We start from the raw sequence: 144,179 nt of genomic DNA, 5'->3' as shown, positions 1-144,179 counted from the left end.
CAGCTCTTTCCTTAGCCAAGACATTTGGTTTCCCTTTTAAAGAATTTGAGAGAAAAAGAAATATCTGTTATTGGTGACCCTCTGGAATACTTCAAACTGTCTCATCCTTCAGGCATCATTGACCAACACCCTAGGCAGTAGCAAAACCCTGTGTTAGGAGAAACCAAAACTAATTTTTCTGTATGTCCCAGGATTGAAAGATACCTTAGTCATTAGTAAAAATGAGGATGTGATAATCCGGATCCCCCTTGTTTAAAGATGTCATCACATACGAATTTGAGGAACACTCAGAGTCAAGCTCTTTGTGGTTCTGACTTGTCTGAAGTGAAAGCCTGTTGGCATGTTCCTTTAAAGCATTGAATCATGGGTAATACTGGATTTACTATTATCGGTAAAACAAGAAAGTAGCTGGGGCAAGAAGAGAAGATCTTCTATCCTGATGTTCAGCCTGCCACAATGATACATTTTATATTTTTTTTCCACTGGCTTTTGCTTGGTAGTATTTGATTTCAATTCAGTTTGCATCTGAACTCCTATTTGCTTTTGTGTTTGTCCAGATTTATTAAATAAAAGTATGTTAAGCATTTCTTGGGCACAGGAAAATGAAGACTCCTTCAAGCTTTCTCAGGCCCTTTCTTCACTATACCCCACCTTCCACATTATTATAATTGTCTGTTATGATACAGACCGCTAGTTCCCCTCAATATCCGTTTTCTCTTTCTTCTGTACAGATAGAATTCCTTTTTTTTTCTTTTTTTTAAAATTAGTTATCTATTTTATACATATTAGTGTATATATGTCAATCCCAATCTCCCAATTCATCCCACCCACCCCGCTTTCACCCCTTGGTGTCCATATGTTTGTTCTCTATATCTGTGTCTCTATTTCTGTCTTGCAAGCCGGTTCAAATACAGACAGAATTTCTAGTTTTTAGCTGGGTGCATGGTTGCCCTGAGAATAAAGGCTACATTTCCCTGTACCCTTTGCAGCTAGCTGTGGCCATATGACTCTATTCTGGTCATTTGGGATGTGAGGGAAAGTACTGTGTGCACCTTCCAGAAAGAAGGGCATGCCCTTTCTTTTTCCCTTCTTTTACTGTGCTGAGTAGAATGTAAACATGACAGCAGGTCATCTTAGAGCTTGTGGAGAATGGCAACCCTCAAAGGATGGTAGTGCAACAAGGTAGAAAGAGCCTTGGTCCCTGGACAACCCCATGGAATAGAGCAGATCTGTCAGCCTACGCCTATATCTGGGCTGTTTCATGAGAGAGAGATAAATCTTATTTAACTCACTGCAATTTTGGGTCTCTGCTTCATGCATCCGAACCTGTATTCTAATTAAAAACCTATTGTCTGGGGACTTCGCTGGTGGTCCATTGGGTAAGACTCTGTGCTCCCAATGCAGGGGGCCCGGGTTCGATCCCTGGTCAGGGAACTAGATCCTGCATGCCGCAACTAAGAGTCTGCATGCTGCAACTAAGAAGTCCGCATGCTGCAACTAAGAAGTCCGCATGCTGCAACTAAGACCCGGCGCAGCCTAAATAAATAAATAAATAAGTAAGTAAATATTAAAAAAAAAAATACTAAAAGATTTCTCAAAAAAAAAAAAAAAGAAAAAACCCCCCCAAACCTATTGTCGTCTTTCCCAGTGGACCGAAGCTCCTTGGGGATAGGCACTATGTTCTGGTCGCCATTTGTGTTCAGCTAGTTCAGGACTAATTGGTTGGCTCTGGAGGTGGAACTGGAAACAGATTAGTTTTTTTCCTCCAAATGAAAGGACCTTTTTGATGAGACACAATTACATAGAGTACAAGTAAAACACAAGTAAACTTTTCTGCTGCCTCTTGCCTTCCTAGACTCAGTGGGGAGGGAAGGGGAGGGTCCCTAGGCAGAAGGGCAGGATAAGAAATAACCGGGCTTTGTCTAGTATCCATGGTCCACTAGGATGTCGCCACCCTCCCCTCTCTACTGTTTGTATGGTTGGAACCTTACCCTATATGCACCCTTGCCCTTCTGCCTAGGGGCTCTCCCCTTTCTTCCCCACAGAGTCTAGGAAGGCAAGAGGCAGGTGCATGTCCCATTGCCTTAGGCTATTCCACTGGGCTCTCCTTGAATGGGGCCTGCTCTGGGGTTCAGACTCTGGAAAGAATTTGTGCTGGTAGCCTAGGCAGCCTAATTACTATATCAAGGTAGACAGGCATTTAGGGGTTGGGTTACAGAATCACATTAAGGGCCAGATACTTAGGGGCTGGGACTCCCCAGGCAAAAATGACTCATTGATACTATAAAATATATGGATCCAAGCCAATTCTATGCTTACATTAAAAGCACCTTGTACCATCATTGTCCAGACAAGTCAACATTGTCACAATTGTTTGGACAAAGAGAATTTAATATATAGACTGTTAACTAGATATAAAGTTGTTAACTAAGTAACCGAAAAGGCAAGAAAAGAGCACCAACGCATCACAGAGATAGCAACTGCAGGAAGCAACTACCACTCACAGGGTTTGGGGAACAAAGACTGGCATTACTAAAATTTAGACACTGGGAGGAGGGGCCTGTGGGTGGAGCTCAGGCCTCAGGGGCAGGCACAGCTCTACTGGGACCAGCGTCTCTGAGCTTGGAGAAGGAGCCCTGTGGGCTTGAGAACCGGACCACTAGGAAGGAGACAGCAGCTGGGATGAGGCTAGTATTACACGTGTTGGAAAAACTGCAAACTGGATTTAAATACTCCCATGGGGGTGGAGGCAGACACATTGCTGGTGTGACGCTCACAGGACTTGTGATCAGACAGGAGTCCCTTCTCTCTCCTCCAGCCTCCCAGTCTCCCTTGAGCAGAGTAGAACCTGACAGGGAGACTGCTGGCCAGGCAGAAACGTGGTTTGCAGACGCCTAGTTCCAGCACCACAGGGCACAGCATAGAAAGATGGGTTTGGAGCTGAGAGATTATAGCTTAGTAACTGGCACACACCTCAATGGTATCTAAATTCAGACTGTTGCAAGTTGTGTCAACTAGCATGATAGGTAAGGCCTACAGACTTCAGCGACTTAAGGGACAATCTGGTGACTTAAAGGGAGAAAGACTTGTTCCAGGGAGATGAGGCAGATAAAACATCACAGGGCTGGTGATAGGAAATAAGTCTCAAAGAATACAAAGGATTTCCATAGGCAAACCAGTATAAGAAGGATGCTCCAGTGAGAAAGAACAATAGATGCAAAGACCCAAAGGCGGGTCCAAACCCTTAAAAAGACTGAGTTACAGGGACTTCCCTGGTGGCGCGGTGGCTAAGAATCCGCCTGCCAATGCAGGGGACACGGGTTCGAGCCCTGGTCCGGGAAGATGCCACATGCTGTGGAGCAACTAAGCCTGTGCACCACAACTACTGAGCCTGCGCTCTAGAGCCCGCGTGCCACAACTACTGAGCCCGTATGCCACAACTACTGAAGCCTGCGCGCCTAGAGCCCATGCTCCACAACAAGAGAAGCCACCACAATGAGAAGCCTGCACACCGCAATGAAGAGTATCCCTCAGGACAAAGCCTGAGCTACTCAAGTCTTTGGGCTTCCCTAGGATAAAGCAGGAGTTGGGGCATGACTGGGGGGAGCAGGAGGCTCCCCCAGGACCAGCGACCTCCTAGGAATCTCACCCTCAGAGTAGGTAGGATTTTCTATCAGTTCTTCCTCTCTAAGGGTGATGTTTTGTGCTGGGCTGACTTGGACAAATTACTTAAAATTTCTGCTTAGACAAGATTATTCCCATTTGATAAATAAGGAGACTGAGGCTCTACAAAGTTAAGTAACATGTCCATGATCACAGAAGCAGTGACTCAAATGACCTGATTTCCTACTGGACATCATTGCCTGCATATCCCCATGGATTCTCCAGCTGAGCACGGCCAGCATGAACGCCTTCCCTTCCTTCACACCTAGCGCCAGACCTTCTTTCTGGATCTCTGAAGTCAGTTGGTTACTATATGGTTTGGGTTCCTTCCTTCTTCCTACCTCCGTACCCCTACCTTACTCCATACAATCAATCATGAAGTCTTGTAGATTTCACCTGCTAAATACACATTCTCTACTCTCTGTCACTGCTGGCTTGTCTTTATTCAAGTACTCACTTGATTGCTGCTAAAGCTTTCCATAGGTCTCCCTGTTTCCAGCTTTGTCCTCCTCCAATCCAGGCACCATTCTGAGGCCAGGGAAAGCTTTCAAAAACACAAAAATGTCATTCTCCTTCTCAAAAAGGCTTTCAATGGCTCCCATGGCTTCCTGGAGAAAATCCAAGATCCTTTATATTTCACAGTGAGGCCACCATAACATGGTCCCTATGAACTCCTCCAGCTTTGCTGGCCCCGGTCTCCCTATCTTGGGGTGGGGCAGGGGGACACCTGTGGCCAGGAAAACAGGGTTGAGGTTCACCTTGCTCCCTCCACTGACTAAGCTATGGGCGAGAAATCACAGTGATGCCACATGGTGTCCTGTGTGCCCCAGCAGGTCGCCTGCCTCTGATTTAGTGGCTGTGCTGCTCCAGCCTTTGCTCACTGCAGCGCAGCAGTGATGCAGACCCTGCGGGCTTCCGTTTTCTGTGCGGAAATGAGTGTGTGAGGGTGCCTCTGGGTATTGCTTCTGTGCTCTCTTGTCTAGTCCTCTTCCTCTTTTTCTTTCTTTCTTCCTTTTTTAAAAGGTATAGTTAGCCTTTTGTCTCATTGCACCTGAGAAAGCAAGATAGGTCACTGGCAGCTCTCCTGGAGCCATATGAGAAAATTCAGCCAGGGTTCTCCTCTTGCAGTGGCTGCTCAAGCCAGCTGGTCTGATCCGAAAATACCGCCTCCCTAAGTGCTGCCTGCGTTTCCCATAGTACCCCAAGGATATTGGCTTCATTAAGTGGGACTAAGTGAACTTCCTGGAATGGGTCACCCAAGATATCTACCTTACCACAGAAACAATGCTAGATCTTTGTACATAAAACAAAAAACCAAACCAAAGCAAAACAAAAAACAACAAAAAAAAGAAAAAACTAACAAAGCAAAACAAACAAAAACGACTTCAAAAAATAGTATATTTATATTAGACAGGAATCTTTTAATACAAAGGGCAGAAACTCAATTCAAATTAGCTTAAGCCTAAAAGCGAATTTATTATTTAACTGGTAAATCTCGGGGTAGAGCTGGTTCCAGGGATACAAATGTTATTATTATCATTATTATTTTGCTCTCTCTCTTTCTGTTCTGCTACTCTCTGTGTTGGCCACATTCTCTCCTAGTTCAAGATGCGCCCCCTGTTTGTGTGCAGGAGGTGAAGCGCGGCATGGCTGCAGACAGCTCTGAGCTTGTGTCAGCCCAGCCCAGCCACCCCAGAGGAGTGAGAGCTTCTCTCTCTCAACATCTCTCTACAAAACCCTGAGGAAAGGCTCTGATTCATTCTGCTTTACTCATTTGTCCTATCTGCTCTCCCCCTCCCCTGCCCCCTTCAATCCCTGGGTCCAGGAGGAAGGGGAACACCACTTACTACAAAGGCCTAAGATCAGAAGCCCATTGCTGTGGTTGAGGGGTGGGGCACCCTGATTGAGACTTCATCCAGAACCACATAGAACTGGGGGGCGGTTACCCAAAGAAATGGGGCTGTTGTTTTTAGAACACGGAGGAAAGGCATGTTGGGTAGACAAAAAAAAAGACAACCAAAGAGATATCTCTACTATTATCATCACCTCTGCTACAAACACCATCACTGTTATTGGACACCTACCGTGTTCTAGGCACAGAGCAGGTCCTTTATTACACAGCCTCTCTCGTAACATTACATGTGACACTCACCATTTTATAGAAGAGGAAGCTGACGCTTAGAAAATTTAGCACATGGAGCTAGTCTGTCTGAGGCCAGGCCCATGCACTTTGTACTGCACTAACCTTCTCCTGGTTGGGGAGTCCTCTGTCTTGACATTGTATGTTAATTATGGCTCACAGATGGCCCTATGAAGGAGCAACCGGAAGAGGACATGACTTTTTAAATTGACTTTTGGTCACATTGGCCAACTCATGTTTTTCTAATGTTGAAGGTGCATTTTTATGATCCAATCTGTGGAGTGAGGTTAAAGAACCAGTACTTTTCTCGCATGGGCTGAATGTGACTGCTGAGGTGAAGATGAGGAGGGCTGAGTTATTATTATTATTATTTTTTTATGTGAAAGGGGCATCCCACGGTATCTTGTGCTCAGCAAATGTGACTTTCCTCCTCTTCTCAAGAAACAAACCAACAAACTGGGAAAAAACCTCTCTCTTGATTTTCCAAAATAATCCCAGCTTCACTATGCTTCCCAGTTCTAATAGATGAGGGCTGAGTTATTTAACTGGAACAGGGCTGCATAAGCTCATGCCAGGGACATGAAAGCCCACCTACAGACATTTTAAATTCAGTGTTGCCAATAAGCATTTGTAAAAACAGAAGCCTACAAAGCAGTTTTGCATCCATTCTTTTACTTTGGATAAAGTTAAAAAATCATTTACAGTGGGTTTGCCACTAGCTGTTAAAGACATTAAGCATATGGATAAGTATCAAAAACAAAAGCATGGAAACAATTTACCCTTGACTCTGAGCTACATAGTGGGTTAAGGGAAGAAGTCAATGTTACATATATACTTAAACATATATACTTAAAATGTACTCTATCTCTTACAGAGTTCACACACACCCACACACAGTTTCAGTGCTCTGTGAACTTAAAATGTGGCTCACCTCTTCCGTGAAGAAACTTAGAGGCATTAATATGGAGCCTGGTTTTATCTTTTTTATTTTTATTTACTTATTTTGAAATCAAGATTTGGAGGAGTCTAATTCTCCGCAAATACAGATTCCCTGTATTTCTAGTATATTCCCTTCTGTCTTTTTTAAAAAAATTGAAGTATAGTTGACTCACAATGTTGTGTTAGTTTCTGATGTACAGCAAAGTGATTGATATATATATATATATATATATTCTTTTTCATATTTATTTCCATTATGATTTATCACAGGATATTGAATGTAATTTCCTGTGCTATACAGTAGGACCTTGTTGTTCATCTGTTTTTTATATATAGTAGTTTGTATCTAGCCTGGTATCATCTTGATCACAGTATACTTCACTGGGCTGGGGGAGACTCTCAAGGCACATGAAAAACATTTATTCAACTTAAGTCTCCCAGTTATACTCCTTCAGTTAGTGGCTGGCTGTCACAAAGGGCTTACAGAGACTGTGGTGTTTATAGGTCACCATTGGTGTTGTCCCCTTCACAGTCTCCTGCTCAGGGTGGGAGGTCATATTTCGTTCCACCCTCCTGGTCAGGGGTGGGCATGCAGGCCAAGGTGAGTCAGGCTGAAGGTGGGTCAATGGCCTATAAGATGACTCAATGCCAAGGATCTGCCCAAACTGTCCTGATGGTGACCATACTGGAATAAGCAATTTCTTTGTCTTTAAGAGGATCAAGATGTAGAGAGAGTTGGTTGGTTTGGGAGCGGGAGCTGAGAATACATAGAGAGGGCAGTCTGCAGATGCCACGGGGCCTCAAGGCCACAAGTAAGCTGAAGTCAAGAGGTAGAGGAAGGGCATGTATGGCTCCCAGCCATCGTGGTAACAGGTGTTCCTTGAATGGGACTTCCTAGGCCAGTGCATTTGGGAAACACCACATCCATATCCCCTCTTGGAGAGTCACAAGGTGCTTTAGCATTTTAAAGATCCTGAAGATCCCACAGTAAGAAACTTGTCTAAACACTGTTAACTCAGTGTTTCCCAGTTGTATTTGACCGCGGAACTCTCACCTGTTCACATCTTACCATGTTCCAGGGAACGATGTTTGGAGTGGGAGCGGGCATGTGGGTGGGAGTAAAAGGAGAAATGGCAGCAGAAACAGAGTGGCAGCTCTGTCGAGTTCCTGGTGGTTAGATCTGTTCCACACTCCGAACTGCATTCTAGTTGTCGTGAGCCAAGGTCTGTCCTTGGGCTGCCATGGTATTTTAGAGTTCCTTATTTCCACCAGTATTCTTATCTCAAACCTCCACTAATTAAGATGAATTGAGTCTTTTTACTTGTAACTAAGAGACTGACTAATGTAACTGGATGTTCGATGGGTCTCCCCAGATACTACGACCGGTGACAAATGTCCCTACTTCCTTGTGAGACGTTGCACCACCTATGTGGGATGTGCTAAGAGACCGTGGAACTGGTGTGGCCAGTATTCACCCCTCGTGTGCTTCAGGTGAGGGGGAAGAGGAGGGAGAATCATCGTGGGGGTGGACAGTGAGAATCCTTTGGAGAAAGAGTTGTCAGTGTGTCTTCCTCGGGGATGGGGGAGCTCTCTCCCCCAGGGTAGTAAGCCAAATCAGGGGGCCTTCAGAGTTTCAGGTGGAGGGACTGGTGCCGTTTCTTTCTCACAAGAGCTGGCAGAATGAAGCAAGAAGGCACTGATGGAGGAGCTGGACTCCCATGGGTGCAGGAACTAAGGTGTGAACAGGTGAAGACCCATGACAGAGGCAGTGGAACTTTACCATAATGAAGAGGCTCTCATGGAGGGGCAAGGTGAACCCAGCATCAAGAGACTGGAGGTGCCGCGATGAAGAGTGGCCCCCGCTCGCCGCAACTAGAGAAAGCCCTCGCACAGAAACGAAGACCCAACACAGCCAAAAATAAATAAATAAATAAATAAATTAAAAAAAAAAAAAAGAGACTGGAGGTGGACAGTAGGGACACTAGAGCTGAGGGGATGGCATTTGTGGCCAGAATAGGGAAGAACCTTTGTATTCTATTACAAGTTAATCACTAAAGGGATGTTGCTTGTAAGCTTAAATTATACATAATGGCCCATTTCTGGGAACCCTGCTTCCCAGGTAATGAGCATTAAGCTAAAATACCTTTGTTTAGCTCACAGGAAACATCCTGACCAGGCCCACCTGTGAATGACTGCAGGGAGGAAGAAATTAACACATCCCCTCTGGAGGCTGATGGGAACCAGGAAGTGTTTGACTTTACTCCCTCCCCTTTTAGTATAAAAGAAGCCTGAATTCTAACTCAGGCAAGATGGTTCTTTGGGATATGAGCCCACCATCTTCTTGGTCTGCCAGCTTTCTGAAAGTTGCTATTTCTTGCCCCAATAACTCGTCTCTCAATTTACTGGTCTGTCCTGTGGCGATCAGTATGAGCTTGGACTAGGTAACAGTACCATCTATAGTGGTGACTACATCAGGGTCCTTGGTGGGGAGGAGGGTTCGCCTGTGAGGAAGAAGTGTTGGTAATTGTGTGTCTGCTGTGCTGAGGCCTGCTTTTGGATTACAACTCCACCAGTGGAAGAAGACTTCACTCTCCCTTTCTCTTTTCCCTCCTAGCACTCCTGGTCCCTGGGGGATCCAGAGGCAGCAGAGGGCACAGTGGAGGAGGCATGGAAGAAGCTGACTATGGCCCATGCATCCCATTCGCAGCAGTTTTCCTAGCAGAGGTAGGTCCCAGTTGGGAGAAGAGAGAAGTTATAACTGAATGTGAGTTTGGAGATTGGCTTTTTGACCAGGCTAGAATTTTTGCCTAAAATGACCAAAGGACTTTAATGCTCTGAGGGAGTGGAGAATCTCTGAGCCTCAGGTCGGGATGGAGAAGGTCTACATGTGAGTTTTGCAGAGGACATGCCTTTGGCTCATTCAACCCTGCACTCCACGGACCCGGAGTAGGACATAGCTAAACATCAGTATGAAGAGTTTAGAAGTGTTTACGCTGCTTCCTAAGTAACTATGCATGAACTAATTCTAACATGAAAGCTTTTGAACACTTACACTGCATATCCGATTAACACAATCAATTCATATGTGTTCAGTCATTGAACACTGTTAAGCACCTCAGCTGGGTACTGGGACTATGAGGGTGAATAAGAGGTGCTTCCTGGCCTCAGAAGCATGCGGTCTAGTGTGAGAAGCCCTAGTCCAGCCTGGGGCCTTCCTCCTTCTGGTTGTAGAAGAATCACAGTGCTGTCGGTTTAAATGTATCGTCACTCCTAAGTCTGATTTGGTAGGTCTGTGTTGGGGCCTAAGAATCTGCATTTTAACAAGCATCTTGTTCTAAGACCACCCATGGAAAAATAATAATCTAGCCTTCTAATCAGGACCACATACCAAAGCAGTTTAAAAAAAAAAATTTATTTATTTCTCTTTTTATTTTTGGCTGTGTTGGGTCTTCGTTGCTGCGCCCGGGCTTTCTCTAGTTGCGGCGAGGGGTGCTACTCTTCCTTGCAGTGCGCGGGCTTCTCATTGTCGTGGCTTCTCTCGTTGCGGAGCACAGGCTCCAGATGCGCAGGCTCAGTAGTTGGGGCGCACAGGCCCAGCTGCTCCGCGGCATGTGGGATCCTCCCGGGCCAGGGCTCGAACCCGTGTCCCCTGCATTGGCGGGGAGATTCTTAACCACTGCGCCACCAGGGAAGCCCCAAAGCAGTGTTTACTGCATTAGAACATGCATTACTGACTGCCACAGAATTTGCCCCTAGGATAGTATTACCCACTTGGATAAAGTTTCTGCCTGTTCTTTATTACATCAAATGAAAACAGCTGGATAGATTTTCATCAGATTAGAAGAGCATGTTTGGGCTCGTCTGACTTAAAAGACAGGGTAAAGGAAATGAACTTTGGGAGTTCCTAAGGAGGGGTCCTTTGCAGAGAGGCAGCCGTCTTCAGAGCAGTGTCAAGCACTGAATTCTGACAACGCTGCTTTTCCCAAGAGCAGGCTGGGCTTAGGGTGGAAGCAGCAGGAGTTTATTGATTTAACGGTGGTTAATGATTGATGTGAGTGGCCTCGGGGAGGCCAGGTACCTGATAACAGAATTTTCACAAAAAAATATGCAGGAGAAAATGGACTATAAGTGTGTGAACACAGAATTTTAATCCCCATTCAGCTGTTCATCATGGAAATTTGGCCAAGGGTTCTTGCTTTCTCTGTTTTCCTGATTTTATAATTAGGACACTGCTGACTCTTTTTCATAAGGTTGTTGTAAGGAGTCATGAATGAAATACCGTGTTAGCACTTGGAAACTTTATAAAGATGAGTATTTTTTTGAAAAGACGAGTTTTGTTGTATGTTAAAAATGCGGAATAAGTTAAATTTTATTGCAATATCTTGGACTTGGTTTAATCTGGCTTCCCTTATAGTGTATTGTTTATTTTCTTTATCGTCTGTTTTGATGACTCGGTTTACAAGTGTGATGCAATTTTGAAATCACATGTGATTAGATTGAAAAAATCTAACATGGGAACCAGGGCAATTCGAAAACAAAGGGTAGGCGTATTTTTGGAAAGCTGAATAGGACTTTTAGAGATAAAACAAGCACGGAGAAGTATGCTAAGCAACCGACTATGGACTTACAAATAGAGGAGTTCATTCTTTTGGTTATTAATTTGCTAAGGGGCCTTGAGCCATGAATATAAATGAAATCTATGAAAAATTGACACATGTATTTAAATCAGGGCAATATATCACCACACCTAAGAGATGGTGCAATATGAAAGTCTTAAATATTTAACATAATGCTATGCCATATAATTACATGTATGGCATTATCTTTAATAGGAGCTGATTAATGAGGGTGACATAAAGCAAGGATGAATATTAGCTATTCAGACACATGTTCAGAGAACCACCTGAATAGTCATTTTTCCTCTAAGTCCTTTCCCTTAAGGATTATAGAAATGTCAATTGTTTTTGCAGAGTTTCCATTTCAAGAAGCAGTTATTCATAATCCCCAGAGAACTCTTCCTTAACAGACTACAATAAAACTTAGACTTGATGGTGGTGACATTTTAGACCTAAATTACTGCCTTCACGGTTTAAATAATTATCCTGCTATGTCTGTGCAAGGGACTTTCAAATTGTTCACTTCATTCCTGGCTTATCTCTCATCTCCACCACTTGACTAGTTTCTTGTCCCTTACAACTGAATGCAGGAGGCTGAATTTCTATTTTCCCCTTAAAGTTATCCTGCTTGTTAGTAGTACTTCCATGGTAATTCATCTAAAATAGTTTTTTTTAGCAATTCTTCTCAAAGGTCATCTCTGGCTGTCCATTTCTTTTTTCATTTTGGCACTGAATAGCAGCTATGCACTGGTCCATCCTGGGATTTATATGTTTCTTCTTCTCTCCTTCTCTGTTTCTGTACTTTCTTCCTCAACGGTGATTCTCTTTCTTTCTCTCTCTCCATACATATATGTGTGTGTGTGTGTGTATATAAAATTAAAAAAAATTATTTATTTGGCTGCATCAGGTCTTAGTTGCGGCACATGCGATCTTTCGTTGTGGCGTGTGGACTCTTCATTGTGGCACGAGGACTTCTCTAGTTGCAGTGCACAGGCTTCTCTCTAGCTGTGGCATCAGGGCTCAGTAGTTGTGGTACGCGGGCTTAGTTGCCCTGTGGCATGTGGGATCTTAGTTCCCCGACCAGGGATCGAACCCGCGTCCCCTGCATTGGAAGGCGGATTCTTAACCACTGGCCCACTAGGGAAGTCCGTATAATTTTTTTCTTTACATAGAATTTTTGTGAGCAGTTTTAGGTTCACAGCAAAACTGAATGGAAGGTACATATACCCCCTGCTCCTACACATGCATAGCCTCCTCCATTATCAATGTCTCCCACCAGAGTGGTATATTTGGTACCACTGATGAACGTACACTGACACATCATAATCACCCAGCGTCCATCACTTACATTACTCTTGGTGTTGTACATTGTATGGGTCTGGATAAATGTCTAAGGACATATATCTATCTTATAGTATCATGCAAAGCAGTTTCACTGCTCAAAAAATCCACTGTGCTCCACCTATTCATCCCTCCCTCCCCCTAACTGTCAATTTTTAAAATAAATAATTGTTCAGTGCCTGTTATCTACTAGGAATGGACTAGTTACTTAAAAAACAAACTAAAAATAAGGTCCTATGTTATTAAGAATCTTACAGTCTGTGGGAAACCAAATATGTAAATAAATAACCTAATGTAATAAGCTAAATTGCTTTAAAGTGGTTGTGTATCAGTGTCAATGGTGCTATGGGAGAAATGGAGCTCATAAGTCGACCTGGAGAATGTCAAGGCAGCTTTCCAACAGACCTATCTTCCCTCTCTCTCTTTTTTTTTAAATAAATTTATTTATTTGTTTTTGGCTGCTTTGGGTCTTTGTTGCTGCGCACGGGCTTTCTCTAGTTGAGGAAAGCGGGGGCTACTCTTTGTTGCGGTGCGTGGGCTTCTCATTGTGGTGGCTTCTCTTGTTGAGCAGCATGGGCTCTAGGCGCATGGGCTTCAGTAGTTGTGGCACGTGGGCTCAGTAGTTGTGGCTTGTGGGCTGTAGAGTGCAGGCTCAGTAGTTGTGGCGCACAGGCTTAGTTGCTCCGTGGCATGTGGGATCCTCCCAGACCAGGGCTCGAACCCATGTACCCTGCATTAGCAGACAGATTCTTAACCACTGTGCCACCAGGGAAGTCCCAGACCTATCTTCTCTAGTAGGAGTGTATGTATGCAGTGTGGAGAGCGGTTGGTATGGAGGTGGCAGGGGATGGCATCTAAGCTGAAAGAATGGCATGTGCAAATGCCCAGCCTCTCTGGAGGATAAGGGGTGCTCAGAGTGACCACAGGAGTGTAGTATGTTTGAGGAACTGGCTGTTTGGTGGGGTGCAGAAGGAGATAAGACTTGGAAGGAAGACGGGGACAAAGGTCGTGAAAGACCTTGAATATCATGCAAAAGGAGTTTATTAGATTTTGTCTTGGAGGCATTGGGGAGCCACTGAAGAATTTTGAGCAGTGTACTGATATGATTTTTAAAATTGAAGTATAGTTGATTTACAATGTTGTGTTATTTTCAGGTGTACAGCGAAGTGATTCAGATATATATATTCTGTTTCAGATTTTTTTCCCTTATAGGTTATTACAAAATATTGACTATACTTCCCTGTATGTTAGAAAAATCTATTCTTGTGGAAGGGTGGAAAATAGACTAGAGGGCAGCAAAATTGGAGACAAGAAAGGCCAGTGAGGATGCTTCCATAACATTTAGTTTGGGAGACAAAGAAGGCAAGAATAGTACAGTGGGGAGGAGATGGAGAAGAGAGATTTATGAGGTACACAGGATTTAGTAATGATCAGATATGGGGAAAGAAAGAGGGAAGTTTCTGGCTTGGTCAACTTGGCATTTACCAAGATAGAGAAGACAGAAAAGGGAGCAGGTTTTTTGGGGGGGGGGTTAGGGTGGGGTGTGTGGCAGGGATTGAAAAGAGGAAAGATGTTTTTGGCTTTGAATAATGTGAGTGTGAGGAGCTGCTGGAACATTCAGGTGGAATGTCGAGCAGAAAGTGGGCTGCACAGTTCTGGAGCTAAGAAGAGAGTTCCAAGCTGGAGATACTGGCTTGGGAGTCATGTTTGTCCATAAGTGTGGTAAGTGTGAGTAGAACAGGCAAGTATGAGTAGAGCTGAGTAAGAAGAGTCAGAAGACAAGAGGAATAAGGAAAGGAGCCCAGGCTGTAGACATCAGGACTGTTCAACTCTAAGTATTTCAACTTGAGTCTTTCAAGAACAAGAAGATCCTCCTAGACAACCATGACATCGTTATTACACTTCAATTTATTATTTCAATAACATTCAAAATCTTGTCCATCCTCAAATTCCCGAAGCTGTTTTAAGATGTTTCTTAAAATCCGGTCTCTACTCAAGTTTCGTGCATTGCACTTGACTGTTACCTTTCTTTTTTTTTTTTTTTTTTTTTTTTGGCTGCGTTGGGTCTTCGTTGCTGCATACCCTCTCCAGGCCCTCTCCAGTTGTGGCGAACGGGAGCTACTCTTCATTGTGGTACACGGGCCTCTCACTGCAGTGGCCTCTCCCATTGCAGAGCACGGGCTCTAGGCACGAGGGCTTCAGTAGTTGTGGCATGTGGGCTCAGTAGCTGTGGCTCGCGGGCTCTAGAGCGCAGGCTTAGTAGTTGTGGCGTACGGGCTTAGTTGCTCTGCAGCATGTGGGACCTTCCCGGACCAGAGCTCGAACCCGTGTTCCCTGCATTGAAGGAGGATTCTTAACCACTGTGCCACGAGGGAAGCCCGACTGTTACCTTTCTGTAGTCTCAGTGTAGAAAGTCTTCCCCCTTTTCCCCCACCCCCGTTCTCCGTGACATTGAGTGCTTTGAGGGTCCAGGCCAGTTGTTCTATAGGACACTCCATGTTCTGGACCATAGTTAGATTTAGGCCAGCCGTTTCCAGTAGCTCATCAGTAAGTGATATTTGTACCTCCCACTGCATCACATCAGAGAGGTTCTAATGTCAGGAACAGGCCTCCTTTATAGTTAGACTTTTGACTGTTTTATCAGAAACTGCCCAAATTATTGGATCTGATATTTGGATCCAAATTATATATATATATTTTGGTGGCCTGGTCTTTTCCACAAAGTGATACATATTCTGAGTCTCTCATCTTTAAAATATTGTCTAACCTAAGTCTACTTTGCTGCTGTTAATTCCCATTGTTTTTTTCTTGATTTTATTTTCCCATAGAAACCTGTGTTGCAAATAGCTTATTCTGAGTGAAGCCTGGTGGGGTTCAAAGGAATCCACAGCCTTACTTAGGTCAATCTGGTTCACTGATGTAGCTGTGTTTCTGTCTCACCAACCATTGTCCCCTATAATTGTGATAGAGAAGACCATGTTTGAGGGATGGACAGAGAGAGAGCTGCCTGCTGAGAAGACTAAAAGGAGCAGCCAGATAGAGGAGAGGTGAACCAGGGAGGAGAGAATATTTATATCAGTTAGGACCCTTTTGGTGGCAGGTGACAGAAGCCAAGTGCAAACTGGCTAGAGGAAAAATGGAAATGTATTCTAAAGATATAGGGGTAGTCAGGTGCATAGCTATGGGCATGTAACTGGAATTTGTTACCAAACATTATGGGAAACCCAAGACCTTTTTTTGTTTGTTTGTTTTTCCTCTCTATTCAAAAATTCTCAGGAAAGTCACTGATTGGTATAGCTTGGTGAGGCCCATCCCTGGGCTGATCAACCATGGTGGGGAGGTGGAGACATAAGTATACAAAACAGGTAGCTGGGGCCCAGCTGGGTGGTTTGAACATTTCCTAGGGAAGGAAAAATCGTTAATCAGGCTCTAAGAGGGCTTTATTGCTATGATGTCAAGATATTTAAGGAAGAGTTTTAGGATATGGGGATGGGTCACTGTGAGATACAGCAGGAAGTCAAATGAGAGAGAAAAATGTACCCATTGGGTTTGGCACTTGGAATGTCAGTGGTAACTTCAGCAGGATTAGTTTTAGTGGAGTGAGGGCAGTGGATTGAGGAGGAAATAGAATATAGGGAGCAGAGAGTTCTGTATTCTCGAAGCTTGCTTGGAAAGGAAGGAGAGGTGTCCACTAGCAATTAAAGTCTAAGGTGGAAGAGACTTGCTAAAGCAGGGATTGCTCACCTGGGCTCCATGAGCCTAGGAGTCTGTCAACCCCTTAGGAATGGCATGCAGAACTTACCCGCTTCTCAAAGAAAGAGATTTGTGAGCCACAACATTTAGAACCACTGTGGTGAAAGAAATGTGGCAATAGAAAGGGAGAAAGGGAGAGGTGAAGGAAATAGGAGAGAGGATGGATAACTCAAGCATGCCTTCGATGAGGAGGGCAGGGTGGAAACCAGAACTCAAAGGAAATTATTACCCTTCTTGGGAAGAGGTTTATATATTTTTTTCTGCTGAGACTGTAGGGAAGATATGAAATCCAGGGCAGATGCAGACACCTTTGTGGTTAGCATGGCAGGGAACTGTGAGCATTGCATTTCTCTCTCTTTTCATAGTCCATCTTGGTCTGGTATCAGGATAAAAACTCTTTCTGTGCATAGCTGCCCAAGAGATGGTCATAATCTGTTCTCTTTCTTAGGCTTGCCATTGAGCTTTCTGCCTTCATGATTGCTCCTGACTGATGTGCTTTGTCACTTGTACCTGACATGCATGGCGAGTTAGAACCTGACCTGTGCTGGAGCTTTCCCTTGCCCTGCCCCTAAGACCTTCTAAAGGTCACTCAGTACTCCTTGTAGGTGAAACTGACAAGTGTGTGCAATTAATCACACCTTCACCCTTTCTTAAACATAAGCTGCATTTGGGGCTTTCCCCCATTTTGGGGTTTCTTGTGTTGGAGTCTTCTGGCAAAGAGTGAGTTAATAGCATGGTTCAAGAGAGTAGGTGCTTATGTGGGTGGATAGTTATTGAAGTTAATTAATTCACAGTGAGTGACCTTTGTTTCTTAAATGATCTCAAGCCAGAAGGCAGGGAAAGGGTGGCCTCTGGGCTAGGAGCTCAGGGTCTGGAATCTGAACTGCTCTTCTCTCGGAATGATCTCAGCTCGGTCTTTTAGATTTCCCAAGCCTTAAATTTTACCATCTGGCAATGCAAATAATATTTTCCACTAATGTTAATGGGGGACTGTGTCTGTTCACCTTCACTACCATGAGAACAGTCTGTTGGACACATTATTGTTAGAGAGAGCTGGAAACCCTTATAGGCCACTCCTGCGATCTGAATGTTCTCTAAGCTGCAACTGTGGGAGAACCGGTTTCTGAAAGAAAAGCTTTGTGACATCCTTTAGAAAATCGTACTCATGGACAATACTCATATACTAGACAGAGTGTAGTGATTTTTAATTTAAGGGAATTTTTTATTGTAAGGGCATGTGTTTTCCTACTTTTGATTTTCATAAACCCTCAAAGCTGGTAACCTTTCTGTGCTAGAGATTCTCTTTAAAAATAATTTAATAATACTTTAAGTCAGACAGAGAGAGACAAATACTGTATGGTATCACTTATATGTGGAATCTAAAAAAAATACAATGAACTAGTGAATATAACAAAAAAGAAGCAGACTCACAGATATAGAGAACAAACTAGTGGTATCAGTGGGGAGAGGGAAGCAGGGAGGGGAAATATAAGGGTAGGGGAGTAAGAAGTACAAGCTATTATGTATAAAACAAGCTACAAGGATATATTATACAACATGGGGATTATAGCCAATAATTTATAATAACTGTAAATGGAGTATAACTTAAAAATTGTGAATCACTCTATTGTATACCTGTAACTTATATAATATTGTACAACAACTATACTTCAATTAAAAAAAATTAATAATGGACTTCCCTGGTGGCGCAGTGGTTAATAATCCGCCTGCCAACACAGGGGACACGGGTTCGATCCCTGGTCTGGGAAGATCCCATATGCCGCAGAGTAACTAAGCCCGTAAGCCACAACTACTGAGCCTGCGTGCCACAACTACTGAAGCCCGCACGCCTAGAGCCTGTGCTTCGCAACAAGAGAAGCCACCACATGAGAAGCCCGTGCACCGCAACGAAGAGTAGCTCCCGCTCACCGCAACTAGAGAAAGCCCGTGCGCAGCAACGAAGACCCAACACAGCCAAAAATAAATAAATAAAAATAAATACATTAAAAAAAAGAAAAAGTACCTTCCTTAAAAAAAAAAAATTAATAATACTAAATCAGTGATCATTAGGCCACCTGGGACTTAGCTGTACTTCCTTTTTAAAAAAAATGTGTGGCATTCAATTTATTCTTTTTAAAATTTTTTTCACTTTGAAAAATTGTGGTAAAATATATATAACATAAAACTTACCATTTTAACCACTTTAAAGTGTCCAGGTCAGTGGCATTAGTGTATTCACATTCTTGTGCAACCATCACCACCGTCCATCTCTAAAATTAGCTGTACTTCTTTAGAAATGAAAGTAAATGATCTGTTTGCTGGCTTCGCTGATTCCTTCTGCTGGGGATCTGCAGTAAAGTGGCAGACTGACTCCTTGCTTCTGGGAAGCCTCCTTTTTCTGAGGAATGTTTCTGAAATGAAATGAGAAGTTCTGAAGACAAGAGGCCCCCACTGAAGACTGACCTTGTCAGGGTCCACAGTAGTTTAGGATTTGTATTACAGCTGAGGCTCCATGTCCTCACGGCTATTGTTTGCTGACAAGATGAAGTGGGTTCTATTTGGAGGGCAGAGGAGAGTTCCCAAATTTCTGTAACATCTGGAGTTGCAGAGCTGGAGGGCGTTTGGTGCTGAGAGACATGGTGGCAGCAACATTGATGGCCCAAATCAGCCGCTGCAGCTGCCTGTGTGTGTGATACCACGCAGAAGTGGTAGGAGATAGTAGGGAGGTGGCTGGGAGGGGACGAAGTGGTGCAGGATCTGTCCTCAGGGAGTGAAAAGGGCACTGTCCCAGCGTGCTGACTGGAGGAAAGAGAGCACACCCGGATGGTTGAAATCAGCTTCACATCCTGTTGGAAACTTCCCTTTTCTTCCCATGCAAGCTGAGAAATGCAGTTAGCTGGGAGCAGGGTGGATAGTAGTTTAGAAATTTCGAGCATAGAACTCTGATCATCTTCAACTCCTTCCCAATGATTCAGTCTTTCTCTGGCATCACATGAATGAAAGATATCATCTCCACAATGTTTGGCTCAATACCCCTAAAGACCGCCTTGTTTCAAATGTGGTCTCATCCGTACTCACTCTTGTTTTATCAAAGTGTATTATGACAGGTGATAAAAAGCTCACAATTTACAGCCAGTATTGTACTGAAGGTCAACACAACAAAGAGAGGACCCTGGTGTCCTCCTGACTGGGTTAAATGTCTTTTTTGGAGGAGTGGGTTGTTTTTCCCTTTGATGTGGGGATAAAAGTTTGCCATTTATATTTGTGGAGGAAAGTTCCTTTGGCATTGCCCAGTAGCTCTGCCAGGGAGGGAAATGGGTGTCCTTTTCATTCGATTAAAGAGTCCACTGCAAATGAGTTCAAGGTCATGGACTCTGCACCCCCTGAACTTGACTGAACACAGCATTGCCCTATTCTTGAGGGATGCCTCAGAGAGGGCCAGGACAGCCTGCTCCTGCTCCAGTGAATAGCCAGCCATTCACTGCTTCTGTGGTATCATGTTGGATGTGGGTACCAAGTCCCCCTGTTTCTCAGCTCCCCTTCTGTGGCATGGGAAACCTGGTGGTGGGATGGGGAATGTGACCTCCTTGTTCATCACCTATGTTGATTTATGAAAAACCAGTAAGGAAACATTATACTGGACCCATACTACTGAAGGGAAATTTAGACAGAAAGAGCCAAGAGACTTGGTCAGTGGGTTGATTGGCATGTCTGTCAGTCTGTGCATCTGTCTGCCTCTTTCTTCCTTCCTCTCTTGTGTCTCTGTCTTTGTCTCTCTCTCTGTGTCTCTCTTTCAGTGTCTCTCCCTTGCTGTAACTCTCTCTGTCTTGTATCTTTCTGTGTCTATCTCAGTATGCTTATCTCTTTCTTTCTTTTTTTTTTTTAAAATAAATGTTATTTATTTATTTATTTATTTTTGGCTGCATTGGGTCTTAGTTGCTGCATGCGGGCTTTCTCTAGTTGTTGTGAGTGGGGGCCACTCTTCGCTGCGGTGCGTGGGCTTCTCATTGCAGTGGCTTCTCTTGTTGCAGAGCATGGGCTCTAGGCATGCGGGCTTCAGTAATTGTGGCTCATGGGCTTAGTTGCTCTGCGGCATGTGGGATCTTCCCGGACCAGGGCTCGAACCCATGTCCCCCGCATTGGCAGGTGAATTCTTAACCACTGCGCCACCAGGGAAGTCCCAGTATGCTTATCTCTTTCTATCTTGTTTCTCTGAGCAGGTGTTGAACTCCAACTGTGTGCCAAGTACTATGCTAGATTCTGAGAGTCTAGAGGCAAATAAGACCGTGTGAACAGTAATAGTAACAATAGCAACTGACATTGTTGCTAATTGCTTAGCATGGATCAGACTCTGTATTAAGAGCTTTATATACATTATTGCATTTAATCCTTACAACAGCAATATGTGATGGTTACAACATTACCCATTTCACGGATAAGGAATCTGAGGTTCAGATAGGTTTATAACTTGCCCTAGGTCATGTAGCTTGTAAGCGTTTAAGTCTGTCTGACTCATGAGTCAACACTATTTACTGCTACTCTCATTTGCCCTTGAGAGGTTAACTTGAGTTCCTGGGGATTCCAGGCTTCCTGTGGGACTGTTTTATGATATTCAATCCATTCCAGGTTATTGGTCTGTTCAAGATGTAGGAAGCAATGTGCCACTCTGAAATGTAATAAGAGAGAGAGAGAGAGAGAGAGAGAGAGAGAGAGAGAGAGAGAGAAACAGAGTGGAGAAGCGGGGTGGGGGGGGGGAAGAGAGAGAGAGAGAGAGGGAGGGAGGGAGAAGAAGAGATATTGAGAGAAGAAGGAGAAGAAGGAGGGGAAGGGGAGGAGGGAGGGGGGAGGAGGGAGAGAGAAAGAGAGACACAGAGAGAGACACAGAGACAGAGATAGCAATGGAGAGACCTAAAGGTAAAAAGAGAAACAAGGTAGAAAGAGACAGACATACTAAGATAAACATAGAATGAGAGAGGCATAGAGAGAGAGAGAGAGAAAGAAAGAGACACAGATGTACAGACTTCATATGTACCAACCCATTGCAAGTCTTTTGCCCTTTCTCTCTCTCAAATTTTTCTTTTGTTAGTGTGGGTCCAGTATAATGTTTCCTTACATGTTTCTTAAAAATCAACATGAATGATAAGCACTGGTGTCCAGTAATATGTTGTGTGCTGTGGGGAAGATAAAAGATTGGCAAGAATGTGGCAACTCTGAAATACAGAGAAACCCAAATAAAAGCTTTTTTGTTCCTAGTGATCAGAACACAATAGAACCATTATTTAACTGCATTTTATGTATTTAACATAAGTGATTAGGCATAGACTTTGGAGTTGGACTGAAGAAATTCACATCCCAGCTCCTCCACTTCCTAGTTGTGTGACTTTGAGTAAGTTACTGAACTTCTCTGAGCCTCGGTTTTCTGATCTGTAAAATGGCCTTAATAGTGGTACCTCTTTTATGAAGTTCTTGGAAGTTTTTAGAGAGGTGATGTCCAACAGTGTTGGGCATAAAGAACTTTAGCCATTTTTTTTTTTAATGAACAGTGTTGGTAAAGTTAATTTAATTTAAAACACTGAATAAACTCATCTGCTGTTAGGATGTAGCAGCTGCATTGTCCTGCTTTTAGGACTTGGTGATCTAGTTTCTGGGAGCACTCTCCTCAGCCCAAGAGCTGCGGTGACCTGGAATCTCCAGCTCTGATGCCTACAGTTTGCTTATCAAGCAGCCGGTACCCATCCACCCCCACCCACACACACCAGGCACTTCCACCTGCTGGTGCATTTGATGACGTGGTTCTCTCTGCCCGGAACACCCTTCCCTTCACTTTCCCAACATTTCCAATGGTCAGAAGCCCAGGAACTTCTTTGAGTAGCTTTCCCCAACACAGAGAATGAATACTACCCTCTCTGCAGACCCACGCCACTGTGGAAGCATCCCCGTTGTGGCCATTATCATAATCTGTCTAATTAAAAGCAGGGTGTCTGCTCATCCCCGTAGATTGTGAGTTCTTTGCAGACTGGCAGTGTCTTTTCTGCTTTTGTGTTCTCATAGGGTGGGCAGAGCCCCTGAAGATTCTGGGAGAAAAGACTGAGAGAGCCTTCCGCCATTTGTCATGTTCCAAATTTTTCTTTCCTTTGCTAAATAGTTACCAGGAGAGCCCAACCAGCGTTTTAGACATTTCCATCCCACAAAAGACTAGACAGGGTGTGGTTGTAGATTAGTTTTATATTTTATATATGGTTTGGATTCCATCATAATATTTTCAGGCTTGTTACTTTGGGGTTTTTTTTTTAATAAATAATTCTTTTTTTTAAAAAATTTATTATTTTTGGCTTCATTGCTCCACGCTGGCTTTCTCTAGTTGCAGCGAGCAGGGGCTACTCTTCACTGCGGTCCACGGGCTTCTTATTGCGGTGGCTTCTCTTGTTGTGGAGTATGGGCTCTAGGTTCGCAGACTTCAGTAGTTGTGGCTCACAGGCTCAGCAGTTGTGGCTCGTGGGCTCTAGAGAGCAGGCTCAGTAGTTGTGGCGCACAGGCTTAGTTGCCCTGTGGCATGTGGGATCTTCCCGGACCAGGGATCGAACCCACGTCCCCTGTCTTGGCAGGCGGATTCTTAACCACTGCGCCTCCAGGGAAGTCCCAGGCTAGTTACTTTGAAGCTCCTCTGGCAGAGACTAGAAGCAGCCCACTTTTCAAATCCAAAGGAGATTGGAAAGGCTGTAATTGGATAGTGTCACTGTCAGTCATCTTCAACATGATAGGGAGGCGGGTCACCTGAAGAGAGAAGCGCTTTCTAGGTGGTGTTTGCCAGGCTTGACTGTGAACAGATCTTGTTTAGTTCACACCTTCTAACTTGGGGAATCTTGACTCTCCATTTGGACTTTTAAAATGTTCAATATTTAAGGAGAGAACATTTGCATTGGAAGTCTGAGAAACCAATATAAGTAATATCTAATTCCTTAATACTGAGTAGAAAAAAAAGAGACTTTGCTGTAAAGCCCTTCAGTTTGATGTCTCAGAGTTCAGAACCTCTTGCAACTTAATTTGTAAGAAGAACCTTCCTATCATTTTGGGGGCTTATGGGAGAAGGAAGACTGCCATGATATTTGGTCAAAGCTGTCCTTAAAACACCAGGATAGAGTACAGTCACATAACACAGTGCAGGTACAGAGCAGGTGGTTGGGAAATGCTTACTGAATAACAGGAATTTATGTTGCTTAAAAGTGTTCCTTACAGAAATCCCAGTGTCCATCATTTTGACAGGACATGAGCAAAGCAGTGATGTAAGCTAAGGAACTAGTTTTGCATAGCCTGGAGTTGAACTTCAAATTTCACCATTTCATTACTCCACAACTTTATGTATCTGAATCACAGGCTGATTCAGATCCTGGGCAGGAATTTAAATTCTGGACTGACTGTGAACTCTGGGCAGGTTCCACTAACTGGGCTTTGACTGACTTCAGCCCAAGAGCCTGGGGCTTTGGTGCAGGCTTAAGAGTTGAACAGAATGATATGAGGTCTCCCTTTCCCCTGAACAACTGGGGAAATATTATGAGCCCCTCCTCTCCTTGACCACTGAAAAGTCCATACTGGTCTGAGATCTGCTGAGAATGAGTTCTCATCTCTGTAGTTTAAGGTCAGTTTTTAGTCTTAATTTGGCCATAGTAGAGTGAAATCCATATGCCTTTCTCGACAGTGCTTCTGTGTTTTGCAGGGAGGGGAGCGAGTGGGGAATCCCCAGGCTGTTTTTTTTTTGTTTTTTTTTGGGTCTTCGTTGCTGAATGCGGGCTTTCTCTAGTTTCGGTGAGTGGGGGCCCCTCTTCATTGCGGTGCGCGGGCTGCTCATTGCAGTGGCTTCTCTTGTTGCGGAGCACGGGCTCTAGGCATGCGGGCTTCAGTAGTTGTGGTGCGCGGGCTCAGTTGCTCCGCGGCATGTGGGATCTTCCTGGACCATGGATCGAACCCATGTCCCCTGCATTGGCAGACAGATTCTTAACCACTGCGCCACCAGGGAAGTCCCAATGTTTTGTAGTAAATTAACCTAATGATACCTTTTTAAAAAAAAAATTTACTTTGGCTGCACCAGGTCTTAGTTGCAGCACGAGAGATCTTTGTTCTGTCATGTTTAGTTGCGGCACGTGGGATCTTTAGTTCTTAGTTGCGGCATGTGGACTCTTCATCGTGTCATGTGGGATCTAGTTCCCCGACTAGGGATCGAACCCGGGCCCCCTGCATTGGGAGCATGGAGTCTTACCCACTGGATGACCAGGGAAGTCCCACCAGGCTGTTCTTTTGAGTTCAAGAAGGGTTGCAGGCACCCTCGGGGTTTTGAAGGCTTCAGGGTGAGCCTGGCCAGGTGGTTTTGGGCAGTTCTGGGCGGTGGGTCCATGAACTTCTTTGTCTTCACACTTGTCATTAGCCCTTCATTTGTAAGCTGATTTTTTAAGGTTGGATTTACCACAACGCTGACCAACTTGGCTTAGACAAAGCATAACTCCCCTGATGATTTAGCTTCTGAATCTGCACTTGCTACGTGCCAGCTTCCTTGGGCTACATAAAAGCACAGGTTGCCACTTGAGTCTGCTTTTCCTGGAAGAACTGAAACTCCTGACACTGTGTGTGACAAAGCAGGAGCTGTAGAAGAGGATTAAGGCTGAGGTTACAGGAAGCACAGTGGTGACTGTTGTGAGAGCAGGAGCTCTGGGGCTCAGATCAGGCTCCTGGGGCTCCGATCCCGGCCACACTGTTTCTCCATTGTTTGGCTGCAGGCAAGCCTTATTGGCTCTGTGACTCTCAGTAGCCTCAACTGTGATCATGACACACACCCTGAGACGGTGGTGGGGGGAGGACTATGGAGATGCCTGTAAACCACAGTGCTGTAGGGGCTGAGCTGGGGAGGGGGGCACCCTGGACAAGAGTCTTTATCCACTTCTTTCTTGCTGTTTGGGTATCAAGAGGTATTCTGTCTGTGGTGGGTGGTACCATCCTGGATGCTGAAAGGAAGGAGACACATGGGGTGGTCTTTTAGGAACTCATAGTTTATTTATTTATTAAAATTTTTTTTTTATTAAAGTGTAGTTGATTTACAAGGTTGTGCTAATTTCTGCTGTATAGCAAAGTGATTCAGTTATACACATATATATGTTCTTTTTTAATATTCTTTTCCATTATGGTTTATCCCAGGGGATGGATATAGTCCCCTGGGCTATACAGTAGGACCTTGATATTCATCCATTCTAAATGTAATAGTTTGCATCTACTAACCCCAAACTCCCAATCCTTCCCTCCCCAATCCCTCTCCCCCTTGGCAACCACAAGTCTGTTTTCTATGTCTGTGAGTCTGTTTCTGTTTTGTAGAGAGGTTCATTTGTGCCATATTTTAGATACCACGTATAAGTGGTGTTTGTCTTTCTCTTTCTGACTTACTTCACTTCGTATGATAATCTCTAGTTGCATCCATGTTGCTGCAAATGGCATTATTTTGTTCTTTTTCATGGCTGAGTAGTATTCCATTGTATATATGTACCATATCTTCTTAATCCATTCATCTGTCATTGGACATTTAGGTTGTTTTCATGTCTTGGCTATTGTGAATAGTGCTGCTATGAACATAGGGGTGCATGTATTTTTTTTTTTTTTTTTTTTTGCCCTGCCATATGGCTTGTGGGATCTTCGTTCCCTGACAGGGATTGAACCCGGGCCCTGGGCAGTGAGAGCACATAGTCCTAACCACTGGACCACCAGGGAACTCCTGCACGTATCTTTTTGAATTACAGTTTTGTCCAGATGTATACCCAAGAGTGGGATTGCTGGATCATATGGTAGCTCTATTTTAAGTTTTCTGAGGCTCCTCCATACTGTTTTCCATAGTGGCTGCACCAACTTACATTCTCACCAACAGTGTAGGAGGGAGGAACTCATAATTCAAACCAGACATCTTTAATGCACTTGAAGTAAAGCTTGCATAGAAATCACATAAAACAGTGCATACATATTTGAAAAAATAGGTTCCTGAAAAAAAATTACATTTTGTATTTTGGTGAATAGGAAATTGCACTGGTTGGGAGATGGATCTTCATCTGCCTGCACATGTGCCATTAGGGTCCATTTGGAAATCCAGGGGCTCTTTGTTTAATCAAAGATGGAGGAGTTATAAAATGAGGGAGAAGATGTCTCATGCTAGCATTTTCCCAAATGCTTGCAGAACACTTCATCTACAAGATCTTTTGGGATAAAAGGTGTCTGGTGTCCAAAAAGGGCTGGAAACAAAATAGGGTTAAGGAATGTTGCTTTACTATGCAGGTGTCCTTCCCTGACCCCAATGGGACAGTGTATGTTAAATATATTAAGATTAAAAGGCATCTGGTAACAAGAAAATCTTGCATAACCCAGGACTTCTCAAGCTCATTTGAATAACAGCTCTTTCCCAGATAACTCCTATTTAGTGGGAGAAATGCAGTGGCCAGAGGCTGAGAAATACAGCTTTAATTGTTGGGTGTGGCGTGAGGTTGGTTTCATAAGGTTGAGCTGTGAGTGGGTTTTCCGGGAAGATTCTCAAGAGAGAACTAATACAGATGGAAGTTACATGGACCACTGAGTAGGTTTTTATCCCTATTAAAAAACTGGGAGTTCCCTGGCGGTCCAGTGGTTAGGACTCCGCGCTTCCACTGCAGGGGGCACGGATTCCATCCCTGGTCCGGGAACTAAGATCCCGCGTGCCCTGCAGCATGGCCAACAACAACAAATTTCCCATTTCCTCATCTTTTTCTTAGAAACTATTTCAAACGTACAGGAAAACTGAAAGATTAGTTTTATGGTCAGCCCACTCAAGATGGCTGTTCTCTTGCTCTCTGTATATCCGCTGCTGGGCCGGTCTCTGCTTCACCTACACCCTACTCACATGGCTATCCAATCCTCTTAATCGTGGGGCTTACTCAATAACTACCTACATGCTTGCTCCCTGTCCCAGCTGCTGGTTTCCCTGGTAACTGATGAGCTAACCTGATGTCAATTATGTCAATTCCCCCTATAAATGGTAGCCTCCTTATTCCTCGAGCAGAGAAGATCGCTGCTGTGTCCTTTCTCCTGCACACGGTGAGGTGTCGCTCCAGGACCTTTTGCTTCTGATTTGTAAGATTCCCTATCTAACAAGCCATTGATGTCTCTGTCCCTGTCTCTGGGCTCTCTCTTCGGTCTTGCGGCTAGGCAATAACAAGGCTTACAGGCCTGTGGGGTGCAGCCCAACATTAGTACAATGAATTCTCAAGTTACATACACATTATGACACATCACTTCTCAATATTCAGCATACATCACTGAAGAATACAGATATTTGTCTACAGACCCACAATGTCATTATCCCTACTAAGAAAACCACCTAAAATCAACTTAATATTTAAATCCCCCCATCTTTATAGCTGTTTTTTTTTTAAAAATCAAATGCACAATTACTTTTTGTGTGTGTGTGTGGTTGTTACTTATTTTAACTTAGAATAGTTCCTCTCTCCTTTTTTTTTTTTTTCTCCCATGACATTGACCTTCTGAAGAATCCAGGCTAGTGGTCATATGAATGTCCCACATTCTAGATTTGTCTGTTTCCTTATGATGTTCAGTTGTTCCTCTGTCCTGTTAATCCTCAGCCCTGGCTGCACATCAGAACTACCTGTCTTGATTAATTGGCATTACAAGGAAGGGGGATTAATTGGCCCACTCTCTTCTCTCTGGGGGTTATTTAAATCAAATTTAATACCTAGAAAAGAGAATACGATGCCTGAGTTCCACCCTAAACCAATTAAATCAGAATCTCTGGAGTTCAAGCTCAGGTGGTCCTAGTTTCAAAATTCTCTAGGTGATTCTGGTAAGCAGTCAGCACTAAGAACCGCCACTCTATCCTGCAGATCCTATAAATTAGAAGTTAGATTCAGGCTACACATTTTTGGCTAGAATACTTTGCTGCACATTGCAGTCATCTTGGAAGCTTTGAAAAATACTGATGCTTGGGGCCCAGCCTAGACGTTCTGATATATTTGTTCTGGAAGCACGGCCTAGGCTTTGGGAATTTAAAAATCTCAGGTGATTTTAATGCAATCAGAAAGACCCACTTCCTTAGGTTATTTTGTAAATTTAATTTGCATCCTATCAGGAGGCACGCAATGTCACACTGTTCCATTATTTGTGATGCTAAGTTCAATCACTGGATTAAGGTGGTCACACCAGACCTCTTCATCACCTCTTCATCACTAAGGTACAATTGCTCCCATTCGCAAAGGTAAGTGGTCTCTGGGATGATACCTTGGCGCTGCTAACAAGTTTTCATCCAATGGTTTTAGTTTCCACTGGTGATTGTTACCTCGATCAAGTATTATATCGGGGCGGGGGGGGGGGGCTTATAAATAGTGATCTTCTATTCTTGTCATTCCTTCCACGTTTATTTGACTTTCTTTTGTAAAGAAAAGCCGTCCTGTTTATCCTCTCCGCACCCCCTGGACTCATGTATTTTCATTTACTAACCAGTTACAACCATTATCCTTTTTGATATTCAAATTATGCTAAATTTGGCCAGTGGGTGCCCCTTCAAGCTGGCTTTTTTTTGGGGGGTGGGGGGCACGTAGGATCTTAGTTCCCCGACCAGGGATCAAACCCACGCCTCCTGCATTGGGAGCGCAGAGTCTTAACTACTGGACCGCCAGGGAAGTACCAAGCTGGCTTTTCCTTAAAGTAAAATTTTTAATTGAAAATTATAACATATAGAGAAATACACAAAAAAATCAAATCTATAGTTCAAAATTTTCCCAGAGCAAACACCTGTGTAACCAATTCCCAGATCAAGAAACAGAACAATGCCAGTACCCCACCAGCCCCCATCACACCCTGTTCCTATCTTGCCCCCCACCAAAAGCCTGACGTCTAAACTTGTTGATCAGTTTGCCCGTTTGGGAACTTTGTATAAATGGGATCATAGAACATGTACTCTTGTGTCTGGCTTCTTTGTTCATCATTGTGTTCATGAGATTCATCTATGATGTTTGTAGTTGTAGCTCTTTTTCATCCCTCCTGCAATTTATTTATCAATTCTAATGTAGGTGGGCATTTAGGTTGATTCCAGGTTCTGACTATTAAAACAGTGCTGCTATGAACATTCTGATACTTGTCTTTGGTTGAACACATTGTTGAGTTTTTGTTCGTCTGTTTTTTGTTTTTGGAGGGGATACCTAACAGTGGAATCACTTGTTCATAGGGTATGCTCAACTTTATTCAATACTGCCAAACAGTTTTTTCTTTGGATATAACCCCATTGGTCTTTGTGTACTTTTACTTTCTGGCAGAAGATTTCCTGGGCTCATCTTGTCTGTTCTCTGCCCGAGCCCTGGAATCTGCCATTTCTCTGAGGAGTCCTGGTGCTTTTGAATAGGGAATAGTATTTAAAAACCAAGGTCTGCATGCTACTGGTGCTCATTGATACTGGAAAGTCATTGCTTTTAGTTCCCTTTAGCGGGCAAAGCTAAGAAATTCACTAAAGAAAATAATCATGTGTTTGAACTGATAATTCCAATTCAACATTGCAGGATTTTTTTCCTTAAGTCTGTTTTATTTTATATGTGCATCTCGTTTCTCTTACGTTGAAAATCTTGGTTCCTAATAACATCAATATATTTTGTTTATTTGCTTTGTTCTACACTTACATAAAACAGTTGCAAAATTGCAATACAAATGTTACTATTGACAGTGATATTAATATGAGTTGAAGTAATGTACGTGTGAAGCTTTAGATTTCTTTGGAGTTATTTTTTGTCTCTTGCGAGCAATTTATATGATACTAAATCGAATGGCTTAAATCTAATGAGGATGAAGAATTTATCCAGTGGCTTAAGAAGGTGGGTGTTGTGCTCAGAATGTTGACTGTGCGGGCTCAGCCCTTCTAGACAATTACAGCTGTTGAGCTCCCACTGTTTTCCCCTCCCTCCCTTCTCTGAATCCCTTTTTGAGGGTTTTCAGGGTTTCCACTGGGGAGGAGTGCACATGTTGGGGTGCACTCCCTTCTCTCACATATAGGTTCCATGGTCACCAGCTTCCCACACCCAGGTTGTGAGAGTTAATTTTGTGTCGGCTGGGCTGGGCTCTGGTGCCCAGTTGTTTGGTCATATACCAGTCTAGATGCTGCTATGAAGGCATTTTTGAAAACTCTGATTAGCATTTAAATCGGTAGATTTTGAGTAAAGCAGACTACACTTCATGATGTGGTGGGCCTCATCCAGTCAGTTGAAGGCCTTAAGAGGAAAGACTCAGGTCCTTGAAGAGGAGGGAATTCGGCGTCCAGACTGCTTTTTGAGATCCAAGACATTAACCTCTTGCTGGAATTGCCAGCCTGTCCCCTAGATTTTGGATTCGTCAGCCCCTATAATCATGTGAACTAATTCCTTAAATCCCATCCCCCCACTCCTGCCTCTTTCTCCCCCTCTTCCCACACCCCCATTCTCTACACACACACACACACAGACACACAGACACACACACACACACCCACCCACCCACCTCTATGGGTTCTGTTTCTATGGAGAACGCTGGTTGTCTCAAAACCTCAGACAAAATGGTCGGTGGTCTGTGCTGTGTGGCCCAGGAGTGGCCCAGGGTGAGAAGCAGATGATCATCATCCAGGCAGAAGAGGCGCGTAGCAGGACGATAAACGCTGCTGCTGAGGGAGCGGGTGCAGGAAATGGTGGGTGAGAACCTGCCTCCCCTCCCACTCGGAACTCGGCTACTGTGGCTGCCTGCGCCTGGCAGGTGTGACCTTTGATTGATTTGGAACCAGAGTGTCCCCCTGGGCCAGGAGCAGCCGAACACTCCCTGCTTTGGTGGGAGAGGAAGAGGCCCTCTCTGACCCTCGCGATCCTGTCGCGGCTCTCAGGTGGGACAGGCTGTGTGCACAGCAGGCTCGTGTTTGGGAAGGCCTTCCCCTCAGCAGCGGGAGGAGCTGATTGCTCTCATTGCTTAAAGAGTAAAGGTCAAGCTGCTTGTTGTAAGAGGCAGTATAGGATTTCCTCTTTCATCTTAGCCCTCCCCGGGAGGAGGAGAGTTTTGGTAACTTAGAGGAAAACACAGAATATTCAGGAACATGATAATGCATTGAAGTTAGCCTAGGAGACAGTGTAAACAACAGAAAAGTTGATTTTCCAAGGTCGCTCCGTTCGGAGATGAAAAGGCTCCTCCAGTGAGGCCCAGTAAGATCCTACCACTGTCCCTCCAGGAGGGAGTTGGCCCCTGTGGGGTGGACAGAGCAAGTGGGAAAAGACCAAGGGGTTAGTGGAGGAAGAAAAGAGAGATGGGAGAGGGAAGAGACCCCAGGTTTCCAGGTGACGGGAAGGAAAAAGGTGGCACCGCTTTTGTGCACACCCTGCTTATCTGTAAACATCCATGATCAAGATTCTCCTCAGTAAGTAACTGAACCCACCACCCTCCTACAGACATGGTCAAGGGGAAACGTTGATAACCAGTCTAGAGGAATGCTCCCGCAGTCCTGCAGAGGTTGGTTTGTGTGCTCTACTTATGAACAGTTAAGGTTTGATGGTGGCGTAGAGAGTAGGGGCGCGGCCCTGAGGTCCACAGTCGGGCTCCAAATCCTGGCTCTGCACTGCATAGCTGTGCACAGTTGCCTTAGTTACAGAATCCCTCCAAGCTTCCGCTTCTTCATCTTGATATTTATTCTCCTTTTATTTGTTTAATATTTAAGAATATATTTCTTCTCTAGCTTTTATTTTATTTTTAAAAATATTTATTTAATAAATAAATAAGGACTTCCCTGGTGATGCAGTGGTTGGGAATCCGCCTGCCAATGCAGGGGACGCAGGTTCGATCCCTGGTCCGGGAAGATCCCACATGCTGTGGAGCAACTAAGCCCGTGTGCCACAATTACTGAGCCTGTGCTCTAGAGCCCGCGAGCCACAACTACTGAGCCCATGTACCACAACTACTGAAGCCTGCGTGCCACAACTACTGAAGCCCGTACACCTAGAGCCTGTCCTCCGCGACAAGAGAAGCCACCACCATGAGAAGCCCACACACTGCAACGAAGAGTAGCCCCCGCTCGCCGCAACTAGAGAAAGCCCACTCGCAGCAACGAAAGACTCAACACAGCCATAAATAAATGAATGAATGAATGAATGAATAAATGAGACCTGCGCCGGGCCTTAGCTGTGGCATGCAGGATCTTTTAGTTGGGGCAGGCAAACTCTTAGTTGTGGCATGTGGATCTAGTTCCCTGACCAGGGATCAAACCCAGGCCCCTTGCATTGGGAGCACGAAGTCTTAGCCACTGGATTACCAGGGAAGTCCCATAAGAATATATTTCTTGTTTCAGGTTCTCTTACCTCTGTTGTATCTACTGACTCTCGTATGTTTTATTATTATTGGTTTTTAAATTGTGAGTTTATTTTTAGTGGAGATTCTTTTATTTTTAAATTTATTTTGGCCAAGCAGCACAGTGATCTTAGTTCCCTGACCAGGGATCGAACCCTGTGCCCTGCATTGGGAGCACGTAGTCTTAACTGTTGGACCACCAAGGAAGTCCCTCAGTTGTTTCTAATTCTGCCTTGAGGCTTGGGTTCCAGCCTTGTAGGGTCTCTTCTTGCAGTCGGGCTGTGGCCCAGAAACACACATGCCCTGTGTCTTTAAGCACTTCATAGCCCTGTCAGATGGAAGAATCAGTAGCCTGGTAGTGTCACCTGGGAAGAGGGCCCCCCCACATATGCAGGCCCGTTGTTCAGGGGATTCTGTTTGTAGCAACAGGTGGATATGACCACCAAGCAACCTGGGAGTTAAATCCAAGTCCTGAAGGCCCACAGCGCTCAGTTCCGTGAAATCAGCCCCACTTCTTCAACTTAAGGCAGACAAGAAAAATAACATGAGAGACATTGTAACAGTCTTGTTATGTCTTTCCTTTTTCTATGGATAATGTAGGGGTGGTACTTGGCTTCTTATACCTGAATCCTGAAACTTTTTTCCTTCTTTAGGATTATTTACTCTGTTCTCATGGACCGTTTTTCACCTTCTGTCACAATTTCCTTTGTGGATTGACCCTCCTTTTCTTCTTTTCTCTACAAAGGCAAGGCCATTATGTGAAGTCTTAACCCAATATGGAGATTTAATCAGTCAGTTCCTTTAAGGAGAACAGATAATTGAGGTCAGGTTAGTCCTTTCTGAGCATCTGATTTAACCTGGAGAGAAGGATAATAAATATGCCCTATAGATCACTGTTTTCAACCATTTTACCCTGCATTTGTGACACCTTTGATGTAGTTCACTTCAGACACTCTGAGAATGGTGCTTTTCACCTGTCAGATAACTAAGGGAACCTCTAGATAATGTCACAGTTGAACTCTCCCAGGTTTGTCAGGATGCTGATCATTCAATTTTTGGAGTAAAGCATCCCTGTGTGCCTTAGATGCTGTCTACCAATACTTTGTTGAAGATGGAGAAGTCAGACTTATGTCCTCATTCACATTTGCTTGGTGGAAGACACACAGGTTAGGAATCTTCTTATTGTGAGTGACCCCAAACCCCAAACAAACTAGCTTAAACAAAAGAAACACAAAGCAAAAGAATTCATTGGCTCTCGTCACTGAGAAGGCCACAGGTAAAGCAGCTTCAGGTGAGACTTGAGTCAGGACTCAGGTGATGCTCGCAGAATGCCCCTCTCGGCTCTGCTTCTCCTCTCTGGCCCTGCCTAAGGCTCTGTGTAATGGTCCCTGGAATCTTCAGCTTCCCGTCTTTTTGACACAGTCTTGAGGAGGATAAGAGAATGCTTCTCATGCCCATGAGCCTAGCAAATAATTTCCTCCACTGAGGAAATTATTGTGGCCAAGAGAATGTGCTAGGCTAATTGGCTTGAGGTGGGCCACGCACTCACCATGGGGCTGGGCAGTGGAGTGAACTTCACCTGGGCAGTTGGGGTCTGAGAGTGGGTGGACTCTCTGGGGGGAAACTGGGAAAACAAAGCTGGGGAAATGGATGCTGGGAGGCCCAATCAGACAGATGAGCAAACATGTGCACTGCATGACTTAGATGGCTATGGGGAAGGTAACAGTTTTTCTCAGAAATGAAACATTGAACATGCTCAAGGCTTTTGGACTATTTTGAGACCCTTAAGACTTTGTACCTTGTTGTCCAGAAGAAAGAATTTGGACCGGAATAAAATGCAAAAACAGGTGTTATTGGTTATTTTAACCATTAAAAGAATTCCCCTGTAGAGCATTTTATTTGTTTATTCAACGCATTTATTGGTTGCTTACTAGTACCAGGCACTGGACGGGACATTGGAGACAGAGGCGTGAGTGCCACCACCACCAAAACCATGGTAACTGTGGTGACTCCATCATAGGCTGATCAGCAGCATTGCGTGGATTACTTCTAATTTAAGTTTTAAAAAGTGAGTTATATGTGCACAACAGTACACAAACCTTAAGTGTACAGCTCCAATCTATCGAATCGTAACTTCTGCAAGATTTTTCCATGTTTTAGCTATAAGACAGCAGGGTTCTCCCTCGCTGGGATTTAATAACCCCATCTACTTAAAAACATAAAATCAGTTATCCACATTTAGCAAAGAGCTTCGGGAAAAGATTCCTTGCCATAAGAATCATTCCTTTTCTGCCCTGCTCTGTTTTCTCCCCTGCCTACTTCTCTAGCCTCTCATCTGGTGCTTGTTCTAGACCCCTTGGGACCACATTCCGGTCCCCACTGAACCGTGTCCTTTGCCCTGGTTCTCTTTCACATGTCCTTCCCCATTTCTGCCCATCCTTGCTGAATAATTCTAATTAATTCTGCCAGATGTACTTGCCTCAGGGTAGACTGGAAGTAGGACTTACCTCCTGGAGGGCAAATTCTTATCTTCTGTGTCAGAGGTACCCTCCATGTTCACAGCAGTCATTACCAGAGCACATGAGTTGTCTCGCCAAACCCTCAACCCTCAACCCTTTCCCAGCACGATGATGCTTCAGGCAGCCACCACACAGCAATCAGCATTGGCATGCAAGATGAAATGATTTTGCTAGTTTTGGTCTTCCTTGCTGTCAACAAGAGAAAAAATTTAATTGCCCTCAGATCTCAGAGGTCAATAAAGGGGTTAATGCTGTTTCTGCCCTTGTATCTGTGATGTCACTACTTTGACAGGATTTTCTTTTTCTCGGCAGCAGTTATCAAAGCAGGAGGTGGGATGGGCATGGAGGTGAGGTAGCCCACCGGATGTAGAAAAGTCAGTGCTGGTTTCAGTGCATAAAATCTGCTGATAGGCAGGAGGGAAAATGCTCCAGAAAAGAAGTTTACATTGTTTTAATTCTCAGAAGGTTGCTTGTAGGAATGATAAGACTTTTGTTTAACCCTAATCGTATTGTCTGCCTTACAAGGAAACTTAGGGGATAAAGAATCACCGCCAACTCAGTCTAAAATATCAGTTTCACTGCCGGGGGCCTGGGTTTGATCCCTGGTCAGGGAACTAAGATCCTGCAAGCCGCATGGCACGGCCAAAAAAAAAAAAAAAAAAAAAAATCAGCTTCAATAATGTAGATAAGCAAAGGAAAGTTGATTTTTAAAATAATAAAAAATACCAACCCCCTTGTTAAAGATACACATGAAATTCACTTGCAATGCTCTTCCCACAATTTCTGTTATTTAAGATGATTAGATTTTGTTGAAAAATGAATTGGGATCATGATTTCCCTACTTTTGTTCATGCAGCTTATACCCGGAGAACAATCCTTTGGGAAATGATTGTTTAATATCGATTTTTCTCTCTGAATTAAGCAGTAGACTCCTGATTGCTTTTCCTCCAGTAGATTTTCCACAGCAGCTGGATTTCTGAAGTGGAGATACCATGGATCGTGTCATTGTCCCATAGCAGCCACTCCCCAGGCACCCATTTCTCTGTCCTCTGTGCTTCTTTCTTGAGAGTGCTCATCACATTCGGAATTGTTTTCTGACTGTCAGGCCCCTAGAATGAATGAGCGAGTGTTTCAAGCCCTTTGATAGCTTCAGTTGCCTTTAGGATTAAGTCCTATCTCCTTCTCGAGGCACCATCCAGACCCCTGTCTGTTTCTCTAGCCTCTCATCTGGTGCTTGTTCCAGCTCCTTGGGACCAATTCCCGGTCCCCACTGAACCGTGTCCTTTTCCCTGGTTCTCTTTCACATGTCCTTCCCCATTTCCAGAATACTTCTTTCCCCAGTTGATTCCTCTTCACCCTTGACCCACTGGCCTGAGTAAGAACACCTTACTGTGCGCTCTTTGGATTTCCTTCATCACCAGGTTATCTTGCTCTATTATTATTGCACATTTATTTGTCCAGATTCCTCCACTAGGACGTGAAGTTTTGGGCAGGGCCCTGCCCACTCTCTAGTGTTTTTTCAGAGCCTGGGAGAGAGCCTGGCATATAGATATTTTTGAACCAGGGAAAGAAAGAAAGAAAGAATGAATGAAATACCCACAAGTAGCTTAGAAGTGGTTCCATTTTTGTTAGCTGATAAATTATGCTAAAATTATGTTTTCTTTATCACAATTATCTATCAGAAAGCAGGATAAGGAAAAGGCCAGAAATCCTGGACCTGGGTAAATCATTTGCCCCAAACTAGATCTGTAGTAATCTATAGGTGATATGGGAGCCTGGGTTGGTGATCAGGACACTTGCATTTATGTCCTCATTCTGCCACATTCCAGGATTTCTAAAGCATTGAAGAGCAGATTCCAAAATACTCTCAGGGTCAGGAAAAAAAAAATGCAACTAATTCCTTTTGGGTCTAAAAAGTTTTGTGATTCTACACTTCCTGATTTATTAGTATCACCAATTAGGCAGACCTAATTAATCTGAGCTGAGATGAGGTGTAGTAGGCTGATCCTTAATGGCAAGATTTATGGGCTTCTACTCTGGTCCATCTGAGGCAGGGAAGGGAATGCTCACCAAGTAGTCAGCTGGACGCTGAGGATGTCTTGGTTCCTGTTACGGGAAGACTGTACGGCCAAGGCTCAGCCTGCAGGATTGGAGCGAGAACCAAGAAAATATCTGAGGGCACCCAGTGGCCATTCAATGAGAATGTCCTCAGGATATTCCCCCCAGATGGGCCGATATGAATGATTCATTTGGGAACTAACTGGACAAAGAGACAGGATGAGTGGGAACTTTAGTTGGCAAGAATTATACCAGAAAAGATTCTTAGTGAGGGGATTTTAGGGTCTTAAATGGTTTGTTTTGAAGAGTCTCAAGCCTCCCCAGCACAGCTCTTACATGCCTGAAGGCCACAAAAGGCTCTAGAGGCTCCCCCAACCCCAAGTGCTTTCCATGCATCAGAAACTCTATGGAGCTTTGAGCTGGGAGGAGTCATGAGTTCCCATATGTGATGGCCCTGGAGGCCCTCACACTTTTAGTGTTGGGGGCTTTGGGCTGTGTCTGTTGATGCGAGCCCAGAGGACTACAGCCACTTTTGTTTTAAAGACTAGATTTGAATAATGTTGTACAGCTTCCCCTTGGTGTCCATGATGAGAGGAGGTTGTTGGGAAAATGCGCCAGAAGAATCCTTCTGGACTGTTGGTCAGATTGGCAGAGGAGGACTTCTTAGTATCCTAAAACATTGGAATAGACACATTGTCTATTCTAAGACATTGTCTCTCTAAGACATTGGAATAGACACATCCAAGGACTTCTGGGCATTGTCTAAAATTAAATCTATGGAAAGATTAAGGCAGAAAGACTTCTTTAGTTTGGCCTTCATACTTTCCTTCTAATCAAGATATGGACTGATAGAGAGTCTTAATTAATATCAGAAAATTGGGAATGTTGGAGATTATGGATTTTAGTTCATGGATTTTTTTTTTTTTTTTTTCCTATACAGGGACTGAGTTACCTCAGATAACTGAAAAAGAGCCAAATTCCCGTGGGTCACCTGAACTGGGTTAATTGCGCTTGTGGTGTTAATTTTAACTTCTAGAGACTTTGAATTGCCAGAGGCAGTAGTTTTAACTGTGGGCCATCACCTTTCCTTAGAGAACTACCTTTTAATCAAAGGTGACTGTTTTGGGTTGGACTAAGGGAATTTTGGTTGGGAGGGGGAGGGGAAGAGGAATGTGAGGGGGTGGTTAGTGCCTTTTCACTGGGAGGGCCTCTGGAGTTACACTTGCTAGAACCCACATGAGGGTTGCATGAGGCTGATCTACAAAAAAGAGGAACACTGCAGTTAGCTAGGTTATATGCAGGTCACTCCCCAGCCATTTTTAAACCCCAATATAAGTAAAGTTTCCCAGGTTCCTGTTACAATGACAAATTGTGGTCTTGGCAAACTGAAGTCTGTACCCATATAGTAGAGTTTGAAGGGAGACCTTGCTCCCTGGTCCTAGGAAGTTTTCTTGTAAAAGTGGGATCATCCATTGTATTCAAACCTGGGCTCCTAGTAGGTCAGAGCCCTCATTCTGGGCCTTGTATTGTTCGCTGATGTAATAGTGACCTGGAATCCTTGGGTCTTTCAACTCACACGCCATCGTCCGATGCTCAGGTGTCAACAGTTATTAAACCTCAGGATTCTCAAAATTGTGGTGCTTCGGGGAGGGGGTGGGTCCCAGGAATCTGTACTTATAAAAAATCTTTCAGTGGTCCTTAGAGTTTGGGAGGGCAGGAAGGAAACCCCACTTTCAGGCTCCATAGCCTCCTTGCTTCTCTCTGAGCTTTCATGTCTGAGAGACAAGAGGAGACTTCTGAGGCAAATCTCTTACGATACATCTATCTGTGTGAAATCTACATTTAAAACCCCGTTAGTCGTGGACGTGAAGCAAAGTTGAAAACGGTGCAGCTTTTCAGGACCTGAAAAACAAGTTGTGTTAAAGCAGATGACGCCCTCGCCTCTTCCCCCGACCCCCCCAGATTTGCTAGTATTAAATTTCTTTTTCCTGTTTCCTCCTCTCTCCAGCCATTTGCCTAGGCAGTATGCAGGTGAGGCTAAGAAGGGGCAGTTTTGGAAGCTCTGTGTTTGCACAGTCTGAGATTCTGAGCCCAGCCTGGGTGCCCTTGACTGAGGGCTGAGCTTGCCCCGGGGGACAGCCTCTAAGTCTGGAGCAGCCTGCTGCTCTCTGCTGCCCCCTGGTGGAATAGTCTCACAAGGCACTCCAGGCCATCTGTAAGAGGACAGGATTAGTTGGGGTGTAACAAACTGGGGACCGGGTGTGAAGGAGAGTTTCATTGGTTAGGTTCACGTGTAGGAAAAAATTCACAAGATACATAGAAACCCTTCATCTAAAAAAAAAAATCCATGCACTGCCACCCTTCACATAAAGCTTCAGTTTCTGCTATCGCATCCCGACATGTGATTGTCTCTGTCTCTTGTGGCCTCACTTCAAGATCCCATCTCAAGGAACTTCCCAGGTGGTCCAGTGGCTAAGACTTTGCACTTCCAATGCAGAGGGCCCGGGTTCGATCCCTGGTCAGGGAACTAGATCCCACACGCATGCCACAACTAAGAGTTTGCATGCCACAACAAAGGAGCCCTCGAGCTGCGACTAAGGAGCCCTCGAGCCGCAACTAAGACCCAGCGTAACCAAATTAAAAAAAAAAAAGAAGATCCCATCTCAAATGAGTTATTCTCAATAATAAAAATCTTGTCAATTCTTTGCTGAAATCAGGTCTATCCTATTTCTCAGGTCTGTTAGTTTAGAAGTTCCATTTAAAGAGGAACTTGGAACTTTAGAGTTCCATTTAAAATTAGACATGGCTTGTTCTTAGTAAATCCAAGCTGGTTCCCAGCAATTACTGCATCCTTTTGTATAAGGGGGCATAGTATTCTGATTAAGAATGTGGACTCTGGAATTAGAGCTCCCTGCATTCAAGTCCCAGCTCCATTACTGAGTGAGAGCAATGCCTACTGCATGTGGTGAGGATGAGATGAGATGACATATGGAAAGCACTTGGTACAGTGCCTATCACATAACCATATGGATGTTAGCTGCTTTCTAAGTTCTCACAATTTATTCATTAAATAATTTGTTCTAGACTTTGCCTGGAAGAGTCACCAAGTCCTGTAGTTTGCTGACTGCATTCTTCATGATTTCTCAAGTGCTAATATATTTTTTTTACTTTTTTATTTTTAAATTTTTAAAAAGTTTATTGAAGAAGAGTTGACTTACAGTGTTTCAAGTGTACAGCAAAGTGATTCAGTTATACACTGAATATATCTATCTATCTACCTACCTATGTATTCTTTTTTGTTATAGGTTATTACAAGATATTCAATGTAGTTCTCTGTGCTATTCAGTAGGTCCTTGTTGTTTATTTTATATATAGTTATGTGTGTCTGTTAATCCCAAATTCCCAATTTATCCCTCCCCACCTTTCTCTTTTGGTAACCGTAAGTTTGTTTTCTATGTCTGTGAGTCTGTTTCTGTTTTGTAAATAAGTTCATTTGTATCATTTTTTTTAGATTCCACATATAAGTGACATCATATGACATTTGTCTTTCTCTGACTTAACTTCACTTAGTATGATAATCTCCAGGTCCATCCATGTTGCTGCAAATGGCATTATTTCATTATTTTTTGTGGCTGCGTAATATTCCATTATATATATTATATATATGTACTATGTATATATATATATCTCACATCTTTCAAGTGCTGATATTCTGTGGGAAACAGCAGACACAGCCTCAGCCCAGTGTGGTCACAGCAGGTGGTGGGGAAAAGCAGTCTCTCCTGGTCACTGAGATGCCAGGAGTTAAAGTGCAGGTGCTTTTGGCACATCACAGGTGTCTGCATAAAAGCAAAACCTGCTCTGCCTCCAATATGTCTAAACTCTTCACCTACCACAGTAAAAAACAAAAACATGAACAGCAAACTTTGCACCCTGAGATAAGTCGGAAGTGACGGAGTACCCTGACTGGTCTGATCCCCCAAATTATAAAACATTGAATATTTCCCATAAACCTGGGCTCCCAAACAAAAATAGTTTTATCTCCAATTTTTGCTGTGTTGTTGGCTAGAGATAGTCAGGAGCATTATGAGTATAGCAGTCATGTGAGCAAGTTGCTGCTTTCTCATCATGAAGGGACTGATGTGAGCTTTGTAACCTTGGTAATATTGTGTATTTTTTCCTTTAAGTCCTTGTTATGTTTTTTATTTGATGAACCAATCCTTCTGAAGTCTGATTCCCTTGCTCTCTTTGAAGGTGAATTTTTCTTTCCTTTTCTTTCTTTCTTTCTTTTTTTTTTTATAGATTCATTCATTTATTTATTCATTTTTGGCTGTGTTGGGTCTTCGTTGCTGCACGTGGGCTTTCTCCAGCTGTGTCGAGCAGGGGCTACTCTTTGTTGCGGTGCACGGGCTTCTCATTGAGGTGGCTTCTCTTGTTGCGGAGCACAGGCTCTAGGCTCGCGGGCTCAGTAGTTGTGGCTCACGGGCTCTAGAGTGCAGGCTCAGTAGTTGTGGCGCACAGGCGTAGTTGCTCCACGGTATGTGGGATCTTCCTGGACCAGGGCTTGAACCCGTGTCCAGTGCATTGGCAGGCGGATTTTTGACCACTGTGCCACCAGAGAAGTCCCTCTTTCCTTTTCTAAATTCTTCTTTCTCTGGGTATTCCTTTGATACCTGTCACGCCTGAGTTATGCTAAAATGCAAAAGCTCAAAGATGTTCTGTCTGGGCCTTTGTTATTAGGTTACAATAAAAAAAATTGATTTTGAAATACTTTTAGGCTTAGGAGAGGTGACAAAAATAGTACAGTGAGTTTCCATATACTCTATATTCCACTTCCCCTAATGATAACATCTTACATAAATCACAGTACATTATCAAACCAGGAAATTGACATTGGTATTAACTCAATTACAGACTTTGTTCAGATTTCACCAGTTTTTATGTGCACTCTTTTCCTTCGGGTATATAATTCTACGAAATATTATCACATGTGTAGATTTGTGTAAACACTGATACATCCAGGATACAAAATTATTCCATTGCCAGAAAGAAACTCTGACATTACCCCTTTATAGTCAGTCATACTCTCCTCCTAACCTAACCCCTTACAACTACTGATCTGTTCTTTATAACTTTGTCATTTCAAGGATGTTATATAAATGGAATCATACAGTATATAAACTTTGGAGATTTTTTTCACTTAGCATAATGCATTTGTGATCCACTCAAGTTGTTATATGTATCAATATGTTTCTTTTTACTGCTGAGGAGTATTCCATTGTGTGATATACTGTACTGCAGTTTGTTTATCCATTTGCCTATTGAAAGATATTTGGGTCATTTCCAGTTTTGAGCTATTACAATTAGAGCTGCTGTGGACATTTGGGTACAGTTTTTTTTTGCGTGTAAATATAAGTTTTATTTCTCTAGGTTTGAGTGACAATCTTATGTTATAAATTGTGTTTGCAATTGTATTTATAAAATTACTGGTGTTAAGTAGTGCTTCTTGAATTGTCCTGGGTAAATGCGAAAAGAACAGAGGTAACTTAATATATAAGCAATGCACTTAGGCCAAGTGAAGTCAAATGACACGGCATTTGGTGCTATTGATTGTTGACAGTACTTCAAATAGAGAAAAGTGGTAAGAGAATTGAGTTGTCACAAAACACATGGTAGTACAGATCTGCCAAACTCAGAAGCATTTGTCTGAAAGCATCAGTACCATTGCCATATTGTGAAGAGTGATTTTTGTTCCAGCAGGAAAACTTCATTCATTTCGTTATATTAAAACAATTGTTCATTTGGATTTTTATTGGTTTTATAGTTTTTATTTCATTTATAATTTTTAAAAAAAATTTTGTGGCTCTGGACCAGCATATAATCAGCTCAACTACTCAATAAAACCACTATAGTATATGTGATTTAGTAGTGGTGCCGGTACTGAATAAAGTCAAAGTGAGACACGAGGGAAGGGGTCAGGGCACAACCTTTAAAAGAATGACATAGCTGTTGAGGATATGACAAAAACTGGTTAGAACCAATTAAGCCCAAGACGGTGGAAGATTCGACTTCCAGTAGACCTTGAGCCTCATTATATGCTCCTTATAATACATTAGCATATGCTAAATGACACACCCACAGGCACCATAACAGTTCCAAGGCCGACCACAAAAGGCCAAAGAGTGGGCACTGCCGCAAATTCCTGGAAATCCCTGCCCCTTCCCACCAAATAATTGAAGTAATCCTCCCACTCATTAGCCTATGAAATTACCCAGCCCATAAAAACTAACCACTCCGTGTTTTGGGCCACTCTCGCCTTCTGAGACGGGCTGCACTCTGCCTATGGAATGTGGAACTCTGCTTCACTTTACAATGGCTCGCTCTTGAATTCTTTCCTGTGTGAAGCCAAGGACCCTCACTGGGTGGCCCATCCCAGGAACTCGCCCGAGACCTGGGACATGACCATCCTCTCCCATTTTCCTGCAACCTCTTTACAAAGGATATTGATAAATCTACTTCTGACCTATCACTTTGCCTCTTGCTGAATTCCTTCTGCACCGAGAAATAAAGAACCTGAGCTTCATTAAGTCCTGAGACGAGTTGTGTTGTTTCAGTTGGAAGATTGTGGGTTTGAGTTTCATCCGAAGTGCAGTTGGGTTCGAGTCCCATCCGAGGTGTGCGGTTGCAAAAGGAATACACAAATACACTTATATTAAAAAAAAAAATCTATAAGGATGGGACTTCCCTGGTGGCACAGTGGATAGGACTCTGCGCTCCCATTGCAGGGGGCCCGGGATCCCATGTGGTCAGGGATGCATGTGGTCAGGGATCCCACATGCATGCCGCAATTAAGAGTTCACATGCCACAACTAAGAAGCCCGCCTGCCGCAACTAAGACCCGGCGCAACCAAATAAATAAATAAACGAAAAAAAATCTATAAGGATGGGTATTCATACTGTGTTTTACATTTGTATGTATTTACTATAGTTTGAATATTGGATCAAACAGAGGTTAAAAAGGTGGCTTAAACAAATGTAGAAGGTCCACTCTCTCATAAACATCTGAGCTAGTGGTCCAGTAGTGTAGCATTATCTGGAGACCCAGGTTCCTACTAGTTCACTCCCCTGCCTTCTCCTAGATTGGTGCTTCTTAAAATTTAATGTGAATATGAATCACCTGGAGATAAACTTTTTTTTTTTTTGGCTATGCCCCTCGGCTTGAGGGATCTTAGTTCCCCAACCAGGGATTGAACCCTGGCCCTCGGCAGTGAAAGCACGGAGTCCTAACCACTGGACCACCAGGGAATCCCTGGAGATCTTACTTAACTGCAGAATCAGCTTCAGTAGGTGTGATGCGGGCTGAGATCCTGCACTTCCACAAACTCCAAGGTGATGCTGCTGCTGCTGGTCGCACAGACCACGTGTGAGCAGCGAGGTCCAGGAGTATTGCCTTCATTCGCGTGGTTGGAGCTGGTTTGTCACCACTTCTTTGGATTTCCAGCCTGTGGGAAGGAGTCGAGAGGAAGTAAAGGGCAAGCAGCTTCCTTATGAGAACAGGACACAGAAGTTATAGACCTTCCTCTTCACTTACTTCTCACTGGCCAGAACGTGGTCATGTGACCATACTCAGTTGCAAGGGAGGCTGGAAAATGTAGGCTGGAGGTAAAATCTGAGGAATTCTATCAACTAAAAGGAAGATGGGGAGAATGAATATAAGGGAATTATAAACAGTCTCTGCCATGATATTTAAAGAGAATTGAAACCAAGACAGGATCTGTGAGAATTTTTTTCCTTTTACACTACTTATATCTGAGAAACACCCATCTGAAGTATAAAGTATATACTTCCTTAGCACTCATGCAAGACTTTTCATAATCTGTCCCTTGCCTACGTTTTCAGTGTCATCTCTCCCCACGATCACACCCTTTGTGCCAATTCTTTTGAATGATTTGCTTTTGCCTGAAAAAACATGTTCTCATACCGCAGTTTCTTTGCACGCGGTAGTATTCCCTTTGTCCTTCCCCATCAGCCATTTGCACCCTACTTTGGGCTGGTTGGCAAAGCTGTATTCCCAGGCAATAGAGCGACCCCACAGCATAGGTGGGGATTTGGCGAATTTGTGTGTTTTTTTTTTTTTTTACAGAAACCCCCTCCCGGCCCAAGAGAGAATGGGTAGATAAGCACAGATGATGACTTCTCTGGAACCTCTCAAACCTTCTGTGCTACTGATGGGAGCCATGAGCTTACCTTCACACTTGAAAGGCACGGCTCCAGGTTCTAGACTTGTCTATCCCCCAGCCCCACTGCAACATGAGAGGAAGGCCCACAGTTTTATAATGAGTGTTTGCTGTATAGAGATTCTAGGACAAACCTAGAAGCGAAGCGGCTTGGATTCTATTGGAAGATGTTACTGACTCATTGGGAAGCCTTCAGATTCTCAGTCAACTCCCTTCTGGAATACTAGTTTACTTTTTTAACTTAGGCTGGAATATGTAACAGGCTAACGTTTTCTTTTCTTTGAGAATATTTTACAGTTGCCTACAGATCATCAAAATTGAGGGTGTGTGTGTGTGGACATGTGTTAGAAGAAATATAAAATTCCTTTCAATTTTTTTTGGTTTCATCTTTCTAGTTAGAATAGAATTCTCAAGAAAACTTTCCTGGAGGCAATTATACTTCAAGTGATACTTCTTTTAGGAAACAGCAACAAAAACTACCCATAAAATTTAAGGAACTCACTGCATTTTCCATTCTTTTTAATTTTTTTTTTTTTTGGCCGTGTCACACGCCCTGCGGGATCTTAGTTCCCTGACCAGGGATCGAACCCATGGCTCCTGCAGTGGAAACGCAGAGTCCCAACCACTGGACTGCCAGGGAATTCCCTTAATTCTATTTCTTACATATTTTTATCCTTGTAATATCAGGAGCTCCTCATTGCTCTTTTTTGTGATAATGTAATTGCTGGGTTTAAAAAAAAATTTATTTGTTTTTATTTTTGGGTGTGTTGGGTCCTCGTTGCTGTGCATGGACTTTCTCTAGTTGCGGCAAGCAGGGGCTACTCTTTGCTCTGGTGCACGTGCTTTTCATTGCGGTGGCTTCTCGTTGCGGAGCACAGGCTCTAGGCGCGCGGGCTTCAGTAGTTGTGGCACGTGGGCTCAGTAGTTGTGGGTCACGGGCTCTAGAGTGCAGGCTCAGTAGTTGTGGCTCACGGGCTTAGTTGCTCTGCGGCATGTGGAATCATCCCGGACCAGGGCTCGAACCCGTGTCCCCTGCATTGGCAGGCGGATTCTTAACCACTGCGCCACCAGGGAAGCCCCTGTATACTTTCTCTAATTGCCTCATTGATTCATTTACCTAAGAGACCTAATGGCTGAATTAAAAATGTAATATCATACATGAATGAAAATGTCATATCCTAAAGATACTCTACTTCTTCACACAATGCCCAACTTTCAGAAAAACAGGTACCTTTGACCCCTTCTGTCTATTCTCTGCCTTTGGTACGTGTGCTGGTTCGTTAGCCTGGGGAGCGACTCTGTTAGTCAGTCATGCTCGTCGGCTGTGTCTGACAGGGACTTAATCCCTGGCAGCTTTTCCTTGTTCTAGCAGTTGAATTCCTCTGTTCTTTCCCAAAAATGCAGGCTTCCCTCTTTGGATTGTCTGCGTCAATGACAGGAGCTTTGTCGTCACAGAAGAGACGAACAAGGAACTTTCATTGTGCTTTAAATTAGTCAACGGGTCAATATTTATTTAGCAACACTATGACATATCAAGAGTATAGCCCCTGGCAGCTAGGAGCTTCTGATTTAAAGGCAGACAAAAATAATGGCAAGACAAAAAAATAATGTTCAAACGGGGCTACAGGAAATGCTCTTGCTACCTGGTCCTTACTCTAGCCCAGTGTTTGTCCTCTTGTGTCCCATGTTTTCAGATTGCCCCTTTGGTGCCTTTTAGGTGAGTTGTACATCACAGGGAGGACCCCCTGGTGGTGGCACTGGACCAGCAGCGTCTCCCTGGTCTTCCCTGTGGAGAGTGATGGATAGGAAAGGGAGCTGAGAAGCTTTCCTATACATCCTCTCTCGGGGCAGTGCAAGGGAAAGAATGTGGGTTTGAGTCAGGCCTTGCTCTGATGTGTAACCAAAGAGTAAGATTTTGGCCTCTCTGGGCCTCCGTTTCTCATCTGTAAAATGGGGATAATACTTGCCTCATAAGATGGATGTCATGATTACATGAAAAAATAAAAAAAATAAAAAGGGATGCAAACGCTTACAGCAGTGCCAGGCATGAAGTAGGTGCTGGTTTTCTTCTCCTCACTCCTCTTTGTAAACCTCCAGTGGGACCTAGCACATTCAGAACAGTGTGTTTCTCTCTGGAAAAAGGCTATATTAGTTGTTAAGCTGCTCCAGTGACCCAGTCAATAGACTAAGAATTATGGTCCCCAGAGTCAATGGACCTATTGTTATTAAATTGCCTTGGCCCTGCTAGTTTCTGGAGTTGTCATTTTGCACTGTAATTGATTTACAGTTTTCTTCCTATCCTTCTCTTGCAGATGTGGGCACTAGATGGCGCCATTTTACCAAGTATCAATAGCTTTCACAAATGGCATAACCTGTTATTTTGACTTGTCCAGCGCTAAAAAGAGACAACTCTTACTGCTTGCTTCAGCATAGCCATATATATTCCAGGGCATCAAAGAATTCTCTTTACAATTCTGTGTTTCTTTCATTTATAATAGGGAATGTGTAATGCTTAGAAATCACCCAGAAGTTCACATATTTGATTTGGTTCCATGGTTTAGGAGAGGGAGAAAACTTGGAGTAGATTAAAAGTGAAACCATAAATTTGATTGGAATGGGAAAATGAAATGAATGAGGAGAGGTCAAAAAAACGTGGATTACTTGGTGTTTAAAGAATGAATAGGCAATGTCATGGTGGGCTCTAACAATGAAGGGCTTCTGGGGAAGATGGTAAGCAGCTGTTATTCTCCACCACAAAAAGAATAGAACAAGGAGAAATGGGCTTCATGACCACAGGAGAGAGATAAGTTAGTCACAGGAAGAATTTTTGGAACCAAGGCTATGTCATATCAGAATGAAGAAAATTGTCAAAATTTTCTTTATTAATATTAAAAATAAATTGGGCAAGGTCCGACATGTCCAGATAGGATTATTTGTAGTCCTATTAGAATACGGAGGAATGTTCTCTCCTTTATTTATTTATATTATTATTTTTTAAATTCTTTATTTTATTTATTTATTTTTGGCTGTGTTGGGTCTTCGTTTCCGTGCGAGGGCTTTCTCCAGTTGCGGCAAGTGGGGACCACTCTTCATCGCGGTGCGCGGGCCTCTCACTATCGCGGCCTTTCTTGTTGTGGAGCACAGGCTCCAGACGCGCAGGCTCAGTAGTTGTGGCTCACGGGCCTAGTTGCTCCGCGGCATGTGGGATCTTCCCAGACCAGGGCTCGAACCCGTGTCCCCTGCACTGGCAGGCAGATTCTCAACCACTGCGCCACCAGGGAAGCCCTCTCCTTTATTTTTATTTATTTATTTATTTTCCAGAGAAGTTAAAACTCATTTACTTAATTAAATTTAATCCAATTTCAGCCAGTCCTGACCACACATAAAATTCCTTTCTAAAGATCCCTTTTTCCACAAACCTTTTACAACTTTCTACGCCCATTTTATTTGTCTCCTTTTTTCTTTCCCATTTAGAAATAACCAGCTGTAGGACAAAATCATTTTCTTTTTCTTAACAAAATGGGTCTTCCATTTCTTAGACCTTTTAAAAAAATTTCTTGCATATGAAATTGTTTTCTTTATTAATTTTAGTAGTTTTAAGTACATATTAATTAGAATTTTAAACCCTTAGAAACCTTAATTTTTAGTAAAAACTAAGAAGTAAGCAATTGTGAACTGTTTTGTTCTCTCCTTTATTGTGATGCTTATTTGAAACCTGACACGTGTAGCCTAGGATGATATTCATTGCAGCCTACGGGTGCAAGCTAGGACTAGATATGACTTAACAGGATAGCAGTGATTTCAGAAGTGTTCCATTATTGTATGTATGTTATATATACACACAAATATATATACATATATATATACTAGCATTTTTTTCTTGGCTTCTAAAATACTTACGTAAGAGCTAGACAAGAGGGAAGACAATGACCATAGGAGAAGAGAGACTCAGATGTCTTTCTTGACACTTTTTTTTTTTTGAAACTCTCATTTGTTACTTATCATATGATTGCTCAGACTGTGGTTTTGTTTTGTTTGTTTGCTATTCCTTATTTACACCTGTAATATCTGACAGATCAATACGAGGAGGACTAGCTCATACTATTACATATTCATGATTGCACACCAAGTCCACAGGAGGGTGCCAAACCATTTTTTTACTTTCTCCAGAGATTTGCCCAACAGTCCATATAGAGTGTCCACCTTGGGTGGGTCTCCTTCCTTCCTCTCCTGCCCCACAAAATTGGTAGTTCTCCCTCCAGGGTCCCAGCTTTATCCTGGAGAAATGGCACTTGACTTTTCAGGTCCTTCAAATTCCTCAGAGCAAATAATATATAAGATAAAAACACTCTCCATTGCTGATAATGACTGGCGCTCATTGCTTAGCTTAGGTGTGTTATGCTAACAATACTTTCTCTTTCCAAAGATTATTCAGCAGGAAGGGGTGCGGTAGAGATATAAAGAAAGAAGGTGTTGGTGATGGAACATTGGGATGAGGTAAAGAAAATCCAGTCCAGCAATTTTTTTCCATTGCTGATTATAAATGTAATACATGTGTATTGTAGAAAAATTTGAAAAAACACAGACTGGTGTAAAAAAGAAAACTATTCTCTATTCTACCACTTATAGATAACTAAAATTAATATTTTGAAATATTTCCTTCTATGTAACTACAGGAATTTGGAAAAACTGAGCCAACTATTTGTAGAAAGCTGGTCTAGAAAATCACTGAAGGGCTGAAAGGTGACTTAAAAAAATTTTTATTGGAGTATAGTTGATTTACAATGTTGTATTAGTTTCAGGTGTACAGCACAGTGATTCAGTTATACATATACATATATTCATTCTTTTTCAGATTCTTTTTTTATATAGGTTATTACAGAATACTGAGTAGAGTTCCCTGTGCTATACAGTAGGTCCTTGTTGGTTATCTATTTATATATAGTAGTATGTGTATGTTAATCCCAAGCTCCTGATTTAGCCCCCCACCTTTGGTAACCGTAAGTTTGTTTTCGAAGTCTGTAAGTCTGTTTCTGTTTTATAAATAAGTTCATTTGTATCATTTTTAAAAACTAGATTCCACATATGAGTGATATCATATGACATTTGTCTTTCTGTCTGACTTACTTCACTTAGTATGTTAATCTCTAGGTCCAATGTTGCTGCAAATGGCATTATTTCGTTCTTTTTTATGGCTGAGTAATATTCCATTGTATATATATACCACATCTTCTTTATCCATTCATCTGTTGATGGACATTTAGGTTGCTTCCATGTCTTGGCTATTATAAATAGTGCTGCGATGAACATTGGGGGTGCATGTATCTTTTTGAATTATGGTTTTCTCCAGATATATGCCCAGGACTGGGATTGCTGGATCATATGGTAGTTCTATTTTTAGTTTTTAAGGAACCTCCATACTGTTCTCCATAGTGGCTGTACCTATTTACATTCCCACCAACAAGTAGGAAGGTTCCCTTTTCTCCACATGAAAGGTGAATTGAAGAGCAGAAATGGTAAGTCAGGTGCATGTGGATGAGTGGGTAAAGAAAATGGGTTCTCAGAGAGGAAAGTAAGATAGGGATTTAGAAAGAAAAAGAAAGACTCTTGACCTCAGACAGCAACAGAGAGAGCAAGAGTGGCCCCTAGGTTTCCTGCGTGTCTCCTGTTCTCAGTTTCCAGGATTAGGCATGTTGAGCCAAGAGCCTGTCCCGGGTCCTGTGAGAGGTTGTTCAGCAGCCTTTCAACAGCCCCCAAAGTGGGTTCTCATTACTTGAAATCAAAGATCTCTAACTAACCCCGGGCCCCATGGTCAGCCACCCTGGGAACCGGCACCAGCCCCAGGACTCCCTTGAGTTGCAGCCAGCTGTGCTGGAACCCAACCCTGTGTATCAGGAAGCCAGCACCAGCCTTGGTAACTCGCCACTTCAGGGCCCTGCAACCACACACCAGGACCTGGTTCAGCCTACCAGCAGACCAGCACCAGCCCCAGGTACCCCCAGGCTGTGTAGCCAGCTATGCTGGGAGCTGGCCTCACTGACCAGTGGGCTGGCAGCCACCAGACAAGGCATGGCATGGCAGCCAACTGGACTGGGGGCCAGCCCTGCCTACCAGCACGTCCACAGTAGTTGGTCCTGCCACCGGAGAAAGACCCACACAGCCCACATAGTGGGTACCCCTAGAGCATATAGCTCTGGTGACTGGAGGGGAGTGTGATGCTGGGGCCTATAGGACATCTCCTACATAAGGCCACTTCTCAAATGTTGGGAAATGTGACCAACCTACCTAATACATAGAAATAAACACAAAGAATTAGGCAAGACGAGGAGGCAGAAGAATATGTTCCATGTGAAGGAATAAGACGAAACATCAGAATAAGAAGTAAGTGAAGTGAAGATAAGCAACTACCTGATAAAGAGTTCAAGGTAATAATCATGAAGATACTCAAGGAACTTGGGAGAAGAATGGATGCACATGGTGAAGGGTTTAACAAAGAGTTAGAAAATATAAAGAAGAACCAAACAGAGCTGAAGAATACAATAACTGAAGTAAAAAATACACTAGAAGGAATCAATAGTAGATTAGATGATATAGAGGAATAGGTCAGCAAACTGGAAGACAAGTATTAAAAACCAGTGAAGTTGAACAATAACAACAACAAAAGGACAGTTTAAGAACGCTCTGGGAAAACATCAAGTGTACTAACATTTGCATTATAGGGGTCCCAGAAGAAGAGAGAGAGAAAAGGGCAGAAAAGTTACTTGAAGAAATAATAACTGAAAACTTCCCTGTCCTGGGAAAGGAAACAGACATTCTAGGTCCAGGAATCAGAGAGTCCTAAACAAGATGAACCCAAAGAGGCCCAAACCAAGATACGTTGTCATTAAAATGGCAAAAATTGAATATAAAGAGAAAATCTTAAAGAGCAGCAAGAGAAAAGCAGCTAGTTACATAAAGCAGAAACTTTGCAGACCTGAAGGGAGTGGTACAATACACAGTAGACCCTTGAACAACATGGGTTTGAACTGTGCAGGTTCACTTATAAGCAAGTGTTTTTCAATAAAGACTACAGTATTACATGATCCATGGTTGGTTGAATTCAGGGATGTAGAACCATGGATATGGAGGGCCAACTGTAGAGTTATATGTGCATTTTCAATTGTGCAGGAGGGTTGACTCATCTAACCCCTGTGTTGTTCAAGGGTCAACTGCATCAAAATGATGAAAGGAAAAGAACCTACCACCAATAATATTCTAGCTGGCAAGATTTTCATTCAGAGTTGAAGGAGAGATAGAGTTTTATAGACAGGCAAAAACTAAAAGAGTTTAGCACCACTAAACTGGTCTTACAAGAAATGTTAAAGGGACTTCTTTAAGCAGAAAAAAAAAGACCACAACTAGAAATATGAAAATTATGAAAGGAAAAGTCTCATTGGTTAAGGCAAACATACTATAAAAGTAGTAGATGAAACACTTACATAGCTAGTAGGAAGATTAAAAGACAGAAGTAGTAAAATCATCTATACCCACAATACATAAAACAAAAAGAGGTAAAATATGATGTCAAAACATTAAATGTTTTGGGGGGAGTAAAAATGCAGGGTTGTTAAAATGTGTTTGAGCGTAAGTGATCATCAACTTAAAATATATATTATTGTTATATATGAATCTCATGGTAGCCAGAAACCAAAAATCTATAATAGATACACACACAAAAAGGAGAAAGGAATCCAAACATAACACTAAAGGTAGTCATCAAATCACAAGGGAAGAGAGCAAAAGAAGAAGAAAGGAACAAAAGAGAACTACAAAAATAACCAGAAAACAATTAACAAAATGGCAATAATTACTTTAAATGTAAATGGACTAAATGCTTCAATTAAAAGGCATAGAAATGGTTGAGTGGATAAAAAGCAAAACCGATATATATGCTGCCTACAAGAGACTCACTTCAGATCTAAAGACATACAGATTGAAAGTGAGGGGATGGAAGAAGATATTTCATGCAGATGGAAACAAAAAGAAAGTTGGCATAGCAATACTTATATCAGACAAAATTGACTTTAAAACAAAAAAACCTAAATACATAAAGCAGATATTAACAAACATAAAGGGAGAAACTGACAGTAACACAATAATAGTAGGGGACTTTAACACTCCTCTTACATCAGTGGACAGATCATCCAGACAGAAAATCAATAAGGAAACACTGACCTCAAATGACAAATCAGGCCAGATGGAATATATATATATATAAAAAACATTCCAACCAAAAGCAGCAGAGTACATATTCTTCTCAAGTACAAATGGAACATTCTCCAGGATATATTGCATGCTCGGCCACAAAACAAGTCTCAATGAATTTAAGAAGACTGAAATCATATCAAGCATCTTTTCTGATCACAGTAGCAAGAGACTAGAAATCAACTATGAGAAAAAAACTGCAAAAAACACAAACACGTGGAGACTAAGCAATATGCTACTAAACAACCAATTGGTCAATGAAGAAATCAAAAAGGAAATAAAAAAAATACCTGGAGACAAATGAAAATGGAAACACAATGATCCAACATCTATGAGATACAGCAAAAGCAGCTCTAAGAGGGAAGTTTATAGTGATACATACCTCAGGAAATAAGAAATATCTCAAATAAACAATCTAACCTTACACCTGAAGGAACTAGAAAAGAAAAACCAACAAAACCCCAAGTCAGTAGAAGGAAAGAAATAATAAATGTCAGAGCAGAAATAAATGAAATAGAGACTAAAAACAATAGAAAAGATCAAGGAAACTATGAGCCGGATCTTTGAAAAGATAAACAAATTTGATAAGTCTTTAGCCAGACTCATCAAGAAAAAAAGAGAGAGGGCCCAAATAAATGAAATCAGAAATGAAAGAGGAGAAGTTATACTAATACCATAGAAATACAGAGACTCATAAGAGATTAATATGCCAATAAAATGAATGACCTAGAAGAAATAGATAAATTCCTAGAAATGTACAATCTCCCAAGACTGAATCAGGAAGAACTAGAAAATATGAACAGATTGTTTACCAGTAAAGAAATTGAATCAGTAATAAAAAAACTCCCAAGAAACAGAAGCCCAGGACCAGATGGCTTCACAGGTAAATTCTACCAAACATTTAGTGAAGAGCCAGCATCTATCCTTATCAAACTATTAAAAAAAATTGAACAGGAAGGAACACTTCCAAACTCATTTTATGAGGCCAGCATCACCCTGACACCAAAACCAAAGATACCACAAAAAAGAAAATTATAGGCCAATATTATTGACGAACATAGATGTAAAAATCCTCAACAAAATATTAGTAAACCAAATCCAACAGTACATTAAAAGGATCATACATCATGATCAAGTGGGATTTATCCCAGGGATGCAAGGATTTTTCAATATCTGCAAATCAATCAGTGTGATACACCACATTAACTAATTGAAGAATAAAAACCATATGATCATCTCAATAGATGCAGAAAAAGCTTTTGTTAAAATTCAACATCAATTTATGATAAAAACTCTCAACAAAGTGGGTATAGAGGGAACATACCTCAGCATAATAAAGGCCACATATGACAAGCCTGCAATCAACATTACACTTAATGGTGAAAAGCTGAAAGCATTTCCTCTAAGATCAGGAGCAAGACAAGGATACCAATTTTACTCAAAATTGTATTGGAAGTCGTAGCTACAGCAGTCAGACAGGAAAAAGAAATAAACAGAATCCAAATTTGGAAAGGAAGAAGTAAAACTGTCACTGTTTGCAGATGACATGATACCGTACATAGAAAATCCTTAAGAGGCCACTAAAAAAATGTTAGAACTAATAAAAGAATTCAGTGAAGTTGGAGGATACAAAATTAATATACAGAAATCTGTTGTGTTTCTATACACTAAAAATGAACTATATGGGAAATTAAGAAAACAATCCCATTTGCAATTTCATCAGAAAGAATAAATCTAAGCAAGGAGGTAAAAGGCCTGTACATTGAAAAACTATAAGACATCTTCCAGAATAAATCTAAGCAAGGAGGTAAAAGGCCTGTACTTGAAAAACTATAAGACATTGATAAAAGAAATTGAAGATGACACAAACAAATGGAAAGATATACTATCCTCATGGATTAGAAGAATCAGTATATAAAAAATGTCCATACTACCCAAAGCAACCTTCAGATTCAATGCAATCCCTATCAAAATACCAAACAAATAATTCTGAGATTTGTATGGAAACACAAAAGACCCTGAATAGCTAAAGCAATCTTTAAAAAGAAAAGTGTTGGGAAAATTTGTTATGCAGCAATAGATAGACAATACAGTGCCTTGCTTTGTTTCCTCCTATTTCCTGTCCTACTCCCCCGGTTCTCTTAACAGTTTTTCCAGAGGGCTTTTTCTTAATAAATCACTTCTACCTGAATCTTCCCTAAGACAGTTGGTCCTAGGCAGCAGATTCTAAGGATGGGATTCTAAGGTTGGATAACTCACCAGCAAGATGGCAGCAAGGACCATCACTGTAATAGGTGAAGTGTTGTAGCTTGGCATATCAGAGCCTTGCAAATATTAACACTTTCACCTGTGGTGGTTTGAGATAGGAACATAGATTGAAGAGAATGTTCTGGTTTATGCACTATCTCTAGTATTTGAGAGATTTGAGGGAGACAGTAATTAAAAGGACAGTGGAAGAGTTCGTTGATTTTGGGTGCTTACTGATGCATTGATGAGAGAAGATGACAAGCTCATTATCAAAATAAAGTATGATGTTAAAGTCTGAAGGCCTCCAGTGCAGCAACCAGAGGGTGGACCATGCTTAAGATAAAGCTCAGGATCTGAGAGTAAGAACAGCAGAACTTCAGGGAATACTACATTAGCAGCTTCTTTCATGTGAAAGTTAAGATCCTGATAGGGAAGGCGTAAGACCCTGAGACTTGAGATGGGGACAGTTGGGTGCACCAGAGACCTTTGCATCACCAGAGTCCCCTGAACCCCCTGGGATGGCAGAAATGGACCATTTCCTCTTGCTGGAGGATAGCAGCACCTATCCCTCCTCTAAAGACTATGCAGAGGTTGCAACAGGAACAAATGCTCTGCAAGACAGTACATGCTGTCCTCAGAGTCTGCCCTCACCTCCCTTCCTGGCCATTAGACTAGTAATTTTGGTCACATATTGTATCCCAACTGATGAAGTACTGGCCCTGCTGAAGGAGAAGGGAGCTGAGCTGCAGGAACTGGCTATTAAATACTGGCATATTAGCCTGGGAGTGGGTTTTGAGAGTGATGGCCTGGTAGTGTAGACTATAGAGTTAGATATGGCAAGAGTTTGTTACAATGAATATACTCACCTGTGATTCAGAATTTAATGTTCTGGCAGGGGCACTTGGAGCCAGGCTCAGTATGCTGCTGGATGGTTCCCAGAAGCTTGGAAAGAGTGATGGCACATAATGAAAGAGGCAGTAAGGCCAGAACTGCCTTGGCATGGTATCAAGGAAGGAATCAAAGTCTCAGAGCAGTGAGCATATGTGCTAGTTATCAGCTTATTATCTCTTAGCTCCAAATCCACTTTTGTTTCTTTTCTTTTTTTTTTTTTTTTGCCTTGTGATTTTGGAGCTGGACTATGTAATCATTTCTTCGTTGCCATCTGGTACAATATTAGGCTTTAACAATGGAGGGTGCTGGAGGGATACTGCACAGCATAGGGGAGGAAGGGGCTTCTCTTTTTGGTTTCGGCGTGCTATTTTTCTCTTTCTCTTTCCTCTGATGATGTGGTGCCTAACAGTAGGCAGAGGCCCATTGGTACTCACTCCCCTATAAGTTGCTGCAGTAATCCAGCAGGCTGCTTGCTGTGAACCAGCTGAAGTTCATTCAGTAAACTTTACTGTTAAGGGTAGGAGGGTGACTGGTAATCAGAATGTTTTGGTCCACAGGGTTCTCCCACAGGAGCCAAGTGATCATGGCGTAATTATGAATGAAGGGGTTGGGCATTCTACTAGAATATTGCTGCATTCATATAGCAGAAAACAACAACAATACAAACTCCAGATCTGGTGGCCAACAACCTGATTGGAATTGCCACAGTGGAGAGTCATGGCCATTCACCCATCTTCCAGACCTAAGCCAGTGCACAGACTCAGAGTTCCTTGACTGAAGGGCAGCTGGGTCCCCTTGGGAAGGACCTAGTAATGTTGCCACAAGTATATACAGTAAATCTTCTCTCAAGTCTTCCCCAGTGGGAACTGGTGCCTATTTACTAGAATAAATGTGCAGTAAGGAAAACACCTCTTGGGTATTACTAGATACTGGCTCTGTATTGATGCTAATTTCTGGGGAAGTAAAATGCTAGCAAGGCCCAGTAAGTCAAAGTGGGGACTTACGGTGGCCAGGTGACAAGTGGAAACTTAACTAACTCACAGTGGTTGCATTGATCCATGGACCCTTCCTGTGGTTATTTTCCCAGTTCTTGAATGCAATATTGGAAGATACACAGTTGGTAACTGCCAGAATACCTGCACTGGCTCTGTGTCCCATGGGGTAAGGGCCATTTATGATAGGCAGGGCTAAATAAAGCTTCTGGAACTTCGCTTCCCTACCAAGGTAGTAAATTAGAAGTAATATGCATCTATGGGTGAACTATAGATATTATGCCTCCATCAGAGACTTAAAATATGTGGGGTTGGTGATACCTAGCACATTTCCATTTAAATCACCTGTTTCACTTGTGTAGCATTTGGATAGATTTAGAGAATAACTAAGAATATTGTAATCTTAATCAGGTAGTGACTCTGACTGCATCTTCTGCCTCAGATGTAGAATCTTTATCGGAGCAAATCAACACAGCCCCCAACACTTGGTAGGCAATTATAAACCTAGCTAATACATTTTCCTTCATACCAATTTGTACAGAACACCAGAAGCAGTTTGCTTTGACCTGGAAAGGCCAACAGCACACCTTCACTTTTCCAGGCCCCTGACTGATAGCCAAACCATTCTCCACTGTCTAGAATCCATGTATATCTTTACCTTGGACAACTTTACTTTTCACATACAATGGATGACCAGGTGCACTGCCCAAAATTCTTCTCCCTGGTCTTGAGAGGAGCCCTGTGGGTGCAACTATGAGAGTGGGCAAAAAGTGTCAGCATCTTTTTTTATTGCATATTAAAGCATTTTAGAGAGCATCCGCTGCAGAAGAGACACTGTTCATCCAGGTTGTCAGGAGGACTCATCCAGTAGATGTCAGACAGTCTTTGCCTGATTTACCACTGTCTGAGAGCTCACAGGGTATCTGATGTACCAAAAAAAGCATCTCACATGTCATCCTGATCAAGGTATACTCACTTTATGTTAAGGAGGTAAAACAATGAACATAGGATCATGGCGTCACCAATTTTACCACATAGTACATAGTATGCTGATAGGTTGAAAAGTATTGGGATGACTTCTTGAAGGTGTGGCTAAAGTGTCCTCTTGAAGATGATAATCTACAAGGTTGGAACACTGTCCTTTAAGGTGCGGTATTTCTTTTGAGTCAATGGCCATTATGTGATTTTGTGTAGAGCATGAGTCTGGGTCAAGTGACTTGCATGGTGAATAGGTACTTCTTGTGCCTGCAAATTTAGTTTCTGAAGTTTTAGAGGTTCTGGTTCCCAGATGGGGTTACTTCCATCAGGGATCTCAGTCAGAGTCCCACTAAATCTAAACTATGTTTATACTTTAACATTTTATACTTCTCATGCCATTAAGTTAGCTAAGGCTAAGAAAGGAGTTATACTGGCAAAGGTAGTTGACCCTGATCACCATGAGGAGGTAGGGTTGCTGCTCCATAATATGGATAGGGAAGAGTATGTTTAGAACTCAGGAGATCCATTGGCATATCTCTTGGTGTTCTCATGTGAAAAAGGAATTATAGCTACAGAGGCCTGACGGGGCAAATTAGCCATGGGCTCAGACCTCTCAGGGATGAAAGTCTAGGTCACCCAGCAGGGAAGTAACCTAGACCGCAGAAGCTAGCCAAAGGCAGAGGAATCTAGAATTGGTGGTAGAGAATCATAAATAGGTGGTATCAGTTATAGCTTCAGGACCAACTGTAGCAGTAGAGACTATGGTTTGTCCTACTAACTTCCTTCTGTAAAAATAATCATACTACTAATAAGAATAATCATAAATTATAGAGCTCATATATTCTTGTCACTGTTCTATGTGCTTTATATTTATAAATTCGGTCTTCAAAAAATCCTATGAATTTGGTAATATTATTATGATAGTTTTACAGATAAAGGAACTGAGACCTAAGTTGAAGTAACTAAATGATCAAGAGTTGAGAGGGATGTGGATGATAGAATACCTTTTGCATGGAATAATCAAGAAAGAATTCATTAATTGGCTTTTGATCCGTTGCTTCAAGGTGGTTGGATGAATAGCAGGTTTGGTGACGGATGAGTGGATGCAAAGAGGAACACCTTCCAGGGGTAGGGAATGGAATAAACAGATGCACACAGGGAGCAAATAGAGATGTATGCTGGATGAGTAATAGATACATGAGTTTGGTCAGAGGGCAAGACTGGTGATGGGAAGGAATGGGAGATAAAATTTTAAAAGTAGAATTGGATCATACTAGGTAGAGTTCTGAAGCCAAGTTAAAAACTTTGAATTTTATTTTTGGCGGTCACAGGGAATGATTTAGGATTTAAAAAATTTTATTTATTTATTTTTATTTTTGGCTGCATTGGGTCTTTGTTGCTGCACGTGGGCTTTCTCTTGTTGCGGCGAGCGGGGGCTACTCTTCGTTGCAGTGAGTGGGCTTCTCATTGCGGTGGCTTCTCTTGTTGAAGAGCATGGGCTCTAGGCGCGTGGGCTTCAGTAGTTGTGGCACGTGGGCTCAGTAGTTGTGGCACACGGGCTTAGTTGCTTCGTGGTATGTGGGATCTTCCCAGACCAGGGCTCAAACCAGTGTCCCCTGCATTGGTAGGCATATTCTTAACCACTGTGCCACCAGGGAAGTCCCTGATTTAGGATTTTTAAGGACATATGTGACATTATAGAGCTCTCCAGAAGAGTGGTTTCCAAATGCCAGGTGGTAAACAGATCCCATTCTGGCTGCTTAAGAATTGTTTGGGTCCTTGCAGGACATTTGGCCCTGTTCAAAACATTCATAAGACATTGATTTACCCCCAAGTGTCCTTGATACTTACAGGAACATTTGGTCCTGTCCAAAACATTCATAAGACATTTCTTCCATGCCAGAGGGTCCTTGACATTTGGTCCTGTCCAAAACCATTTATCATGGACCAACTATGCTCATGGATGTTTTGGATAGAGCCAAATTTCAAGGACCTTTTGGCATAGACCACGTCTTATGGACCAAATGTCTCAGGGACTTTTTGGATTGGACAAAATGTCTGCTAACCATTTGGGGACATTTAAATAATACAGATTCCTGGGACTTGCCTGAGGAATTCACCAAGTATATGTCTCTATTGACTGTCTTTTCCCTTTTTCCTTCTCCCTGATGGCCAGGTTATATTTCCACTTTTAATTGAAGGCCCCCTTTCTTGCTCCCTCACATTTATTTGTGACATCAGTTAATTGTGACTTCTGGTTATGTACCTATTTTGTCCGAGGTTGCTCAACTCAGACCTCAAATGTTTGACAACCTTGGGTTTTTCCTTTTTTTGAGGTCTTGCTAATAAGACTCATGAAGATCTAAAAACTGACCCTTTCTGATACTTTTTTTAAAGAAAAGTTTTAGATTTCTCTTTTTCCTTTTCTTTTCTAAGCTAAATAGTATCTGTCCTTTTAATGGTTTAAATTATGTCATGGTGTCAGACCTTCAATATTCTATCAGGTTCCAGTTTGCCTGTGACCCTCTGTGACAGTGGCACCCAGAATGGCATACAGTGCTCTGGATATTCTGATCCACACAGACTAGAGTGAGACCATTACCCCTCCTCCCCCTAGACCCAAATGGACTCTAGGTTTCATAGCTCAGATGCATTCATAGCCCAGCAGCTCCATCATTCTGCTGCTTCTTTTTCTTTAAAATAAATTTATTTTATTTATTTATTTATTTTTGGCTGAGTTGGATCTTCGTTGCTGCATGTGCGCTTTCTCTAGTTGCGGTGAGCGGGGGCTAGTCTTCACTGTGGTGCACGAGCTTCTCACTGCAGTGGCTTCTCTTGTTGCGGAGCACGGGCTCAAGGCGTGCGGGCTTCAGTAGTTGCGGCGCGTGGGCTCAGTAGTTGTGGCTCGTGGGGTCTAGAGTGTAGACTCAGTAGCTGTGGTGCACTGGCTTAGTTGCTCTGCAGCATGTGGGATCTTCCCGGACGAGAGATCGAACCCATGTCTCCTGCATTGGCAGGCGGATTCTTAACCACGGTGCCACCAGGGAAGCCCCCTCTGCTGCTTCTTTTAAAGCTACGGCCACTAAAGTCACTAAGACTTTTCCATTCTAGCTCCTTCTCATCTCTCTTTCAACGATTGTATGTGCAGTTAGTTCCTAGAGAGTTACTGAGGAACTGGACTCACTACTTTAGCCAATTTATTATCCCATCTAGCTTTCTTGTGATGGGCAATTTAGTGTAATATTGCCACAGTTTTGATTCTGTCTTTTTCTCGCATTTTTTCTTTTTTAAAAATGACACGAAATGCTTTTTTTTAAAAAAATGTGCTAGGTTTGGTTATACTCCTTCATTTTTCCTCCATAAAACTAAAAAGCCAACTGTTTTGTTTGTACATTTTGTCATCAGTCACAGAGAACAAGAACTTTCAAAATGGAATTTGGTTTTGTGTGTGTTTTTATTTTATTTTTTAAGATAGGTGGACACAGAAAAGAAAGTTGATACTGAAGACATGAGTAAAATGTGATAATGTATTATTTAAAAAAAATTAAGATATAATGCACATACCATAAAATTCATCCTTTAAATTGTATAATTCAGGGGTTTTTAGTATATTCACAAGGTTGTGAAGCCATCACCACTAGTTCCAGAACATTTTCATTACCTCCAAAGAAACTCCATACCAGTTAGCAGTCACTATGCATTCTCCTGTGTCCACAGCCCCATTGGATTTCTGACTTCCTGCTATCTTCTGTGTGTGGAGATCAGAGGCTTGCACTCCGAGAGCTGACTGGCACATGTTTTATTTTGTTTGTTTGTTTTTCATCCTAAACTGTGCAGGGGAGAATCTTGCATTTACAGTGTCCCAGCATCTCATCTATTCAATTACACTGGATTTTTAGGAAGAGATGAACTCATTTTCGACAGAAAGAGAATTTTGCTCAACATCATCTCCTCAACCTGGGTTTCAGCTTTTTCAGTATTCATGCTTCTCTTTCCAGCCAAATGCCCATTCTCTTTAAAGAAAAGGAAGAAGCAAAATAGAAGTTGAGCAGTTCTGCTTTCTCTATGATCTGTTAACATTGCACAATAATCTCTGCTTGTCAGACTTATTTTTTCCACGTTCCTGCTCCAAACGAAATCATAAAAAGTCTTGTCTTTGGCATCGCTTGTGCATTCTGGGCTTTAGGCTTCCTGACACAATTCCCATTGATTTGCACCAACTTTTGCATGTAATTTTGGCCATGGGTCCCTTGACCCCATCTGTGGTATGCGTATCCTAAATCTGAGCTTGTTAGGACACTTTCTGTGTAGCCACATCTATCCCTCCTCTCTTTTTTCCTTCCCAAGGAATCATTTCTGGAAGTTAGGTCTGAATTTTATTTTTGAAAGTCCCATCCTTCCTGCCTCATCTCCCCTTGTAGGACCATAGACTGTGGACCCATAGCTAAGTTTTCTTTCTGCCATATAGCAAGAGGGCTTGCCTCTGACTACACCAGCTCTCTCTTCCCTAACAGTCATCACTCCAGGATGACAAAGTCCCTTGCTCCCCAATGTTCCTGTCATTTCATCCTCACCATACAATTTTCCCACGTTGGTCCAGAAGAGGAGTTTCCCTCGTTATTTCCTCCACCTCTGAGAGATCATACTGTCAGGCTGGATTTGTCAGATGCACTTTCATAAATGGACTAGGACATTACCTTTCTAAGACTTTTGTAGTATGTGATCATTTGTTCTTTCATACACATTCATGAAGTGTAACTTGCAGAAATCCACCTGAGAGCAGGGATGAAATGAAAGGAGGAAGCTTGTATCCTGAGCTGATAGGTAACAGGGCTACACAGGCACATACCTTGTTTCTCCAGAAGATGATGCTTTTTAAAAAAAATTTTATTTATTTATTTATTTATTTATTTATTTATTTTTGGCTGTGTTGGGTCTTCGTTTCTGTGTGAGGGCTTTCTCTAGTTGTGGCAAGAGGGGGCCACTCTTCATCGCGGTGCGCGGGCCTCTCACTATCGTGGCCTCTCTTGTTGCGGAGCACAGGCTCCAGACGCGCAGGCTCAGCAATTGTGGCTCACGGGCCTAGTCGCTCCGTGGCATGTGGGATCTTCCCAGACCATGGCTCGAACCCGTGTCCCCTGCATTGGCAGGCAGATTCTCAACCACTGCGCCACCAGGGAAGCCCGATGATGCCCTTTTAATCACCACGTTTTGGGAGTTGTCAGCTGCTTTATTTACTTTCCCATGCAGATAGATGATTAAGTTAGAATTCTAGCTCTACCATAACTGTATAACTTTGGACAAATTACCTGTTTTTCTAGGTTTAGTTTTCTTTGTTTGTAAAATGAGAATAAGAATATCTAGCTCATAGTATTTGTCACAGATTAAAGACGTCTCCAAATTTTTTGGACACTCCTCCCATTGAGAGGTAAAATCTATGTCTCTGCTCCTTAAATCTGGGCTCTGTGTTTGCTTGGCCAATAGAATATAGCAGAAGTGACAGTGTGCCAGTTTCTGGCATAAGAGACTGGCAGCTTCTACTTCCCCTTCCTAGGAAAACTTTCTCTAGGTGTCCTGATCCACCATGTTAGAAGGCCACACACCCTGAGACCACCATGCTGGGGGCTCAGTATGAGATGGTCCTAACCAAGCCCAACCTTCCAGCCATAATGAAGTCATCTCGTACCTTCCGACCAGCCCATCAGCTGAATACCCCCAAGTGACTCATTGACTACAGTGGATGCCATGTGGAGCAGAGGAATTGTCCAACTGAGTCTTGATTGAATTCTTGACACACAGACTCATGCGATGTAATGATTATTGTTTTAAGTTATTCAATATAGCAGCAATAGAAAACTAGAACAGAATTTGGTACCTGGAAGTGGGGTGCTTCTCTTATAAAACCCTAAAATGTATGGCTTTGGGACTAGACAGTAGGCAGAACCTAGGAGGCCTTGAGAAGGCTGTTGATAAAAGCTAGAAGGTCATTGAAAAGACAAGTGGTGAAGCCTGGAAGGAGGGATAAAATTGGTTTTGGAGGTTGGAAAAAATGTGACCCTTATTGTGTAATGGAGGAAAGTTTGACAATATTGTTGTCTGTAGTAGTGTGGAAAAATAGAACATAAACCTAACAAACTGGTGGATTTGGCTAAAGAGATTTCCTGGCAGAATATTGAAGGTGCCATTGGTTTCTCTGAGTCACTGATAATAAGGTGTGGATAGAGAGACATAAGTATAAATTTTTTTTTGCAGTATTCTAACAATTTTTAAAGGAACTGTAGGGACCTAGGATTTAATGGGTTTCAAAATAAAACTTTCTCATTCCCTACCTCTCCATTGGCAAAAGAATTTTGAAGTAAAGTGACCTCAAGGCAAGGTCATATAAAAATATGGCTGTAGGACCCTTTGTTAATCTTCCAGAAAGATTTAAAGATATGTCTAGATCTAGAAAGAAGGCTTCTGATTATCCCATAGCACTCTGATTCAGCCCAAGGCAGAGAAGGAACTGTCTTATAGAGATTTGTGGGTATGGCTTTTATTTAATGGAGTGCATCCCAGTGAAATTCATAGAAATCTCACAAAGTTTTTAAGAGAATTGAATTGATGGAAGCCACATCAACTTTGACTAAAAGGGACAAAGATAGTTCAAAATAAAAAGAGCTCTCAAATTTCAATGGGCAAGAAGCAGTTAAGCAGGCTACTAAACTACAATCACAGGCTAGTTCTTATGAAAAAGGAAAGTTGGTTCAGAGAGTAGAATCAAGAGATGTGGAGCACAGGTCCTAGGGAACATGACTGGACACTAATCCAGCCACTGATGATGTTTGACCAACTGCATTTCAGAACTATCATGGGCCGGATGAATGCTATGTGCCTCCTGTTCTTTCCCCTTTTGAATAGGGGTGTCTACTGCTGTTATCCTATGCCGGTCTCATGATTGTGTGTTGTCATTGTGTGTGTGTGTGTGTGTGTGTGTATTGGCAGATAACTTGTTCTTTACAGACCTTCTGATGAGAGGAAGAACTGTACCTGTGGAGTCTCATCCACACCTGGACCCGATTTAGATCTGATTTGGATGATGAGATCCCAGACTTTGAGCTAACTGAGTCCTTTGGGGGCCTTGGAAAGGAGTCAGAGAATTTTACACAAGGGAAAAATGTAAATAATTTGTGACCAGATGGTAATTTGTGGTAGATTAAATATGTAACAAATTCTTTGATATTTTTCTCATAATGAGATAGAATCTATATCCCTGCCCCATGAATCTGGTAGACTCTGTGACTGCCTTACAGTGTGGGTGAACTGACGTTGTATCAGTTTCCAGACCCACTCCTTAAGAGACTAGCAGCTACCACTTTTTGGATCAGTCTTTTAAAGAAAAAAAATTTATTTATTTATTCATTTTGACTGCGCCAGGTCTTAGTTGCGGCATGCGGGATCTTTAGTTGCGGCATGCAGACTTCTTTGTTGTGGCATGTGGGCTCTTAGTTGCGGCATGCATGCAGGGTCTACTTCCCTGATCAGGGATCGAACCCAGCATTGGGAGCATGGAGTCTTACCCACTGGATCACCAGGGAAGTCCCTTGGATCAGTCTTTTTGGGAGTCCTGAGCCACCATGTAAGAAATCCAAATACCCTGAAACTGTCATGCTGGAAAAGGCATATATAGGCATTCCTGTTAACAGTCCCAGCTGAGGCAAGCCTTCCAGCCGTTGCTGCCAAGGTGCCAGACATGTGAGTGATCCCATCTTGGACCTTCCAGACGGGCCCATCTGCTAGCTGCATACCACTGATTAACCTCAGTCCATGCCATGCGGGGGAGAAGAATAGCCTGGCTTAGCCCTGGCTGAGCTCCTGACCCATGAAATCATGAAATATAATAAAATAGTCATTGTTTAGAGATGTTAAGTATTGGAGCGGTGTGTTGCTTGGCAAGAGGTAACTGGAACGGGGTCGTGAGGATTAAATGAGATTGTGAAGTACTAAACACAGTGCCTGGAACATAGTAAATACTCGATACATGCTAGCTCTTATCAGATTTATTCTAATTCTCATTCTCCCTCTGAAACCATGTCCTTTACACCAAATACCATGTCCAGCATTCATCTTTCAACAAGGATTCATTGAATGCCAAATCTTACATACTTTGAGCTGGGTGCTGTCATAATACAGCTGTTTGATGAACTGAGTCCTTGAAGATTGAGCTAAGAATGCACATTCTTTGGGAAGCTGTTTGTAAGTCACCCTGCCTAGTTTGACTGGCCCTCCATGGCAGCATTTTCTACTCTCTGTGTGCTCAGTTTGCATTATGTTAATTTATAACAGTGGATACTTTGCGTTGTAGGTGATGTCCGGTTGTTTCATGTACTGTGGCCTGTCTTCCCAATAGTGTGTCAGCATCTTGGAGGCAGGGTCTTGAATTCAGGGTTCTTTGTCTTTCCTCATGGGGCCAATAACAGGGTCAAGTGCCTGATAATATTAATACTTGGATAATTTGGAATTCTCCATAATAGTTTCAGGAACTCTGGAGCAACCTAGGTGAATCTGAAGGGAAAGAAATATCCTCTCTTTTGTGAAATTCCTGTTTATTTAGAGATGAATCCTTAAAGAAGACCATGGAGACCAGACTTCTGGCCTTGAATATGCTCTTCTCTTCCTACGTTCTCCACATTGTCTCTTTAGAACTGAGGATTCTCTAGGATGGCAGAAACTTTTTCCAGTTCTTTTGGGAATTTTCAGTAGAGGTATTTCTGGCTGATCCACCTGTGGCTTGGATGCTGTTAGAGTAGCATGGATAACACCTTCACTGACTTTGGCTCATCTCTTTCCATCCGTCTGTGTACCAGGGATTTGTGATTTTGTAACTGGGTGAGAAAGGAGGGATTTTTGATTGGAGGTCAGGACCAGGAATCAAGGCCACAGAAGAGGGAAGGAATGGTATGGGGTTTTCCCCCTTACAGGCCCTTGCTCTGCGTTTGAGCCCCTGTGGTTAGAGAAGTGAAGGCCTTAAACTGATGGTACTCGTTACTTGGGAAAATTCTAGGCAAGTGAATGGAGCTGTTCAAGAGAGACTTTGCCAAACCCTGGGCTCAAGCAGAGCTGCTTCAGGCTCCAGGTGTGGCACGGAGTGTGGCAAGAAGCTATTTTCCTTGCCTCTGCCCAGGACCTACCAATATTCTGACACACTTCCTTTGACTGGAAGCAAGTACCGTGAGGCTCATGCCTTCGTACTTTCCCAACATATAAAGGAAATAGAACTTGGAAGTCATGATCTGCTGAGCCGTGGGAAACTCAGGCACACCTTTGTTTTGACTAGCTTTCCTTGGGACACATTATCTCTCTCTCCTTTTTTTTCTTCCAGTTTTATTGATATATACTTGACATACAGCACTGTATAAGTTTAAGGTGTACTGCGTAATGATCAGACTTACATACATTATGAAATGCTTACCACAGTGTGTTTAGTGAATATTCATTAATCCATATAGATACAAAATAAAAGACATAGAAAAAAAATGTTCCCTGTGATGAGAACTCTTAGGGTTTACTCTTTCAACAAATTTCCTATATGATACACAGCAGTGTTAGTTATAGTCATCATGTTGTACATCACATCCCTAGTACTGATGTATCTTATAACTGGAAGTTTGTACCTTTTGACCACCTTCTTGGGGTTCCCCTCCTCCCACCCACCGCCTCTGGTAACCACCAATCTGATCTCTTTTTCTGTTTGTTTGCTTGTTTTTTTGAAGTGTAATTGATCTACAACACTATGTTTGTTCCTGTTACACAACATAATGATTTGATATTTCTGTATATTACAAAATGACCACCACGATAAGTCTAGTTACCATCTGTCACCATACAAAGATATTACATAATTATTGACTGTATTCCCCACACTGTACATTTCATCCCTGTGGCTCATTTATTTTGTAACTGGAATTTTGTGCCTCTTAATTTCCCTCACCTATTTCACTCATTCCTCCACCCCCTTCCCTCCGGCAACTGCCTGTTTGTTCTCTGTATCTATGATTGTTTCTGTTTTGTTATGTTTGTTCATTTGTTTTGTTTTTTGGATTCCACAGTATCTCTTTTTTTTTTTTTTTTTTGTTGAAAGAGGTTGTAATTTTGGATAGGGTACATTTCAGATAAGGTAGCTACATACACTATATATATCTATATCCAAAACAATATGTATTGTTTCACATATTTTTAACTTTATATAATTAATACTATACATATATTTCTGAAACTTACATCTTTTAACTCAACATTGCATTTTGACTTAATCATATTGATATATATATATATCACTAGTTTATTCATCTTTACTACTGTATAGTATTTCATTTTATAAATATCTCACTGTCTATTCACCTACTGTCTTGTTTTTTTTTTTTTTTTTAAACATCTTTATTGGAGTATAATTGCCACAGTATCTCTTGACTTAGAAAATATGAGCTATTGTTGGAAATGGAACCTGAATTTCAGTTAAGATCTTTCTCTTTTTCCTATTAAAATGTATGATAATTATATTTAACATAATTTTATATTATTTAGAACAGTGGCTTTTATGGATTTATGTTTGAGTTAGCTTGATGGATGCAAGATGCTTTTAGTCTTTAAAGGACATCACATGGTTTATTGAATGGACTCTCAATTCCATTCATACCTGGGCAGCTGGGGGCCTTCATCTCCGCAGCAGGTCCCACAATTTTCATTGGTGTGACTCTTAGAAGTGAGATCAGATGATCACATACTTGCTGTTGGCTCTAAATCTCATCTAAAATGTCTTTTAGTGAGCAGCAAATATGACTGATGGAGAATCTAAATGCTGTAATTCTGAAGGTCTAGATTTAATATGAAATCTGATGCTTTATATGTCAGTAGTCTCTTTCATCAAACTTTATTTTTTTATTTTTTATTTTTTTTAAAGAGCTCCTGACTTATTTATTTATTTATTTATTTATTTAATTTTTTTTGGCTGTGTTGGGTCTTCGTTTCTATGCGAGGGCTTTCTCTAGTTGTGGCAAGCGGGGGCCACTCTTCATCGCGGTGCGCGGGCCTCTCACTATCGCGGCCTCTCTTGTTGCGGAGCACAGGCTCCAGACGCGCAGGCTCAGTAGTTGTGGCTCACGGGCCCAGTTGCTCCGCGGCATGTGGGATCTTCCCAGACCAGGGCTCGAACCCGTGTCCCCTGCATTGGCAGGCAGATTCTCAACCACTACGCCACCAGGGAAGCCCAAACTTTATTTTTTTAATTTAAAAAAATTTTTATTTTTGAAAATTTTGTTGGAGTGTAGTTGATTTACAATGTTATGTTAGTTTCAGGTGTACAGCAAAGTGATTCAGTTATACATAGACACATATTCATTCTTTTTTAGATTCTTTTCTCATATAAGTTATCACAGAATATTGAGTAGAGTTCCCTGTGCTATACAGTATAGGGCCTTATTGGTTATCTGTCTTATATATAGTAGTATGTGTACATTAATCCCAAACTCCAGATTTATCCCTCCCCACGATGTTTCCCCTTTGGTAACCATAAGTTTGTTTTCGAAGTCTGTAAGTCTGTTTCTGTTTTGTAAATAAGTTCATTTGTATCATTTAAAAAAAAAATTAGATTCCTCTTTCATGGAACTTTAGAGCAAGCCAGGGCAGGAACAAGAGTAGGGAAGATTGAAAAGCTTAAAGAAAAATAACAGTTAATTGAATCACACAGTTAGAAAATTGTAGGAAAATGCTTGTTGAGCTTTCCCCATCATTAGCAAGAAAAATAAATAATGAAAATTGACAATGAAGACATGAAGAGCTAATTTTCAATTTCAGTTTGTCTTTCTGAATGATGCCTCTTTGGTCTTTTATGAAGGATAAATTACATTTGAAATGAAATCTTTTAAATGACTTGTCTTTTGGGTAGTTATTTTACACACCTTTAAAATGCATTTTACTTCTTTGTAGGGGGTGGTATAGAAAGATGAATTCTGAAGTTGAGAGGAAAATAATTTTGGGAGGTAATGGATGAACTTGGTCTGGAAGATTAATCAGGGCAGTTGCAAGAGAGTGCCAAATGCATAACGGGAGTAGAACTAAATATCTGATTGTAATTAAAACTTTAGGTTTCTAATGGCTGCATGAAAGATATTTTAATAAACGTGAAATGCACTTTCTAAATGGCACGCTAACTTTTAATGACTTGGGTGTTTTGTTTGATTAGTAACCTGGACTGTTAAATTAAAGCCAACTGCAAGCGCATGATAAAATATTGATGGTTTCAGGCAAATGAATTGGGGGAGTTATGCTTGACAGATTTTTTGTATCATTAAGGATTTTAACTGGTGGAAAATATATATTGCTGGTGCTTAAAGATAGTTAAAGAGGATCTTCCTGTTTATATGACCTCGTTTTAATCTTACAGTAATAATAAGGGGGAAATCTGAATTATTCACAGATGATTGGTCAAGAGAGGTCATTTAATTAAAAAAGTGTTATTTTAATTACACCTGTTTCACATTCCTGGAATAGGAAATTAAATATTTTGAAGCATTTGATTATTTCTGTTTCACAGAGTACCTGGACTCTTGCTGACTCTTGTGAAGGCCTGAGATTGTTCTGTGTAAGGCTTTTACATCTTGTTAGTAGAAAGTTTTGCTTTAAGAATCAGGATTTTAAAAAGAATGTCTGTATGTGTATAACTGAGTCACTTTGCTGTACAGCAGAGATTGCCACAGCATTGTAACTCAACTCTACTTCAATAAAAAAAAATTAAAAAAAAGAAACAGGATTTTAAAATAATTTTTTTTCAGTGATAGGTTTAGAAATAATACAAGAAGAGGATTTACACACACACACATATATACACATATACATACATGCACACGCTATATTCTTATAAATGCAGGACAATTTCTAGAAGGAGATATAAGAAAATATAAAGCATGGTTGCTTCTAGGGAGTCAAGCTGGGGAGTCAAAAGATTGGGAGATTTTATTTCTTATTCTTTTTGGAAAATAGAATCTGTTTTGCAATGAGATTGCCTTAGTTTTATAAAAAAAATTTCCCTTTGAAACCCAGATTTAGTTTTTAACAATTCAACTGTTCCTTTTCATGTCTCTTTCACCATAACAGAGAATTTTCTTGATTCTGTCAGATGTTGTGGTTGATTTTAAGGTGCTTTTCCCCCTTCCTTCTGTTCCGCTAACCATTCATCCATCCTCAAATATCTGGCGTTCAGTGTCTCTGACTGCTTTTTACAGCCTAAGTAAAAGTAACTCTTTGAAAAAGAGACCTGCATTCTCAAGTTAGCTCTCTGCCTGATAGGACTTGAGCTATGTGAAGATAGGAAAAAGGTGAAACTCTGAGAAGATGGAGGAATTTTGCAGAGGATGTCAGGACAGTGATTCAGGGCGGCCTAGGCTCTGTGTGCCCAGATAGTCCCTTTTATAGAAGGAAAACACTTGTGTCTCCTCAATTAATGAAAGACTTGTAAAGTGCCAGAAGGACATCTTGAGGGGGAGTGATGGAATGGCCTTTTCATAAAGGAAAGTGCCAGATCTTCCCAGGGTGCTGACCTCTGGGTGCTTCAGGAGCATAGGCTGTTTGAGGTTGAAAAGACACAGGGAGATTGTTGGACAGTATTTTACACACACACACACACACATTTCTGTCATATGTTTGCTCCTCAAATGATTGAACCTCTAAGGGAGTGAAGGATATGAAATTAACTCAAGGTTTACCAATTACTTAATTTTTTGCTCTGAGTTTCTAGTTTCTACACCTTTCTGGGCCTCTTGACTATGAAATGAAGATATTTATTCTGCTGTTCAGAAGAATAAATGAATGCTCAACTACTATATTAAAGTGTGGTAATTTTCTTTTACTACTCTTAATGAATTGTAGTTGGATTTATTTTTGAGTTAGCTAATTTTCATATTAATAAATTGTAGTAGTAACAGTAATAACAGCTACAGTTTATTGAGTACTCACTGTGCTAAGTGGATTTACATACATTATCTCATTTAATTTCTTTTGCAACCTTATGGAGTAGGCTAAATTTTACAGATGAAGAAACAGGCTTCAGAGAAGTTAAGCAACTTAATTTTTATCTATCTATCTATTCTTTCTCAGATTCTTTTCCCTATAGGTTATTACAAAATATTGAGTATAGTTCCCTGTGCTATACAGTAGGTCTTTGTTGTTTATCTATTTTACACACAGTAGTGTGTATATGTTAATCTCAAACGCCTCATTTATCCCTCCCCGCACTCCCTTTCCCCTTTAATAACCGTAAGTTTGTTTTCTATGTCTGTTGCCCGCTGCTTTAAATCAGACTCTCTGCCCTGACTTTGGAAAGGCCCTTTTTCCCTTTGCTCCGCCCAGTCTTACCAACCTTATTTCTCTCCACTCCTAACACACACCTTCTTCTGTGGTCAGGTGTTTCTACTCTGTCTTTCTGTCTTTCTTCATTTGAGTTCTCGCTCTTGCTCCCCTCTCCCTCTCTTCTTTCCCCTTTCTTTCTTTCATCAACAAATAATTTCTGAGTGCCCATCATGTGCTAGTCTCTGGAGATAGAACTGTGAACAAGCTAAGACACAATTCCTGCCCTCAGGGAGCTTACAATCTAGGTTAACAGTTCCCATGTCTGTTATGCTCATTTATGCCTCTGAGTTTTGTTTTAGTTTGTTTCCTCTGCCTGAATGCTCTCCTTTTTCCTTCCAGCCATCTAAACTGTGTTCGTCATCGAAGGCCTAATTCACGTTTTCCTTCTTCAGGCACATTCTCCGAATGCTTCAATGCACTTCTAGTCCTGAGCGCCTTTAGTGCATAGTCATCCCTGCATAATTTAGCTTCTAATTGTTCTTTCTCGCGGTATGCTAATGGCATTATATTCTTGAGAGCCAGAAATGTCTTATCTGTATACTGATATCCATATACATAGAGAGGCTGTATATAGATCTCTGTTTCTTTGTCTGTTCGCATAAAACCCTTGGCACAGGGTTTTATATGAGCTTTCAAAATTCTCAAGTTCATAAAAGTGGAGTTGTTTTAAACCAGGCTCCTGGCCTTTTCCAGATTTGTATGTCTATCCAGAGCCAAGTGTAATCTTTGTGTATTCTCAAACCACAATCAAATAGCCTTTTCAATATTCACTGAAGGTATTTCTAGCACCTAGGGCCATTTTCCACATGGTAACAAAATTCTATGGCTTCGTGTTCGTTGCCGCATGCCCAGAGTAAGGAGAGAATGACAGAGGAGGCGGAACTGAGGTGGGTAACTGCTTGAGTTTAAGGTAAGACAGACCTGGAGTCAAATTCCCGATCAGCTAGCCTGTGATTTTTCCACTCACACTTATTCTGAGATCTCAGTCACACCAGCTAGCTTTGTGATCTTCTCAATCACACTTACTAGCTCTATGGTCTTGCTCAATGTCACTGACTATGATCTGGAGAAAATTTCTTAACTTCGTTGAATCTCAGTTTTCTCATCTATAAAATGGGGATAATCATGGTTAAATGAAATAATGTATAGCAAGTAATTAGTACAGTACCTGGAATGTGGTAAATTAAGAATGATAATGCTGTGTTTTTAGGGTCGCTAACTAAGCTAACTAGGCTCTCTTACTAAGTGACTGACTCCCAAACACTAGCGTCATGGGATTTAACGTTCAAATTTGAGCCTCAGCAAAAGATAAATTGCTATCAGCCATGAGTCTCTTAGACTGCTGTGAATGTGAAATCCACAAGTGCCAGAAGCTTGGTGAGTGTTTGTGATCCCCCAGCTTCTGGCCTGGGCTTTTGTATCCAGAGCGGCTGAGCCTATGAGCTATTATTATTATTATTTTTAAATATTTATTTATTTATTTGGTTGCGCAGGGTCTTAGTTGCGGCAGGCGGGCTCCTTAGTTGCAGCTCACCGGCTCCTTAGTTGTGGCACATGGACTTCTTACTTGCGGCAGGCAGGCTCCTTAGTTGTGGCTCACGGTGAGCTTATGAGTTATTGATTGATGGTGGAGGATGGTTAGGTAGGGAGAGTAAGAGTAGAGAGGACAGACAGACCGTGCAGGGCCTTTCTAGCCACCTGCGTGGATATCCAGTTCATTCTGGATTGGAGCGCAACTTGATCCACCCTGCGAGGAAGCAGCACGTGGCCTTCTCTAAAGATTTTATGAATGGGAGTAAGAAATGGAGGCGAGCCAAAGAGAGCAGCTGGGCTATTCTCTCTGACCATGCAAAATTAAAAAAAAAAAAGTCTTTTATGGAATAGGTTTTGGGTTTACCTGGCACAATGCAATAAAAAATGTTTTCCAGTGACATCCCCACCAAAAGCCCTTACTCTCCTTTGTAAACCCTGGGAGAGAGCACTGTCCCAGGCCTGGGCCCAGGAGTGCCTAACAGCACAGGCAGAGCAAAAGGATGCCCCTCCCCACCCCTGCCAGAGGCTTCCAGCCCAGATAGGGCAGGACACAACGCAGCTGCAGAGAGAGTAAAGGTGTATGCAGGCGGTTGGGGGATCTGAACAAAGCCTCAGTAGTGACAAGGGTCACAGGAAACCAGACTCTGCCGAGAGCCAGTTATAGGATTACCGTATAGGCCAAAATGCCACCAGTCTGTGGAAGGAGGCTGCATGTGGTCGAACAGAAGCACAGCTCTGATGATCAGATTAGCTATTCATCCATGGGAAGGCCTGGAGGGAGGGCAGCACAGGCTGGGTACCACTGAAGTGATGCGGGTTGAGGAAGAGAAAGGAAAAAGATCAGGAATTGGGGAAGCTGCCCTGCAATGAGGTCTTTCTGAGTTTTAAACCATCAGCACAGGGTTTGTTCTCAGTTATTATCTTTGGCTTTTGGACATCCCCTCCCTCTCCCCCCAACACCCTCCTCCAATACCTTGAGAATAGATTTGTGTTGTAAAGCCCAAACACTAATTTCCAGGTTCTCTCTTCTTTCCTTACTAATATATCCTGTGGAATACATATAAGTCTGTCACTTTTCTTCCTGGCTACGGGCTGGCCCTGTCCACATGCTAAGCAGTGGGCTGGCCGGGGAGGGGCCGCAGAGAGGAGGCTGGGCTTGGGTGTCTGCAGCACTCCGAGCTTCCCCACAAGCAGGCTGCCTTCTCACAGCATTGCACATCAACGCCTTTGAAGCGGAAAAGAAATCCCACCCTTCCTTTGAGGCCCCTTTTGTAATATTGCTTTCCTCTGGCTGGTTGGATTAGTTAAAATTTCATCAGCTTCTCTTAAAAAAAATATTTCCCTGTTTTTGTATCATGAAAAGAGAGGATATCTCTTGAAGGTGTTTGCTGCCCTCAAGAAATAAGAAAGAAAAAAATCTGATCCGCTCTGATTTTGGAAACTTAATTTGTCTTGCAAGCTTAAGCTGGTCAGATGAAGTGTTTTGAAACAAACATATATATATATATATATATATATATATATATATATATATTTGTGTGTGTGTGGTTCTTCAGTGGCTTTATTAAAAGAAAAAAATAAGGCCCCCTTCCCCCATGCCCACTAGTTCAATGTTCTGTGTTCTTTGTGGCATGAGAGCAGGCAGGTTTACAGACCCTGGCAGAAAATGCACATTTTGAAAACCAACTCAAAACTGTATCAGCCAGGATGAGATTATGAGACCAAAGCAGTAGGGGGCAGCCTGACACAATAGAAAAAAGGTTGCTAGTCCAATAAAACATCAGAGACAAGGCTCTTTGAGACAACAAAGGCAAAAATTGTGCTAAGAGCTGTAAATCTTACATGCTAAATTCCTGTGCAAGAGACAGTCGTGGCTGTATCATAATTAAACATGCTACTAAAACATAAATCCCTTACTGATAACTTCCTCTTAGTGGCCTCATTTCCCATGGAGGGAACCAGACAGAGGCTGGTCACCCATTAACATTAATTGGAAAGATTTCTGGTGTATTCAGCACAGAATGTATATTGGAAACAACAAAAGAAAGTAAATCACCATCATCATTGCCACCAAGTACCAAGTGTTTCCTAACCATCTTTATGAATATGGGGCTGTGTTGGTGCTAAAGGATGAGATTTGATGGTTGACTCCAGTATCTTCTGACCTAGTGAGGCAGTGGTAAAGAAGGAAGACCATTTATTTATAGGTATTGTGTCAGTTCTTAGGGCCTCTATAACAAAGTACCACAAACTGAGTGGCTTCAAACAACGGAAGTTTATTCTCTCAGTTCAGGAGGCTGGAAGTCCAAAATCAAGGTGTTGGCAGGGCCATGCTCCATCTACAGCTTTGGGGGAGAATACGTCCTTGCCTCTTCCTAGCTTCTGGGGGCAACCACTGAACGTTGGTGTTCCTTGGCTTGTGGTAGCATAACTCCAATCTCTGTCTCCATCTTCACATGGCTTTCTTGCTGTGTCTCTGTCACAGCAAGACCTGGCTGTCTTCTTATAAGGACACCATATATATTCGATTAGGGGCCCATATATGACCTTGTCATAGCTAATTACATCTGCAAGGACCCTATTTCCAAATAAGGTCTCATTGTGAGGTACTGGGGATTGAACTGTGTCTACCTTTTGTGGAGGGACACAACTGAACCTGTAACAAGTATGTAGATACTTTTTAATTTAATTTTATTTATATTTATTTATTTTTGGCTGTGTTTGTGTTGGGTCTTCGTTGCTACACATGGGCTTTCTCTAGTTGTGGCGAGCTGGGGCTACTCTTCATTGCGGTGCGCGGGCTTCTCATTGCGGTGGCTTCTCTTGTTGTGGAGCAAAGGCTCTAGGCGCACGGGCTTCAGTAGTTGCAGCAGGCGGGCTCAGTAGTTGTGGCTCGCGGGCTCTAGAGCGCAGGCTCAGTAGTTGCGGCACACGGGCTTAGTTGCTCCGTGGCATGTGGGATCTTCCCGGACCAGGACTTGAAACCGTGTCCCCTGCGTTGGCAGTTGGATTCTTAACTACTGCGCCACCAGGGAAGTCCTGTAGATACTTTTGAGACTCTGCCATATGACCTATTAGTGTATCATGTCATTTCCTGAACAGGGTCCATCAATTCAGTCTTCTTCAGAAATTCTAGTCCTTGCTTAGAGTAATTCTTACCAAGGAATAGAAGAGGTATGAACAGTTGTTCAGTGTCTGCTAAGTGCCAGACACTTTACGAAAGTTATCTACTATTCAGCTGCTTCTCACCACCGCCACTGCTACGTGCTAGTCCAAACCACCGTTATCACTAGGATGGATGGACCATTTCAATGTCCTATAAAAGTGGTCTTCCAGGTTTCAAACTTGCCCTCTGTATTGGTTATCTATTGCTTCATGACAAGTTACCCCAAATCTAGAGGCTTAATGTGACAAAAAGTGTCTCACTCTTTCTGGGATCAGGAATCCAGGCACGGCTTAGCAGTGTCCCCTGACTCAAGAGTCTCTCACAAGGCTGCAGTCAAGGCGCAGGCAGAGCAGCAGTCATTTCAAAACCGCACTGGGGGAAGATCCACTGCCAAGTTCACTCACATGGCTGTTAAAAGGCCTCAAGTTCTCACTGGCTACTGGCTGGAGATGTCAGTCCTCATCACATGGGCCCCTCCATAGGGCTAATCCCAACCTGGCAGCTGGCTTACCCTGGGCGAGGGCTCTGAGGGGGAGAGCAAGTGAGGGAAGGTGAGTAAGAAGAAAGGCACAGTCTTCTGTAACCTAATCTTGGAAATGACATGACTTTTGCAGTATTCTATTTGTCAGAAGCAAGTCGCTAGGTCCAGCCCACACTCAAGAGGAGGGGATTCTCCAGGGGCATTTTACTGAAATGTCCCTGGAGAATCCTTACAGAAAAGCTCACTTCCTCTTGTGTGTTTCTCCTTTACTCGTACAATGCAACCATGCCCACAACCCGTCTGACACCAGATGGGTGGGTTTTCCATACCTCAAGCAGTTCTGCAACACTCTGGGTGTCCTACAATTTAACTCAGTTCTGACGCTATCTGTCTGGAGCTGGCATCAGATCCCACAGGTTAAGGGCTCAGTTCCACAAGACGTCCCCAACCCCCTGCCCAGATGCCACTCCGGAATCCAGGCTGTTACCTGTGCTTCTGTCGACCGGCCGTAAACCAGAGGTTCCAAACACCCTGGTTCAATTACTTTGCTAGAGAGGCTCACAGAACTCAGGAAAATATTTACTTACTAGATGACTGATTTATTATAAAAGGGCATAACTCAGGAACAGCCAGACGGAAGAAAAGCATAGGGCAAGGTATGGGGAATGGGTGCGGAGTTTCCATGCTGTCTCCCAGCAAGCCACTCTCCCCGTATCTCCACATGTCCACCCAGAAGCTCTCTGAACGCTGTCCCTTTTGGTTTTTATGGAGGCTTCATTACATAGGCATGATTGATTAAATCATTGGCTCTTGGTGATGGAATTCAATCTCTAGCCTCTCTTGCTGGAGGTTGGGATGTGGTGGGGAGGGGGGAGCTGAAAGTTCCAACCCGCTCATCAAGGTTGGTCCCCTTGGCAACTAGTTTCCATCCTTAGGTTACCTAGGGGCTTTCCCAAATTCCTCTTGTTAACATAAACTGATATATTGTTGAAAGGACCTTGTTATAAATAACAAAAGACAACTTTATCTTTCTTGTCACAAAAACCTTGGAAATTCCTGTGCCAGGAACTGGACGAAGACCAAATGTGTATTTTTTATTATAACTCAATATCACAGACAGCACAGGAGGAAGCAGGAGTCGTTGGGAGCTACTGTAGAGGCTGTCTACTGCATCCTCCCATAGATCATTCATTAAACAGCTACGCCAGTGATCCAGTTAAAATGTAAATCAACCATAGTGCACTCCTGCTCAAACCCTCCAGTGGCTGCCCATCACTCTTAGAATTCGAAGTCCCTACCCAGGCCTAAGTGGCTTGGCCCCAGGTGTCTCTCTGATCTCACTTCCTTTAACTTTCCTTCCTCCACCACTTTTAAAAAAAAAAAAAAAAAATTATTTATTTATTTATTTGGGCTGCACCGGGTCTTAGTTGCGGCCTGCGGCCTTCTTAGTTGCGACATGCACGTGGGACCTAGTTCCCTGACTAGGGATTGAACCCGGGCCCCCTGCATTGGGAGCACGGAGTCCTACCCACTGGACCACCAGGGAAGTCCCTCCTCTACCACTTTACTTTAGCCTCTGGTCCTTTGACAACACATGCTGTTCGCACTTTGGGCCTTTGCCCTTGTTCCTCTGTTCAGTATACTCTTCCCCCAGACATTACCTATTGAAAGACATCTTGGTTGCTCTCAAGTTTGGGGAATTATGAATAAAGCTGAAATAACATTTATGTGCAGTTTTTTGTAGACATAAGTTTTCAACTCATTTGAGAAAATACCTAGGAGCATGATTGCTGGATCATATAGTAAGATTATGTTTACTTTGTAAGAAACTGCCAAGCTGTCTTCCAATATAGCTGTACCATTTTACATTCCCACCAGCAACAGCTGAGAGTTCTTGTTGCTCCACATCCTTGCCAGCATTTGGTGTTGTCAGTATTTTGGAGTTTTGCCATTCTAATAGGTCTGTTGTGGTATTTTGTTTTAATTTGCAATTCCCCCAATGAGATATAATGTTAAGCATCTTTTCATACTTTTTTTGTCATTTGAATATCTTCTTTGGTGTAGTGTCTGTTCAGATCTTTTGCTCATGTTTAAATTGGGTTTTTTGTTTTCTTATTGCTCAGTTTTAAGAGTTCTTTGTATATTTTGAATACAAGTTCTTTATCCGTCTATGGCTTCTCTTTTCATTCTTTTAAAGCAAATTCCATTAAAAAAATACAACTGAGATACAAAATAGGATAGAAAAATTTTGTTATGATTTGTTAACTTACTTCAAAAAGACATATAGAGGGACTTCCCTGGTGGTACAGTGGTTAAGAATCCGCCTGCCAATGCAGGGGACACGGGTTCTAGTCCTGGTCCGGGAAGATCCCACATGCCGTGGAGCAACTAAGCCCGTGCGCCACAACTACTGAGCCTGCACTCTAGAGCCCGCATGCCACAACTACTGAAGCCCGTGCGCCTAGAGCCCATGCTCCGTAACAAGAGAAGCCACTGCAACGAGAAGCCTGCGCACCACAAGGAAGAGTAGCCCCCGCTCGCCACAACTAGAGAAAGCCTGCGTGCAGCAACGAAGACCCAATGCAGCTAAATAAAAAAAAAAAAAAAAAAAGACATATGGAGATGTAAAAATTAAGTTAAATGGAGATGTAAAAATTAAGTTAAATGGAGACAATATTTAACAAATCACTATTTTTGAAAACAAAATTAAATACAATTGAAAAGGTCTGTCCTATAACTTTGTGATGGTTATAGCATTATATAGTGAGTATAGGAATTGGATATAACTTCTTGATCACAAAGGAAAGGACCAATGGAAGTGCTAGTTTGTGTTTAAAACTGTAATTAAAATTTGAAGACATAAAATAACATTTTCTGGAGAAAATATTTGCAATAAATAGAATGATAAAGGCTTAATATCTTGAATGTATACAAAGCTCTTGAAAGTCAGTAATTAAAAATTAAGAACACAATCAAAGACAGGGACTTCTCTGGTGGTCCAGTGGTTAAGAATCCACGTTCCAATGCAGGCGACATGGGTTTGATCCCTGGTCAGGGAACTAAGATCCCACATGCCATGTTGCAGCTAAGCCCATGCACCACAACTTCTGAGCCCATGTGCTCTAGAGCCTGTGTGCTGTAACTACTGAGCCCATGTGCCACAGCTAGAGAGCCTGCTTGCCACAACTACTGAGCCCACGTGCTCTGGAGCCTGCACGCCACAACTAGAGAGAAGCCCGCGTGCCACAACTAGAGAGAAAGCCTGTGCACCGCAATAGAGAAGCCCGCGTGCCACATTGAAGAGCCCGCATGCCGCAAAGAAAAAAAATCCCGTGTGCTGCAACTAAGACCTGACACAGACAAATAAATAAATAAATATTTAAAAAACCCCACAACAAACCACAATCAAGGACAAAGACAATCAAAGATCTACAAATGGCTAATCTTTAAAAATGTTCAACTTTACCGATAACTTAAAAGCAACCACGTTTAATGCGTGTAATACCATTTCACATATCAAATTGGGAAAGATGACAGAATGAGGATACTCTATATTGCCATGGTACGCATGAAGCAGTTTCTTCATATATTGATGAAGTGCTAAGTGGTAAAACCTTTTTGGAAAGCAGATAGAAAGTATATATTAAGAGCCTTACATTAAAAAAACCCTTTGACCTAGTATTCCTACTTCTGTGGATCTGTCCTAAAGGAGTAATCTAAAATATAAACATAAATTTATTCACAGCAATGCCAGTTACATCTTTGTTCACTGAGAGTGAAGTCATTTGCCATAACAGTCTGTGTGGATCATTCTTTGGGCCTAGTGGTTACCCAACATAAATTCTGAAAAATATCTTCACAAAGAATTCTAAAAAACACATTGTTCCGTTAATTCACCATCAGTTAGTCAATGAATGATTTCCCCAAAATCATAACAAAGGAAATACCACATCAAAGGAAGGACAGGGCAACCTTGTGTGGGTCATTTCAAAATACCTAAAAGCCAAGGCCACAGCAGAGCATGTTTGCCTATGGCGACGTGCTTGTCCTCATCTTGTGATGTTCCCCACTGGCTAACACCTATAGTTGTTTTTTTTTTAAACATCTTTATTGGAGTATAATTGCTTTACAATGGTGTGTTAGTTTCTGCTTTATAACAAAGTGAATCAGCTATACATATACATATGTCCCCATATCTCTTCCCTCTTGCATCTCCCTCCTTCCCACCCTCCCTATCCCACCCCTCTAGGTGGTCACAAAGCACCGAGCTGATCTCCCTGTGCTATGCGGCTGCTTCCCACTAGGTGTCTGTTTTACGTTTGGTAGTGTATATATGTCCATGCCACTCTCTCACCCTGTCACATCTTACCCTTCCCCCTCCCCATATCCCCAAGTCCATTCTCTAGTAGGTCTGTGTCTTTATTCCCGTCTTGCCACTAGGTTCTTCATGACTTTTTATTTTTTTTTTTCCTTAGATTCCATATATATGTGTTAGCATACTGTATTTGTTTTTCTCTTTCCTATAGTTTTTTCAAGGGTCATTCAGATGTTACCTCCTCACTGCCGTTTAATTTCCCCTGACTACTTCCCAGGAGGAAATCACTACTCTCTTATCAGCATTTGCATAGCACTTGATGGAGCCATCACATTTGTTTCACAGTTACTTGCCCATGCTCACCCTCTCCTGCTAGGCACAGCTGTCCTCTTCCGTGATCTACCATGAAGTCCCTGGAGAGGAAGCTGGGCTCATCCTTTGGCTGTTCTGCGAAGTTCTTTTCCAAAAGTGCAAAGCGTAAGTGGAGTCCATTTTAAGGAGATTCACTAAAGGCTCCTGGATGATGAAAGGACAGTGACATGCAGAGGATAGTTTACTTAACTCCTTAACAGGCCAGGACTCAGGTTTCCTGCAGTTCACTGCCTGCTTCCAGTGCCTCTGAGGCTAGGGTCAACTTAACCTCCCCTCATTCACGCCCATATCCAACATGCCTCAAGCATCATTATTCCTGAGTCTGGGCTCAATGCACCTTTAGGCCCAGGGGTGGTGACACCCAGCCCAGCTTCCTGGGCAGATGAGCCACCTGTTCGGTCGTACAAGGTCCCATCTCACACGTAGTTGAATGCTCCGCTGTCACCATATTGAAATTCTTCATAATTGTTGAACAAGGGGCTCCACGGTTTCATTTTGGCCTAACCCCACAAATTATGTAGCCAGTCCTGGGGATGTATTTCCTCACCTGATTTAAGGCTACTTTCTAAAGTCCTTATTTTCTGCTGTTGGGTTGATGTCTTTTCAAGCCGATCAATAGTGTAAATGACCAGTCCCATGAAAAGGAAACCCCACCCTTACCTATAGGGGAAGGCTTGATCCTATGGACCCTCACAAGGTAATCTTAAAAAATATTGATATTAGATAGTTTTCCAAATCTGGGTATTTTAAGGGTTCAAGGGTTCTCAGAGTCAATTCTAGCTTAGAGTCATCCTGTTACAGATGTTAATGCTATTTGTGTCATTTTTTTACTAACTTAGCTTCAGGTGTAGATATATGCCAAAATTAAACAGGCCCTTAGGAAATATAGAAGCACTTGTTTATATACTAGAGTGATTCAGAATTTCCATTCCTGAAAATCCCGACTGTGTCTAGAGCAGAGCTGGGAGGCACTTTACAGTTCTCCTGAGGTTAGTAGTTTTCAAGCTGGACCTGTTGGTGTTGTAAGAATTCCATGGGGAGTATATCAGGGGCCACTGCTGGGGACAAGCCGGAGGCCATATAGTTAGGGTTTAGGGGTCTCCCATCTTCACTTTGCACAGAGTCACTCTGACTTTTGCCTTTGTACATTTTGTACTCACATAGGGTTCTGCTGCTAAAAAAAAATCTTGAAAACTACTGACCTGGTTATTTTCATTCTACTGCCATCTGACAGAAGAAGCCCCGGGAATTTAGAGAGATTTAGTGGATTACCCCAGTAACCCAGATTATTAAATGACAGAGCTAGACCTCAAATATGACCTCTTAATTCCCAATAATACTTTGGCATTTAATATTATGGTCGTGTCCAGACTGTTTAAGTAATTTCACTAGAATGTAGTTTTACCGAAGCCAAAGGAACAAGTTTGCTTGGCTTATATTTCCAGGAAAACCTGAATTCATTCATGGAGGCGCCACCTCTGATGCCATCTGGATGTCTCATAAATCTGTAGGGTTGTTTGCAAGAGGACTGGACAAGAGAGGGTGGAAAGTGCAACCCAAGAGAATTATCACTGCTAGAAAAACAAGTGCACATTCCTGAATAGGCAGCCATGGAAGAAGAAACTTGAGTGCCCGGTAAATTTATGAAAAAGTGTTCAACTTCACTGGTAGTCAAAGGCATGTAAATTATAACAATCTGTTGTATAATACATTGATAAAGTTTAAAAATATTGAGGGTAGTTGGCTAGGAGGGACAAAATAAACACTCTCATACTCTCTTGGTGGGAGTGTAAATTGACACCACATTTTTTGGAGGGGATTTTGGAATACCTTTCTAGGTTTTAAATAGACCCACTCTTTTATCTAGCAGTCGAGGACTTATCCTCCAGCAAAGGTCAAATAATAGCACAAATTTATTTGTACAAAGATAGTCAGTGTAATTGTAATAGTTTGGGACAGTGAGGGCAGAGGCATCCTGTCTCCTGGCTTCATGTTTCCATGTGGAGAGAAATTCACCAGACTAATATTCCTGGCCTTTTGCCCCATGTCCTCACTTACATCAACCCTGGGAAAGAGTGAAGGTTCTTATTTGTGTGTTTGGGACAAAGAGCTGAGCATTTCTGTTTGGCCCCTTCCTCTCCCCTTGCTTTGATCCACCTACCTTCAGTGACATTGTACTCCCATCCGCTCTTGGTCACAGGATGAACTGTGGCCCTATGGGGCAACCTGCAGTTTTGAGGTTGAAGTTAGATTCTGGTGGTGGTGGGTATCTTATTAGTAAACTCATTAGACTCTCACACCTAAGCCATGTTCTCTAGAATTCACTTAATCAGTAATGAAAGTGGTATTTTATTTCTATATCTGAATCCTGTGTCTTTATCTTCCAATTATTCTGAAATCCAATAGGAAAATGGAGAGTATTATTGATAGTCCCTTCAAACCTCAGTGGCAGAAAAAAATTCTAAACAACCATAATGTCCACTAAATAAATTGTGGTACTCCCATTCAATAGAGCAACATGCTGCCATTACAAAGAATGAGGTCATCTTATATATAGACAGAGAACATGTCCACAACATAATGCCAAGGGGAAAAAAAGGGCAACTTTTGTAAGAACTTACATAGTAAGAGCTCATGTTTGTTTAAAAAAGTTTGCATACGCCCTAGCAGAGTGTTTGGGAAAATGCACACGGATCTGTTACTAGTGGTCAGTGGTTACTTTCAAAGACTGGTGTGGTGGGGAGCTTTTACTTCTACAATATATTCTGTTTTGCTTGAATGTTTTGTTTTGTTTTGTTTTACAATGAGTTAGAGTTACTTTTGTAAAATTAACAAAATCCATTTTATTTTTCTTAAGGAAAAAGTTGTGATAGTTCTGTTACTACTGAGATTAGATAATGTGGTTATCAGAGATTGTACTTAATTCAAAAAATTTCTCCCCTTCTAGCTTAAAAGATAAGTGAGGGTATTGAAGGTGATCAGAATGCATGGCCCTTAGGCTAGAAAATGATACTTGGCCATATTTACCCTGGGTATTATTTTTGAGTTGGTACATAATTTCTCAATTTAATTCTCTGAACTCACAGGAGTCTTTTCTGTTTGACTTTCTGTCTTCTGTTAGTAGAAGCAATATAAGTACTACATCATTTTATATAAGGAAGTTGAGCATCTGCAGATTGGTATCCACCAAGGTCCTGGAACCAATACCCTGTGGATGCCAAGGGATGACTATATACTGATTGTGTAAAATTTGGAAAATATAGAAAAACACAAAGAAGCAGAGAGGTAAAATGGCTTATGATCCCATCATGTAGAGGCAAATATTCTTAACATTTTGTGTCATTTCCAGTTTCTTCTACACATATTTGTACACAGCTGATATTGTGTTCTAAATTCAGATTTGTAACCTACTATTCGTTTACTTAATGTTATATCATCAGCTTTTCCATCATGTCAAAAAACTTCATAGGCGTCATTTTGAAAAACTGTAATATTTTATTACACAGATGTATTTCATTTAGAATGCTTTTGAAATGCAGTCTAAATGAAAGTAGTTGGTTCTGAAAGTCTGAAAGTAGGTGGTTACAGGGTTGATCAGGGTGGTAATAAGTTGGTATCTCTGTGGTTCATCAGGATTTTCTATAATAGTTTCAAGATGGCTGCCACAGTGCCAAACCACTATAGGTTAATGTCTCTACATACTTGAACCCTAAGCAGGAAACAAGGGGGCAAGTCGAAAAGGGATTTAAAAAAAAATATGTGCTTTTTTTGGGTGGGGAAGGGGAGGAGAAGAGGAAAACTTTGCCAAGTGTTAAGAGCTTTAAAAATATTTATACCCTTTGATTTAGTAATTGTACTTTGGAAATCCCTCTAAGGATGCTTTCCCTTACATCCTTGACCAGAACTTGGTCTCACGCCGGTTCTTGGACTAATCATGATTTACCTCTGGGACTTGGCCACTGCCACCTAAACAAATTATCAAGGAGCTAAGAAGATGAATTTAGCTATTGAGCAGGTAACTAAAAGAGTTATTTTCTCCTTTTGTATTGGCAATAGTCTTGCATCTAAATATTTGAGCTTAAGTCTTTTTGCATGTTCGATCATTTTCTGTGGAGAGACTCACAGAAGTAGAATGACTAGATCAAAGGGTACAAATATTTTTATGGTGCTAGGTTGTTATTATGTACAGGAATTTTAATATTTTTCTTTTTACTGAATTCTAGATTTACATTTGAAATCTAGGACAGTGAGATACCAGACTCCAACGGCCTCCACACCCCCCTCAAAAAAAAACCCCAAAACCGCATACCACAAAAAACCTAAATCCTGTACATTCTCAGAGGTTTCTTTCAGTAATCACTGAGTGAACTGAAATTGGACAACATCACAATTGCCCTTTCTGTCACTGAGGAGAACAAACTCTGAGGTGGACACCGTCGCTCATGGAGGGGTATGGAGCTGGCTGTGCTCATCTGTCTTCAGTTCTCATTCTGTCTCCTTTAGAGCGTTTTATCTTTTACCACTTCCACATAAATGTAGAAGGTAAAGTGAAACTCAGGTAATTTTATTTTTTATTATTGATTAAGCAGAAGATAGAAAAGTATAGGAAGTTAAAACTTAGTCAAAGGAAGGAATTTTAAAATATCTCTGGTCTTGCTCTATTTTCACCCTCTGCCTTAGATGATTTAAGTCCACTGCTGTCAGATTTCTTTCCCCTGTAAAAGCATTAGTCACACTGGAGTCTTTTAGGAGAAAGAGAAATATGGTTAAATACCCAGGAGAACTGTTGTGCATGTTAAATAAAATTTGGATTCTAAAGAAAAGTGGAGGGATTTGTTGGCATGGCTCTCTAATGGATTACGGCTTTGCAAGTGGGTGTGCTAATTAAGTCCACTTCATTCTTCCATGTGTGCCTGTTTTCACCTACCTTGAAAAATTACAGTAGCAATGGCACTTCAACAAAGACCTCTTCCTGCATTTATGGAATTGTCAGAACCCACTGATGGATTTGAAGTTCCACTCCTTCGAGAATGGGTTGAGATTTCTCTCACATATTTCTTAAGTTTTATCTTAATCTTGTGTAAAAGATAATCTTTAGAAATTCTTCCCTCAGTAGAATGCTCTATTTCCCCATAAAATACACTTGCAAATAGGTCTGCAGATTTTTCAACACAATGCCTGCAGCAACACCCATGATACATCCTTTCATGGCCTCAGCTTTCTGTAACCTTCTCCATCCCTCACAATGACACACACTTTTTCTCATTCATCTTTTATTACAATTCAATATTGTACTTGAATATCGTTAGCTTGTATGCAGCGTTCCCTCTCTCTCTTTTTTCTTTAAAGGACAAACTACTGTTGTTGTGCACATTTCATCTGGAAATTGACTTTGGTGTTATAGGTTCTAATATATTTACACAACAGGTACAGAAAGGTATTGGAAAAAAGAAGAAATATTTTTAACATCGTAAACCTCTAGCAAAAATATGTGTGTAATAGAATCTGGTACTGTGGTATTACACACATTACAACTGTCACTGTGACTTAGAGCCTTGGTTTAGCTGAAAGAAAATCTATAACCCCAGAAATGCAACAATGTCTGAGTCACAGTTCAGGGTAATAAATGTTTTTCACAGAATACTTTAATCCATATTTCTAAAGCTGATGCAACAAAGGAATTTCTACTAGAAATCTTTCAATTTCATGGGTGGAGGCTCCAATGCAGAGAGGAAAAGAGAAAGAGGAAAAAAAAAGTATTTAGAAAAAAATGATGCACTTGAGTGACATGATGGACCTCCAGATACTCAGAAACCTTTAGCCATCTGGCTAGTAAATTTGGCTGCTGCATACCCTTCTCTGATAAAAGGCCAGGGAGAGCAAACTTTATTTGAATAACTTTGAGAGTGGACTGTTTTTCTCTTTAAAGGGCCTGTTCCCTTTAAGAGACAATTGTTTTATGACCAGAAAACTGGGAAGAGGAATCCCAGACGTGATTCATGAAGGGCTTTCCTCAAACTGGGGAAATGAGGGAATAATTAGACCTTACAATTTTATTGCGTTTGATTGGCCTGGGCAGGGGTTGTTAGTCTGAAGAACATTCTCTAGTGCCTGTGATTGCCAGTCACATTCTCTCGACTTAGTTGTGGGTGGGAGCAGATAGGACAGGTCTAGGTCAGCAAACAGGATGGCAAACAGTGGGTCTCGTGGAAGCATTGAAAAGAAGATGGTTGGTTTAGTTTGGCAGGCTTGTTTTTGTGCTTGTTTTTGGCTAACTACAGCAGTCACTTTTGAAAAGACAGTAGGAACTAAAATACTTTTTTGTGCCTTTGAGGGAGCATGGGTAGAGTATCTGCTTGAGCCTTGGAATTTGATATCACAAAACAGCCCTGGCACTTTACCACTTCTGTGTCACACAGTTCCCGTCCCTTCAGTATCTGTTAAACTCCTACTCATTCCTCAAGACCCATTCAACTGTCCCTTTAGAAATTCTTCCCTTCCACCTTTCAGCTCCCAAACCAGCTTATTTGTATTCCTTTCATACCACTTACGACATTCCAAAGTTAGTTGCTCGCATGGGCAGCAGATCAATTTGTTGAAGATCAATCCCCCAAAGTCATTTAGCCAAATTAAATTCACTGAAAGTCAATTGAGGAAACCAATTTGCTTAAAGCGAATTTTTCTGTAAGCCTGTGATTTATTCATCATAAGCTCCTTGAAGGCAGAAACCTTGTCTGATTCACGCCTGGTGCTCTCACGTATTACTTGAGATATTGAAGGGCTTAGTAGATGCTTAGTGCTTATTGAATTTAATTGAATATAATTATTATGTAAAATAGCTTCGTATTTTTCTTGCTTTCCATATGTTCACATTTTCTATCTGGCTTATAATGTGCAGACCACACGTAGACAGAGTATGTGGACCTTGAGAAGTATTTTTCTGCCGCGCCTGTCCTGTAGGCATAGAGTCTACATAGATTTATGTGGGAATTTCAGCTCTTTATTGGATTTAGAGCCTCTTGGCCCCTCCAATAGCTTGTGTTCTGATTGTTTAACTATAACTTCTTAAAAGAATTCATCTTTGATTACAATTGTTTTCCTGTCCCTTTCATTTAGTTTCATTGTTGCTTCATTACATAGTTGATTCATCACTGTTGGTTGTGAGAAATACATTGGACAGCTTTTCTGTTCTCTCTGAGAACTCACATCTCAGACATCAATGGTACACAAAGTCCAGGAAAATTAAGGCAAGTAACTGGGACCTCTTTGGATGAAGGTAGTAATGTGGTAACACTGTTGGATGCCCTTCATCAGCACTCCACCCCTTCCCTGCCAAAGATCCCCAGTTTGCTAAGGCACTGGGTGGCCATATGCCCCAGGGATAGTGGGGCTCTTTCTAGCTCCAGGGAGAGAATGAATGAATAGTCCAAGTCAATCTTAGTAGTTCATTCGCATTTGCCAGTGAGTGGCTCAGGAGTGGGCATCAGACCCAACACTGGCCAATGAGATGTAAGGGGATGCCTTCTGGGGGACTTCAGAAGTTTTTCTGCCTCCTAATAGGGGTCATGAATGGGAGAAGATTTCTTTCCTGCTTTGGATGTTGCTCTGTGAGGTTTTGGTGCATGGTACTGTTTCTTCTGACCACAAGGATGGAAGCTACGAGAAGAACTGAGAAGTGGAGCCCAGACAGACCCCTGACACTGAGCCAGCAGTGCCCCCATGCTGCAGCCGCCTCACCTCAGACTTCCGTGCTTAAGCCTTGGTACCTGGGTTTTCTGCTGTTTTCACCTGAAAACATCCTAACTAAAACAGTACATGCTGTGGTTTACAAAATAGTTGATTTCCCTGACAATGAACATTTGGTAGATGTCCTCCGAGTCCTTTAATCCCAGCCTGCCATGAAGCCTATATGACTTTAGAGTCACCCAGTTCTGTGATCCAACTCTGGTGCCACCATTTACTAGCTGTGTGACCTTGGGCAAGTTACTCAACTTCTCTGAGCCTTGTTTTCATTCTCTGTGTATTCTCTGTGTCCCACATTGCTGGAAATCTGAGCCTCTTTCTAGCCCTCACTCCATCTCTGACCCATCTCCTACCCATCTCCATCTCATAACACCCAGCCTGAGGCTTTTGGAGAGTTTTGCTTCAAATGCTGTTTTCCCATCATCCTGGCTTCTGGGGTTTATTCGAATCAGCTGCTTGGCTGAGTCTGGAGGAGCAGCCACTGCTGACCAGGGTATAGGGAGTCTTGGAGGAACAGCAAAGACAGGCACTTTATTTAATAGGTACAATGCAAATGCTGCTCTCTGGTGCTGGAGTTGTTGCTGTGAGCTTGGAATTGATCTAAGGAAGGCAGGAGAACCCTGGCTGCAATCCTCCCACGTAACAGGAAGTAGAGAAGAATCATAGTCAGAAGGCACAGATGGGGAAATGAAGAAAAGTTTAATAATGAGATGATTAAAAAAGGTGTGGGCAGGTTTAAAGGAAATAAGTAAGGGATGGTAAAGCACCCCCAGGCCTACAATGGTAGAGAATTGTTGCTACTCCTATGCTTGAACTGGGAATGGCTACCAGAAACGCATGAGACCCACATCTATCAGAGCTCTCAGCCAACCATGGCTATCAACGAGGGCTACCCAACAGGGGCTACGGCCTAAAATAGAGGAATGCAACTACTGACAACCCAGGGAGAATAAATACCCTGATCTCACACTCCTTCCACGCTCTAGTTTCCTTCAGCACCTCCTACTTAACGCAACTAGAAGCCAGAAGGCAAGGGTGCCCATTGATGTAAGCTGTACAAGTCAGCCTCTTCAGGCACAGATCAGGGTGGTGAAGGTGGAGAACGGGTTTGGAGGGGCAAATGATGAATAATATCAGTATAATGAATAAATCAATATAACTTGATTTTGACGAGCAGTGAAATGCCTATCACATCCAATAACTTTCCCAAGGATCCATAGCTAGGAAGTGGTAGAGCTGGGATTTGTATCCTGGCATGTTGCTCCAGAGTCTTTGCTTAGGGTCTTATGTGATGCTGCCTTTCAATGAGTCCCGGGTTTTCCTGGGACTGTGGATAGCAAAACTTGCTTACTTTTCTGCTGGGCTTGAATCTGATACATTGTGAACCTGGACCTAGTGGGAGTACCATATGAAGCCTGAGACTGAGGTCAGTGACATCCCTGCCCTTTTTATGGTGTGGTCACTGGGGCCAATGATTCTCACCGTCTGTGTGTGTGTGGTGGTCTATCACTTTTACCTTTCTACAGGAAGAAAATATTTACTCCTTTTTTTTTTTTTAATTTAATTTTTTTTTTGGCTGTGTTGGGTCTTCGTTGCTGGGCGCGGGCTTTCTCTAGTTGCGGCGAGCGGGGGCTACTCTCCGTTGCGGTGCACGGGCTTCTCATTGCAGTGGCTTCTCTTGTTGCGGAGCACGGGCTCTAGGCACGCGGGCTTCAGTAGTTGTGGCATGTGGGCTCAGTAGTTGTGGCTCGCGGGCTCTAGAGCGCAGGCTCAGTAGTTGTGGCGCACGGGCTTAGTTGCTCCGCGGCATGTGGGATCTTCCCGGCCCAGGGCACGAACCCGTGTCCCCTGCATTGGCAGGTGGATTCTTAACCACTGCACCACCAAGGAAGCCCTATTTACTCCTTCTTAGAATTCTTGGAGGCCAACCATAGCTCAGTCCTAGAGGCAAGTTTAGGGGTTTTGTCCCTGTTCTCTCCATGTGTATTAAAAAATAGGAGTCAGGTCCTCTGTACCAAAACCACCCCTTAATGACGTTGTTTTCCCTACTTCTAGCTGAGCATCAGAAGGTTCAGTTTTATACACACTTTATTTCATCTTATTATAATTGAGAATGTCTTTACAAAACAATTTAAGATTTACCCATATTTTTAATGTGGAAGAAAGAAGATGCTTAGGCCAGGTGCAAGATTATTCTAAACCTCCTTGGCAAGTGAACTGCAAAGTAAGAAACTGAATTTGATTGCCTTGACTGGCCCTTATTTAAGTTTATTCTTCAGTCTGGGTGGCCAGATATCTTTGCACTAGAACCCTGTATGTAGTCAGGGTTCTCCAGAGAAACAGAACCAATAGGATACCTATACCTCTCTCTCTATATATCTAGATCTAGATCTATCTATCTATCTATCTATCTATCTATCTATCTATCTATCTATCTATCTATCTATATACATCTATAGATACATTGAAAGAAATTTATTATGAAGGATTGTCTTACACGATTATGGAGGCTGAGAGGTCCCATGATCTGCCCTCTGTAAATTGGAGGCCCGGGGAAGGCAGTATAGTTCCAGTCCAAACCCTATGGACTGAGAACCAGGGGAGCCAGTGTCTGAGGCAGGAGCAGATGAATGGCCCAGCTGAAGCCGAGAGAGCCAGTTCACCCTTCCTCTGCCTTTTTGTTCTATTCAGACCCTCAGTGGACTGGATGATATCCACTCACAGTGGTGAGAGGATCTTCTTTGCTTAGTCTACCAAATCAAATGCTAATAACTTCTGGAAACATCCTCACAGACACCCAGAAATAATGTTTTATCAGCTATCTGGGCATCTCTTAGCTCAGTCGAGGTGACACATGGAATTAACCATCACAAAACCACTGAAGGCCTTACAAGCATTTGCAAGTAACCACAATTATCCAAAGCTTTTATTCCTAGGGAGAGGCTGCCTTCCCAGCCTCTTCACATTCCAGAGGAGTTGAGGAATCGCCAGAGGAATTAAAGACCATGGGAAGGAGGTAGGGGAGGGGCTGACGGAATATGGGAATATGCAGGGTGCTTCTGGAGAGCTGCCCCTATTATTTCAGAAAGCATACTTTTCAGCAAACTTCCTGATGAAAAATCTGCCATATACTGTGGACTTCAACTAGCCTTCAGGAAATGATATCAATCCTTGGTTCACTCTCATGACATTTATGTTGACTGGAGTGGCTTCTTTTACGTTAAACAAGAAAGATAAGGCAAATTGCTGGTAGCTTTTAAAAAACTGTGGACTGAGAAGGAGTAAAATTTTTAGAAGACTTTTATGCGGGCTGTAAAAATCTGAATGAACATCTTTCAAGTGAGTCCTAGAATAATTAGAAATGAAAAATTGGAAACGTTCATTTGGATCCCACAATAGATTATACGAGGATCTAAAATAAATAGCTCCTTTAGCTCTCCCCTCACCTGAAATATGGTACAAAGAAAATTCTCCTCAATTTTCGTCCTAGTGAATAATACACTAGGGTCTTAAATTTTGGATCTAGTGTGTAAAATGAGCTAAGATTTAAGTCCAAGTTTCCTATATTCTATGTCCAATAATATTCACTTGAATGAAGAAACATTCCATTCGTTTAGGGAAGACACTGTATTCAAGATCATAACAAATTGTTAAAATGTAAGTCCATTATGATATATTTCACAAAGACACTTAATACAAGTTAATATTTATTTCTGATAATATCCATTAATAAACTAAAAGAATGCATGGAGATTTTCTTAATATGGTAGAAAAAGTCAATCTCAAACTAATAGCTAAAGGTCATTCTTTTTTCCCCCATTTATTTAAATTAATTTAAAAATTGAGATATTTAAATATAAATATAAAAAATAATTGATGCACAATATTATGTTAGTTTCAGGTGTACTACATAGTGATTTGACATTTGTGTACATTATGGAATGATCACCATGATAAGTCTAGTAACCATCTGTCCGTGTACAAAGTTATTATAATATTGACCATATTTCTTATGCTATAAATCTTCGTGGCTTGCTTGCTTATTAATTAATTAATTAATACGAAATTTTAGTTTACTTCAAAGTTATTGTTTCAAAGTTATTATAATTAAACAACCTTACTCTGTTGGATCTCTCTTTGTATAATTATTCCTTTTAAGAATTTTCCAATATTCCAAATTCTCCATCAAAATATCATATCTATGTCTGTCTAATTTATCCTCACCCTGAAATTTTTTATCACTCTTCTCTGTCAGTTTTATGTATTTCCAAGAGATGAATTATTTCTCGGTTAGTGTCGTTATCTTCCATCCTTTCTCCATTTCCTGTGGATAAGGCATGGACTTCCCTTGCCATAATCATGATTTCCATTCCATTAAGTGTGCTGATATCCACAGGATGACTTTTGACAATTTTTGTTAAATGTTCAGGTTCATATGCTACTCTGTGCATGAATGCATGGATATACGATGGTTTGAGCTTGGCTTCTGAACTTCTTTTCAGCCATTTCACTCCTAAGAATTGTCAGACACCTCTAACATCTGTTTTATTTATTATCATAAAATTTTAGTTTTACATAAATACTTGTTGCTGTTCTTTTTTTAAAATTGAGGTATAGTTCATTTAAAATATTATATTAGTTTCTAGTGTACAACATAGTGATTCAAAATTTTTACAGATTGTACTCCATTTAGAGTTATTATAAAATGTTGGGTATATTCCCTGTATTGTAAAATATATCCTTGTAGCTTATTTTATACATAATAGTTTCTGTCTCTTAGTTTACTACCCCTATGTTGCCCCTCCTCCATTCCCTCTCCCCACTGGTAACCACTAGTTTGTTCCCTGTGTCTGTGAGTCTGTTACTTTTTTGTTATTTTCACTTGTTTGTTTTATTTTTTCGATTCTAAATATAAGTGATAACATACAGTAATTGTCTTTCTCTGTCTGACTTAGTTCACTTAGCATAATATCCTCTAGGTCTATCCATGTTGTTGCAGAAGGCAAAATTTTATTATTTTTTCTGGCTGAGTAGTATTCCATTGTGATATATATACATATGTCTATCTATCTCACATCTTCTTTATCCATTCATTTGTTGATGGACACTTGGGTTTCTTCCATGGGTAATGTAAATAATGCTGATGTGAACATTGGGGTGTATATATCTTTTCAGACTGGTGTTTTTGTTTTCTTTGAATAAATACCCAGAAATGGAATTGCTGGATCATATGGTTGTTCTATTTTTTATTTTTTGAGGAACCTCTGTACTGTTTTCCACAGTGACTGCACCAGTTTGCATTCCCACCAACAGTGTATGAGGGTTCCCTATTCTCCACATCCTTGTCAACATTTATTTGTGGTCTTTTTTTTTTTTTTTTTTTAAATTAATTAATTAATTAATTTATTTTTTGGCTGTGTTGGGTCTTCGTTTCTGTGCAAGGGCTTTCTCTAGTTGTGGCAAGCGGGGGCCACTCTTCATCGCGGTGCGCGGGCCTCTCACTATCGTGGCCTCTCTTGTTGCGGAGCACAGGCTCCAGACGCGCAGGCTCAGTAGTTGTGGCTCACGGGCCTAGTTGCTCCGCGGCATGTGGGATCTTCCCAGGCCAGGGCTCGAACCCGTGTCCCCTGCATTAGCAGGCAGATTCTCAACCACTGCGCCACCAGGGAAGCCCCTATTTGTGGTCTTTTTGATGATAGCCATTCTGACAGGTGTGCAGTGATATCTCATTGTGGTTTTGATTCTCATTTCTCTGAAGATTAGTGATGTTGGCCATCTGTATGTCTTCTTTGGAAAAATGTCTATTCAAGTCTTCTGCCCATTAAAAAAAACTAGTTTTTAATTTTTAATTTTTTGATCAATCTGTGAGGCATGTGGGACCTTAGTTCCCCAACCAGGGATTGAACCTGTGCCCCCCGCATTGAGAATGCGGAGTCTTAACCACTGGACCACCAGGGAAGTCCCTTCTGCTCATTTTTTAATTGTGTTGATTGCTTTTTTGATATTGAGTTGTTTGAGCTGTTTATATGTTTTTGATATTAACCCCTCATTGGTCACATCATTTCAAATATTTTCTCCCATTTGATGGGTTGTCTTTTTGTTGTGTTGATAGTTTTCTTCACTGCACAAAGCTTTTTAGTTTGATGTAGTCCCATGTTTATGTTTGCTTTTGTTTCCCTTGCCTGAAGAGACAGATCCAAAAAAATATCGCTAAGACCAGTGTCCAAGAGTGTATTGCCTATTATTTTTTAAATTCAAAATTTTTTTGGCTGCATTGGGTCTTCGTTGCTGCACACAGTCTTTCTCTAGTTGCAGCGGGCGGGGGCTACTCTTCATTGTGGTGCGCAGGCTTCTCATTGCAGTGGCTTCTCTTGTTGTGGCGCACGGGCTGTAGGCGCACAGGCTTCAGTAGTTGCAACACGCGGGCTCAGTAGTTGCAGCATGTGGGCCCTAGAGCACGCGGGCTTCAGTAGTTGCGGTGCGTGGGCTCAGTAGTTGCTGTGCATGTGCTCTAGAGTGCGTGGGCTTCAGTAGTTGTGGCGTGTGAGCTCAGTAGTTGTGGCTTGCGAGCTCTAGAGCGCAGGCTCAGTAGTTGTGGGGCACGGGCTTAGTTGCTCTGTGGCATGTGAGATCTTCCTGAAGCAGGGATTGAACCCATGTCCCCTGCATTGGCAGGCGGATTCTTAACCACTGCGCCACCAGGGAAGTCCGCCTGTTTTCTTCTAGAAGTTTTATGATCAGGTCTTACATTTAAGTCTTTAATCCATTTTGAGTTTATTTCTGTATATGGTGTGAGAAAATAGTCCAGTTTGATTCTTTTGCATGCAGCTGTCCAGTTTTCCCAATATCAGTTACTAAAGAGGCTGTCTTTTCCCTGTTGTATATTCTTGCCTCCTTTGTTGTAGATTAATTGACCATATAAACGTGGGTTTATTTCTGGGCTCTCTCTTCTGTTCCATTGATTTACATGTCTGGTTTTGTGCCAGTATCATATTGTTTTGATTACTGCAGTTTTGTAGCATAGTTTGAAATCGGAGATTGTGATAACTCCAGCTTTGTTCTTCTTTCCCCAGATTGCTTTGGCTATTTGGGGTCTTTTGTGTTTTCATACAAAGTTTAGAATTATTTGCTCTAGTTCTGTGAAAAATGCCTTTAGAATTTTGATAGGGATTGCATCAAATCTGTAGATTGCCTTGGGTAGTATGGTCATTTTAACAATTTTAATTCTTCCAATCCAGAGCATGGTATATTTTTCTATTTTTTCGTGTTGTCTTCAATTTCTTTCATCAATGTCTTTGGTTAGATTCATTTCTAGGTATTTTATTATTTTTGATGCAATTGTAAATGGGATTGTTTTCTTAGTTTCCCTTTCTGATAGTTTGTTATTAGCATATAGAAATGCAACAGATTTCTGTGTATTAACATTGTAACCTGAATTTTACTGAATTAATTTTTTAGTTCTAATTTTTTTGTAGTGTTTTTGCGATTTTCTATATATAGTATCATGTCATCTGCAAACAGTGACAGTTTTACTTCTTTTCCAATTTGAATTTCTTTTATTTCTTTTTTTTGTCTGTTTGCTGTGGGCTAAGATCATTCTTAATGTAAAATACTAAAGGCATCCCCATTAAAGCCAGGAACAAGGTAGGAATGACTACTGTCACCATTATGTTTAATTTTGTATATTCTAGGAAATGCATTAAGACAAGAAAAATAAATAGAAGTTATAATTTTTAGAAACGGAAAATAGAAAATTCTTATTATTTACAGTTAGAGTAATTGTCTATTCTAAAAACCCATGACTATTAGCTGAAAAACTATTAAAACTAGTAATAGAGTTTACAAAGGTGACCACTAACAAAATCTTTTCCATGGGCTTAGTTGTATGTTAATAAGAAATGTAAAGGACCTTTATAATGTTATAATGAGAAACCTAGCCATATTTTGATACTGTTTAACTTCTGACAGCTTTTAAGCCTTACCTGTCCCTCTTCCCTTTATGCCAGACATCTGGGCAAGTTGATAAGAAAGTGCATCCTCGTTTTGCGCTGGTGGGAGACTGTCCCTTTTCCCATATGGGAATACACATCCTAGGCTACCCCACCCCTCTCCAAACACGGTAAAAACCCAGACTTGTTTCCTTTCCTTGTTTTCTCAAGTAATTTTGGGCCTGCTTAAGAGCCCTACCATGTGCTGTCCCCCTACCAAGACCTCAATTATGTGAGCAATAAACCTGTTCATACCCTCTTGATGTGTGGCATCATAGTCTTGACACTGGAACTGAACTTTGGGTGGGGATACCTCCTACTTTTTTATATATAACAGATACATAGCAGACATAAAAAGACTGAGATGAATACTAATAGCTAGCATTTACTAATACTTATTGTATTTTTACATACTGTTTTCAGAGCAGTGAGTCATTTAATCTTTACAACAACCCTATGAGGTAGGTGATATTATTTTCATTTTATAGATGAGGAAATAGAGGGCAGAAGTTAGGTATTCTGCACTAGATCATGCAGTTGTTGAAAGCTGAGGTCAGGATCTAAATCCAGAAGTCTGGTTCCAGAGCCCTCTCTAAGCCACTGTACGGGAGATATATTTTAGTCTATTAGCTATCCCATGTGTGGCTTAATATTTTAAATGAAAAAGCACACCAATAAGTCTACCCCGTGGTGCCTACAACATGCATTAATTTTCTCTTGGTGCATGGTTTGGCATTTTTGCATTTAACTGCTGATTTGTGATATGTTTTTAAAATCTGGCATGCCAAACCAGACTTTGAAGATGAAATGGAGGCACAGAATGTTAAAGTAAACTTGCTTAAGAGTCACACATCCATGAAGAGGCAAAGCCAGCATCTGCTTCTATTACCTTTCTGATTTAATAATTGACATTCACATAGTGCTTCATAACTAAAAAAGCATGTTATATATATTATTTTATTTGATGATCTCAACAATTGTGGAAAGGTAAACTAGTAGAGGTATAAATCCCCCATTGTCCAGATGAGGAAACTGAGACCCAGAGAGGTTATATAATTAATCCAAGATGACACACATGTTAAATGTGTGGAGCAAGACCAAAATGTGGCCTTTGATATCACATTTTTCATTGTATCAGGCTGGTTTCTGTGTTGACGGTACTCCTAGACATGTGCTTATATGTGGAGAGGCCTGGGGTACCACATTTTCTTCCAAATGTGAATGAGCCAAACTGGAGTTTCCTAGGAACCTGAATCTGATCTGTAGGTGCTCCTTTGGCTTCTGGAAAGCACCAAGCTCTGATAATAACGTCTGAGAGTGGTCAAAGTCTCAGTAGGTGCTTTATTAATCTGTTACTTCTAATCCTGGTGTGGGAACTAGGGGATACCTTGCTAGGGATGACAAATGCCAAGGGAGATATGGCAGAGTCTCCCAGAGATGGCTGCAACATTATCTCCCACTCCACATGCTCTTCTGCAATGTGACTTTGCCATTCTCCCATCAAGAGATGCAGTCTGGGAACTTCCCCAGTGGCACAGTGATTAAGAATCCACCTGCCAATGCAGGGGACAGGGGTTCAATCCCTGGTCTAGCAAGATCCCACATGCTGTGAAGCAACTGAGCCCATGCACCACAACTACTGAGCCTGCACTCTAGAGCCCACAAGCCACAACTACTGAAACCCATGCACCCTAGAGCCCATGCGTTGCAACTACTGAGCCCATGCGCCGCAACTACTGAAGCCCGTGAGCTCTAGGGCCCGCATACTGCAACTACTGAGCCTGCATGCTGCAACTACTGAAGCCCGCGCGCCTAGAGCCTGTGCTCCACAACAAGAGAAGCCACCGCAATGAGAAGCGCACACACCACAACCAAGAGTAGCCCCTGCTCGCCGCAACTAGAGAAAGCCCGCACACAGCAGCAACGAAGACCCAATGCAGCCAAAAAAAAAAAAAAGATACAGTGTGTTTCTCCATTCCCTCGAATCTGGACAGGCCCTGTTTCTGCTTTGACCAGTAGGACATGGCAGAAGTGATGCTGTGCCCATTTCCAGGCGTAGCCTTAACTGACCCAGCAGCTTCTGCTTCCTGCCTCTTGGAAACCAGACAACATGTAATAAAAGCACCTATCTTGAGACCACAGTGCTGTGAGAGCTCTCAGACATGTGGAAAGGTGTTGGAGTTGGAGACACCAAGTGGAGAGAGGGAGAAGCCAAGGAGCATTGAGGTGTCAGATGTGTAGTGAAGAAGCCATCTTGGAAGTGGATCCTCCAGCCCTAGCTGCCCGGATGTAGCACAGATGAACTGCCCCAGGCAAGACCTTCCTGAATTTCTGATTCATAAAATTGTGAGCAAAAGAAAAGGATTGCTTGAAGCCACTAAGTACTGGAGTGGAGTGGTTTGTTATGCAGCCAGGGGTGACTAAAACAGAAGTAACTTTAGGCTGTTCCTGGTTCTACACCCTGAGCAGTCAACAACAGCAGGCGTAGCTCTCCTGTCTGCGTGGAGTTACTTTTCATTTAGCAGAATGGACCACAATGGGAGTAACCACTGGTCACTGATGATCATTTTCAGCTCTTAGGTGCTTAGGTCTTTAAGCGTGGTCTGTTTTATCATTAGGACAAGATAATAATCAGAGAACTTACTTATACATATCTGAGCTAAAATTTCATGATGCATTTTGAGCAAGAGGAAAATGATAATTCAAGTATGTGATTACATTTGCCTAGCTTTTTGCAGTTTCCAAAGTGCTTTCTCATGTCTATCTCCTCTTTCGATCTTCCCAATGAGTCTGAGATAGATAGAAGAGGTTTTATTATTCCCATTTTTTTCATAAGGAAATAGAGGCTCCAAAAGGTTATTTGACTTGCCTAAAGCCATGTGGATAGGTTTGGAGATAAGGCTAGAACCCAGATGTCTTCACTCACAGCCCATTTCTACGCCAGCAGCCAACCAGCCTGTGAGATGGGCAAAACAGAGAATGGATTGTGAGGGGGGTCATGCCTCTAGCTAATGTTTTAACCATTACGGTAGGTGTATGTTCAATGAAACTTGCTTGTTTCCAAGACAACTGGATTCAAAGGAAAAAACCTCGATTGCTCGGGAAGAGGCAGATTCACTGTCATTTCCATCCCTTTGAAGAATTGCACATTTTGATGGGCAAAGTGCCAGAAGTAATTAAACCAGATAGCTCCACAGAGCCCTGATGGAGCAAGAAAGCAGAAGAAAAGAAACATATTTTTATGTATATAAATGTGGGTGGTGTTTCTGCTGTGAGAGTCTTTCAACAGAAATCATGACAATCCAGGAAAATCCAGGGATCAACACTCTACAGAGAATAACAACAATCTGGAAAGAAAAAGAAGAGAGCATCTTGAAATGGAGAGATGGGGAGGTGGGGGGAGGAAAGAGGAAGAGATGGACAAGGGAGAGGAGCAGTTCTGGCCCCTCAGTCTCAGTCTTTTCCCTGGTCCCCAGGGGAAGAAGCAGTGGACGAAGCAGTCAGATTTTACCATGAATTCCCTAAGTTGAGTCTAATGGCTCGAAGCATTCATTTTGTCTTTATTTGCTTTTCTTGTGAGGTATCCACTTGGCTCTAATTTCCCATTTTTGCTGTGGAGATCAAGAGATTTGGAACAGAGCAGACATGGAATACATTCTTCTGTACTGGCTGCATGCCAGATTTTATTATAATTTTTTGTTAGCTTACTATGGGATGGAAAATTTGGTCTCTCAGGCATGTGAGAGGGAGGAGGCTCTTTTTTTATTGAGGTATAGTTGACGTACAATATTATATAAGTTACAGGTGTACAACCTAGTAATTCACAATTTTTAGAGGTTATACTCCATGCATCGTTATGATAAAATATTGGCTATGTTCCTTGTGTTGTATAATATATCCTTGTAGCTTATTTATTTTGTATATAACAGTTTGTACTTCTTAATCCTCTATCCCTATCAAGGAGGAGGTGCTTTTGCTTTCTTCTATTCTGGTCTTTGATTTGTTCAACATTTATTGAGCTGTTATTCTATAAAAGGCCCTGCTCTAAGAATTGGGGATTCAGAAATGAGTAGGGCACACCATTCAGTGGCTCATATTTAACGTACCCACTTGGCTGGTCTTCATAGCTAAATAATGAAAGTGCCATAGCCCTATTGTGAGCTACAAAGTGATTGTCCAATACATGGTTTTTAGGCAACATTCATTTATTCATGTAATCAACAAATAATTATTACCTCTTAGTAAGAGTCAGATGCTCTGCTATGTGTTGGAGTTTCAAAAAATGAACAAAAGCAACATGTACAACAAAGAATTAGTATCCAGAATTTATGAAGAACTCTATAAGTTAATAAGAACAAATAAACCAACAGACAAATGAGTAAAGGATATAAACATGGGATTCACAGAAGGGAAAAACATAAAAGGCTAAAGAACATTTGAGAAGATGTTCACCCTCACTAAGCTAGTGAGGAAAAGCAAATTAAAATCACCACAAGATACTACTTTATTTTTATCTTCTAGTGTGGCAAAAATGAAGTTTATTAATATCCAGCGTTGTTGAGTTGTGGGGAAAGGACTACTTTGCTGCACTTCTGCTGGGAATGCTAAATGATTTCTGACTTTGGAGGGCAATTTGACAGTGTCTATTAAAATTGTTTCTATCAAGAACAATTGGAAACAATCTAAATGTCCCCAGAGTGGATATATAGGACATGATATATTCAGATGGTGAAATATTGCACAGAGGAAAGAGAGCTATCCATATCAACTTGGATTGATCTCAAAAACATATCATAGAGTGAAAAGAGCAAGCTGCAGAGTTTTATGTATTTTATGACCACTTATGTGAAAAAAAACCCCATAAAAATTAATACTATGTATTTACTATGGCATAGCTAAACAGCCTAGTAAAGATACATGTCAGATTATAGTAGAGGTTATCTCTTGGTTTTTGGTGGGGGAAAGGATTGAAGAGGTCCAGGGGACTTCATCTATATTTGTAATATTATATATTTTAGGCAAATAAATCATATATACGTATAATTTATTTGTTAACAATTAACTAAAGGGAAACAGTGTACAGAACACAATTCTTGTCTTGGAGGAACTTTTGACTAATGGCCTTATCTATGGGGCAAACCTGGGATTAGAACTCAGGTCTCCAATTTTCTAGTGCAATGATCTGTCTCTTGGATGTATGATAAATTTAACCACCTGACTTGCTTTCTGCAAAGTGAGACCTTTTCCAGTTGGCATAAAAGTTAAGACATTTTATTTCTTTCTTTGTGTGTGGGAGATGGATTTTTCATTAAAAAAATTTTTTTAATTAAAAAATGAATAGATGTCAAGAATATTTATCATTTATGTATAAGGTATACAGACTCATTAACCTACCACTCAGTTGAAGGAATAGAAGACATGCATTTTTCAAAATGGAAATGGTGAGAATATTTGGACTCTCCCATCAGAGACAAAACCTGAAGGGCTTTGATGGTTTCATCAGCACCATTCCCACAACTCCCTAGCAGCCAAATAAATTAAACAAATGGCCCTATTTGGAAAATTGGAATCTTCTCCTCTGTGTGTGCTAAATTGCTATGCAGTGATTTACTTGGGCTGTTCCTAGAGGGTGAGAAGTCACACAAAGCTCTGAGAGATGTGTCCAGAGGTAAAAAGAGTGTCCAAGTGTATTTAGCAAATGATGATGCAAACCATGCAAAATATATGGCACGAAGGAAGAAAAACGTGCATTTGCTGTCTGGGAAGTAATTGAACATTTATAGTTTGGGAATAGCTAGTTCAGAGCTGGAAGAAGTGAGAGTCTTGTTTCAGTCAATGAAAGAATCAGTGTTCTTTGGAACTCAGTGGGGACGTAAAAGGAATTTACCCATCTAAGTAGTCCAATTTTGAGATTCCTCAAGTCTTTGAGGAGTGATTTAAGCAGGAACTAGTTAAGATTGTATCCAAAATGCAGAGGGAGAGAGAGAGACAGAGAGACGGAGAGAGAGAAAGACAGCCCCACTCCCCCGCTTCCATAGACACATATGTGCAGGGGGTGAGAGGGGAGGGTGAGGAGGACAGAGACAGAGGGAATCAGTGGAGTTTAAGGCCGCAGTCTTCCATGCTCTTTAAGGTATTGGGGGCCACAAGCTTTTATACACATGGCATAAAAGTCTTATAGTAACATGTTGCCTTTACAGAATGACAGACATTTATTCCAAATGAAGGTTAGAAAATTGCTTGGTAGTGTAAGAGATCAGAACTAAAAAGGGATGATTAATGAGTCCCCAGAAGCCCCTGACAGCCATTTGGGGCCCCCAGAAGCCATTGCTTCCTAAAGTCCCAATTCCCTCTTTGCAGACAGTGCCGGAGCCCTCAGCTCCTTCTCTCACCACAGCCTGAAGCGCTGACAGATAGAATACAGGATGCAATATTTGGGGCGTAGTCACACACAAAACTGATGTACTGTTTATCTGAAATTCAAAATTTAACTGAGTGTATTTTTATTTTCTAAATCTGGCAACTTGATGTTTGTGAAATATGCTTGCCCATTTTCCTTCCCCAATTCCTTTTTAAATTCTGATCAACAAAGTTCTCCAACCCTGAAAGACCCCTCACTGCTTTAGAAGGGCCTGTGTTAGGTAATAATTTTCCTTCTTCAGGCGCCATAGTCTAATTCTAGGGAGGGAAAGAGTGTACCATTCCCATTTCTACCTACACTGAGACCTTTTCCCCCTTCTGCTTTAAGACCATCCCACCATTTCAGAGAATTTCTACTGCGTACTAGCCAAGAAGGTCTTTCCCTTCAATGTCTTCACAGAGTGGAGAGATTGGAATGGATCTCATTGTACAAGAATGTTCAGGATTAAGAAAGAATTATAATCTTACCTCTAAATCCTACGGTGTCTGGAGGCGCGTGGCAGGAAGAGTCTGTTATTAGAAAGAGCATAAGCTTACTTGTAGCCAATCACAAACACACTTGAAGTTCAGAAGATGGGCAGGCATTTCTTTACTGTTGCCATTGGGCTGTTCTCTCATCCAAGCATAGTTAGCCTTGGAGGAAATCTAATAAAAAGTCCCTTCCACTTTGTTTGCCCTCCTTGTAGTTGAAGCCAGGGAGACTTCTTACTTTTCCAGCCCTGGGAGGGCGATAGAGGGCCATCACCTCATCTAGCGAGGAGGATCTGAGCCAGGGGTTGGCAAATTACAAATTGTAGGGCAAATCCTGCTTACTGCCTGTTTTTCTACAGCTAATGAGTTAAGAATGGGTTTTACATTTAAAAATGGTTAAAACAATCCAATGAAGAATAATATTAAGTGACATGTGGAAATTACACAAAATTCAAATTTCAGTGTCCATAGTTTTATTGGAGCATAGCCATGCTCGTTCTTTTATGTACTGTCTATGGCCGCTTTCATGCTATAAGGGCAGAGTTGACTATTTCAACAAAGGCCATGTGGCCCACAAAGCTTAAAATATTCACGATCAGGCACTTTTTGTATAAAGTTTCCTGACCCCTGATTTAAGCAATAAACTTTTCCTACTAATAGTAGCTGCCCCTCTGAGAGTGTAACTTTCAAGTATATCTACTTTCTAGGTTTCAAGATCCCCTTCCTACCAGGAATGGATCATTTAGTAGTATTTTGGTTGCCAGGGACAAAAACCCAACCCAGAGTACCCTTGCAGTTGTGTGGAAGCTGCCTGCAGTGTGACTGCTCTAACAGTGCATTCATGTTGATATGGAAACTTTCTTTTGGATTAGAAATACATTAACATTATCAAAACATTTTCACATGATCTAGATTTCCCTCTGTCTCCTGACCTGCTTTCCATTGTGTGACCTTTGTCCTTTATTCCTTCTCCAGAGCTTCTCCTATTAGTAACCCAATGGCTATAGTAGTTTCAGACTTGACAGCCTCACTTTACACTGGTTCCCAACTTTTGTCACATCATGGGAAACACAGAAAATGTTATTTGTACAGCACATTGAGATAAACTATGGAGATTTGTGAGTGTCTACATAGGGATTGGTGAACAAATCTATTATATATTTTTGTAATTATCATACGAAAAAAATCAAAAGTATTAGGGAAGATATCAAATATAAGACTTGTATTGATATGTGTTACAAATAAAATCTTTCTAAAAATGTAATAAATAAATTCTCATTTGCTTTAAATGAGAAGCTTGATTAAAATTAACATTTTAATTTCATATTTTATATTTGAAGTGGTTACATGCAATTCCTAACCAAGGCTTTAAAAATCATGATCTCTTCAATTATGAGAGTTACTTGACAAAAAATTTGCTTACACAATTAAGTGATAAAACATTAAAAAATTTTTTAAACAACCTTTTTAACACAGCTTAAATTATGTTTATAAGATTTGACAGTTCTTTTATTTTTGTTGACAAATGCATTATTAAAATATCTTATAATTGTAATGGATTTTTAATCCAATAGAACTTTTACATATCAACTGCATACATGGTTTGAGCAATCACTTGCCGGTAACTTGGACACTACTAAAATGGCACATAAGCCACAAGTGGGGAGAAATAGCTCATTATATACACAAAGACAGAGATTTGGGGCCGCTGCCTAAAGTGTGTCTCTGAGGAGCCTCCCCCCCCCCCCCCCGCCGTCTCCCAGCCCTGACAGTGACCCTCACTGCCCAGCTGCATCATGGGCTGCATGCTTGCATGCTGCAGTCCCTAGACATCTGGAACATGAAATTCCCTAGTAGCTGCAAAAGCCCCATGTTCACCGTGACAGAGGTGTGCTTTGCAGTGAATGTGTGCTCTGTAGATGGCCGGGGTAGAGCACTTCCTTGGTTGTACTCAGCGCATCTTATCAGGTGATGAGGCCTAGATGGTGCTCATTGAGACTGCTGCCTGCAGGGACCGTGTAGCATGCCATTGGATTCTGCTCGACTCTGGCCACTTTCTAGGGAGCACCAGATGAGGCTATCTGAGGATAGAGGTGACCTGCCTGTGGGCATGGGTCACCCCACATACCCTCTTGTCACCTCCAAGGCTGAGGGGATCAATATCTTGTAGAGTATCTATAACCCATTTGTGGCATACCGATGAGCTCTGGCTGGGAAGCTCTGCCTTCACAGATGGCACTGCAGTGTTTCCTGAACAATTGAAGGAGGTGATTCAGGAGAAAATTACCTTAGGGAACAAAGTTTAACTACCATGAACCTGGGTTGTTTTGGAAATGGATTTTTCCATCACTTTTGTTTACTTCTTTGTTTTTGTTGTTGTCAGCTATGCCTTACGTATATACATATGTATGTACGTTACTGATTGCACCAAGGATTATGATATACCTCCTTAACTTGTCACAGTCTGCCTTCAATTAATATTATTCTACTTTACATAAATGTAAGACTCTTACAGTAGTAAGCTTCCATTTATCTCCCTCCCATCATTCGTGTTTTTGTTGTATTATATTTTACTTCTACACCTGTTATAAACACCACAATACATTGTTATTTTTGTTTTATACAATTAATTGTCTTTTTAAAAAAGCAGCTTAATTGAGATATAAATTCACATACCATAAAATTCACCCATATAAAGTACATGGTTCATTGGTTTTTGGTATATTACATGATTACTTTAAAAAATTGTGGTAAAACATATATAACAAAATTTGCCATTTTAACTTTTTTTTTTTTTTTTTTGCCACATGGCTTGCAAAAAAAGTTAGTTCCCTGACCAGGGGTTGAACCCAGGCCATGGCAGTGAAAGCCCAGAATCCTAACCATTAGGCCACCAGGGAACTTAACTGTTTTTAAATGTACATTTCAGTGGCATTAATTACATTCAAAATGTTGTGCAACCATCAGCACTATCTATTTCCAAAACTTTTGTGTTATCCCAAACAGAAACTCTGTGGCTATTAAGCAATAACTCCCTATACCCTCCTTCCTACAGCCCCTGGTAACTTCTAGTTTTTCTTTCTGTACGGATTTGCCTAAGTATCTCATATAAGAGGAATCATACAACATTTGTCCTTTTGGGTCTGGCTTATCTCACTTAGCATAATGTTTTCAAGATTCATCCATGTTGTAGTATGTATGAGAATTTCATTTCCTTTTAAAGCTAAATAATATTCCATCGTATATTTATAACACATTTTCTCTATCCATTCATCTGTTGATGGACTAGTTAATTATCTTTCTTTTTAAAATTTATTTATTTTATTTTTGGCTGCGTTGGGTCTTCATTGTTGCACACGGGCTTTCTCTAGTTGCGGCGAGCGAGGGCTACTCTTTGTTGTGGTGCTTGAGCTTCTCATTGCGGTGGCTTCTCTTGTTGCAGAGTACGGGCTCTAGGCACATGGGCTTCAGTAGTTGTGGCACGCAGGCTAAGTAGTTGTGGCTCGCGGGCTCTAGAGCGCAGGCTCAGTAGCTGTGGCGCACGGGCTTAGTTGCTCCTTGGCATGTGGGATCTTCCTGGACCAGGGCTTGAACCCGTGTCCCCTGCATTGGCAGGTGGATTCTTAACCACTGCGCCACCAGGGAAGTCCTGACTAGTTAATTATCTTTTAAGGAAATTAAGAAACAAGAAAAAAATGCTCCTTGTACACTTACCCATGTGTTTTTTATTTGTGAAACTTTTCATTTGTTTACATATAACCAAATTTTTATCTGGTGTAATTCCTTTCATCCTCAAGAATGTCACTTTAATATTTCTAAATGCAGCACATATCTTCTGGGGACCAATTCTCCCAAATTTGAAAATATCTTGATTTTTTTCCTTCATTTTAGAAAAATATTTTTGCAGGATATAGAATTCTAGGTTGACAGTTTTTACTTTGAGCACTTTAGAAATATCATTCCATTGTCTTCTATAGTCCACCTTTTCTGATGATAAGTCAGTAGTAATCTTTATTGTTTTTCTCTTATATGTAATGTATCTTCTTTTCTCTAGCTGCTTAAAATTTTTTCTCTTTCACTTTGGTTTTCAGCTGTTTTCTGGGATGTGAATAGGTGTTGTTTTCTTTGTTTTTATTCTGCTTGGAGTCTGTAGAACTTATTGGATCTGTGGGTTGATATATTGTTTTTATCAAGTTTGGAGAATTATATCTTCATTATATTATTTCATTGCATTACTCAAATATATTTCATTATATTACCCCATTCTCTTTCCTCTCTTTTCATGACTCTAATAACAAGTATGTTGGACTACTTGATATTGTCACTGAGGCTCTGTTGATATTTTTCAGCTTTCTTTTTCTCTGTGCTTCAATTTGTAGTTTCTATTGCTGCATCTTTAAGTTCATTGACCTTTTCTTCTATAGTGACCAATATGCTGAAAAATTCACCCAGTGAATTATTCATTTCAAATATTGTATTTTCCAGTTTTCAACTTTCCATCGTTTTATTCAATAGTTTCTATTTATCTACTGAGATCATCCACTGGTTCACTTCTTATGTCCATCTTCACCTTTAAATTCTTGAACATATTTGAAGTAGTTGTTTTATTTTATTTATTTTTTGGTTTGGTTTTTATTGAGGTATATAGTACTATATATATATGTTTCAGGTGTACAACATAGTGATTCACAATTTTTAAAGGTTATACTCCATTTATAGTTATTTATAAAATATTGGCTGTATTACCTGTGTTGTACAATATATCCTTGTACCTTATTTATTTTATACATAAGAGTTTGTACCTCTTAATCCCTTAACCCTGTCTTGCCCCTTTCACCTTCCATCTCCCCACTGGTAACCACTAGTTTGTTCTCTATATCTGTGAGTCTTTTTGTTATATTCACTAATTTTACTTTTTAGATTCCACATTTAAGTGATATCTGACTTATTTCACTTAGCGTAATTACCCTCTAGGTCCATCCATGTTGTTGCAAATGGCAAAATTTCATTCTTTTTTATGGCTGAGTAGTATTCCATTATATACATACATATATACATACATATATATATATATATATACACACATATATATATATATATATACACCACATCTTCTTTATCCATTCATTTGTTGGTGGACATTTAGGTTGCTTCCATTGGCAATTGTAAATAATGCTGCTATGAACATTGGGGTGCATGTATCTTTTCGAATTAGTGTTTTTATTTTTTTCAGATATATACCCAGAAGTGGAATTGCTGGGTCATATGGTAGTTCTATTTTTAGTTTTCTGAGGAACCTCCATACTGTTTTCCACAGTGGCTGCACCAATTTACATTCCCGCCAACAGTGTATGAAGGGTCCCTTTTCTCCACATCCTCTCCAACGTTTATTATTTGTGTTCTTTTTGATAATAGTCATTCTGACAGGTGTGAGGTGATATTTCCTTGTGGTTTTAACTTGCATTTCTCTGATGATTAACAGTGTTGAGCATTTTTTCTTGTGCCTATTGGCCATCTATGTCTTCTTTGGTAAAATGTCTATTCAGATTGAAGTAGTTGTTTTAAAGTCCTTGTTGGCTAATTCCAATATCTGTGTTATCCCTGGGTCTATTTCTATTGCCTCCACCCTATGCACTTATGGAAAGGACACATCCATGATACAGCTACCTTTCAAAATTCTGAACAGGAATCAAAGCACAAATCAACTATCCTGGGATCTTCAAACTTAAGTTAGATTCCATAACTCCCTCTGATCCCCTCTGATACTCATGTCTAACTTTCTAATCTTTCTTAACCCCCTTTCCAAACTTTCCTTCCTTAATTTAACTCAACTCAAAGGGTTTTTTTCTGTTTGTTTTTTTTTGTTTTTTCTTCAGTCTGGAATGAAGGGCTGGAGCAGAAAGTGGAAAAACTTGACTCAGCTAGAACTCATTGACTCCTAGCCATCATCAGTGTTTTACCTGTAATAAGGCTTTTTGAACTTAGAAGTTGAGAATTTAGTGTATTGGTCCTCTGACCTCAACATGCTAACTAATACCGCCCTCACTTCTTCATACCCCTAAGGATGGCAGTCAATTCAAACAGGTTACAAGTGTGAGGTGGGGGAGGGGCAAGATGGGGCAAATACTGCTTTGCCACACATTTTTTTCAGTGAGATCATTGTCATGTTAACCAGAGTTTTGCCAATGATAGAAACGTGTTACACGTTCAATGTGTGGTTCTGACTGTAGACCTCTGGGAGTGCCCAGCTATATTTTAGATAATAATTTTTAAAGGTTGATTTTCATTTTATAGGAAATCTAAAAACATTAATATAAGGCTATTTTGGATTGTCTGACCACTACCACCCTATAATAGTACTGATAATTTATTTTGTATATTCATCTGCATTGGTGATATGGGATTCCTCAGAGTCACAGATTTAATTTTAATGCGGTCCTCAGTTTGGGATTTGTGGTACCCAGGGGTCTGTGGATGTACACTTAAAAGACAATGAGGGGCTTCCCTGGTGACACAGTGGTTAAGAATCTGCCTGCCAATGCAGGGGACAGGGGTTCGAGCCCTGGTCCGGGAAGATCCCACATGCCACGGAGCAACTAAGTCCGTGTGCCACAACTACTGAGCCTGCGCTCTAGAGCCTGTGAGCCACAACTACTGAGCCCACATGCCACAACTACTGAAGCCCGTGCACCTAGAGCCTGTGCTCCGCAACAAGAGAAGCCACTGCAATGAGAAGCCTGTGCACCACAACGAAGAGTAACCTCCACTCACCACAACTAGAGAAAGCCCACGCACAGCAACAAAGACCAAATGCAGCCAAAAATAAATAAATAAAATAAATAAATTTATATTAAAAAAAAAAGACAATGAGGATTCTTTTTTCTTTAAAAGGAGTTTGTATTTTACATGAATTGAAGAACTCATACTTTTTTTACTTCATATTTTATAATAAGATAGAGGTTGTCAAACTATGGATCATAAGCCAAATCTGGCCTATGGTCTGTTTTTGTATGGACCACCAGCTAAGAGTGGATTTTACATTTTTAAAAGTTGGAAAAAGAAGAAGAAAAAGAATATACAACAGAGATTTTATGTTGCCCTCAAAGCCTAAAATATTTACTATCTGGCTTTTTATAGAAAAGTTTGTCAAGCTTTGTGATAAAGGCTGGAGGGGATAAGGAAGGCTCTGTTGTGTGGAATTGTGACTCCAAGTGTTTATATTACGTTTTCTTGGGCTAAATGAAGGTGAGGTGGTACTACAGCCTGTCTTTATCTTTGTGGAGCCTTCACTTATACCCTGATGCAAAGGGTAATTGTTTGGACCTGTGGTGACACATTCCCTTTCTCTGTTGACATGGGCATGGAGGCGTGGACGTCCTCACATGGGCCAGACACATCTGAAGGACCAGTGTAAGTCCTCGAGAGAACATCCCTCCAGCTGAGAAAGGTAGGTCAGAGCAGAGACACCTCTGAGCAGAACACAGCCGCCTTGAGGCAGAGCTCTTCTCTCTTTTCTGCTATTTGCCTGCTGTGAGGACTTGTGTTAGTGAGAAGAGAGAATGTGAATATCATTTCTGCTGGGTGATACTTTGAATCCTCTCCCAGGCCTTCGGGACACTCCTGTGGGATGGTAACATGTTTTATGTTAGGTGCTGATCGTGAACAACACCATTTATTATCTGTGTGGCTTTTAGACTGTCAGCCTTATTAGGGCAATAAGTGACTGTGGGTCTCCAGAGACTGCAAGTCTTCTCTTTTTGTGTAATGTCCTGGTGAAAAGGGGCTGAAATATAGCTTTCCCCCAGAATTTCTTTATCATCCTTCTATTCCATATTTAAGTGCTATTATGTGGAAGTCATTCTTCTTAGCAATTTTGAAAGAAAGTTGCTTATGAAGCCACCAAGCAGAGGGTACAACTTGGGTAGAATTGAAATAAGAGAGAGATTGAATTCCAGGTTAAATCTCCAGTCTGTCCCTTGAAATTGAGGCATATAGATGACAAAGCAAATAGAAAACTGTGGGTAAACATGCTGGAATATACAGTGGGTAATGGATATTGAATGATGATCTTGTCATGCATGCTAAACAGATACTTTTATGAGTTTAAATTTAATTAGCATCTGGAAATTAACAAGGCTAGAAAGAAGGGCAATGGGTTTTTAAATGATGGCGACGGATAGGTACCATTTGCAGCGTATAGATAAATGAAGATTTGATTTGTAATACATAATGAGCCAGGTGCCTATAAAATAATTTGTTTTTCAAGTGGCTATCACAGAACAAAACAATGGAACCATCTGAGGTGTGGCAATGACTATTACTACAGTTTTTCTTTGGTTAAAATCAGTTTTGTAGATGGATATTGATTTGTATTGTCCAAGTTGGATAATGTAAATATTTTCACTGTCTCTATTTCTTCTTTAAGGGATGGCGCATAAAAATAACTTTTGGTTATTTTGGTTATATCTTTTGCACGTTTACCTTTAGTATGTGTGTGTTGGGTCAGGGTATGCTCCTGGAGGAGAGGGGAATGGACTTCTGTTCCTTCTCTTCTAGAACCTTTTGATGTTTAGCGCATTTGTTTTTTGATGATCTTTTTGGAGGAGGGCCTGAGAAATGAACTTGAGCTAGAGGGTAGAAGAAGGGATCCAGTTCAGTTTGAAAATGGTATCATTTCTATTCTTCCTTTGGTCATAAACTGTATGGACCTCTCTAAAGCATGAATCGAGGCTGCCCTTTGTATCACGAACAGTACAGAATTGGGGTTGAGGTCTGGTACTGTGGCAGGAGAACCACTTGGGTTTGGGTTAAAGGCAGAGGCAGTCCCACCAGGAGAGTTTGTTCTCCCGAGAAGGGTAGCCCCTTGTGCTGAGCTCAGCATGCGTGTATAGGCATGGGCATGTAGATTCTCCATGCATTGCAGGAGGTGAGCAGGCAGTGCTGTTTCTCGAGGAATTACTGAAGAGTTAAGTAGCTCAAGAGTTGTATGGGATACCCATGCAGACAGTGGCTCATACCAAGTGGGTGCATGGCTGTGGCACAGGTCTACAGCGTGGAACCCACTTCAAGCTTCAAGCATCAGCCTTGCAACTAACTGCCTTTCTCTCTCTCTCTCCTCAAAGTTGTGCCCTGTGAGCTGGGGAAGAGTCATCTTGGGCAGAAGTGGAGGACTGGACTGCAGTGTTTTCGTTTATGCTAGGAATGAATTTGTGTTTCTGTTTTTCATTTTCTTTCTCTTGCTTCTTCCCAAGGAAGTGCATTTTAGCGGTGTATCTGGGAGCGTGTGGGCAGGCCATGCATTCCAGGGAAACTCAGTAACGTGTCCAGGTCTCTAGGCTTGGGGAAGGGGGCACAGAAAGCCATCTCACGCAGCCATTCTCAGGCCTGACTCTGCAACTAGGCCCCTCCAGGGCCTGAAAAATTCAGTTTCCAGGCCCCACTTCTGGAAATTCTGACTTAGTCATTCTCAGGACCTAGGAATTTATGTTTCAGTAGAAAAAGCACCCTGGTGGGTTCTGTTGGGCAGCTGGGTTTGGGAACCTTGGAGCTAGTATCTCTCCAGCCTGTAAGTGGGAACACACTTCAATCTTCCCAGTATGTGGAAACTGTAAATGTCAGATGGCACATACAGTCATGAATTTTGGCATCAGAACCACTTTGCCATCTTTGGGCCCTCATTGTCTCTTTGATCGTTTGAAAGCACAAACTCCAGCCGCCCTCTACTTCCTGCCCCTGGGAGCCTTACCCATGACCCAGGTATTGGGGGGTGGGAGTCGCCCTGAGACCCAGGCTCTGGGACCAGTTTCCTGTAACATACGGCCTATTAGAGAGAGAGTGTGAGTAATCCAGACCAGGCCAGGCTTTACACGGCCAGCACCTTGTGTAGCTTCCTCACTGGGCCCTGCTGTGCCCCAGGGAATCGGGCTGCTTTCCTGCCAGTGGGAGATGGTGAGGTCAGTGCGCTGAAGGTTCCACCCTGGAAAGGGCGAAGCAGGAAGGTGACTGGAAAATGCTGTTTTAAAATGTGTTGGACCCTCACAGAACCCTAGAGGGAAATAAATTTAGTAACTTAGTTTTTATCATTGTTCCTAAATTTCCGTAGTGGAGAATTAGGGACTAGTTTCCAAGGTGGGGATGCTTTTCAGCCTTTGTGTATTTTTTTTTATATATATATATATATATTTTTAAAATTAATTAATTAATTTATTTTTGGCTGTGTTGGGTCTTCGTTTCTGTGCGAGGGCTTTCTCTAGTTGCGGCGAGTGGGGGCCACTCTTCATCGCGGTGCGCGGGCCTCTTCACTATCGTGGCCCCTCTTGTTGCGGAGCACAGGCTCCAGACGCACAGGCTCAGTAGTAGTGGCTCACGGGCCCAGTTGCTCCGCGGCATGTGGGATCTTCCCAGACCAGGGCTCGAACCCGTGTCCCCTGCACTGGCAGGCAGATTCTCAACCACTGCGTCACCAGGGAAGCCCAGCCTTTGTGTATTTTGAAGTGGGGTCTCTGGGGGCTCAGGGCACACTCAGGGAAGGGCAGGGAGGAGACGTCGCCTGTCACTCGGGGAGCACCCAGAATAAGAGCTGGGAGATTTACGAGGTGTCTGCGTGTGGTTAAACCCAGGGCGGGGAAGCAGTCCAACTCTTCACTGACAACCCTTTGTTTTGAGGTAGATTTAAACAGGGCTGTTAAGAGAGTTTCACGTTTGTGCAAGTTCCTTTTATGAACAATAGTTTCCAACCATTCACTAATGACCTTGGCACTTTCAGCAGAGCAGCACAGTTCTCAGTCTGTCCCCAGCTTTGCAGAGAACACTTCCTGTTCTCCTTAATCGCTTCTCCCATCTGGGAAGCACCAGGCTCTGCGGAAGACACCTGTTTTCTCGCCTGTTATTTTCAAAGCTTGGCTCCCTGGCTGGTCCTGAATAGTTGTGAGTGTGCAGGTGGGGGCCAGAGGGTCAGGCTGTCTGTCCCGTGGGACAGAAAATCACCAAGTGTCTGTGAAAGACCCCCATCATCTCAGTGCCTGCTTGTGAATTCATGTGAGGCTACGCATGGTTCACGAACTTTTTTCTTAGTAAAGGTGTCTTCTGTCCATTTCGTGAAAGAGGAATTCATGGAGAATGAGAAAAGGAAGGTTTTGAAGAAGAATTAAAATCAGAATTAGAAGAAAAAGAAACACATACAGAGGTAGAGAAGGAAAAAAATCTTACTTAGTTTAGAAAAATCCTATATGTCCTTAGGAGACCAGCACCTGTGTTTTGGAAGATTGTGTGTCCTGTGTGTCCATGAGTAGATTTCTCGGTACTTGGTAAAGACAATGAGGCTTAAATGAACAAGGGCATAGCCATGTTTTCAATAAAGGTTCCCTTGTTTATGGGCTCTGAGGACTCAACATTATAAAGGCTGAGGTGGAGGCCAAGGATAGGGTGGGGTTGTGTTAATTTTTTGGCCATTTCTCAGTCCTTGTGTTGCAGCAGGGGTTACTGATGAAATGGCCTCAGGCAACCTTCAGCAAGGGCTTACTGGCTTCAGCAATCTTTCCTGGCAGCATAATTCACTTCCCAGCATTGACAATTCCCATCTGGACAACCTCCCATGAGAATCTCAGTGGGCCGTACCTCCCACTCCTCTACAAAGGGAAGCTTGTGGGACAACAGTGTCTCCCCTACATGGAGAAGCCACCATGGACTTGGACATTGTAAATATCACTGTGATGTGGGCTTGGGGGGTAACAGAGAGATGGTGCAGGAAATACCAATACAAGGTAAAACCCAACCCCTACCATGCTGTCCACATGGGAATTTACCAAAAAATTCCATGGAAAAGTCTTAAGAATGTTTATTCAAGTAAGTTAGAATTGACAAATTTTAAAACAACAACAGCAGAGTCCAGGAGTGATTAGGGTGCCATAGGGCTAATCAGCAGAGATATTCTAAAAAAGAGTGCTTAAAATTCAAAGCCAGGTAATTGAATAATAATAATACCAATGACGAGCAGGCAGCAACATAATAAAATACTATGCCGCTATTTTTCCAAAACTCAAAGCTCATTTAAAAGTTGACCCCATTTGTTAGAGTATTTGTGAGATACAAGCATCATTATCCTCATGTGGTGGGCAAGGAAATGAAGGCTCAGAAGGACTGAGCCTTTGTTTCTAGCATGTTCTATGCAGCACGGTACAGAACTCCAACTGCGGGATGAAACCTTGATCTGTCACAGGGGTCCAGGAGTTCACACCTCCCTCTAGCCCCTCTTCAAGTTCTTTCTGAGGATAAGCTATTACATTAATTATGTTACCACGTTAGTGTCTTTTTTGGAGGGAGAAGTGGGAAAGTAGTTTTTGGAGGGTAATAAAACAATATGTTTGAAATCATTTCATTTTTGCACATAGATACATGAAAAAATGATATATACCAATTTGTTAACAGTGGTTATTTCTGATATATGTAATTATGGGTTATCTTTACATTTTTTATCCTCTTGTAAATTATAGAAATGAGTATACATTGTTTTTGTATTAAAGAAAAAAATCCCTAAAATAGTAAAACAAAAGAATAGGTTCTAGGATTTAAAAAATCTTTCTAATTTATTTTTAGGTTATTTTACCTGGTTTATTTTCATGCAATAAAATATTTTGCTAAATACTAGAAAATTCAATTTACAGTACTCAGTTTATGTTGTAACTTTTGTATGTATTATACATACTGTTTTGTAACATTATACTTTCTTTAATCAGTTCCCTTCTGTTAGACATCTACTTTTTCAACTAATCATTATTATAAGAAAACTAGAGCAAACAAAACTGGCTAAAATTAATTAAAATCAAGTAGAAACATCCTGCCCTTCCCCCACCCACCAAATTTTGAAAAATGGGCAAAAATCCTTTCTGCGAAATTTTATTCATTTCCAACCTAGTTGTTTTTTTGACCAGATTGTGATCTTAACTAAGGAACGGAAAGAAAGTAACCTATATCAAGTACCTACAGCCACCAACAAACAAGTCTTTATAATACTTTTTGTTTTTGTATTTTAGTAGGTTTTAAAATCAGGAATGAATTAGAGTTACAGTAGGAGAGACAAAGTTCATTTTAGATGGATATTCTTATTTACTATAAGGATGATCAAGCACAATAGCACATGATTTTACAGAATCTTTAAATAGAACAGATAAAGAAACTGTGTGTGTGTGTGTGTGTGTCTGTGTGTGTGTGTGTGTCTGTGTGTGTGTGTGTCCGTGTGTGTATGCATCTGTGTGTGTGTGTCTGTGTGTGTCTGTGTGTGTGCGTCTGTGTGTGTCTGTGTGTATGTGTGTGTATGTGTGTGTGTGTCTGTGTGTGTCTCTTTGTGTGTGTATGTGTGTGTCTGTGTGTGTGTCTGTGTGTGTGTGTCTCTGTGTGTATGTGTGTGTGTGTATGTGTGTGTCTGTGTGTGTGTCTGTGTGTGTGTATGTGTGTGTCTCTGTGTCTCTGTGTGTGTATGTGTGTGTGTGTCTGTGTGTGTGCGTGTGTGTGTGTGTTGGGGGTCAGGGGTAATATCTTGCTGTTCATCTGCCTGAACATCTCCGGAAACGGTTGCTGCATTTCTTGCTGAGCGCTTCTGTAGAACAATAGAACAGTCACATTCTCATCATAAAGATTATGAGAACCAAGTGTCTGAGGATAGTGACATTTTTTATTCAGAAAACGGTATTGTGTTTCTGGCACCGTGCTGGGGATGCAGGGGTGGGGAGTGCTTCAGAGATGAATCAGAAACCACCTCATATGCCACCTCTCACAAGACATCTCCTGAAGATCCTCTAGGTTCCTACAGAACTTTTTTATTCCTCTAGATAGCACTTACCACATGATTCCACAGTGATTTGTTCAGGGGTTTGTCCCATCCAGTGGATGGTGAACTTCCCTAAGGGAGTCCCTAGAAAATGCTTCTGTTTATTGAACGAATAAATGAGCTAGCTCGTAAAGGATGAAATGACTCTTGTACAAAAAATGGAGAAAAAGGAAGGGAAAGGCCAGGGGAAATCGTTTCATGGAGATGAAATAATGGCTCTGAGATCCTATGAGATGTTTGTTATCTCTGCCCTGTGCTTGGCTCTGTCACTGAGATAACCACCCTGCTTGTCCCATGCTCTCAGCAGGAAGGCTGTGTCTAAGATTCAGCGGGAACCTTCAATGCAAGTCCTGCACAGAGGCTGGAGTCATATTAAAGAGAGGATATCCTGAAAAGCTGAAAATGTAATGAGTAGGTAGTTGGGAAAGTTGAGTTGGTGACAGAGGAGCTGCCAGATTTTTATCTTCTGACCTAATATTAATAAGCCTTCATATTCTTCAAGCTTTGACCTTTTTTCTTAGAAACAAACACATTTCTTATTTCCTCCACAAAACAAGTCATGGAAGCAACCGAAATGCCCATTGACAGACGAATGGATAAAGAAGATGTGACACATATATACTAATGGAATATTACTCAGCCATAAAAAGGAACGAAATTGGGTCATTTCTAGAGAGGTGGATGGACCTAGACTGTCATACAGAGTGAAGTAAGTCAGAGAAAAACAAATACCATATATTAACACATGTATGTGGAATCCAGAAAAATGGTACAGATGAACCGGTTTGCAGGGCAGAAAGAGAGAGACAGATGTAGAGAACAAACGTATGGACACCAAGGGGGGAAAGTGGTGGGGTGGGGGGTGGTGATGTGATGAATTGGGAGATTGGGATTGACATATATACACTAATATGTATAAAATGGATAACTAATAAGAACCTGCTGTATAAAAAAAAATAAAATTCAAAAATTCAAAAAAAAAAAAAAGCAAAAATTGTTTATCAAAGCAAAGTAGACCATTATATCGAAGACTCTGCTTGTAGAATTTGTAGCTGTCTCTTGATACCTGTTCCTCCCTTTTGGCTTGGCACAAGGATCTGCCCCCATCCGAAGACTGTACTTCCCAGCTTTCCTTCCAGCTATGGAACTCGTCTTAGCTGAGCTCTGGCTAGTGGATGTTAGAGGAAAGTGGTGAGTGCAACATACAGGAGATGTCCTTAAAGGAAAGGGACTGTGTGCTTTTCTTCCTGTTGGCAGAGTGTAGATGCGTAGCTTAACTCCATCAGCCTTTTGGGCTGTGCAGTCGCCTTGGGAATGAAAGCCACCTGCAGTGGAGAAGCAAGATAGGAGAAACCTGGGTTCCTGAGTGTGAAGGCCTTTTCCAGCCCTGGACTAACCAACCTCTATATTTTTTGAAAGAGATAAACTAATTTAAGCTCTAGTTATTTTGGATGATTCTGTTACAGCAGAACCTAATTCTGATTAATACAGCAACTGTGAGCTGAGGGGAGTATTTTGCTGATTTACTTCAACTAGGCAGACCATGCGTCTGTCTCTGAGGACTTAGCACGTGTGTTTCCTGAGCCCAGCGCTTCCCCTGGGAGCTCAGCTGATAGTGTGACATGAACTGGAGGCCAGAGGGCCAGAGCCCGGAGGAGAAGTGTGTGGCTCAGATTATAGCAAGGCCTTTGGTCAGGGAGGAACATAGCATAGGGGAGAGAGCATGGGCCTGGGGTCAGAAAACCTTGAGTTAAAACACTGAATCTATCAGTTACAATTTGTGTGATTTGAACTTCAGTTTCTGTGGTTGTAAGGATTAATCAGATATCGTACTGAGAAAAGATCAATAACTGATACATAATAGGCACTAAAAATGTAGCTATTATTATTAAAATACATGAAGTATTAACAGGACTTTACGTATTCAAGGTTTGTAAAACGCTTGCCTTTATGATTAATAGCAAGGCATTAATTCATGCTGTCTAAATGAACCCTCATAGGTAGAAATATAAGAGCTATACACAAAATCTCCTAGTGTAAAAATTTCTTTTGATACATGATATTTTTGCTCAATACTAAGTGTAAAGGGATGGCTTCTCCCTTATATAATAACAAAAACCAATATCATTGAATAAGACTTTGAATAACTGCATTGGATCTGGATTCCTAATCTCAGAAAACAGAATCATAGAGGCTAATTTTAATAGGAAGGAACTTGTTACAACAGTAGCTTCTGGAATTTCCAGGAAGACCAGAGAACTGAGAATGGAAGGTATCCAGCCAGGAGCAGCATAGCCTGGAGAAGCTCTAACCAGGTGGTGGGTCTTGCAGAGACCCCACTGGAGCCCCTGCCCACTGCTTGGCACCTGTGAGCTGAGGAGGGACACTGGAACCTCAGCCACAGCTGCCACAGAAGAACAGAGCCTCGGCAGCCTCACTGGTCCATCTCCTTGTGTCACCACCACCCGCATGGCCCCTTAGGCCCTTAGAGTCTATGTGATGCTTGGTAGAGCCTAGATCGCACGCAGCACACTAGGTGCAAAGGAGGGGAGATGTAGCTTTGAAGCTTTTTAGACCGTAGGACTGGAAGGTGTTGTCGCCTGCGCTCCCCCAGAAGGCAGGGCCTAAGATGAGGGCTCGGATGTGGGAAGTTTGTTTTGGGAAGGGATCCTAGGGAACAGAAGTGGGGGATTTGGAAGAGCTTTAGGTCAGAGATGATGGCATAAGTTTATTAAAGTGACAAGTTCAGCGCTTCTCACCATCAGTAAAAATAAAGGCTCACGAGCTGTACACAGTTCAGTATGGAAGTAAATTCACCTGAGTCGTGAGGATTCGCTGTAAAAGTCACACCTGCCACACACTGCAGGTGGAACTCCTGCAGCTAGGGGACAATTGCAGTAGCCTTATGAGAGACTCCAGGACCCGAGATACGACAGGGACTGTGCGAAGCAAGAGAATGGGGCACCTGCTATCTAACCGATGGGCCTTGATGGCTGATGGCTTATGGCGAAGCGGAGGACAGTTTGAGATGGTAGCCTTGGCGCTTGGGAGATTTGTGATGTCTTCCACTGAGATCAAGGATACTGGAGAAGAGACAGATACGGGCTGGGAATGGAGAGGGTGATGTTCATTTTGCATATGCTCAGCTGGGGGTGTGGCAGTGTACGTGGTGTGTGGGTCTGGAGCAGGAGAGAGGGCGTGGCTGGGGTTATGGATTTAAGAATCTTAAGTGTTTAGGGAAAGGGAAAGGAAAAGGAACTGGCGGAGGAGACGGAGAAGCTCCACACACTCCTGCCAGACTGGATGCGTTTGTTACTTTCTCCTGTGCTCCTTGCAATAGGTCTTGGGCACGCGACCTTCTTCCTCTCCTCCCGGGTGCTGGCATGGCCAGTTCTGACTCCCCTGAGGTTCTCTCCCCCTGAGGGATGTGGTTTCCCCCGGCTCCTTCTAATTCCTCTTCAGATCCCTGAAGACAACCTACCAGCTCCTCTTATTTACTTGTCTATTTATTTTTGAAATAAATTTTACTCCTAATCACCACCGCTTAATATAACGGGAATAATAAAATTCACAAACCCATGAGATTTAGAGAATCTTAAAAAATTCGTATGGTTTTGATTCCCAGTCTGTGTTCCTGACTCTCTTGCTGGGACAGTAGCTGGAATTCCCTTTGATCTCTGCCCTCTGCTTTCATTCCTGAAGATGAGAATATTAACCCTTCTCTCTCTTTCTGAGTCACTCTTCTCTGGGGAAGGACTCCATCATGACCCGCTTTCTGGCACAGGCTTAAGGATGCAATCTGGACAAAAGGATGCGTCTCATATTTCCACCTGGACAATTTCAGGTTCAGGAACTTCCAGACCCAGTGCCATCTGTACTCTCTTGGCTTCTGTTGGAATAGGACTCTCTGAGTGTGTTGCCCAAGACAGAAATCAAGGGGCCTTCAAGAAAGAGGTAGTTGCCAGCTGTGTCAAGTGCTATGTGGAGGTTGATGAAGGTGAGGACTGGGAAGAGGCTGTTAAAACTGGCAGCCGTGTGGTGACTGGTGATTTCCGTAGAGTGATGGGTTTCGACATCTCATCCAGCAAGTACATTTAGGCAAGTTCATACTTGTTAGAATAACCTAAACCATTGAAAAGTAGTCTGTGCTCAAGATCCTATTGATGATAAACCCCTAGTAAGAAAATATCTCAATTTCCATGAGCAATAAAGCATTGTGTATGTATGTGTATGTGTGTGTGTGTGTGCGTGTGTAAGAGTAAGGACAGATCGAAACTAGGTCACCATTCTGTAATCACAAGGGGCAAAAGGGAATCCATGGGATCTCAGAGGAAATATTTAGATAATGTCTAAAGCACAAAAGTGTGTGCACTGAAATGTTGATATTGCTTGTGCTGGCATATTTGGGAGCAAAGTGCTTTTCTTCCTTAGACAGTTCTGTTATATGTGATAAAGTCTCTCTTTACCATTGTAAGTTTCAGTTTTTTATAAGGATAACACCATTGTGCAAATTGCCTGCTGAAAGAATCACAATATATACCAATTTCACCTAAATCTACCTCCCAAATCTCTGACAAATGGGCATTGGCATTTTATGTACCTCACTGGGTGAACATTGTATGCTTTTTTTTAAAAAAAAATTCTGATTTGTTCAAATGTTATTAAAGTGTTCAAAAGAAAGAGCTAAAGTCCCTTTAATAAATAGTTTGAGAGCAGTTGGATGTGTAGTGGACAGGTTAAGGAGAAATTTTAGGCAATTCACTGGAGAATAATCTTAATATGCAAGGCAAGAAGATGTACTGGGAGATGAGGAGGAGCTGGATGCAGGGACAGAGAATTAGAATTCCCAGGGACACTCATATTGTGTGCCTGCCCTAGTGTCTTCGGAAACTCTCTCTTTCTGTCTTTCCATTGATGGCGTTCTCTCCACTATTCCAGGTGAAATCATTCTAAACACTAACCTCCCTTCCTTCCTGCCTCCTGTCCTCCATTTAGACTCTTCCCTGTGGGGAAATAAGAAACCAAGAGGAAGCAAATGGCCAGGACTAGAAGCTTGGAGAAGGCCAGTAAAACCTGAAGAAATTAAACATGATGCCTTAAAGGAGAGGTTAGAGTAGGAAATACTTAGGGTAAAGGGAGAAGCATTAAGAGACAATTATTACCTTCTCTCCATAAGTTGTAAATGACTATGGGATTTCACACTACTCTGAAGCCCTAATCCGCAGAGCAAGCTGAGCCTGACAGAAGAGGCAGAGAGTATGTATAGACCTGAGTATTTGATACCCAAAATATAAGTTCATAAGTAGTCCTCAAAAGAAAAAGTTGTAAGATTAGTAATTGACTTTGATTTCTCTTTCCCCTCCGTCCCTCCTTCTCTCCCTCCCTCCCTCCCTCCCATCCTTCCTTCCTTCCTTCCTTCCTTTCTTTCTTCCATCTTTCCCTTCTTTTAGCAGGTATTTATTGAACACTTACTAGATGCCAGGCCTTCTTCTAGGCACTGAAAGCATCAAGATGTTATGTTTGAGGCCCCACAAGTACTCCAAGTACTCATGCTAGCAGAGTGGAGCTGGGGCTCCAACAGAGGGGTAGAAAAGGGAAGAGGACTGGAGATGGGGCAAAGAAATATATCATGTGTGTCCAAAGAAGAACATCCAAGGTGGACTGTGTACCAACTGGAAGGCAATCTGGAGAGAAAAGAGATGCTTTGCATCATCTTCTGGCCTCAGTGATCAACGAGTAGATGGCGTCATTTCTGGTACTGAGTTATGCCTTTTTAGCTAACCAGATGTTTTGGAGCTTAAGGCAAGTTAATAATAATAGCTAACATTAACCAAGCCATTTATTAGTGCATTGCATAATACCAATTATGCTAATTGTTTTATATGCATTATCATATTTGATCCTCACAATAACTTTATGGCAAAGGTGTTGTTACTCCATTTCAAAGCTGAGGAAGCTGAGGCTTAGAGAGTAGCTTGGTGGAGGGAAAACGACCAGTGAGTGATGGAACTAGGAATTCAAACTCAGAGTCCACATCTTCAACCACTGTGCTCTACTGAAGGTCCTCAGGATAAATGTTGTCTGAGGAGGTCCAGGGAGAGGACGTGAAGGGACAAGAGCAGAAGTTTGAACAAAGGGGCTTGGGAAATGGTGGTCCTCAAAAGGTGAGTGGGAAAAGAACCCCAGAGGAGACTGAGGAGAAGAAAAGTCATAGAAAGAAAAGAAGGAAAAGAAGGAATAGAAAAGTCCATAGAAGGCCATAGAAGGAAAAGAAAAGTCAGAAAGGAGAGTTGTCATGGCAGACAAGGGAATGGAATTTTGGTGAAGGAGGGAAAAGTTGGCATCCAATACTGCAGAGAGGTCAAGCAAGACAAACACAGAAACATGTCCATTGAAGGTGACAATCTGCTGGCCATTGGCATTGGTGATCTTAGCCAAAGCCAGATTGAGGCAGGTTGAAGAGAGAATGGAAAGAGAGCAGGTAGAACCAGAAAGAGCTGATGACCCCATGTGGAGTTTGGGTCTGAAGGGGAGGAAGGAAAGAAGAGTGGAGCGAAGTGTCAAGTGAGAGTCTTTATTGTTTTTTAGGATGAAGATGAAGAGACTTGTGACTGTTTACATGCTGACTGAGTAAAGAAGAGATTGATGGTACAGGATAGAGAGAGTGTGATAGGGGAGAGGAGAGAGAGTGTGAGAGGGAGGGGGGAGGGGAGAGAGGCTCTAGAGTACAGAACACAAGTCCCAGAGCACAGAAGGATTAACTCTGGCTAAAGGCAGGATCCCTCCATCGCTAAGACAGAAGAGTGGAGGTGAGGTTGCAGATGGCCAAGGAGGAATGTGAGGCTTCATATCTGGTGTTTTCTAGTTGCTCTATGTAGAAGGAGGCAAGGCCATCTGTTGAAAGTGAGGGTATAGGAGGTGGGGTTAGAGTGGATTGAAGACAAGGTGAAAGTTTGTTAGCTAAGGATGGAGATCATGGATTTTAGTAGCAGCTCAGATGTGGGACTCATCTCTTGTCATTAGAGAGTTAGGTTGTTCCAAATTTTCACTATCATACACAGAACAGAGAAGGAATGATTCAGTAAAAATGCACTTGAATTTTTTTAAGGTTTAAAAAAAAGACCCTTCAATAATTCTCAAGAGAGAGATCCATGGAGGGTAGCTTCAAAGTTAGTAATATTTGAAAAAAATATTGGTAACTGGTGTCAATATTTTCCAATCAAATTTTTATATCAACTAAATTCTTTCACATTGATTAATTTGCTTTTAGTCAAAGTACTTTTGGTTAAGTTGCTTTCTACCAAATAAACTTTTGGTTAAGTCACCTGCAGTTGGGTTTTATATATAGAACAGATGCAAAGTCTGGACAAAGTAAACAAGAGAGCTTATTGGCCAATCATATATCTCTCCCTTAGATTTCATTTTTCAAGCCATAGCACTTGTCTTATCGTGTGAGATAGAAGACTTTTGATAGTTGGAAAACTTTAGGTAGCTCTTTAGGTAGCTGTTTCTTAGTTAGAAGCAGAAGTGCCAGTTTATCCATCTAGATAGCTCTAGAGAGAGACACCAGCATCACACAACTATTGACTGTTCAGTGGGTCTGATTTCTAGAAATCTCTCAGAATTCCCAAACTCAGTGTGAGAAATACTATTGTAAATAAGTTATCTACATTATAAAACTTGAACAGTAAATAATTCAACCAGTAAATAAGCGGGAACAAAAACATATTCACAGATGATATTAAAATACAAAATTTTAATAAACACTGTGGACTTCTAAAATAGTTGTTTAAGTAGGAGTCTACATTTTAAAAAATTCTAAAAAAATTAAAAAAAAAGAAAGGTGGCTAAGTCAGTCCAGTAACAAGCATATAAAATTTTCTGTTCTTTGAAAATTTGTTATTTGAGCCCAGTGAGCTTAGAATTGATTTCCTTTCACCCCTCCCACTCCAAAAGGGCAGAAAAATCATAAGAAACAGAAACAAAATACAAATTCATAATCCATGAATAAAGGGGCAAAAAAGAGTTAAGTCCTAGTTCACACTGCAACCTAGGAGGGCACATAAAGTTCAAAGTTAAGTCCAGGATCTCGCGGACAATGGACCTTGAGGAAGTCTCTCTCCTCTCCCACCAAGAAGCAACACTTGGCTCCTGTTGTCAGCTTCCACCCCAGTTCAGATGGAGGGTCCCTCCCTTCAGTCAGCTAGTCCTTGATTTCCACTAAATCCAAACAAGTTAAAAGAAAAATCTTTCTCTGCTTGTCCTCTGCCTCTTATCCAGGTCCCTATTTACCTACTCACAACATTGCCCATGCAGGGAGGACATCCAGGATTACCCAAATATGCAGCATGCTGGGATGGGCTCTGCGGGAACCAAGGCTGCAGGTGTAGGGACTCCAGAATGATGGGAACCCGCAGAGGCTCCTTGGAATCCAGGGAGAGTTGGCTCTCTGTTCTTTCCACAACCCTGGAGTCTTTCTGTTTCTCACATTCATATCCTTCAAAAAGTCTCCTTTAGAACTTGAAATGGAAGCAGGATGTGCACTTTCCACCATTGCTTAAGATTTGTGTAAAGATTTTATGATGGAAATTTCTTCTCCATGCCTATACATTCTTTTATTTAAAGGACCTGTTCTAAACATTCAGAAATTGTTTTATTTCCAAATCCAAGAATGTGTGACGACTATAGCCTTTATGCTCATATTTAATACCTGCAGAGTCCAGATACATTTCTTTAACAACAGTTTTTATTTAAACTTCTTATTACTCTGACTTGATTAGCTCCTACTTTGCTTCTTGGCAACTTCTGCCTCTAAGTCCTATCCAGAAACTTCCATTTGAAGGCCACACTTTTTTTGGGGGTAAATTTTCAATAATGTTGCATTTACTATAGTTCATTACCACAGACTTTCCCTCTAATATTTGCTGTTCTTTGAGTAACTGTGCCAGCAAAGTATGAGTTGTACTGTTAATAAGAATGTCACAAGATTAAATGTAGTGGACTCTACTGATCATAGGACTCTAAAGATAAAGCTAACTATTCCTCAACAAGTGGGCCTCAGCTCAACCTTGTACATCATGACTGCAAGGAAGCATTTGAATTATGTATCCCCCCGGCAAGGGTGAAAAGTCAGAGTGAGATTGATATTGGATTGTCTACCTTAATTTTTTTCTCCGTCGAGTGTGAATTGGCCATCAATCTCAAGTGATGATCTTTCTTGTAAAAAATTCTGCAAAGTAATTCGAAAGTCTTCATAGTGGTTCTTTATTATTTAATCAATACTTGACAAATAGTTATAGGACGAACCCAATATTCAACAAGTACCAGAAGTTATTATATGCCAGGAATTAAACTAGTCTTAGAGACAGAGACAAACAAGATAAGGTTCTTGCCCATGAGGAGCTAATAGTTTGTTGGAGAAGACAAATATGTTTCAAGTGCCATAGTAGCGCTAACTCTGTCTGAGGAGTCCCCCAGGCCTTCACAATGGGGATGGTATTTTAGTAGATTAGGCATGGAAGAATGACTAAGACTTTGTTGGGCAGTGTGGAAAATTGTGTTTGAATATTGGTAAGATCTGTTCATTTAATAATAAGCAACCTAGTAATATTCCAAGTTTAATTGCTTAAAATGTTAAGTGTTAAATTGGTAGAGCCAGATTACAGGGTACATGGACACATTAGGCTATCTTTCCAGTGTATAATAAATCCCTGCTGTCTGGTTACTGATCTGCCCTTTTCCCAACCACATGGGTCCTGGTGGCAGCCATATTTTGCCCTGGAGCTCTGGATCCTGTTGATTAGACCAGAGCAGGCACGTGATCAAGCTGGGGAGGTCGTAGAGTTTCCCTGGCTCTGGCCGTATAGATTGGTTTAGGAATGGACATCAAAGCAGGATTCGGAGAGTGATTTCTAAAGCGGTTTGAATCCCTGGTTCCAGCTCATCCCTGGGGCCCAGCTGCATTCCTGGCATGGGATTCATTCCTGCTGTGTGTTTCCTTAGCCCCTTGTAGTAGAGTTGCTCCTTTTGGCCAAAGTCGTCTCAGTGGATTTCTGTTGCTTGCAACCAAAGGAGCCCTAATTCATGAGGAAATAGGCAGTTCTGCAGAACACTGAAAACATTTTCCATGATGTAATCTTCAGGGGTGGAGAGTTTCTAGGCACTTCCACGAGGAACATGTGTTTTAGAAACTATTCTTGTTAGAATTTCCCAAGGATCTGAAGATCTAGGCCTGTCTCCTGGTGTACTAGCTGTGCAGTCTTGGGGCAATTCACCTTCTCTCACTGAACTGCTTTCTCACATATAAAGGGAGGAATTAAACAAGATTCATGGTTTGCAAACTTTTCATCCATATTAGATAAACAGCCCAATATATAAAACAGGAATGAGTGGAACTGCTCTGGCCAGTGTGGAGGGAGGCCTCAGTCTACCTAGTTAGGGTTCAGGAGTGCGGCAGAAATGCAGTTTCTCTGAATGGATTGTAGTGTTTGAAGATTAAGACAGGGAAGTCATCTGTGTTGGTTGGAATATAAATATAGGAGCTAAGAATGTAAGCACACCTCCATGATAATGACAGAAGGAGATTGGCCTAAAAATAAGTGTTTGGAGCTGAAATATCAGTGGGGAGGCTGAGATACTGCCCAGGACAAGGCTATCTGTTTTCCTTCATCCTGGGGCTCCATTTCTTTGATCCCGAGCACTTATTGTGCAACTCCTAATAAAGCAGAATCACATGCTCCACAGGACGGAAGCCAATTCTGTCTTGTGTACCAATTCCTTCGCGCTTCAATACCCCAGTTCACCCCAAAGTTCCATGAGGGCATTCTGGTCATCAACAGCTTGTTTAAGGATCCAGGAATCTCTGGACATTCTGCCCCTTCCCTCAGGAGAACCAAGCGGCTGCTGTTGGTTCCTCCTCTTCCTCTTCCTACCAGTGCTCTAGGTCTAAGGGATGGCATGAGAAGGGAGAAGTAGTAATGCTGCCTAGAGAGTCACCAGGGTCTTTTTCCTGTGGTTGTGTCCCTCATGAACCTCATGTGAAAATGGAGCCGCTGGGCGGGTTGAAAAGTTATTCAAACCTAACTGTGGCAGAGATGGCCAACTGCCCACTATATTATGTTACTGGTAAGTGGATGTCCAGCCCAGGACTACACTTCCTGGTGCTACATTTCCCAGGACTACATTTCCCAGCAGCCCTTGCTTCTTGACGTGGTCCTGTAACTACCCCTTACCAATGAACTGGGAGTGAAAGTGATTTGTGTCACTTATGGATCATATTTGTCACTAGCCTATTTGCCCTCAGATCCACTTCCTTGCCCTTTCCCTACTCTGCTCATTCTGTACAGGACTGGATCCTACAAACTACAGTTGCCCAGGCTTCCTGCCTTGGCTCTGGCTAGGTTCAGCCAGCCCGGGCACTGGCAGGAGACTGGGGGGAGGGAGAAAGGGAGAAGACAGGGTATTTCAGCCCTGATCTTTTTGCTTCAGGTGACATCACTGTAGTCTCAGCTCTTAACTAACAGCCCCTCTTCCATGTCTTAGTTGCCCAGCAGCTTTCTCTGTCGTTCAGAGGGGTAAGTGGTGAGTGAGCTGGATCCTCCAGTCCTAGGAGTGGAAGTGACTTCTTGCTGATGCCAATCTCTGGATTTTCTCATGTCCCCTGTCTGGCTTTTAAGCTCTTGTCATTGCCCATGTTAAATGGTCTCTATTGGATTGCTTGGCCTGGGTCCTGTTTTTCTGATTACCTGGCCTGGACTTTGTTCTCCTGAAAAGTCTCTGACTAATACACAGGCCAAGGTGGTAAAGAAGCAGGTGTGCTCTCTCTCCTCTTCCTTCCCCAGTCTCCTGGCTGCAGCCCTAGGGGGATAATGGAACCACAAGATGGGAGGAGCCTGGGTTCCTGTGCAGGAGAGCCACATGCAGGCCAGAAACTCCCACATCAAATTGTTATGTGAGTGAAAAATAAAGTTCTATGTTGCCAAGACGTTGAAATGTTGAGGTTTATTTATTCTAGCAGGTAGCCTTATCTTAATATACTAACAAAAATGGGAATGGAGATCCCAAATGCCTTTCTTCTCAGCCTCCTACTTGTCCCCTTAGGTGGCCTCTGGGACATTGTTTAGGCAAGAGTTTGGAATTAGAGTGGGTAGTGTCTACTGTCCCTTCCAAGCTCTGTGATGCTGGGACCAGTTCACTTTAAGAAGGTCCTAAATAGGTGATGGAGAAATTATAAAAATTGGGATGACTAAACTGTAATACTTAAAAAAATTTTTTTTATTGAGGTATATAGTTGAGTTACAATGTTGTGTTAGTTTCAGGTGTATGGCAAAGTGAATCAGTTATACACATACATATGTCCACTCTTTTTTAGATTCTTTTCCCATATAGGTCATTACAGAGTATTGAGTAGAGGTCACTATGCTATACAATAGGTCCTTATTAGTTATCTATTTTATATATAGCAGTGTGTAATACTTTTGACTTTAAAGCAATTTTACTTCTGAAATCATTGATTAATTCACTCATGAACTTACTCATCAATTTCTTGAGGCATTTACCAAGTGCCTGCTGTTTGTAAAAACCTCTGCTAGGTAATGTTACCCATTCTAGCTTTTAGTAAGGCAGGCTCAGAGAAAGGGCTTCACAGCAACTGGGCTCTGGGTGAGAGAGAATTCAAATTAAAAAAATGTAAATAGAAACCACGGACCTCCCAGGTTCTGATCCTCTGAGACTTTTGGTGCTACCTTGGTCAAGTTCATCATTCTGGGGCTTAGTAAAGTTCAAGAAAACTGATACATGTTTTTCTAGGTTGTGTCGTGTGTGGTTTAGAGCAGCTAGCATCATGTAACAGTTTCAGCTTTTTGGTTGGAAGTCTGGGGATTTGGCTGTGCCTTATTTTGGGGGGAGGGGCAAGGAAATATGGCTGGTGTGATGGACCAACTTAAGCTGTGTTTTACTTCTGACCTCTTTCCTGGCCTACTTATGTAAACATATTGTCAACGATCATGTGCTAGAGAGAGAGGCTCATTCAGGTTCTGACTCAGGAGACTTTTCTGGTGACCTGTGTGCTGGGGCACATGTTTGACATGGGCTCCTTGTTGCTCTGGGTCAGCTGGCTATGCCTCAGTCAGGATCATAGAGCATCATAGGGGACATCAGATCTGACAGGGCCTTGAGAATGGTCTATGGATAATGTCCAGAGGTGGAGGGAGGCAGCTAAGAGCCTGTGAAGGGCTCTCTGGAACTCACCGAAGGGGAATGTGGGCCTTGTGGTGCTGTAATGTTTTGGGAAAGCTCAGTCAAATGTCAGTTGTCCAGAAACCTCAGGGCTGAGTTTTTCTGGATAATTTTTTCTTTGTGAATGGCTAAGGGTTTATTTATCTTTTAAACCCCCAAACATTGTATTTAACCATGTGAAGTGAGAATTTCTCTAAAAGCTATGGCATACCCAGCGCCCTCTCACGGCCCCTCCCTTCCTCTTGGTTCCAACTTGATAGCCCTGGAAGGGCTCCACGGAACACAAAGAGATCCAGTAGAAGAGATTGTTCCTAAGCCTCAAGTGTTCTAAGTTATGATTATAATCCAAAATTATAAATATCTCTAGAAGGGTTACACTGTAAGCTCTTACCAGCCCTTTCCATTACGAAAACAGGGGAAAAGAGAGGTGCTCCTTTCCAGGACCCCCTGGATGAAGCCTTGTAGCAGGAGCCTTGGGGGCAACAGTGAGGATCCAAAGGAGAGCGAAGAAAAAAAAAAACAAAAAAAAACCCCCCCAAAAAACCAAAGGAGAGTGAAGAAATCCCTCCGGGTACTTCAAGATTTAGCATCCTCTCCTAATCCTTTCCTTGCCAGAAGGGATCGATGAAATCCACCAGACATACCCCACCTTTCTTATCTCTGCTTGGAAAATGATGTCTCTGTTTTTTTCTTCTTTATAGCTTTCTTTACATGGACATATTCCATAGAATTCACCCATTTAAAGTGTATGATTCAATAACTTTTAGTATATTTACAGAGCTGAACAATCATCATTACAATTTTAGAAAGTTTTTGTTATCCTCAAAAGTAATCGTATACCCCTTAGCTACCATCCCCCAATCCCGCCACCCCCTTACCCATCCCCGCCGTTGGCAACCACTAATCTAATTTCTGTCTCTACAGATTTATCTATTCTGGACACTTCATATAAATGGAATCATACAACATGTGATCCTTTGTGACTGGCTTCTTTCACTTAATGTTTTGCACAATGTTTTCAAGTTTCATCCACGTTGTAGCATGTATGAAACCTTCATTCCTTTTAATGGCCAAATAATATACCAATGTTTAGAAATATCACATTTTATTTATTCATTCACCAGTGGACATTTGGGTTGTTTCTACTTCTTGGCTATTGTGAATAATGCTGCTATAAGTACTCATATACAAATTTTCATGCAGACATCTATGTTGTCATTTCTCTTGGGTATGTACTCTACCTAGGAGTGGAATTGCTGGATCATATGGTAACTATGTTTAACTGTTGGTCCAGGGCTACTTATAAAGTCCTATTTGTTGGAGATACTCCTTCATGCTTCAATACTCTTTGATTCCATTTTACTCTTAGAAACTTGGATTAAAAAGATATGTGTGTGCAGGGAACTATATTTAGTATCCTGTAAAAAAAAACATAATGGAAAAGAATATGAAAAAGAATATGTATATATTTGTATAACTGAATCACTTTGCTGTACAGCAGAAACTAACACAACATTGCAAATCAACTATACTTCAGAAAAAAAAGAGTGTGTATTGATTTTTATTGATGAACTTTTTATTCAGTTCTATCAGTGTTCACATATTTGTTTTTGCCTGGGTAGGTAACGTCCATCCTGTTTCTGTCTGTTGTTATCAAGCAGTCCTATTTATGCTTCCTTGCTTCCATTTTGTTCACTGCATGTTAACTTCTCTCTTTGTGACAATGGTTTGTTTTCATCGTATGAATTACAGAAATAACAAGAGTGAAAACTCAATTCCTGTTGTACGAAAGACTGGGGGCTGGAAGTGAGGTGAGCAAGGGGGCAGGGAGAGGCGTGTGGGAAGGAGTCTAATTCCTGGAACGCAGGGGTTGCTCCGGGGCACGGTGCCATCAGCCCCTCGGGCCCTGGGCTGCTCCCCTGTGCTCCCTGGGCCTCGGTGCCCTACGTGCTGCCCCCCTGTGCTCCCCGGGCCTCGGTGCCCTACGTGCTGCCCAGCACTCGCAAGAAACACCTGCGCACAACGGTTGCCAAGGACCAAGGAGCTGTTTGAGCGTCCATATCCTGTTTGGGAATAGTTTCAAATGAAATCAATGACTCTTCCCTGCATTAGAACATTTTTTTTTTTTTAAGGAGAAAGAGAGGAGAGCAGCGAGGAGTCTTGTTCAGAGAAGCAGTCCGTGTGCAGCCAGCACCCTGCCGGCGGCCCTCGGGCCTGCCTGCTGCCTCCCCGGGGCTGCTGCCTGCTGTGTGGGCCCCTTCGGCCTCCTTGCTCCTGGGTCGGCTTTCCCAGCTTTTCTTCATTCACTCAGCAAACATTTGTTGAGAGCCCTTGTGCGCCTGCCCTGTGCTAGGCCCGGGGACACAGGCCTGGTTCCTGCCCTCATGGAATTGCAGCCCTTTATTCCCTCCATCTTTTGCTTCCTCCTTTTCCATCTCACTCGCCATATGTTTCTTCCTTCTTTCTCCTTACACTTCTCTATTTTTACATGGTAAAGGGACACGTGTTAAAAAAAAAAAAAGGTCTTTCCATGTCCATGTTTCATTTTCTGGACCCACACGGAGAGAATTGAGAGTTGGGAGGGTTCGGCACAGCCCAAGGGCCCACCCTACATCCCCAGTGGCCTCGCCTCTTCCTTGGAGAGGATAAGGGGAGACCCAAGCTAAGTCTATCCACAGAAAGGAGGGGTGGTGGGAGCTGTGCACTTCACCCCCACCTATGCTCCTGTTCTGGCTGCGGGAGAGGGTGGGGCTGCCCAGAGAAGTAGATAGGCTCCAGGGAGGGATGGGGTGTGTGTGTGTGTGTGTGTGTGTGTGTGTGTGTGTGTGTAGGGAGGTGGTACAGAGAGGCACTGACTGGGCATTAGAAACCCCCCAAGCCCAGTTGAGCCACTTGACTCGCATCTGGGTGCAGCTCCCAAGTTTGCTCTTGATAGCGCTTCCGGCCCCCTTGGAATACTTGGTCTGAACTCCATCTGGGTGCTTTGGGTCTTGCTTCTGACCCGCTGATCCAAGGATGGGCCCTCCTCACAAACAGTTGTGAGCAATAGGCTTTGCCTCTGCCTGCGACTCATTCCTTTTCCTTGGAGAGAAGGCACAGCTGTAATCCTGTCTCTTCTAGGTGAAATGCTGCCAGCTGAGTGGCCCAGGGGCCTAGATCAGAGTGTGGAGGGGGATTTTTAAAAAAAATTTTTTTTAATTTAATTTTTATTTATCTATTTTTATTTTTTTGGTTGCATTGGTCTTCGTTGCTGCGCACGGACTTTCTCTAGTTGCGTTGGGCGGGGACTACTCTTTGTTGTGGTGCGCGGGCTTCTCATCGTTGTGGCTTCTCTTGTTGTGGAGCACGGGCTCCAGGGTGCGCGGGCTTCAGTAGTTGTGGCACACAGGCTTCTGTAGTTGTGGCTTGTGGGCTCTAGAGCGCAGGCTCAGTAGTTGTGGCGCACGGGCTTAGTTGCTCCGCGGCATGTGGGATCTTCCTGGACCAGGGCTTGAACCCGTGTCCCCTGCATTGGCAGGCGGATTCTTAACCACTGCGCCACCAGGGAAGTCCCTGGAGGGGGATTTTTTTTTTTTTAAAGTGATACAAATGAGCTTATTTATTTATTTATTTTTGGCTGTGTTGGATCTTCGTTTCTGTGCGAGGGCTTTCTCTAGTTGCGGCAAGCAGGGGCCACTCTTCATCGCGGTGCGCGGGCCTCTCACTATCGCGGCCTCTCTTGTTGCGGAGCACAGGCTCCAGATGCGCAGGCTCAGTAGCTGTGGCTCACGGGCCTAGTTGCTCCGTGGCATGTGGGATCTTCCCAGGCCAGGGCTCGAACCCGTGTCCCCTGCATTGGCAGGCAGATTCCCAACCGCTGCGCCTCCAGGGAAGCCCCCTGGAGGGGGATTTTAAGTAGCACTCTTCAAACTCTTGGCAGTGAAAGACCTGTTTGTTTGTTTTTATTTCCAATCATTTGTGAACTGATTTTTTGGGTAAAATACAATAAAAATAAAATACTAGAAAAATGAATGGAAAAAAACAAAGATAATCAAAATACAAGCTCTGTTTTTTAAAAATGAGGTTCGATACACATCAAATTGCTGTGGAAAATTGTCACGAAAGCTCTCAGTGTTTCTCAGTTTCTGTACTTTTCTTGTTGCAGACCCGTAACAGATGGTGGGCTGGCAGCAGTCTGCAGACCACACTCTGGCCTCCACTGCCCCCTCTCCCCAGCCTCCTGCCCACGGGGGTGGCCAGCTCCCGCCTGGGCCTGGATGACAGGAGCGTGGCGGGGCTGAGTGTGGCTCTGGAGTAGGGAACAGAAGTCCCAGTCTGAGTTGGATCAGTGTTCTCCCTAAGATTCAGGGTTTCTTAGAAGCAATTTTAGTAATAAGGAGCTGAATCCACTCAAGTTGGTTTTAGGTACAGAACTCATGGAATCTGCAGAAAGGCCACGGTGGCAGGCCCAGGAAGGGCGGAAGCCAGGGCCGTTCCCAGGACCTCAGCAGCCTGAGTTCATGGACCTTCGCTGAGGGACCCACCATTAACATGGCTCAGCTCCCTGACCCTGCCTCTGTCTCTGTGCCTCTTGGCATAAATTATCAAGAGAAAGATTTTGTGGATTGAGTAGGGCAAACGGTCCACCTCAGTCCAATTAGTGGGGGCCAAGAGATGGGCTCTCATAGCCTGGTCTCCACTCAGTAAGGCTCGTGGAAACCAACTCCCAGAGAAAGAAGTTAATGGTAGGACTGGGACCGAGGGTGGGGCTCTGGTGTGAGCTGCTGCTCGTGGAAGGTCCTGAATGATGCGCCGGTTCTCAAGCAGGAGAGAGGTTTTAATCGTTAAATTGTAGGGAGAAATTCCTGGTCTTGCCCTGTGCAATCAGCTCACCCCCCTGGGTCTCTTAGTGCGCTGAAGTGTTGCTTCCCTGCTCCTGGTCTCACTACTCACTTAGCAAACAGGAGTCTCCATGGAAGGCACTGACCTGTGATTTATGTGTCATAAAAGGGCTGGGTTGTCTGATGCCTGTACTTATCTGCTTGAGAAGAAACATTAAATGAGAGCTAATGGACCCTCGGCTTCTAATGCGGCTGCTGCTTACTTAATGCGCGGCGCACAAAGGCTCCATTTCAATCCATCTCCCTGGTCAGGCCAAGCTGATTTTCATCCTGCAGACCTCAGGGAAGCTCAGCCGCAGCCATGAGAAGCAGAACCCAAAGGCCCAGAAGCTGCAGTTTTCTCCTTTCCATATCTTCACCGCTGAAGGTCTCTTGCCAGGAAGATGTTTTATATACAAACCTTCAGAGTTAAAATCCTAATGTGAAGCAAAAATTTAAGCTGATGACACTATTTCAAATGACGGTTTAACAATCCGTAGTTCCAGATGGAAGTTCCAGACAGGAGGCCTCCTTGACTGAACAATTTCTTGTAGAGGCAGGGTTCATTTGAAGCCAGAATGACTACGTATATTTCCTTTAATTAGCCAGCTGGTGGTGAGTATCCAGAATTGGTTAGCTCTGGGTCTTTACTAGCAGCAGACTCTAGGTGGCACTACAATGCAACGTTAGTGCACCGCCATGCCTGTTAGTTTGGAAACAGGGAAGATTTAGTGCTCAGAAAAGTTAGACATGTTAAGGAAAGGAGTACAGAAACCACCACTTAGAAGTTCCTCTAGAAGCCTTGGGACCACAGACCATCCTCTTCTGGAACTAACTGGCTAAATGGCAAGGATGGTGTAGAAAGGGATATGTACCTACTGGTGGTTTGCAGTCTTGATACAAGTAAGAATTACAACCATCTTGTGTGCCTGGAAGATAAGGAGGCTGAGGAAATGAAAAGCCCAAGAAAACAGAATAGGGTGAGAGAAGAGTGGATTTTTTTTTGTTTTTTTTTGGGCCACGTCGGGTCTTAGTTGAGGCACACGGGGTCTTCATTGAGGCGCGCGGGCTTCTTCATAGTTGTGGCACGCAGGCTCCAGAGGGTGTGGGCTCTGTAGTTTGCGGCACGCGGGCTCTCTCCTTGAGGTGTGCGAGCTCAGTAGTTGTGGCATGTGGGCTTAGTTGCCTTGCAGCATGTGGGATCTTAGTTCCCTGACCAGAGATCGAACCCGCGTCCCCTGCATTGGAAGGCGGATTCCTTACTACTGGACCACCAGGGAAGTCCCAAGAATGGAATTTTATTTATTTATTTATTTTTCATTTTGAATTTTATTTTATTTATTTATTTTTATACAGCAGGTTCTTATTAGTTATCTATTTTATACATATTAGTGTATATATGTCATTCCCAGAATGGATTTTTAAATTATAATTATTATTTTATTCTGAGGGAGAATTTTGTTTGAAGTACATGAAGCTCCTCTGGATTTATTCTGGCTCCCGACCACTGAATTGAATTGTTAGTATAGTTAATAGTTATAGGGTAATAGTTGGAGAGTCTTAGTAAGTAACACTGATTAAGGTACTTATTTATGAGTGATAAAATGAATCAAGAAAGAAAAACTAAGTGAAACATCATAACATGTCTTTTCTCATGGACCACATTCTCTATCACTTGGGCTTATGTTGGGCTTATGATATAAGGCATAATTTAGCCCACCAGATTTTGATGGTTTGGGAGGTGTGCATAAGCTTATTATCTGAAGCTTATTCGTCCCTTGTTTGCAAGGATTTGTTCAATGTATTTCTGTTTCTAATCGTGCTCTAAATCAATGGTTCTTAAAGTGTAGTTCTTGGACCAAGAGCACCAGTATCACCTGGGAACTTATTAGACATACAGATTCTTGAGACCTACCCCAGGCTTCCTGAGTCAGAAACTCGGATGGGGCCCAGCAATCTATGTTTTAACCAGTCCCCTCCCTGTGATTGTGGTGTGTGTTTAAGTTTGAACACAACTGCTCCAAAGAGTCCCTCAGATAGGTGTGGGGAAAAGTGGAAATAGGTAGATTATCCAATCAGCATCTGTGTCCGCCCTGTCTTTTAGCAGTGTGATGAGTGCTGGGGTTACAGTGAGGAAAAAGTGTTTCTTCTTTGAAGATCTTTATAGTTTAGTGGGGGAAACTTTCTTGCCTACAACTGTAAATGTAATAACTGCAAAAATATAGTAATTCTGCCTAGGAAAGAGGGAGGGGAAATATTTAAAGGGTAGTGGACAACACTTGAGCACAGTGATTTGAAAGATGAGATTTAATGAGGCAGAGAAGGGCTTGTAGCTTTTAATATCGCCTTTATTATTGCTGAAGAAGAGCTTTGTCCGCCTCAAAAAATGGAGAAGCCAAGCATGTTAAGTGAGACTATTTGAGTCTTCCTTTCCCTACCGTTTATTTGGTTAATGGCATGGGCTTTGCAAGTCATTTATTAAGAGGGAAAATATGCCTAGCTTTGGGCCTTCACTCAATGCCAGAAGTCAGTAAAATTCTGAGGAAAGCAGTGACTCAAGAATATTATATCCAGCCAAGGTGTTGGTAAAATGTAAAGACTACAGGTAAAGATTATCACACATCAACAAACTCAAGAAATACACAGTGCATGAAAACTTCTTGGAAAAGAAATTACTCAGTGTCAAGATTCATCCATGTCAAGGGTAAATCAAAATAAAGGACTCGGGGTAGAGTAATCACAATTAAAGACCAGTGGTAATCCTTACCAGGGGATGTGGGTGGAGGTGTGAGAGTACTAATTTCCTCATTTTAGCAGAAAGTTGATTTTTCAAAACGACTCTAACCACTTTATGCTATTTTATAATCTTTTGTTTTCTTTCTAGTGGGCTCTTTTAAGAAATATTACCATTTGTGGCAAAGAACATTTATCTGAAGTTTATTTTCTTCACTTTTTTTTTTTTTTTTAACAGGGTAGTAAGGCTGAGCCCTTTTTTTAAAAAAAATTTTTATTTATTTATTTATTTTTAATTTTTGGCGGTGTTGGGTCTTCGTTTCTGTGCGAGGGCCCTCTCTAGTTGCGGCAAGCGGGGGCCACTCCTCATCGCGGTGCGCGGGCCTCTCACTATCGCGGCCTCTCCTGTTGCTGAGCACAGGCTCCAGACGCGCAGGCTCAGTAGTTGTGGCTCACGGGCCCAGTTGCTCCGCGGCATGCAGGATCTTCCCAGACCATGGCTTGAACCCGTGTCCCCTGCATTGGCAGGCAGATTCTCAACCACTGTGCCACCAGGGAAGCCCCTCTTCACTTTTTAATCTTTTTTTCATCTGAGTTCAAGTAAAATTAAGTTTTAAAGCTTTATAAAAATTAAAGCTAGTTAATATTTTAATTAGCTCATTTTTCCATCCATCCATTCATCCATCCATTTTTTCTATCCATCCTTGGTTAATCCCTTCACTCTCATAGTTTTAAGTATCACCTATTTGCTCATGATGTTCAAATATTTACCTTCAGCCCTGATGACTTCTGATTTTCAGAACTATATGTCCAGTAGCCCGCTGGACAGCTCCACTTGGATGTCCAATGGGCACTGAAAGCTCCACATGTTCAAAACCAAACTAATTTCCTTCATCTTCCAAAGGCAAATTTGCCATCCCTTCTATATTTCTGTATTTCCTATCTCAGTTCATGATAGCACCATTAACTTGGTCATCCAAACCAGAAACTTGGAGTTATCCTAGATTGCTTATCTCTCCTTCATCCTTCCCAACTAACCAGTCGATAACATCACTAGCTAAATGTTCAGTTTTCTCTCTCCTCTTCATTCTAGCTACATTGACCTAGGACATATCCTCACCTGGGACTTTGACAGTAGCTTTTTTTTTTTTTTTTTTTAAATTATTTATTTATTTTTGGCTGCATTGGGTTTTCGTTGCTGCACGTGGGCTTTCTCTAGTTGTGGTGAGTGGGGGCTACTCTTCGTTGCGCGGGCTTCTAATTGCAGTGGCTTCTCTTGTTGCAGAGCACGGGCTCTAGGCGCACGGGCTTCGGTAGTTGTGGCTCGCGGGCTCTAGAGCGCAGGCTCAGTAGTTGTGGCACACGGGCTTAGTTGCTCCGCGGCATGTGCGATCTTCCTGGACCAGGGCTCAAACCCGTGTCCCCTGCATTGGCAGGCGGATTCTCAACCACTGTGCCACCAGGGAAACCCGACAGTAGCTTTTTAACTGGTCTTTGGGCCTCCTTGGTTTTCTCCATTTACCTCCATTGTTTATATTCCTGCCAGAATGATCTTTCCAAATGCAAGTTGATCTTGTTCCTCTCCAGCTAACACCCTTCAGTGTTTCTGCATTTCCCTGGGGATGAATCTCAGGCTAGTGAACATATAACCATCCTCAGTTTCTGGACTAATTCTTTTATCCCCAACCTGCTGTGATATAGGTAACTTCTGGTCCTTCTGCCTGGAATTTTTGTGTGTGTGTGTCCTTTATAGCCTAGATGATGCCTGCTTATTCATTGAAACACAGCTCAAGGGTCATTTCAGGAAGTTTCCTAGACCTGCGACTAAGTAGGTGTATCTCCTCTGTGCTCCGTGGTCCATTCACATACTACTATTGTAGCACTTAGCTCAAGAGATGTTTATATATTGGTGTCTCCCATTATCATTTCTGGTTCCTCCATGTTAAGAACTGTGTGTGTGTGCACATGTGCACACACGCGCGAGCTCAATCATAGTGCCTGTTATACACCATGGCACATAGTAGGCACACAAATTCTACTGAAGTGAACTAAACAATCTTTCTATCAACTACCAGATACACTCCCTCTCTCCCTTGGGCACAATTGGATAAACACTGCCAAATGCAATAGTGCTCTATTTTTCTGAACTCAGGGCAGACCACCTTCCTTCTGTGGATACATTCTTTCTTCAGATATGTTAATACTATTGATTAAGTTATAGCTTTCTTGTAGAGCAATCACATTCCAGTCATGTCTCTCTAGATGCATCCTGGGCTCCTTAATTGGGTTCTTCATTCCTTCATTTATTAGTTCGCTTATTCTGTTCATGGAAGGCTGTGTGTTTAAGGGATATCTACTAGGTTTTCAGTAACGTGGTGCCCTTTGTATTACCTTCATGAAGTAGGGCCATCATTGTGCAGCACAAGGTGTGAGGCCAGGGGATGCTTCGTTGGGTGAGGTGTGTGTGTAAGGTGGGAGCCGATGGCAGGGGAGGGCAGGAGTCCTATATGCCAAGTCCAACCTCAGGCGAGTCCTTCAGGTTCTTGAGAACCGTTTAGTATAAGGTTAAGAGCTCTGGTTTTGGAGGGAGGCAGCCTCGTTTCCAATCTCAAGGTAACAGCTTAGTGGACAAATTCCTTGCTATACGTCTCTTTAACTATTAAGTGGGGATAACAGTAGGACTAACCTTATAGGGTTGTTTTGATAATTAAAAGAGATAATTTGAAAAGTGCAATGGAAGATGAGAGGCGCGTGACAAATGCTAGTCTACCTCATCATCATTGTCATCATCACTGTCATCATCATCATATTTTAACGAGTGCTCTGAGTCTGGACTCAGCCTGACTGGTCTTTGGGTCCTCCTCACCTCTCTTCCCCTTGGCATGTTTTGGTCAATAGTAATGCAAGCCTGGGAAAGACCTTGTGGACATCCCATCTGCCAATTTCCTTTTTCTGCTTCCTCTGTTAGGAAATGCTTTGGGTTTTTAGGGACTCTGTTTATACAGGGATTATTTAGCATTTTTATTCTCTGAAGGTGCTGGCATAGCTTCAGTCTGTAATTCTAAGGAAAAGGCGTTTAGCTGTGCCTTTCTTTGTCTGCCGGGAACATTTCTGTAGATAAGCACCCTGCACAGTAAATAAACTGCATTGTTATTACATTGCCTAGCAATTTACCTGTAACAGACGGCTATGCCTGCTATAATGACATGATAGCTAATCCATACCCCTGCATAATTTTATCTTCTACTGGAAGAGCTGGCAAGTTTAAAGGGGATGCCCTCAAGGATCAGCTAGGGGAAACCAGTTCTGGGTTTTGTGAGTGAGGTTTTTGCAGGGGGTACACCAAGAATCCAGGGTCTGAATTTTGAACAAGTGCTTAATTTCAGGATCAATTACCTTAAGCTTCCTACAAGTAGCTTCTACCTAAAGCTTCTATTTGATTTAATTAAGGAAGTCTTTCAGTCCTCAAGTCTGTGGTTAGTACAGAGGATAATTTTTTTTCTTACTGCATTAGAAGTTTTGGATATGTAAATAGCCTATCAACCGACTTGTTTTAAAAGTAAATAACAATTGCCTTTGGCAATTGGTAAATAATGCTGCTTTCTTTATTATTGTTATTTTTATTGAAGTATAGTTGATTTACAATGTTGTATTATTTACTGGTGTACAGCAAAGTGATTCAGT

Source organism: Eubalaena glacialis, chromosome 2, assembly GCF_028564815.1.
Source record: "Eubalaena glacialis isolate mEubGla1 chromosome 2, mEubGla1.1.hap2.+ XY, whole genome shotgun sequence".
Lineage (NCBI taxonomy): Eukaryota > Metazoa > Chordata > Mammalia > Artiodactyla > Balaenidae > Eubalaena > Eubalaena glacialis.
This window is presented reverse-complemented; position numbering follows the sequence as displayed.